Raw genomic sequence first — 144,179 nt, 5'->3', positions numbered from 1 at the left:
AAATATTTATTGAACTTCCACTAGATACTGTTCAAGGTTAAGAGATACAGTGGTAGGGGCGCCTGGGTGGCTCAGTTGGTTGAGCGACTGCCTTTGGCTCGGGTCATGATCCTGGAGTCCCGGGATTGAGTCCCGCATCGGGCTCCCTGCTCGGCAGGGAGTCTGCTTCTCCCTCTGACCCTCCTCCCTCTCATGCTGTCTCTCATTCTCTCTGTCTCAAATAAATAAATAAAATCTTTAAAAAAAAAAAAAAAGAGATACAGTGGTAAACAAGCACTGCGTGAATACTGGGGAAAACAAGTTGCCCTAGGAATTTATTGGAAAATGAGAATAAGACATTAAAGGGTCTAGAAACACAGTTGAATGAAAAAAAAAAATGAGCTGTGGATATTAATCAATGCAACAGAGGTTTAGCGGTGGTCATAGTGAGGTCTTCATGAATTTGAAGGACTATCATGTGGAAAACGGACTGTCATTTTACGTGGCACTCAAAGGTAGAGTCAGGACTAATGACAGAAAGTGGCTAATGACTGATTTCAGCTCTGCATTTACAAGAACTTCTAAGAGTTGGGCTCTCTAACATAACAGGCCAGAAGTCAGCAACTTCTGTAAAGGACCAGATAATAAATATTTTAGGCTTTGCAGGCCAGATGGTCTGTCACAAACTCCTCAACCCTGCTGTTTAGTTAGTGCAGAGCAGCCTTGGACGGCATGCAAATGAATGACTGTAGCTGAGTTTCAAAAATACTTTATTTGTAATCTAAGCAAAGGATTAAACTTGGCCTATAGGCCAGTTTGCTGAGCCTATGACTAAGCTAATTTACAAGGCTGGGTACTGCAAATGCAGACAAGTATCCTCTCTATCAATCACATTCTACACAGATTTTTCAGGATGACAGAGAACGTTACCTAAGTTTTCTTCAAAATCAAGGACAGTGTAAGAACAGGTACCCACCTCTGCTCTGTATCTATCTATAAACCCATGCCTCTCTTTCATATTTCATTATATGTTACCTCTCTCCTATTTGACCAGACATATCTGTTATTATGAGGGAGATTAAGATTGATATAGCAGGAATACAGAAAAAAAGAGGAAAGGGAGGGAGGAAGAAAAAGAAAGGGGGGGTGGAGGAGGTAGGGAGGGAGGGAAGGAGGAAAAAAGAGGGAAAAAGAAAGAGAAAAAAAGAAAACAAGAAAGAAAAAAAGAAAGAGAAAAAGAAAGAGGGAGGAAGGAAGAAATAGAAAGGGAAAGAGGTAGGAGAGAGGGAAGAAGGAAAAATCTTTAAAATACAGAGCATGACTTTTCAATTTCTCAGCAACAATTTTATTAAGAAAGAACATTTTCTTATTCCCTTTCATTTTCATTAACCTAAAGAGCCTGGTTTTTGAAGCAGATCATGGAGTTGTACTATAAAGTCAAGGTGTCCAAGAACTCAGGATATTAATTAAAGGAAGTTCCTGTTCACAGAAATAGGAGAAAAATCCAAACACATGTGACAGAGGGGGATGGAGGAAATAACAGAGAACAAGTTGATGAACGAGTTCTAATTCTCATTCCCTCTTGAAGCCAAATTCAAGGGATTGAAATCATTAAATCAATAAAATTGGAACCAATGAAATCATTAAAACATACAACTACATAATGGAAGCCCCCCAAGGATTTGAGCCTGTGGATCTATAATCAGGATAAAATTCCAGAGCCCCAGCCCTTAACTCACAGTTTTACCCAGTATGATGTGGGAGCAAAGGGCTACAATGGCAGAGGGAGTGTGTAGTGATGGATGTGAGGCAGCTGACTTCCCATAGCCAGCAGTACTTCCAGGCACCCAGCGGAGACAGCTGACTGGCAGAAACCTGGAGTTAGAATAGAGATGCTATAATGTGCAGGGCCTCTCACTGGAGTCAGGAAGCACCAGCACAACCTTCTAAAAAACCCGGTTGAGACCTATCCTACTACCAAGGATACCAGAGACACGAGGCAAGTATCAGACAAGCCACACTGCAGGAGAAACCCATGGGAAAGCACTAGAGAGGTTTGAGGCCCCTTCCTCTATTTCTGCCTCAAGGTCGTGTAGTCATGTGAGTCCCCCTGGAGACCCTGTTACCATCTTGAAAGTATCAACAGGAGGGGAGCAAAATATGGTAAGTTGAGATATGTGAAGTCTAAGTCATTCAAGAGAAAATTATTGAACTGAAAATTCTCCAATTGTTTTATTTGACAAAATAATATTATTGATGATTTCTTTGCTTTTTCCATTATTATCCAATAGGATAGACACCTTAAGAGGAGTAGTTAGAAGAGAAAATAAAGAAGCTACATTTTCTTTGCACATTTGGGCAATATCAGGTAAAAATTTTAACTGTCCCACAAGATTGGGATTCTGAAAAAAATCTGAAAACTGCTGCTTTTAGGATAGCTGAGATTCACCTCACTGTTGGTATGAATGGTATTAATTTCACCTCTATGGTGAGGCAGTGTGGAATACTTAAATATACCTAATATTTCATAATTAGCAGATCCTCCAAAGTTTGGTGGGGAATAACCTAAACTATAGGCTAACTTAACATATTTTCCCCTACACATCAGAATTTATTCCCACAGTTCATCCAGAGCTTATCCCACCGGAGAATATAGATGGTACCTATCATGCATGAGGAAATACTAGTGCTAGGCAAAACTGTAACTGCTTTTACATGTATATATGCTCATGTACTTCCCACAAACTTATAAAGTACATGTTGTTATTTACATTTCTCGAATGAATGAACTAGGATTTAGAAAACTGAGTTTCAATGAATTGCCCATGATCAGGCTGTCACTTGAGTCTGACCCCAGGAGCTTTCTCATTTCATGATCCGAGCGCACTTTCCTGAGTAAGATTGTTCTTAAATTGAAATTCATAAAAATATGCACAGAGTAAAGTTACTGTTAAAAAGAACCACTAAAACGGGGTGCCTGGGTGGCTCAGTCGGTTAAGTGTCTGCCTTCGGCTCAGTTCAGGATTCCAGGGTCCTGGGATCAAGTCCCATTAGCTGTCCCTGCTCAGTAGAGAGCCTGCTTCTCCTGCTCCCTCTCCCTCTGCCCCTCCCCCCTTGTGTGCACCCACTCGTTCTCTATCTCAAACAAATAAACTCTTAAAAAAAAGAACCCCTAAAAGAAAATAATCTCTTTAAGAGATAAATAATTCCCCTGATTTACTTGAAATTTTTGTTTTTTGTTTTATTTTGTTTTGTTTTTTAACTTGTAAGTGTATAAATTTAGGAGTGGATCATCTACCTCAGTTCACAACACATTCTCACATGGGTACCTGCAGTATCTTTCTCCATTTATTTTATAGTTATTTTTTCCTTTTAGCCTTTATTAATATTTTCTTTCTTCACACTCCACATATGGGCATTCATAGTAATGCATTTAAACTAAAAAAAAAAATCATAATTAATTTTTCAGTTCCGCAAAAATTTCTTTTTGGGGTCTTGATTGGAATTGCATTTAATCTATAAATCAATTTAGTGTAGTAAACTATTCAACTCACATAACTTTTAATGAGTTTTTACATGTTTCTCCATAAAGATATTGAGATTTCTTCATAAGGTTACTTCCTGTGTAAAGCATTCAGTACCTTAGATAGATAAATCTTTGGCAAGATGAAAGAAGAAATAAATGAGAGAAATGTTTCAAAGGGACAAAATACAAAATGTAAATGGGTAATATAGAAAAATCAGAGTTTTGCTATCTTATTAGTTGTTCCAAAGGTGTATTTTTTTGTTTTATTAATATCTCTTTTTTGTTGTTTTCTGTTTTGTTGATTTCTGACCTAATATTTATCATTTTTTCTGGTATTCTCAGGTTTATTATCTTAAATCGTTAAAGTTTCGGTTGTTTCTTGCTTTCTAGTAAACACGTTCCACTCTAATATTCCTTAAGGTACTGAATTAATTGTGTCCCACAAATTTGGACATATAATGACTTCTTTTTGATTTAGTTTTAGCTACTGTTTAAGTTTCCCAAATATTCTTTTTAAGTTAAAGGTTATTTAATAGTGGTTTGTTTCTATTATAGACATAGGTAGTTTTTTTGTGTGATTTTGTTTTTAGGTATCCTTTTTAGAGTTTCAATGTTCATACATTGGTATTTATTGAATATCTTGTGGCCATGAAAGATTTTTTGGAATGTTTGAAATGTGCCTATTCTCTGTTTGGGAGTGTTAAGTTTTCTATATCCATATGTCGAGTGTAGTAAATATGCTCTCAAATACTATGCTTTTTTGTCCTCTTGATTTATTAATATCTGCATATATCTCTCTTTCTACAATTCTGTCAGATATTGTTTTTCACTGAGGTCATGATCCCAGGGTCCTGGGATTGAGCCCCACATCAGGCTCTCTGCTCAATGGGGAGACTGCTTCTCCTTCTCCCTCTGCATTCTGCTCCCCCTGCTTGTCCTTTCTCTCAAATGAATGAATAAAAAAAATCTTAAGAGGGGCGCCTGGGTGGCTCAGTCGTTAAGCGTCTGCCTTCGGCTCAGGTCATGATCCCAGGGTCCTGGGATCAAGCCCCGCATCGGGCTCCCTGCTTCGCGGGGAGCCTTCTTCTCTCTCTCCCATTCCCCCTGCTTGTGTTCCCCCTCTCACTGTGTCTCTCTCTGTCATATGAATAAATAAAAATCTTAAAAAAAAAAAGTCTTAAGAAAAAAAAATCTTAAGAAAAAAAAGACTATGTTAGATCCATGCATGGGGATGATAATTAAGATGTCTTGATCTATTGCTCCATTTATTTAAATATGATTCCCCTTTTCCTGTTGAGATGTCTTTCTACATTAAGTTCTTTTATCTTTTAGATTAAAATATTAATATTTTAATATTAAAATGGGTACTGTAGAATTCATTGTTTATAGCTTTATGGTTCATTATTTTCATATCTTTATGTTCTGCCTTTCTGTACTTCTTTGTTTTATATTTATAGTTTCTAGCCAATATATTTCTGGATCTTTTAAAAATTCAACCTGAATGTCTTGGACTTTTGAGCAGTGGACTTAACCCATGTAACTTCATGGTAATTACTCTTTGATCAGGGAATAGTTTTGCTATCTTGTCTTAAATTTTCTGTTCATTTTTTTTTCTTCTTTCATACCTTCGATAGATCAATTTTACTTTTGCTAGTTTAAAATGTATGCATTCTGTTTTTACCTTCTGGCATTTTCCCTGACTTTAAGATTAATGCATATTTGTATCTTTCCTTAATGATTTTTGAGCCAACACAATTATGTTTGCTTACTCTCACTTCCTTCTGAACTTTCGCTCTCCACATTGGCTGCTTTCATCTATAGTTCTTTTTAGCTCTTGATTTTTACAGTTGCACTTTCTGTTTGTTCGTTTACAATAACAAACTCTTCTAAGTGATTAACTGATACTCACCTCCCAGACACTTTTAGCATCCTCTTTGGTTCATTTCTCTCTTTTTTTATTTTTTATTTTTTATTTATTTATTTTATTTTATTTATTTATTTATTAAAGATTTTATTTATTTATTTGAGAGAGAGAGAATGAGAGACAGAGAGCATGAGAGGGAGGAGGGTCAGAGGGAGAAGCAGACTCCCTGCTGAGCAGGGAGCCTGATGTGGGACTCAATCCTGGGACTCCAGGATCATGACCTGAGCCGAAGGCAGTCGCTTAACCAACTGAGCCACCCAGGCGCCCTCATTTCTCTCTTTATAGGATATTTTCTGTAACAGTTCTTTCAAAGAAGATCTTTAGTTGAAAAATTGTAAGGACTTGTATATCTGAAAATATTATTTAAAATTTGTTTGCTCTTACATTAAATCAGGGATGATATAAAATTCTAGTTTGAAACATTTTTCTTCAAAAATATGTGAATATTGTTCCTGTTGAGAGGTCTGAGGCTATTGTAATTGTTTCTTGTAATCTATTTTTGTCTCTCAAAGCTTTTAGAGTTTTCTTTTTCCTTGGGGGAGTTTCTTTCCCTTTACCTATTCTTTAGATATTCCCCTTATAAATCATTTGATTCAGAGGATTTTCATGTTCCAGGAAAATTTCAGGCAATATATCTTCAAATATTGACTCCTTTTTATATTGTTTTCTCTTCAACTAAGACTTCCATTCTATAGAAATGGATACTTTTGTTTATATTCTCCACATCTTTTAATTTTTCCTTTTTCTTCTCATTTATTTCTCCTTTCCTGAAACATTCTGGCAGAGATCCCAAAAAGTATTTCCAGAACACTGATTCTTTGCTTGTATCTATGCCTATATTGAACAAATTCAGCTGTTTATTGTGAATACTGCATGCTTTGATTTATATCCAATATATTCAAATGGTCTTTTTTTCTTATAACTACTTGTTTTTGCTATGTGTTTTTGAGATCTCCCTTTGTCTCTCTGTGAACCTCCATTATGCTCCTTATGAATATTGTTCTATTTTTGATCTTTTAAGTCTACTTACTTTGGTATAGATTATCTAGTTTGTGTGTTTCTTTTTATTGCGCTTATGCCCCTTGAATGCCGTAAGAGTTCTTTCTCTATGACTGTATATTCCCTTTGACTAACTTGACTGAGACCTAAGAGAGAGTGGCAAAAGCCCAGTCCCCATCTCCAACTAAGTTTTAGGGAGCTGGGGATAGAGGTAGGATAAAGAACCTTGTTGTTGTACTATGAACTCAATTACCACCCTTATTAGATAATCATATTCCTTGGATACTTCATTTTCTAAAGCCTCTTTCATCTTTTAAGTATCATGGCCTTACTCTGAACACATTTACTTTTGCCCATTCATATCTATGTTATTAAAATGCAGATGTCAAAAACTATGAAGGATGGGGTACCTCAGTGGCTCAGTCGGTTGAGCGTCCAGCTCTTGGTTTCAGCTCAGGTCATGATCTCATGGGTCATGGGATTGAGCCCCAGGTTGGACTCTGTGCTCAGCAAGGAGTCTGCTTGAGAATTCTCTTCCTCTGCCTCTCCCCCCACTCATGTGCTCTCTCTCTGTGTCTCTCTCTAAAATAAATAAATCTTAAAAAAAAAAAAAAAAAAACGAACCTATGAAGGGCCAGTGATTTTTGCCCTATTTTCTGGCCAATAAGATAGTCTGCTATGGTTTCATGGATGCTGGCAGAAGACACAAGACTCCTGTATTAGAGATAAAGGTTAGTTCAGTACCCACTGCAATAACAGTAGCCAGGGTATTAGCATTTCCTTTGGTGATTCCTCATATCCCAGTTCCCACAGGTGGCATCACCAGGCCAGGTGATACCTGCACATGTGTGGATTGTATACAGGAAATTAACCCTAAGCCAGGGCAACTCTTGTCTTTTATAATGGGAATGCAAGCAAACCTGCCCAACTTTTGTCCGGGAGGGAGATATTAGTGATATACTTTCTATGTCCCAAGCCTGTTTACTATACAAATGCATTGAAAAGATAGTCCAGAACTAAAAGCTGTCAAGGCATGCAGAAACAGTTATTTCTGAACATGGGTGGGTAAACTATCTTACTAATCAATTCAAAGAATTTTCCAAGGTATGTATACTTATGGATCCTCAATGTACATGTAATTGCTATGAATCATTTAAGCCTTTAAAATATTTTCTCCATTGTAGCTGAGAATTGAAATTTGATTTCTTTATTTTTAATTAAAATAATTATGTTTTGCAGTCATCTTGCTCCACGGAAACATGCACACTTTCAAAGCCGCAATTCACGTGGAGGTAGGAATTCTTAACAAGGCCACCATCCTCCTCAAAAACATACCATATGCCTAAAGAGTAGAACTCTGAGAAACTTAGTCTTTGCTTAAAAAGCCAAAGATGAACGAAATCTGAATCATTTCAAAGAGGATTTTGCCTTTCAAAAAGTGCAAAAGCACAAATGAAACTCAGAGGGAAGCTCTCAAATTAGAATCCTGATGTCAAAACATCACAGATGTCAGAAGATATCCCCTGACAGGATTTTAGGTGAACCCACTCTCATGAGTATGCTCCTGGGGTCAGACTACTCCCTATGGAACAAGAAGTGAGGGTCACACAAAGAGAAGCATTGTCGGTCTCAGTCAAATGGCAGGCGTCTGGTGTCTCAAATGTGAGAGTGGGTCACGTGCACACTCTCTTATGGCCTACGGATTGGTTTTCTGACTGTATTCTAATGGCTGACTTTTTTTATATATGTATGAAATAAGATGTTTATTTTAAAATGATTTATTAGGAATATCTTTATTCTTTAAACAAAGGACCTCATCCATGTGCTTTGGAAGACTGGTTGAATTATAAGGGCGTGAACTTTACATTGAAAACTCATCTGTCTATTTTTCTAAGTACAAATCCTGGGAAATCAGAGGAACTTAAATAAATTCATCCTGCAGTTCAGATAATACATAAGCCAAATCAGTATGTGTATGTGTGTTCATGTGCACTGATAAGGGAAATTTAAATGGATTCTTTCCCTCATTATTTTGGCATCCAAGGAAGAACCCCAAAGGGAGTCTCTTTGCTAGAAAATTGATACTGTAAGAGCAATTTTTCTCATGTTTCAGATAATACCTTTAAACCCACTTTAAGCCTTAAAGTAATATAACTACTAGGAAAGAGTAACTTTATTCCTGTTTCTTGTCACGGTCTGACAGTCAGTAGCACATATGTCTTAGTTTTAACTTTGTTTATACTGATAAAAAAATGAATATGGTGAATATTTTAAAACCAAGAAGTTTTTTTCTTCCCACAACTATTTAGATTTAAGAACTTTTTAATTATGACTGTCCTTTTCTTTTCCTTTACTATATTCAAGAAAATTAACATTTGACAAAGCTGTGATAAGGTAATTTACAAATTCAAACTAATGTTAATGGTTGCTTTTAAAAATTAAAAAGTAGTGTTAGGCTAAGGTGACTATTTTAACATATTTAAGCAACTTTCTCTTTCCTCAAACCCCCCATAGCAGTCAAAATAAACAGTGCATTATAATAGACAACCTAGGAGGATGGCCACCAATTCCATAATCCTTGAAGCTAGAAGCTTGAAGCTAGAAATAATGCAGCAGAGATCAAACTAAATACTCCACAGATCAGCTTCAACTCTGCTCCCTAGGCAGTATTATACTGTCCCATTAATATGCCCAAAATGTTTAAAGGGAGCACAAGATGTACAATATTCTAGCAGCATACCATTTGGGATTACTTTTGCTACTGGAGATCAAAAGTAATGGGTACCAGTGGTTCTTGGGGACTCACAGTTTATAGGATATAAGAGTTAACCCTGGTGTGTATGAGGTTAATTACTCAAACAGCGAAAACACCAATGGGAAGAATCCATGGCACAGCTAACTCTGCTGACATGGATAAAGAAATCTGGATCATGGCTTTAGGGTATCAACAAACAAAAAGAAGCTAGACTAGTAGAGGAAAAAGCCATACAGAAATACAATGAAGTATTCACTTAGCAAGGAACACAAATGTCCAATCACTATACTGTATACCAGAAACTAATATAATATTGTATATAAATTATACCTCAATTTAAAAAAAGAAATATAAAAAAATGAAGCTAGAAACCAGATGAAAGGATTCCTCTCCTAGATTACCTGTGACTCCAGCATCTCTCAAATTCTAAGACTGTTGGTTCATTGAATATATTACAGAAATTTTCTTCTGTAAGACCTTCCTTTTCAGATGTGAAAAGAGGATTCTTATAGTACTTAAGTAAAGAATGAAGGAATCTAATGAGGACTTACCAATTCTCTTTCAGAGAAAATGTCAGATCTGAATAGAAATCTGCAAAACATTAACTTAAAGAGAAGTGACAATGTTACAGATCATAAATAGGAGAGCATAATATACAGAGGAGGAGGATTTTCTCTTAATGAACTGAGAGGGTTTTCTATAATATAAGAGACATTTCTATAATATAAGAAACATTTGATTTGTACTCTCAATATTCAGAAAATAAGGTGTTTATGAAACAAGGGATTAAAAAGAATATAAAAAGATAACATGATGAAATTTAAATGGAGCTTGAAAAGAGAAAGGAAAATTAAAATGGAAGTTAAACAAGATTAGGTCATTATACAAAGAACAATCTTAGTGCTATATGCTAGCAACAAAAAATAGAAAAAAAAATAACCCAAATACCCACTTAAGATAGCATTGAAGACACAAAGTACTTAGAAATATACTTAGCAAAAGTTTAAGAGTCTGCCCTAAATGCTAAGCATACATTTCTGAGAGATAATAAAGTGAACTCAAATAAATGGAAAGATACATTATGATCGTGGACTGGGTAAATCAATCTTATTAAGATGTCAATATAGTTTTAGCACAACACCAGTGAAAATCCCAGCAAGCTTCCTTATAGAAATTTGACAAAATATTTCTAAAATTTGTATGGAAACACAGTTGTCCTAGGTAGCCAAAAAACAATATTGTAAAAGAAGAACAAATGGGAGGACTCATACTATCTGGTATTTGCAAGCTATAGTAAGAAATACAATGTGGTACTAGGATAAAAATAGGAAAATAAGTCAATAGGAAACAATAGAGAATTTAGAAATGGACCTTTATGAATGTAGTCTGAAAGGCAAGTTTTTAAATGAATTATGCTTGATAAAAATGAAGTTGGACTCTTCCTTTCTATTATATAAAAATAAATTTAAAAATAAATGCAAAAGCTAAAACTATAAAACTTCTAGATGAGAACAGGATAATATGGTTATGAACATAGATTATGAGCATAGAAAACAAAGATTTCTTGGAGAGGACATGGAACACACCAATCATTAAAAAAAGTGATAAATTAAGCATCAACAAAATTAAAAATTTCTGCTTATCGAAAGTCACCTTTAAGAAAATTAAAAAGCAGAAGTAGCATCTATATGCACACAAAGATATATGTCAAAAGAATATCTAAAGAACTTTAAAAACAATAGTAAAAACATAACCACAAAATGGGGAAAAACTTAGACATTTTTCTTTTCTTTTTTTAAAAGATGTATTTATTTTGGGGGGGCAGAGGGAGAGGGAAAGGGAGAGAGAGAATCCTCAAGCAGACTCCTCACTGAGCATGGAGCACAGGGCTCGATTCCAGGACCCTGAGATCATGACCTGAGCCAAAATCAAGAGTCAGATACTCAACCAAATCAGCCACCCAGGCACCCCAGACATTTTTCAAAAGAAGATACACTGATGGCCAGTAAGGACATGAAAATATGGTAAATATAATTAGGTGATGTCACAATTTTTTGTTCAACCAACAAACATGATTTTTAAAACTTGTGATAAAGATAGCCTGCTATTTTGCCTATTCCAATGTTAATCTTTCCTTTTTAAAGTTTTAATTCTTCTGTTACTATTTTCTTTCTGTTTAGAGAACTTTCTTTAACCATTCTTTAAGAGTAGGTTTGCTACCAACACATTCTCTTAATTTTCTTCAATTGAGAATATCTATTTCTCCCTTATTCCTAAAGTGTGTGTATATATATATATATATATATATATATATTGGCTTTTATAAAGTCAAGGAAATTTATTTCCTGAGGTCATGATAAAGGAAGTAGACTCAGCCACAGTTGTGCAGCTCTCATAGTGGAGGCCAGAACCTTACTGGCATGCTGGATGAGCCAGGACGCTTACAGGGAAATGTCCAATGACCTCTGTTAGTGTTCACAACAGTGGAGAGGCGTCCCAGGGCCGAAAGTATATTTTGACTGATATAAGTTGCAGTTGACAATTCTTTACTTTCATCACTTGAAAAACGTTGTCACTTTCTTCTGACACCTATGGTTTCAGATACGAAATCCACCAGCATGTAAGTTGGTGTTCTCCTATAAATAATGTGGCATCTCTCTCTAGATGCTTTTTTCAAGATTTTTGTCTTTGTCTTCAGTTTTCAGAAGTTTAATTATGATGTATCTTTGTATAGATTTTTTTGCGTTTATACTGTTTGGGATTTGCTCATATTCTGGTTTCTGTCGGTTTATTATTATTATTTTGCCAAATTTAGAATGTTTTCAACCATTATTTCTTCAAATTCCTTTTCATTCTCTCTCCCCCCCCACCCCCTTTCTCTCTCATTCTTCCTTCTGGGACTGCAATGGTACACATACTATTTCTTTGTTATTGTTCCATGGATTCATCCCGAGACTCTGTTCACTCTTTTTCCCCCGATCTATTTTTTCTCTTTGTTGTTCAGATTAGATAAATTCTGTTGATCTGTCCTCACATTTACTGATTCTATCCTCCGTATTCTCCACTCTGTTATTGGCCCATCCAGCAAGGTTTTTATTTGTTACTGTATTTTTTACTTTTATCATTTTTGCTTGATCTCTTTTAACTACTATTTCTTGGCTGAAGTTTTCTATTTTTTTCATTTGATTCAGAGGAATTTATAAGTAAAAATAAAGTACAAACAAGTTCCAGATTAATGGAATATAATCCAATACATTACATAATGTGAATTTATGTCAATAAAAGTAAATCTTTTTAATGACAACAATTTTCATGGGTTTCAAAATTTGGAATTCCTCATAAAGTCAGGAATAAGATAAAAGTATAATATTTTTTCTGTAACTATCAACCAATGCCATATGAAGCATAACTGATAGTGAAAAATAAAATCGTAATTATTAGGAATTAATTCTATTATCTATTGAGAAAAAAACAAGAAACAGACTATTATAATTAATAAGTATTTGACAAAGTGACTTGTACTTGGTATAGTATTTGGTAAATTGTCCTATGTTAGTATTATGAAGAAACATAGCTTTAGGACCTAAGTCCAGGAGTTATGCTTTATTCTATTTCATATCCCAGTTCCTGGAATAATGTATCCAACAAATATTTGTTGTGTGGAAAAATAGTCTCTGATATATCCTGACCCGTTATTAACAAAATCATAAATAAACAAAATATTTGTGGATAAAAGATGGGCCTTTTAGGGAGAGGTAACAGAATAAAGGATTTTACCATCCACTAGCTAATTCTTTAATAATCAGAAGTTGACTGTGTTTTAAGAACTTTGATATCATTCATTACCTCAGATTGCAGACTTTTGAAGGAAGATAAATTGTATTTATTGGTATTTAATTTGAAGCTAGTGAGATTAATGTGGTATAGTAAATCAGCAACTAAGTCAGCACAGGCAACCTGATATTCTCCCTCCTAATCTTTACAATTTGTTGGAAAAATGTTGTAATGGAAAAGCAATGGTCATGAATTTTTTGTAGGATGAAGAGGGGGGCAGTGTGGGAATTGGATAAAGGATGGCATAGTTGAGGATCATGTATCACATCTATTAAACTAAAAATGCCTGGTACCACTGTGTTCAATTAATTCCTGGTATTAAGATAGATTTTTTTTTTGGTTGTATTTTACTTGTTTCTTGTATATTTTGAAATGAAAGTAAACTAGTGGAACTAATTTAAGATCTCCATGTGTCTACCTTCAAAGTACTGCTGGACAAAGGAGTAAAATTTTGCATAGTAGCATCTCTTAGGAAACATTCACACACACAGTACACATCTCCAGCTGTTTACCATTTATAAGTATTTGAAAAAATGAAAACTACCATCTGTGGTTTCTTACTTTCAATCAGAGTGTTATCACCAATAGCTGAAGGTATTCCTAAGGCTTTCTTGATCAAAAAAAGCAAAACAGAAAGGCTAATTTTTTTTCTTCCCTGCTTCACTGGTAGCAAGATTTGTTTCCCTGTAATAAATATTCTTTATTATAATGAAATATTCAAGATTAATATTGTGGTCTATTGTATTAGTTTACTAGGATTGCCATAACAAAATATAGACTGGGTGGCTCAAACAATAGTTGTGGAGGCTGAAAGTTCAAGGTCAAGGTGCTACAGAGTTGGTTTCTTCTGAGTCCTCTCTCCTTGCTTTGTAGTTGACCATCTTCTCTCTGTGTCTTCATGTCCTATTTTTTTGGCCCATATCTTTGTAAAATTTCCTGTTCTTATAAGGACAACAGTCATATTGGATTAAGGCCTTCCCTATAGATCTCAGTTTCCCTTAATTACCTGTGTAAAGACCCTATTTCCAAAAATAGTCATGTTCCAACCTACTGGAAGCTAGAACTTCAAGATAAGAATTTGGGCAGAGGAGTGCACAATTTAGCTCATAAGACCTACTTATTTACATTGAGGCCTGAAGATGCAGATTTATTGGAAAGTTAGGAATCATTCCTGGTGCAGTGTAAATGCATCACCAAGTCTGTTGAATACCAAAATCTGCAGAACCTCTGTTCTATTATTTCTCACTTAAAGTTTTTGGCATCAAAAACGTTCAATGAGTAGTGTCATTTGGAGGGTAGCACATACACTGAGTCTTCATCATGATTTGGCAAAGTTCATGGCTAAGATATGTTCAAAAGGATATGGTTGAGATGTTCAGTGAGACTCTAATGAATATGAATTGTAAAGCAACTTTGGAAGTCTGGGTGTGGTCAGAATGGTCAATGAAGTTCCTAATGGGGAAGTAAACAGAACTTTCTGGTCAAGAAAATAGACAGATGGTAGCAAGCAATATAATACTTTTTATTAATTTATTCATTCTCTCATTTGTTCAACAAGCCTATTCTATTATGTGGTAGGCAATGAAGTAGACATTGAGCACAGAAAGAACAATAAAACATGGCCTCCCTACTCAAGTTTTTCATTGTGAGAAAGACATGCCATGCAAAAATTATAATACCATGTGGTAAAGAGAGGAGTATAATGGGAACATAGAGGAAAGTGAGCCAGACCACACTAGAGCTATGAGAACAGGGTTGAAGAGCCTTAAATTATGGATAGAATTCCTTTGGTGAAGAGGACGAAATGATGAGAAGGTGGAGAGAGGACAGCAAAGCTCAGGGAGCTATATGAGCAAAGGCACAGTGCTAAGAAACAGCATTGTATATGAAAGGAAACTAGAAGCAGCTATTTGGTGAAGCTAGATGATAATCAGAAGCAGGAAAATAAATTGATAAGAAGGCAGAGCCTCTCCTCACACATGCAGGGTCTCCTGTGACACTGAGAGAAGTTGAGATATGTTCTGTAGTCAGGGAAGGTCTGGGAATGACGTGAGCTGATGTGCATATTCTCTTGATCATGTGGCAGCTGTGTGGAAGATAGTCTGAGGGGACAGGGCAAGAAGTAAGGAGAAGAGTTGAAGGCCTTTGCAGTAGTCTAAGTGCTTTTTAACCCAAGGCACCAGTAGTAAGGATGGAGTGGATCAAGTAAATATAAGACATACTTGGGAAGTAAAACTAGCAGACCTTGATGGTAAGTTGGAAGATGGGAAGTGGGGAGTTGAGGGTAGAAAAGGAGTCAAGATGGTTCCCTAATTTCTGTGTTACAAATTCAGGTGCACTTTGACTATATGGGGCTCAGCAAACTGGAGATGTTCTTAGGAGTTATTAGCATGTCTGTGATAGTTGAAACCCTTGGGAATTAAGGTTCTTTTCTAGGAGAGAACAGAGAGTAAGAAGAAGAGAAAAATAAGCATGTAACTTGAGGAATCTCAAAATGAAGACCACAAAAGGAAGAATTAACAGAGAACTACAAGGGAAACCAGAAATTGGCATGGTCACAGAAGCCAAGGGTGTGAAGAGTTTTAAAAATGTTGGTGATCACCAGTGTCTAAGATGGTAACTGAGTAGGCTCATTGGGTTGGATATCTGGGAAATCACTGGCTCTCTTGAAAACAGTGGTGTGGTGATGCCAGCATCCAGATTGCAATAAATAGAAAAAATAATGGTGGGTAAGAAAATGGAGAATACTCTCCTGTATAGTTTGAATGAATCTTTCAGGGAAAGTGTTAAGTTCTCTTTGCACCATTAATACCCTTCTTCAGCTTTGGAGGTCTGTGGACCTCAAGGGAGAAGCAGGTCAGATAAATACCAGGTATGGTCCAATCACTAGTTTCCTGGAAGGTGGAAAGTGATGAGATCAAACAACAAAACTAGGGAAGTGGAGCCAGATGGAGATAAAGAATGATGATGTAAAGAAGTGAACTAATGAACTAATCAACAGTATCTCCTATTTTACTGGGAATATATGCCATTTCCCAGATTCTTCCAAATGCAATGAGGAATAAAGAAGGGCTGAGAGGCTGAGCATGGAAACAAATCCACTGTGATCTACACATTAACTCAGGAAAAAGTACAAGAATATAGAATTGAAGACCAATTTCAAGCATGAATTTCCAATGTCTGCATTCAGTTTGTTTCATATATATGCAACATAGGAGTTTTTAATGAACAGAAATAGGTCTCAACATAAATTTTTGCAATTCATATACTTATTAGATTTTTTTAAATTTCTTTTTCATTTCTTTATCTAGATATACTTCTTTACCTCTGCCAATAGTTGAATATCTGTTACTTCATTTAAAAGGTCAAATTATATGGATGAAATTAAGAAATATAAAATCAGTTTGCAGCTTGGAGGCTTCCTATCAAGCTGGTACAAGCTGAATGGACATGGTGGGGAAGGGGCAAAAGATGATCTACGTACGTGTCAGTTCTCAAGAACGGATGTGTAAGTCAATGAATGAGGAGACAAATATTAAAAATTAGATAAGGATGCAAAGCAATATATTAGGTTTCAAACACCATGGGTAATACGTCATTGAAGTTCAATGGAAATAAATTGTGTCTGTGAGCTAAGGGGATGAGAAAGACTGCATGGAGAAAGTAGCATTTGAGCTAAACTGGAAGGAGAGGTTGTTTTTTTACTGATAGAGAAACCATGAGAGGGCTTTATAGATGAGACAGAAGTTTGAGTGAGGACACATAGCCTATGATAATAAACAAGGCATGTGGGAAACAAGGTTTTCATGAAAAATAGGAATAATATTTTGCCATTGAATGAAATTTAAAAAAAATTTTTTTAGAGAGAGAGAGAAAGAGAGAGCATGAGTGAGGGGAGGGGTGGAGGGAGAGAGGGAATCTTAAGCAGGCTCCAAGCTCAGCACAGAGCCCCACATGGAGCTCAATCTCACGACCCTGAGACCATGACCTGAGCCGAAATCAAGAGTCAGACACTTAAACGACTGAGCCACTCAGGCGCCCCCCAATTTTAAAAGTTTTTAAATTATTTTTTAATTTTAAGTTGTTTCCCTGCTGCTTTTGACCACAGTGAAGCTATCACCTCATGGAAAAAGAAGTACTGCCTTAAAAAGAAGTTATTCCTGATTAGCTTTATCTTTCAAAGCTAACTTCCTTGAGGGTAAAGGGATGTAGTCATCTTAAAGCAAGACCTGTGGAGAGAGAAAGGTATTTTCTAAAGTCTAAAAGTGCTCCCTTTGCATCTCTAAAGCAAAACCCGTCAGAGGTTTAATCATGGATCATATTCATAATGGAAAATGAGATGTAGAGAAAGTAGCCACCTGACAGAGTGAAAGAGGAAATCTCGTACAATCCTGGATAGTAGGAAAAGACAGAAAGACCAGCTTAGGAGATCAGAGACAAATGTCCTGGTTCACCTCTCAGGATACAAATCCCAGTCGTGTAGGGTATAGAAACATCCAGAAGGATTAAGAATGGGGAGGAAGGAGGGGTGCCTGGGTGGCTCAGTCGTTAAGCGTCTGCCTTCGGCTCAGGTCATGGTCCCAGGGTCCTGGGATCGAGCCCCACATCGGGCTCCCTGCTCAGCGGGAAGCCTGCTTCTCCCTCTCCCTCTGCCTGCTGTTCACCCTGCTTGTGCTCTCTCTCTCACTATCTCTCTCTGTGTCAAATAAATAAATAAAAAATCTTTAAAAAAAAAAGAATGGGGAGGAAGGTGACAGAATCTTTACTCAAAAACCTTAGACTGGTTGATATAAAATCTGAAAGCCCTTGGGCTGTTGATTTCCATTCCATGTTTATGTAACCAACAGTGAAGAACAGAAAGGAGCAGCGAGAAGAGGACTAGCAAGATGGCCTCAGAGGGCACTTCCAGTTCTCCCTGAGCTGCAGGTCAAGAGAGGGGGCCCAGCAGCTCCTACATGCCCTGTGAGGGACATGGAGGAAAGCTGAGAATTTAGAGTTAGGGGGCTGCCACAGTGAGGGCAAGGGGACCTCACAGCAGAGATGTGATGTCCCAGCCTACGCTGAGTCCAGGAGGAGGTTGGAGGTGGGACTCACCAGAGGATCCCAGAATGGAGGTGGAGCTGAATCAGTGGTGGAGGGATGATGGCCAGGCTCCTAACCATGTTGAGAACAAGCCATGCTCAGACCCCAGGCTGCGTAAGCACAGTCTTCTCAGTGTCCAGCAAGGAACAGAGGAGGGCATCAGAGTCCACACACATGGTAGCTGCCTGCTAGCCAGTGTCCTGAGGACACATACTCTTCCCTTTATATCCAGGTGCCACCTTAGTTGGCAAGGGAGAAAAGTGAAACTTGAAAGAAGAAAAAAAAGGTCCTTTTTGGGAATTTGAACCTAAATTTGACTGGATCTAAGCTAAAAAGAGACTACGCTTATTGAAAAAGAAAGTTTAAGCCAGAGGAAATTAAGATACCTTTAAAAGGCAAATGTAAGGGTTTCTTATCATTATTTGTTTAGTTTTATTTTATTTGCCCCTATGTGAAAGGATGGATCACTTATAGATCACTTATAAAAAGTAAAGAATGCTGCAGTTGACTTGTAACTAGTTCTGGAGCAGTCTGCATGTGTTTTGGAGGCTGTGAATAAACCAAACCTCCTGGAGTGGAGTGTTTGTGTTAGGAAATAGTGATCCATAGACTTAGAAATAGATAAATATTTGTCTGAATGTGGGAACACCAATACATTGAAGTTGGATTTGGAAATATATTCAATGTGTTTTATATGAAAAAGTGCTTTAATTTCAAAAGTTCCAGAAGATGAAACACAGAAACTTTGGATGAGTTTTCCTCTGGCTCTGGCTTTATCTAAGCTATGGCAATAGTCCATCCTGGAGATTCTGAGCTAGGACAGTGTAGAACATAATGGGTCATGTGATGCTTTAGTCCTCCAGCAGTGTGTGTGTGTGTGTGTGTGGGTGTGGGTGGGTATGTGTGTATGTCTGTGTATAAGTGTGTATGTGTGTATTTGTATGTGCATGTGTACATGAGTATCGGTGTGTGTGGCTGTATGCATGTATATTTGTGTGTGTGTCTGTCTGCATATATATGTGTGTACCTTCTATGAAAAGCTGCTACAGGCTGACTCCATTTTTTTGTCAAAATGTAGTCATGAAAACCACGTATTGGATCTGAGACTCACAGAGTAGATCATATTTTTTCCTACCCAAATGATGTTATAATTTTGGTTTAAATTTAAGATACAGCATCAAATCCTAGCTATCATAAGCACTACAACTACAAAGGGAAAACTCAGTTACTACAAAATTTTATAATAATTTAAAATAACAAAATTACATCATGATAGTATTAACTATGGATAAAAGTATTATATAAAATAATTATAGGTGGAACTCCAATATACTGTAAACTCTATGTAAAATACTCTACACACAACTTAGCTGTATGTATCATAAATTTGACCAAATGTTAAATTATGATAACTACTCATCTTTAATTCATAATTTTACTTGCCATTTTGAAACTGGGAAAACACTTTAAGGAATCATTTGAATGACCACATGTCTTAAAATAGGGTCCTTTGAAATTTTAATTGTTTGTCTCTTATATATTTTGTAAGTTCAACTAATCTGCAAGTCAGGTTATTTAATGTAAAACTACCCAGTAAAGTAGTCCTTTCAGACTTCACTAAGAATTTTATTCTTAATAATTTGGAGAAAAGAAAAAATGCTTGAATGTTGTATTTGTTATCAATAGCTTTATAACAGATTATCATACACTTACCATCTTAAAGCAATACATATTTATTATCTCACAATTTCTTTGGGTCAAGTATCTAGGTCCAGCTCAGGTACGTCTTCCATTTTGGGGTTTCTTACAAGATTGTAATCAAGGTGTTAGTCAGGGCTCCTGGGGTCTCTTCTGATGTTCAGCTGGGGAAGTCTCCCTTCAAGTTCAAAGGGTTGTTGGTAGAATTCAGTTCCTCAAGGGTTTCAGACTGAGGATCTCAGTTCTTACCTGGGTGTTGGGCAGAAGCCACCTTCTGTTCCTTGTTCCTGTTGTGGGCCTCCACAACAGGGCAACTTATTTCATCAAAGTGTGCAAGCCAACCCCCCCCCCCAAAAACAAACAAACAATAGAGAAAATGTGCTAGAAAGATGAAAGTCACGTTTTTTAAAAACCTAATCACACAAGTGATATCCAATCAACTTGGCTTCATTCTACTCTTTAGAAGATAAGTCACTATATTCAGCCATACTTCAATGGGAGAGGATTATATAAGGGCATGAGTAACTAGAAAGCAGGGGTTATGGATCATCTTAGAGTCATCCTGACACAGATGTGTTCAGCATATTAACCTTTATGTAACTCTTCTTGTTTTCTTTCTCATGTACAGTGCTCTTGAAGGGCAAAGAAATCAGTGTTGTGAGTGGAGAAGGGACCAGAACATATGTGCTTTTTGCATTGTTGATACAGCAGAGTGATAGGGGATGAATGATACAGCCATAAGATGGGGGCTTTTGTAATACTAAAAGACATTGTAATAAATGGTCATGACAGAAATGATTTCATAAGGATGATGAATCTCAAGGTGAAATCTTTGTTTTATTAATCATGATGTTGAGTGGGGATGCAAACTGAGAAGGAGTTCAGTTGTGCTCCAGAAGGACTGTGAATAAGGCTGTGGTTAGGAAAGACGGGAGAATCAAAAAAGATGGGATGCAAAATCTGGAGCAGCCTTAGGGAGCAAAAACTGGTGAAATACCCAAAATGTTTAAAGGTGGTTTGGGGGAAGTTTTGCTGTTCAAAATTCAATTTAGTCAAGAGAGATAGTCAAGGGCACTTGGGTGGCTCAGTCGGTTAAGCATCTGCCTTTGGCTCAGGTCATGATCCCAGGGTCCTGGAATCGAGCCCTACTTTGGGCTGTCTACTCAGCTGGGAATCTGCTTCTCCCTTTCTTTCTGCCCCTCTCCCCCCCGCCCCACCTTGTGCTCTCTCTCTGTCTCTCAAATAAATAAATAAATAAAATTTTTATTCCTTTAAAGCAAAAGATAGATAGTCAAGAGACTATCTCTTCCACCGTCTTATGAACTTTTCAGGAAAAATATCCATTAGATATCATTTGGAATGAGGGTATATGATGAGAGATGTTGGAGAGATTGGTGTTAAGGTAAAAGCAGAATAGCACCAGCAGACTAAGTCATCTTTGTGTAACATAGAGTTAATCAGTAATGTCGTATGAATAGAGTATCATGCCGTGGTTGAGAAAACATTGCCTTAGTGTTCAAATTCAGGCTGCACAACATATCAGCTGTGTGACCTGATCAAACTGAAGACTAACTCAGGGCACCTGGGTGGCTCAGTTGGTTAAGCAACTGCCTTTGGCTCAGGTCATGATCCCAGGGTCCTGGGATGGAGCCCAGAATCAGGCTCCCTGCTCGGCGGGGGGCCTGCTTCTCCCTCTGCCTCTCCCACGGCTTATGCTCTCCTGCTCTCTCATTCTGTCAAAAAAAAAAAGTCTTCAAACTAAAGACTAACTCAATTATTAGAATCCATAGGCTTAACTTGGCCTACACTATTATTTGGCCTATACTTTAAACTCCTAAAACTGCTTAATCTCCTGCCAATATTCAGTTTTCTTATCCTATCTGTTTTATTCATATAAGGTACCTGCCTATAATGCAGCTAAGGGGATAATACAAGCCTTAGAGCAGGGGTTCTCAACCTCAGCACTATTGACATTTTGGACGTTATTAACAGTTTTTGTTGTGAGAGGCTGGCCTCTACCCACTAGATCCCGGTATTATCTACCATCCCCGCCCCCTCAGTTATGACAACAAAAAAAATGTCTTCAGACATTTTTCTGATGTCTCTTTGTAGGGGAGGGGAGGAATAAATTACCCATGGTTGAGAACCATTGCCTTACAGGGTCATTGTTTGGGACAAAATAAGGTGTAACATCTGAAAGCACCTGAAAGAGTGATTAAAACATAATTGACACTGAACATATGATAGTTTTCCTGTAAATATTAGACATTGGAGAGTAGCATCATACATGATATAAGTTTACTGAAATATAGAAGGTAAATAATACTATGTAATAATAATTTATATGAGCACTAATTTGGGAAATCATTAGTTGTAGGGGTTTATGTGTATATATAAAAGCTGGCCCTCACCTCTGAAGTCAAACCAATCAAGCTTCAATTACTGTCCCTTCCAGTTAATATTATGTCCCTTGGGGAAGTGCTTCATATTTTCTAAGGGACCTTATCTATAATATACCTTAGTTATCAATGAAATGGAAAAACAATGACATGGATATGGTTTGGGGATGATTCATTCACTCATTCATTCATTATATACCTATTGAGCATCTATTCTGTTCCAGGGACTGTATAGGAAATGTAAGACAGTCTCTACCCTCCTGGAAATTTATTAGTGGAGAATCAAATGATGAACAAATAAATATAAAATGTATTTACAGAATGTAACAAATGTTCTGGAGGTAAGGAAGGATAAAAAGGATAAAGAATGATGGATGATGTTCTCTTGGATAGAATAGTCAAGAGAGTCTCCTATTAGAGGTCAGTATTTGAGCAGATCAGTATGATCATGTCTAGGGAAAGGCCACCCAGGAAGGGTGCATGTTAAGTCTAGGGACCTGAAGACATTAACATTCTTGGATTGCTTAAGGCACAGAAAGAGGCTAGGGTTGCTATAGAAGGAGTATATTGTATAGCCAATTTGTATATTTTTTGGTTTTTATATTTTTTCTTATCTTGAAATATCCATTTTTAGTAAACTCAAAACATTTATGTAATATAGGATGTGAGATGAGTTCTTAGGTGATATCATGCCACATGATATGTTATTAAAGAATAGTTCCATAGAGGCGACTATCCAAGAAAATGGAACAAAGTTAAAAATGGTCTTGTAAAATTTCATTGGGGTAGCAATGTTTTGTGGCTTGAAGTGTAAAGGATGAGAACAGCATGTGAATTCCAAGAAAGCAGCATTGGATGGAAGGAGAATTTACAGTGTGTCAGACAGGGTGGCAACATCTTGTGGCATGTGGCTCCCATCTCAGTGATGGGAAAGGTATGTCCTGTGCCTGCTTCTTGCCTGTGGCACACCACAAGGGAGAATGAGTTGGCAACCACAGCCAAAATACATCAGTAGCAATTTTAGTATATGGCCAGCCATGATCTTTTTTATTTTCCTAAAATTTGATTCTTTTAAAATTTATTCCAAAGGACTGAGTATAAAACAGAATTAAAGGGAGTTTGGAGGGGACAGGAAAAGGGGTAGCTATGCTACTTAATGCTATTTTTAGATTAACCATTTTGGATTTAGAATTCCAACAAATGTGACAAGCATGATGAAATACTTCTTTATCCAACTTTAAAAAACTTTTTAAATGTGCATTTAGTTGTTTAAAATTTGCCTAATTAAAAATGGCACATGATGAGATGAAAAAATCTCAATATCAGTAGCACAAAGTTGAGCGAGGGAGTGAAGCAAGGTACAAAGGATTTACAATGGAGGACTGTTGGAGCAAAAGAAGTCTACAGTGTCAAGGATCTAGGGAAGGAAGAAATACGATCAAAACTGAAGACTTAATCAAAAATAAAGATAGAATATAAGAAAAGAAAGAAGAAAGGAGGATAGTGGTGGAAGATGTCAATGACCTAAGACATGTTACACTTGAAGTCCAAGAAAAAAGTAAACTAAGAATGAATCTTGAGTTTAATCACAAATATCACAGTAATTTACTTTTGTGTATTTGCACCATGTATATAAAATAGACTGGCTTCAGGTAGAGTCAACTCTACTAAAGATAAGTTTGGAGCATGGACACAGAGAATTTAACTGCTAGTTTTGGGACTGTAGCAATTAGTGAATAAATTTATTATACTCTCTCAAAGGACTTATTTTGAGTTAGCAAATTATATAATCAATGCAGAAACACTCATCAGAATGAGCCTGATTAATAATTGTGGTCTGGATCAAAAATCAAAATAGCATCAAATATGGTACAGGGTACAAACATTATTAGGTTGATGGCCAAAGTTCATTAGCAATCAACAAATTAATACAGTGCACATAGGGACTTTTCAACATAGGACCTTATTTATTTAACATAGAGCCTGTAGGAACATAAAAATTATTTTAAATAGGGTTAACAATTAGTTTAAAAACAAAAAGAATAGGTGTTTTTATGTCGTATCATCCCTAGTGGCTGAAATAATGTTTACTATAACATAACGGTGGCTAATACAGCCAGCAGTCATTCTATAACTAAACCATTGGGATGAGAAATGCCTTCTCACTCTTTTTTTTTTTAAGATTTTATTTATTTATTTGACAGGGAGAGACAGCCAGAGAGGGAACACAAGCAGGGGGAGTGTGAGAGGGAAAGGGAGAAGCAGGCTTCCCGCCTAACAGGGAGCCCCGACATGGGGCTCGATCCCAGGACCCTGGGATCATGACCTGAGCCAAAGGCAGATGCTTAACGATTGAGCCACCCAGGCACCCGCCTTCTCACTCTTGAGAGATAAAAATTACATGAGTGCTTTAGCCAGAGACACATGCCAGGGAAATTAAAATGGAATAAATACACTTTTAAACAGTAGTTAAAATGATAAGCTTTTGCAAGACTTTTGTGGTGATTTTAATATTTGAAAAAATTACACCTTTTTATTCATCACCTTATGAAAATTAATAATTGACTTAATCACAGTCTCTTAGATTAACCAACCTTTCCCTCTGACCTCCTAGATGCCATCTTTGCCTTGCCTGTGTTTACACACTTTGCCTGGCTTGCCTCACATTCTGTTTTCCAGTTGTATTCCTGAACACCTCGGCTTCTAAGCTCTTTGCTGATCTGTTGGAGCCTCTCCCTACTATCCCCCAAATCTGGTCCCTGATGCTACTCCTCTGATACAGTCTCTAGTTCTCTGTTGTCCACAGTGTGTCCTCGCTTCAATTAGGGCTGTAACTGGGCTTTCACTTATATCAGGCCACTGTGCTTATATAACTTTACCTGACATGAGTCCACATGCCTGGAATTTCAGTAAGTTTCATGGAAGAGAATTGTTCACAAACTCTATCTGTAAAACCTTCCAAGGGTAAAAAGTTTCGGGGAAAAGCCAATTTTTTGTTGTTGTTTACACAATATAATCTCTTGATTTGTGGTGGGTGAAAATTAAGAAAAATAAAGATACATTAATGCAGAAACCAGACTTTGGGTAGTGTCTGGATTTGAATTTGCTAGAAGCAGTAGTATTTTTTTGCAGACTGGAAAGAGAAAACCACTCCCAGATGTCTTAATTTTTCTGACTAACAGAAAAACCTTCACAATTTACATCATGATGGGTTCAATTAGCACAAGTCTTGTGATTCATTTGCAACTAAGCGAACAAATTCTAGCCTCAATTTTTACAAATATTTGTGGTCATGATGGGTTTGGCTCTTGAAGGTCAAAGAAATTAAACAGGAACTGGTAGCTAGCAAAGATATCTCAGGAAGTTTCTTGCTCCTTTCAGTTAATAGAAGATACAGAATTTATGTAAACTTAAATTTCTGTAAACATTTTCCCTAACTTACTGGTCTAATCACTTTCTTTGTTTATTGATCTCATGTGATCAAGGAAAGTAAATATTCTGTAACCTGCTCTCTCTTATGTTATTAAAGAGGGAAACCAGCACAGCATATAAATTCCACAAATTTTTTTTAAATTAAGGTCATTCTAAAAAATTACATCCTATAATTTTTTATATCTATGACTTTGTTCTTACTATTTAAAAATTTGGTTAACTTGTACTATTCTGATGTACTAAGAAAGAATGCTGAACTCATATTTCAGGCATGATTTTAGAAAGAGAACCAATAGAAGCATGGCCTTAACATTTTTCCTGTACCTTTCAACCAGAATTTGTCCCAGCAAAGTGAATTATGTTTTGCTCTCTATTTTTTCTTTCCTTCTTATAAAGAAATATAGCTGTTTCACATAACAAAAGTTTTCATAAATATTTTTATTTAAACTTGTCTAATTTCTTATGTATTTTCTTAACATTTGTTTTATTTTTAATAATTCACTCAGAATATATAACATCTGCTTAAAATATTTGACCAAATCATCACTATCAACGTAAATCAACAAACCATTGCAATGCAGGAAAAAACTGCCATATAATTCTTATGTAACCCTTCACTGAATCATTGTGAAGGGACTTATGTTTGGAAAGCTTTTAATTTTTGTTATAAAGTTCCCAGAAACAGATGTGAAAATTCACTCATATCCCACATTGTCTAGTTCAAGCAGCTGTAAACTATTTCATGGATTACACTTGAATGAAATGAAAGTCCTGAGATTATTTCATCTAGGCAGCTATTATTTCCTTAAATTAAATAAAAACAATTCTTTGCTTGATTAATTCTTGGTTATTTAGATTGTATAAAGTGTTCACAGTCTTTAGTCATAAATTAGTTCATTTTTCTCAGTAGTGTCCCCGTGAGTCAAAGGATGCTGCACAATTTTATAGGCTACCTTTAAAAATAAATAACTGCTTGTATTTTCTACTATGAAAAAAATAAGTTCGGTACTCTTTTTTTAAATACAATATTAATATAATGTATCATTTCACCGGTAGAGAAAGTTAACGTAAGAATTGACCCTGCTTGGTTTTAACTGCTAGGCTGATAACTATATCAGCTTTCCCCCCGCCCCCATATGGTCTATCACTTCATTACACACTCCCTTCCTAGCCCTAGACTTGTCCTTCTGTTTACCAAACATCCGGTTGGATATCTTGAAGACAGCTAGCTCCATCTCAGCATGTGCCAAACCAAAGGTATTCTCTCTTTCTATATTCCCCAAAAAGGTAATGTTGGAGAAACCTGCTAGGATTTCACATTCAATCACGAACCCTACTGAATCTTCCTTTGAAACGACCTTCTAACACATTTCTCTCGCTTCTTATTGTGACTTCCTTGCTCCAAGCCCTCAGAAGCTTATACATTCACTATACTGATAGACATTCCTTCCTGCCTCATCTCCCTGTTTTCAGTTTTTACCTTTCCAAAGGGCTATAGGCAAGTGCAACAAATGTATTTCAAAAAGCCAATTCCATGTAAAAGATCAGTTTGTCAAATAATTAACCGAATTTGTCAGATTATACTGAAGTCTTCCCTTGAGACTGGTGTCTGATAAGTGCTTTTAGTAAAGTCTCACAGGAACTCAGGGCTATCCTTTAAAAAAAAAGTCCTGTAGTCAGCAAATGTCAATGAATATCCTGTGGTAGACACACTTCTAAAACACTGAGATTATGATAGGAAACAAGAAAGACTTAGTTCCTATCTTGAGGTATCAGAAAAGAAACAATTTTTTCAAAATAAATGAATTGCAAGGGTTTATGTATGTTGTCTTCTGTATATATGTGTGTGTATATATATATATGTGTATAAATTCAGGTTCATATACATATTCATGTAGTGATAAGGGCTATAAGAAAAAAATAAAGCCAGATAACAGGATAGCAAGTACTGAAAGTAAATAATCTTTTGAATAGAGTCAATGAATATGATTATATTATTCACAGAAATATTATTATTTTTTAAATTTTATTTTATTATGTTAATCACCATACATCATTAGTTTTTGATGTAGTGTTCCATGATTCATTATTTGCATATAACACCCAGTGCTCCATTCAATATGTGTCCTCTTTAATAACCATCACCAGGCTAACCCATCCCCCCACCTCCTCCCCTCTAGAACCCTCAGCTTGTTTCTCAGAGTCCATAGTCTCTCATGGTTCGTCTCCCCCTCCGATTTCCCCCCCTTTATTTTTCTCTTCCTACCATCTTCTTTTTTTTTTTTTTGCATATATTCAGTGACTGTATTCTTATTTGCATCAATTTAAGGCATGTTAATTTAGTCTAAAGCTATAAGATATAGCATAGTTCCATTTATTTAAAAATATAATTTTTATTAACATATTCATGAAATATATTCTCAAATAGCACTGCCCAATAGAAATACAATGTGAGCCACAAATTGGAGCACCATATGTAATTTTCAACTTTCCAGTAGTTACATTAAAAAAAAAGAAAAAATAGGTAAAATTAATTTTCATAATAAAATTTATTTAATCCAGTTTACCCAAACTATTATTTCTTTTTTTAAAAGATTATTTATTTATTTATTTGACAGAGAGAGACACAGCTAGAGAGGGAACACAAGCAGGGGGAGTGGGAGAGGGAGAAGCAGGCTTCTGGCCGAACAGGGAGCCGATGCAGGGCTCCATACCAGGACCCCGGGATCATGACCTGAGCCGAAGGCAGACGCTTAATGACTGAGCCACCCAGGTGCCCCAAACTATTATTATTTCAACATGTAATCAATATAAAAGTTATAAATTAGGTATTTTATATTATTTTCTTTGTACTAAGTCTTCTAAATCCTGTGTTTACTTTACTCTTAACAGCATATCGTAATTCAAACTAGCCATTTTAAGTGCTCCATAGCAACATGTGGCTAATAACTAATGAACTGGATGGTACAGTTCTATAATACATTGATTGCATTAACTATATCAAATATATTCTTGATATTTAGTTGCATGTACAATTGTAAGTCCTTATGTAAGAACATATTAACGAGAAATGCATTCATAGTTATGAATAATGTATTTATGAACTTATTCACTAAATATCATAGTTGAATGTATTCATTTCAATGGAGAGTATTTTATCATGATTATATATTGTATTGCATATAATATGTATCTATATTATAGAGATTATAACTATGTTCAAAAAGAATATTTCTAAAAATTTTGTATAACTTTAGAAAATTGTTTAATAAATACACCTACGGTTATCTTTAAAACACAGATTTGATCACTTTATCACCCTTCATTGTCTGAGGCTAAGCTCTTTTCCAGTGTTGCATCCCGATATCCCTATACGTTTCAGGTTATAGTCAAATAGCTGCATAACATTCCCCAAAATACTATGTACTTTTAAATCTGTGTACATTTTCATGTTTTTCCATCCTTCCAAAAGCCCTTTACCACTTTTTCTGGCCTGTATTCTTTTACTCACATCTTACTTAATGTATTCAGCTTTCCAATAATTCCTTTATCGTTCATATTTCAGTTAGAAAACTGAAAATACTCTACATAATTAGCATAGTGCCAAGTGCTAATAGACAGTATCTGGCAGTTTTGTCTTTTCTTTTTTTTTAAACCTCAGTTTGTTGCTTTCTTGTTTTCCATAACATTTAAAACATTTATATGTTTTGTTTCTGGGATAGGGCTAATCACATTATATTAGAGTTACCTACCTTCTTAAGTAGACATTAACATCCACTAGATAGTTAGATTTCAAAGTATCAAAATGGAGCCAAGAATATTTTTTAAAATTTCCATCAGATTATTTTTACATAATCTTTCTCTACCACTGTTGTCTTAGGACTCATGAGATTCTCGGATGAAAAATGTATTCCTGATTGCTTTAAAGAAATTTCTAGTTGCCTGGAGTCTCTCCTTAATAGACTGAATTTGTATCTACTTACCACAAAGATGGTATATGATATATCGACTTTATCTACAACACTGGGCTGCCTATTGTGGGGGAATATCTTAGAGAATATTTTATTTAGAAAAAAGGCCCAAAGGGAAGAAAAGAAGGAAAGAAGGAAGGAAGTAAAGAAAGGAAGAAAGGAGGGAAGGAAGGACAAAGAGGAAGAGGGAGGGAGGAAAAGAGTGAGTGAGGGAGAGAAGAAGGAGGGAAGGAAGAAAAGAAGAAGGAAACATTGATACCATTGATGTTCTCAGATTCTAAGTTTTCTATACTTAGGAAATGCGCTCGGCATTTCTTCCCTTGACTTATCCGGTATTGAAAATTCCTTGGGGGTGCCAAGGTGGCTCAGTTGTTAAGCGTCTGCCTTCAGCTCAGGTCATGATCCCAGAGTCCTGGGATCAAGCCACGTGTCGGCTTCCTGCTCTGCAGGAAGCCTGCTTCTCCCTCTGCCACTCCCCCAGCTTGTGTTCCCTCCCTCGCTGTCTCTGTGTCAAATAAATAAATAAAATCTTAAAAAAAAAAAAAAAAGAAAATTCCCTGGACAGGATCTTTCTCAAATTCCTTAATTTGTTTTTTTCTCTCTTTTTCAATTTGTGTAAACCTTCCAAAATTTTTAAAGTTTAGGCATTTCTGTTTCCTTCTTTTGATTTATTTAATCCTAGACAACTGCTCCCTATAATAAAGTTGTTAAGGAGATGGAGCTATGGAGACCTAGATTTGTATTTTTTTTTCCTTTGCAAACTAAACATAGATTATTAGTATTCTTCCATGACTAAATAGGATACAGGATTCTTTATAGTTGTATCACCCTTTAAAGCTTGACAAGTACTCCATAGTTTTTAGGAGCTTATTGACCTTCTGTGGCAGAACTAATATTGGTAAGGAATGAAAGGATGAGGATTTCTCAGAGTAAGGCTTCTCCCAAGATTTCAAGAGCCAGTTGCCCTACCATCATCACAACTTCATTGGACAGTTCACAGCCACCACAGCTGCTCGGGTACTTGGCTTACAGCACCCTAAAGTCTCCAATGAACCAGCAAGTAAATTCTAGCAGGCTTCTCACTCTAGGGTTCTCTTTTTCTCCCACAGTGTGATAGTTATTCTGAGCTAGAAAAAAAGGATGATACCCAGATGGGGATAGGGTGGTTGGGCTATCTTCAAAAGGCTTTATGAAATACCCCTCTTGAATTTGCAAGTACAAAGAGAATTCTGGCATGGAGATTCTACTGTTTGTTGGGGGAGGGGATGGGGTGGACGGATGGCTTGAGGTACGTTTTGATTGGAAGCTGTTGGCATGGGGAACCTGGAGGCAAGTTAACTAGAAGCAGACTGCCTTATGCACTTGGTTTGGAGAGCATATTTGACATTCTCTGATTGGTTCTGAGTTAGAAATGGAAATAAAAGGAGGAAAGCTGGCCTTTATGAACCAAGTCCTGAATGTTTTGGGGGTAACTGCTGCTGAGGCTTCACTGGTTGATTCCAACAGAGGTTGTGGATAGTGTTCTAATGTCCTGTATGATCTTTCTGCTGTCTGTATGTTCAGTCTCTAAGTCCCCTCTTTTATTCAGGAAGTTGGCCAAAAGATCCACATCTTCAGATGATTGTTGATGATTGTTCACTTGTCTCCATAATCAATTGTATCACAAGGGCTTCTTAATCTTTTTGATGTTGTATCATCATGGTGATCATCTGGTAAGAAAGTGGCTAATAGAAGCATTTAAAACTTGCACTAAGTATTAAGTGATAAAGTTAAATGGACTGGTATCATGACCACTGTGACATAAACAAGAATAATTAAAATTCCATTTAAGATTCTTCAGAACCGGGCGCCTGGGTGGCTCAGATGGTTAAGTGTCTGGCTTCAGCTCAGGTCATGATCCCAGGGTCCTGGGATCGAGTCCCACATCGGGCTCCCGGCTCAGCGGGGAGCCTGCTTCTCCCTCTGACCCTCTCCCCTCTCATGCTGTTTCTCTCTCGCTCGCTCTCTAAAAAATAAATAAAATCTTTAAAAAAAAAAAAAAGATTCTTCAGAACCAGAAATCTGAATGTCTAACCAAGGCCAAGAGAATAATCCCACAGGTCATAAAGATCAATCTTACAGAGCCAAATAGCTCTTTTCCTTAAGATAATATATTGCCTTCTCTAACTTATGTGCTTCATTGAGCCAAGTACAGCAAGAAGTATTAGAAATGGCACAGATACCATCATGACTAGTGAACAAGAAATCTACATTGTCTATTACTAGTCTTGCCAAGGAATTGAGATTGATCTATATTCCATCTAGATTATAAGTGGTATAATTTTATAACTTCTGCCAAAGTTATAATAACACATGTCTTACAGTCTTTTGTTTGTATGATTCTTATTATTGGAAACACTGCTTTGATTGTTTGTATAAATTCTGAATTGGTAACCTGTAGGTAATGTGCTTGAATAATCAAAGGTAGCCTCATTTTGGAGCTTGTGTCTCAATTGTAATTTCCAGATTTGATGATATATAGAATTAGAGTGTCTTTGTACAGATAAATTTTGTAATACTATTCTTAAAGTGCATGAGATATTAGTGAGACAAGCAAGACTAATTATCCCAGCTGCAAAGAAAGTAGTATCTGGTAGGAACACATGGATATCCAGGAAAAAAGGAATTATTTGTGACATGAGGTTAGAACAAAAGCCTTACATTGGCTGGCTTACATATTTGTATTTCTTTTAGTCCAGATGACAAATAATTGGCCCATCAATTTAGGAAGGTCCCTCTCTTTTTCTGTAAGAGAGAGACACTAGTAGAGTCACAAATTGATCTGTTTAAGGTCATTTGTCCCTGTAGGTACAAGTGAAAACACCATTGGTTATAATTCCCTTTGATCTCATTTCCCATAGATTAGAATTTCTTTTAGATTTTCGTCATTAGGGTGTAGTGAGGAATAGCATATCCAGCAATCAGTAAGCTTGAAGGCTATTGCTGGGATAATCTGAGATTGGTGTTATAATGATTATGCTCTGATCTAATTTTAGTAAGAGGGAAATAAAAAAAAAAAGGGCCATTATGCATGGGCAATAACCAAGGGTCTCTAGAAAATGAGTAATGCTTATAAGTAAGCAGATAAAAACAAAATAGGAATTAGGCAAATGTTTTGATCCCGCATCTTGTGCAGGAGCTGTCCACCATCTTGAGTGAATTATTCTAAAGTTGAGTCTTGAGTCATCTATCTACTGGGAAGATCAACTGCTTCTAGAGAATCTCTGAGAATCTTCAGCTGATGTCCCCTATTAGGTCAGGTTTCCAATTTGGTTGATTCTGGATTGCTTCTTTAGTCATGAAATGTGAACCCAAGGACTTATTCCAGGGAGTTTTACTTCTGTATCTGTTGCTAACAATATCTGATAGAATTCCTTCCAGTGAGGCTCAAGAGCATTTTTTCCCCGATATATCTTCCAATAGATGAAACCTCATAGTTCAATATCATAAAGAGGCCATTTAAGAAGACTATTTGAATGTACCCTTAACCTGTAATATATTGTGATGTCTGTGTGCATGAGTATAGTATCATAGGTAAAATCCTTAAACACGCGGGCCTTGCAGTTACTAGTTCACAGCAAAGCAAACAATATGTCCCTGAGGGAGCAGACCTTACTGCTTTAAGGGTGGGTAGGAGTCCCTTTGACCAAAAGAGCTCAAGGGTTTCTGAAAGCTTTGTTAGTTTTATTTCAAGGACGTCATTGATTCTTTCCACCTTCTCAGAAGTTTGTAGGTGGTAAGAGCAACATGGTTTCTGAATAAGGAGTAATACCTTACAGATTTCTTTTATAGTATTTCTTGTGAAAGGTGTGCATTGGTCACTTGATATAAAAGTTTATATTCCCAAGGTTAGAAACACAGAATTGAGCAGATTTTTAGCAATTGTAAAGACTGTAGCTTTTTGACAAAGAAATGTTTCAACCCATCCTGAAATTTTATAGACATACGGTAACTAAAACAGAGAAATCTCATGGAAAGTGGAAGCCATATAAAATCCATTAGAAGGTGTTCAAAGGGCCCTTGAAGCTTTGGTTTCTGACCATGTCCCACATTTACAGTTTTTCTAGAATTAATGCTGGTGACAAGTCCATGTGACTTAAAAAATACCTCAGCTCTCTTAAATTTAAGATAATAGCCAATTTATCTGTACTATGATGAGTAGTTTCATGGAGAAATTTAGCTAATATACATTTGAAACCATCTAGTGACACAAAGCACTGTCTTGAGAGTACCAGAGATTATACAAATGAAGCTAGAACCACATTTTTTCCATTTTATGTTTTTCAAAAATGAGGGACTAAATGTTGATATTTTATAATGGTCTCTTTGAATTTCTTTAAGGATTTATCTTTTGAATTTAGATAGGATCAAAACCTTGGTTAAAGCCATTTGTTTGGCAAAATGATATGCTAGAGATTATTTCCTTTAGCTCCCATATTATTTCTTTTTTTCATGAGCCCCAACTTTTACAATCGCTACCTCCTTTTAAAGAAGGAATTCATGTAAAAGGATCTCAAACATCTTGTCCATTTTTGATGGGGATTCCAACAGGGTTGACCCTTTTGTTTCCAAAGCATCCCAAACTCATATATATGTATATATTTTAAAGTGTGTCTGTGTATATATTTACTCTGTGGTCTTTTGTCTAGTTGACAAGCTCAAGTAAGTGCATTAATTCTGCCTTCTAGAGTAATTTTACTTCACGTAAAGGGCTGTATTCCAAAGTCAAGCTTAAATTGGTAATAGCATATTCTGCTCCAGTTTGAAGTTTTGAAGTATGATCTACCAACAAATAATATTAGGTCAGACTTTTCAATGGGAGTCTTCAAAAAAACTGAATGGGGTATAGTAAGTTCCCTAACTGAGCTAAGAAAATCGTGAGGTTCTCTTCTCCTGGTAGGGTCAGGAGAACAGCATATCAAGGTGTTGCAGTGGTAAATAGTAATGTGAGGATGAGACACTAACAGAGTCTCATGGAGGCTAATTAGCTCACTGAAAAGTACTGTGTTCTCAGATGACAGTAATGTCTATGTTGTATGAGGAACACAGATCCATAAGATCAGGAGACAAGGTTATATAACTAGCTCAGCAAAAGGACCAAGTTTTGAAGTGGTGGTTACTGCCTTTAAAACAAGGGGAAGAAGCTTTTGCAACCAGGTCAAGGTGGTGAGTTTTTATGACTCCCATGAAATTGAGTTAAGACTCGATGGGCTTGCCCAGATTGCTCATATGCAAGTAGAAGAAAAGATTTTAGTTGGTATTGCCTACGGAAGGAGTCTGTTGACAAGTCTTCAGATGGCGGAAAGCCTGTTTATGACTTAAACTAAAAGTTGTCACAATCTCAGGAAAATTTGATACTTGTTGGTTACAATATCCAGTTATACCAGAAATACTCCTGATTGTTTTGTGAGGGGTCTAAGATGTTTGGATAGTCTATAGCCTTATCAGGAAAGAGTGATTTCCCTCTTTATATAGGTTATAACCTCAAATAATGGATTATGTTTTGGCAAAATTGTAATTTATCTTTTGAAACCTTATGTCCCTCTTTTGCTAAAAATAAGAACAAATAAATGGAATCCTTTTTACCAGAGCCCTTGTCCGCTGAATAAAACAGGATATCATGTACATATTATATCAGGACTGAATTGCAAGGGAAACTTAGATCTTTTAAGTCTTGATTGAGGACCTGGGAAAATTTGGAAGGGGATTCAGTGAACCTTGGTCATGACTATCCAAGTATATTATCCTCCCCACACGAAAACAAAAAGGAAAGGTTAAGAGTGAAAACAAAGAAGGCTTAATAGAGGTTGTTGCATGAGGAAGCTGTGAAGGCAAGCTAATTAGAAACAAATGATCTTATATAATTAGTTTGGAAGACTATATGTCTGTCTTTGGTTGGCTCTGAGTGGGATGCAAAGGCAAAAATAGGGAAGCTGGCAGTCATTGACCAAGTCCTGACCATTTGGGGCTAATTGCAGCAGAGATTTTGGTGTGGTTTCTTTGAACGGTTACAGAAAGGTAGTGGACCCATGTTCTGTGGTCATAGATGATGATCTACCCATTGTCTAAACGGATTCAGGCTCTCACTCTCACCATTTTTCTTCTGTAAATCTTTTCTTATATATGTCTCCAACTACATCTAGAAATGATTTGAAAAATAACTGATACATGAGGTAATATTTTTGCAAAGCAGAAATAATAATGTTTTACTTAACTACTGGCAGATACCTGAAAACATGGACTTTTCTTATTAATTCTATTAGGGCTAATTTTTTCTCTGCAATTGTTTATGTTGTTACAGAGGATCTTGATGATTTAAGAATGGAGGGAGTAACTACCCTTGTACCTTCTGGGAGCAAATTTAACCAAGGTCGTGCTACTCACCCTGCTGAACCTCAGGCCAAGGTCACACTGAACATCTGTTCAAGGTGTGCCAGGTAAAACAAATAATAGGTATAGTATATATAAACATAATCTTAATTTTTTAAATCTAAGATTTTGATGCAAAGGGTGTAACTCCTCTGTGTTTAAAAAAAAAATCATTTCCTTGAAAAGATCCTTTGTGCTAACATTGGCGAGGGAGTTAGTCCTGCAGTTTATCCTTGTGTCCAATGCCACTCAGACCAACAATGAATCAAAGAGTTTAGCTTGTCCTCACTACACAGTTTGAGAAATTTTAAGTCTTTCTGTTTCTGAATTTCATTTGCTCTCTGCCCTACTGGTTTCCTTTCAAAGGAAGAATCTAAGGGCTCTAAAGGTTCAAAGCCACTTTTAAAGCACCTGCATAAAGACGAGTTTGCCCAGGTATAGTTTAAGATCTGATATTATTGGCCTCTTAACCTCCTCCTCATCTTGTTCACCTCCTGGAAAGAATTTAATCAGCTTGACACTTTTCAGTTTTGGCAGCTGGAAGCAATCTTTGCATATACAGTATGTGGCCAAAGAAGTAGCTTAAGTTACTGCCAAGTCAGCTCCCAGTGCTTGTCTAGCAGAAACTCACCAAATAGCTAGAATTCATTGTTTTGTAGGAACTAAATCTCATTTGCAAAGAGGCTTTTAAGCCTGTTTAAATGATAAAACAAGCCTTCTAACCCTTATGTAAATGGTGCAGATTAGCAAGAACAATGCACTGGCTGGCCAGTTTTATCTCCTTTTCTTTATGTCTAGCTGTTCTATTGTACTGTTTGAGAGGGGATTAGCTGCTTGGAAATAGGAAGGGAGGGAGTGTAGGAAAATCAAATCAGATTCTTGTTGCTTTCCTCTTTCCTTTTACCCTTTTGAAATTTTTATTTTAATTGTCACAGGCTTAGGAAAATAGAAAGGATACGTGTTAGAAAAGCAGTGACGTTATTTGAGACCATTAGAAATGCCACAGCACAGTGGAAACATTGCTTCAGACAAGTAATATTTGGGTGACTTGACTTTGATTAAGGCTGCAAAGAAAACTTCTACTGTTTATGTAATGGTATTTAGGCATCTTGAGTGTACAGAGTTATCCATACGAAAGTTGTTTGGCAATTTTGAAAAACCTTTGTAGAATGGCTAAATAACAAAAGTCCAACTGAGTAAACTTTGAAGATCTAATTGGCTTTATCACATAATTCCTGAATCGGGCAACATCCCATGTAGCAAACAGAAAAGAGTTCCACTGAGCAACAGGAAAGGAAAGGTTTTCAAAGGTACGGGAGGGGTGGGGGATGTGGGGAGAATTGTTAGCAAAGAATCCATTGTTTTAGGCTAGGCTGCCCTCCTAGGTGGAACGGAAGGGGTCTATCAGTAAACTTCCTAGGGCTGACCAGGAAATTCCCATGTTGACTGGTTAAAGGTTACACAGTCCTGGAGAGTTGAAACTGCAGTTAGGTTAAGTATTAAGTCTTGGTTTACTGACTTGGGGCCTTAACTTAAATGGCTCCATTATGGCCCTGTGGTTTCTTTTTAACAGTATATTTGTTCATTTACTGTTTGACTTGAGGGGGATTAGTATTTGGTCCTTCATATCATTTGTAGAAGATTGTTTTTTCAGAAGAGAAAGCCTATGAAAATGATACGTTTCTAAACTGCTGAGAATTTGAATTGAGAAAGGACCAAGCACTACCTAACCCTGAATTATCCACCATTTAGCTTGCCAATAATAGAGTTAGACCGCAAGTCGCAAATAACCTGCATTTAAGGTCGAGGCTTTAACTAATTTATTGAAGAGATATTCAGTTGAATAATCGATTACATTTATTGCTTTCTCACTATGTACCACATACTATTCTAAGCACATTAAATATATAAATTTATTTAATTCTCAAATAATACTGGGAGTTAATTACTATTGTTATCCTCATTTCATATGATAAGGAAGCTGAGTCTTGAGATGATTAAATAACTTGTCCAAAGTAACACAGCAAGTAGGAGGCAAAATATAGTTTCAAATCCAGGTAGTATAGCTTGACTGCCTGCTTCGTCATTTTATTTTATTGCTAGCACCAAGCTGTTGTCTGAAGGTAAAGATGGAAGCCTCAAAGAGTTAGAGACAATGAGATAGGAAGAGATTTGGGTTTTTAAAATGATGGGAGCTCATGACTGTTTTAATGGAGAATAGGCAATGTTGTACTTCCAAAAGCAAGACAGGGATATATTGATTCGGGGAAATGTGTAAATAGTACGGAAGAAGACACTAGGCTGTGAATTTTATTATTTATTTATTTATTTATTTATTTATTTAAGATTTTATTTATTCGTTTGAGGGAGAAAGACAGTGAGTGAGAGGGAGAGAGAGAGAGATCTGAAGCAGACTCCACACTGAGCACAGAGCCGGACGTGGGGCTTGATCCCACAACCCTGAGATCATGACCTGAGCTGAAACCAAGAGTTGGATGTTTAACTGACTGAGTCACCCAGGAGCCCCTAGGCTGTGGATTTTAGAGACCTACCATACTCAGAATTCAGAGTGGAAGAAAAACTAGTATCAGTTGTCAAGAACTCTGAAGAACCTGAGATTGTACCTTTTGCAGCCAAATGTGTTAGTCTGCCACTGTTTTATGAACCCTGGCAGAGACCAAGGACTTAGCACTCACAACAGTAACAATTGCCAGAGTGTTACCACTTTCACTGGACCCCCGATCCACAAATTTCACAGAATGACACAAATAGGATAATAGGTTCAGTACTAGCGAGGAAACCTGAGTTTAGGAAAACTGAATGTTTTATAATGGGGAGTTAGAATTGCTCTAGAGGGAGACTCTGTATGTCTCTTCCAAGGCTGTTAACAATATAAACATCCCTGAACAGATTGTCTGAAACAAAGGCTGTCAGTGTCTTTGCTCACAGGATGTAGTAACGTGAGAAACTCATGGAAAACTATCTCCCAGTACTACTTAGAGTGGACTACTTTTGTAATGCATTGATGTGGTAATCAAACTTTTCCAAAATTAATGTTCAGACATCAATTTATATTGTCGGCTCACCTCTCCTAGTTGCAAGTAAGACTTTTAAGACTGTGAGCATAAAAAAAAAAAAAAGAAGAAGACTGTGAGAATGAGAATTATACTTTTTAAGCCAGGGCTGAGTAATTATCTGAGGCAGAAGTCAAACTGGAGGACCTGTGGGCAGTGTCCAGCTGTCTTGAGTCTCCATAACATTTAAAAATACCACTGAGGGGTGCCTGGGTGGCTCAGTCTGTTAAGCATCAGGTCATAATCTTGGGGTCCTGGGCATCTGGCTCCCTGCTCAGCGGGGAGCCTGCTTCTCCCTCTGCCCCTCCCCCTGCTTGTGCTCTGTCTCTCTCTCTCTCTCAAATAAATAAATAAATAAAATCTTTAAAAAAACCCCACTGGATTAGTTACCAATTTTACATAAAATATTGAGATTTCTGTCTTCTTTTAAAAATCCATGCAGGCTATAACACTGGGCCCACATTCTCAGATGATCACACAGTAGCAGCTTCCTCCCCAGACCCTCGGACCCCACAGCTGTGCACCAGTTCACATTAGCTTGTCTGTCTAGCTTCACTCACTTACACTACCTGTCTAAAGTCTATAGGCCTTTGTAACCTCTGATTTGTAGAAACGTAGGAACTTCGATGATAAGCAATGCATCAGGACTGGAGGAATGCAGGCTGAGGTACCTAGCCAGTCCACTGGGAGAAGATTTTGGTGCCCAGAAAAGGCAAAAGATACTGTCTCAGGGTACCAGGCTCTCCACAGGAGATTATGACAGGCAGGTGGTAGTTTTAGAGTGATGACTTGATCCCTCAGAACTCAGAGAGAGTGAGTCAGAATTCCAGTGCTATAGACTAGACCAAAATGGAGAAAACGGTTGCTTCATTTAGAGAACTGCACCCATTCTCATTGCTCTTCTTGAGTGGGCACTGGTACCCTGCCTGGAAGATAGTAAGAGATAATGTAGACTTTATAGAGGAAGACTGGACATTAGATTTTTTGGACCCTTTGGGATGGGGATTTAATTCCAAATCTCAGTGGACTAGAGACAGTGTGGTACTAGTGGATAAGAAAGTTTTGGATAATTAATGTTCAGTTGTAGCACGTAATTACCAACACTTTTCAAGACTTTACAGTAAAGGTAAAATAGAAAGACAACCTCCTTCAAAGTCTGGCAAAGGGATCTTTAAATACCCTAAATTACCTAGTGCATCATCGTGGGAAAAACTATGCAAATATTCAGAAAATCTGGTCCCTCATCTGTGAAATGGCATTCTTGCAATCCTGGAGATCACCTCTAAGGACAATTGAGAGGTCTGGACAGAATAATGTATGCAAAGACAGCTAGCAACTTGTTCACAGTGCATGGCTGTCAAGGAACAGGAGGTTTCCTCTTTTTCTCTCACTCACTGGGATAATTACCATGTAAATACTTAAACAATTTAAAATGCTTCAGAGTTTCCGCCCCCCCCCCATCATTTTGAAAGTGCTCAGGTATTGAAGGAAAAAAGAGCCTCCTTTTTCTGACATTCTGGAATTTTCTCCTGCCTTAGGCTTCCAACTAGGGAAAAAACGATGTCCATCTTCCAGGATTTCTGTATTTAATAAGACAGTGTAAGAGAACAATATTTTTGTTGTTTATTTGTTTGTTTCTTCAAGTTTTAAGGTCAAGAAACCATTTTTTCCATAGAACTGGAGAGGTAAAATGCATAAGTGAGCTTAATGGTTTTGTTGTGATCTTGAAATAATACTATAGCTGCAAGCTCAGTGGAGCATCAGTGAAACATAAGTGATATTAGAGTTTCTGCAAAGAACCCATCAATGAACAAGTTAGTGTTAAGAGGTAGAATCTTCTCTATAGATTGCCATTTTTCTCAATCCTTTTTTCAGATACTGCACCACTTATGAGCTATTTACGGGGTCACAGTATCTAGAAGTGAGTTTGCATTTGATATGTACAGAACATTATTGTTCTAATCAAGTTGAGGGCATTCAGCCAAAGGCCACAGAACCCTTCTCATTCAGAACCTGATGGGAAGACATAATCTGTAATGAGACTGATACATTCTACGGGAATGTTTGAGGGATATAAGATACATGTGACCATTGGAGAGACTTCCACTTTCCAAGATATCAGGAAAAGAGGAATTCAGTTCACATTAAATTGCTCTGTAAAGTTTTACGTGAGACAAGGTGACTAAAACATCAAGAATGTCACAAAGTTTATTGATTAGCCTAGCAAGAAATAAAACGATTACAGAATTTTTTTTTTCCATAAATACTTCACACATGGTTGGGAAAGTACAGATGAAAGAAAGCTTGTGTTTTCAAGCTGGGAAATTATTCCAGGATAGTGTTACGCCTCTAGCTCTTGATGGCCTTGGTCTGATGTGGGCATTGCTGCAATTTGTGTGATTTAAACAAAGAGATGACATCACCTGGCAAGTAGGAAAGTGTTGCCTCGTAGAGATCTGGTCAACCAAGATATATTAAGATCCTAACCCAGAACATTTCACTTTCCCCCTCAGATCATAAAGTAGCCATTATAAAACAGCAATTTTAAGTAAAAGAATTTTCTGTGTAGCGTGTAGCGGTGTCCTTATGACTGGTGATTTTACTCATTACAAAGTAGATTTTTAATATATTCATTGAGTATCTTGGTTTGACTTTTAGAAGATTCCACCATTGTAGCTATAAATCCTTGAATGTATGGGCAAAACAAATTTCGTTTGTTGCCTAGGAATCACACTGAATAGTATCAACTAAAAAGTGAAGTGTCAGTACGTCAGTAATGCAAGTTATCAATAATTATCAGCAACACTTCTGTGGTTTTAAAAAATAGTGGTTTGTAAAATTTTGAGTTTCAAATTACATTTTTTATTAAATGTCCTAAATTTTTGTTGTAAGATAACAATTAAGATACCAATAGCAAGCAGGCAAATGTGGATACGAAGACACCAAATTACTATTTCAGTGAAGTTTATAAGCCATTTTTCTGGAAAGACCACCCATTAATTCTGTCTACCCACTGCCATTCTGAGGAGTTAAATCTTGTTTTCTTGGACTCCTGCCAGGGCATTCCGGGTGGTAAAATGCTATTTGTTTTTGATGGTGCAAGTGTTTGTATTCATTCATGCCTAACATCAATAGTGCACACACAAAAAGAACTGAAAGCCATTTTAAAAGAAATTGGATTATAGAGAACATATAGTGATGCCGGCTCAGAAACTCCAGCATGAGAATGCTAGGGGAAATGTGTTTCCAAATAGCCTGCTGAGTTTTAACTGATTTGCTTCGTGTCATTGTACCAACACTTGTTCATCATTTTCCCTAAACATCATGACATTAAAATACTGAGTTTGGTTGTGCGTTGACTCAATAAAGCAGAAGGAGATCGTCCTTCGTGATGATAGGCTGCAGTAAATGTGCGTGAGAAATCCTGTTAAGTGTGAGCTAATTTCAAACTGTCTATATTAGGATTTCCTAGCTGACCTGAGGAAATCTGCATAATTAATCATACATTATATTCTGGTTCACGTTCCTAGGCATTTTTTCTTTGTTCCCCAACTATTTTGGAAGGCTTAAATTCAGCAAGTTCCCATTGGAAGGAAAGGTGAGCAGCAGTGACGTAAAGAAAAATGGGGAAGGACAAAATGGGACTGCTATCACTTGTTTGAAGTTAAAAATTTTTCATGAAAATTGAAATCTCATATTTTATACCATACCTACATATAGCTTTAGCTTTACATTGAATTTTATGCAGAAATCTAAGCCCACATGGAATCAAATGACATTCCCTGAATTCCCAGTATTACATTTAGCTATAACTATACCAGTTACTGCAAAGTAAAACTCATAATTGCTTTCTTAAAATGAAAGTAACCAATAAATCACCCAATTTCATTACAAAATAATTTTTTCTTATTGTAAATTACAAGGCATTTAATACAAATTCCTTGATTTTGACTGGATGGAGGGAGGAAAAACACTCCACAACAATAGCAATAAGATTTAAAACTCAGCATTTATGTGATAACGAAGGAGAAAGGTATTCATTCTACTCCCATCTTCTGGCATTTGGGCTTTGGCAGGTTAGACCCCCTAAGCTTTAGACCCAGGCCACTTTTTCATTCTTTGCCTGTGACTTCTTTCTTGTTAACCTAAAGTTAAATCATTCTTTTGGAGCTTAAAACTGCTAAGGGGAGGATAGAATTTTTGGTTTGAAAAATTTAACTCAGGACCATGTCAAAGGGTCCTGTGCCCAGTGTCTCCCAGCCAGTGTCTCCCAGCTTCCTGGGACCCCTCAAGCACTGCTGCTCAGCTGCTTCAGGCCCAGCCTGGGGGCACCGCAGAGCTCCACCTGTGTTAGCTACTAAATCCATCCCCACCTGCTGTGACTGCTGGTTTCTATACAACTACAAAGGCTGTGACTTAATGCTGAGGGCAGCTGGCCAACTGTGGGAGCAACTTAGAGAAATCCATGTTGGGCACACTCTATAAAGAAGCTCCTTCTCTAGAAATAGCACCCAACGTAAGTGCACAAAAGCAAAACACGCTTGTGGACCTACTTCTTTCCACTCTCGACATCCTGATGCCTGACGTGTGTACAATTTAACAACAGTATCAAGAACTGATGAGAAGATGGAAAGGATTCTAGTGACTTACAGTCCCTTAGCATTGTCTCTGAAGAAGCGTGTCTAGAAACAATAATTTTAAGACTGTTAGCCTTTTGGCAAGAATAATTCCTCAAAACATTGAGGACGTTGGGAGCAACACTAAGAGTCAATTGTATAAGAATTCAAATGATTTCACCTGGTTTCCCCAGCACTTGAGTTTACAGATGCCACTCTTGGTGTTCAGTTCTTTATTCGTGGAGTCAATGCCACGTTTAAAGCGGCTGAAGAATTAGCCTCTACGAATAGTCTGCTTGGAACAGCTATAGGTACCTTGTGGGAAATATTTGAATCTCTCATATGTTCTTGAACTAGTAGCGTCATTGATGAATTTTCATTTGCTCTTGTGGGCTGAACCATCATCAATTCCATGCATTTTTGTCAAAAAAGCTGAATATTCTGACACCCTACTGCACATTTGTTTGATTCCCTGTTAGTGGTGATGTTTTCTTGCAATTTTTTGAGCTAAGGGCTGATATGAAAAGTTTTCTGAATGAGAAGAATCACCCTCAACTGCTATATTGGACACTGAATAGCTTTGGAAATTAGCTTTTGCTTCAGACTTGATAATGTTTTCTAACGAATCCAACCTAAATTACAAGGTAAAACAGTGCTTATATGAAAACCTTATATTGTGTAAAGTCATTTTGATGACAACTAATGTAATTGAATTACATCATGTCAAGCTGTTTTATATGCTTATGAATTAATACTAGTATTTGGTAGTACCTATCTACATGAAAGGACATTACAGATGTTATAAGATCTCATTACAGAATCAGCATTAGCAGATGAAAATTTGCTATCAATTTTAATGAAAGGGGACCCCAATTTTGAAAAATTTTATCCTGTCCCCCCCCAAATTTTCATTAATAGACCTGTATTACAAAAGATTGTAATTGGTTATTATATTTTGAATTTAATCACTAAAAACTTGTGGAAAAATTAATTAACATCATTTTTATTTACAGATGTTACAGGTATTCACCCTGTGGCCCCAAAAATCAACATACTGTATTCAAAAACACTGTTTAAATTCACTTATCAGATTTCATGGTTGTTAACCTTTATATTTAATTGCTTATTGTGAGGGCACCTTTCCAAACAGATAATGCTTGAGACATTCAGATCTCTGTAATTGTTTTTAATAGGATAGCATTATAATTAATTTGTAATACAGGGATCAGTCCCTGTAAAGAGGGAGTGGTTTTTTACTCTTAGGGGCATTTTAGAGTTTCCTGAGAAGGATTCTTCTCCAAGATTTCTATTTCTTCCCCCTTGAAATCCTCTTTTTTTTTTTTTTAAGATTTTATTTATTTATTTGAGAGAGAGAGAGAGACAGAGATAGCGAGAGAGAGCAGGAGCAGGGCGGAGAGGGAGAGCAGGATCCCCGCTGAGACGTGGGGCTCAATCCTAGGACCTGAGGATCATGACCTGAGCCAAAGGCAGACACTTAACTGACTGAGCCACCCAGGCAACCCCCCCACCCCCACCTTGAAGTATTTAATGAGTTTCTGCAAACTTTACTGGGTATTTTTGAGAAAGACAATTAAAGAGCTTTTTCTTTTTACAGCTTTACACAGATACATGATTCCATCTGTCTGCGATAGGAGTTGGATATTTCAGGGCATCTTGGTCCTGGATTAAACCAAGAAAATCAAATAAATTAAGACAAATAAAGGAAAAGAAAAGGCCTGGGATACCCTCCTGATCCTAGAATTGAGGAATCCATCTAAAAACCTGAGTAGCCAAGGGACAAGAATAGTAAATTCCTGTTTTAGTTTGCTTGTTTGCTTGTTTTTCCCTGGTGAGAAGAGTAACACAGGTAATAGACAAAGAAGCACACAGGTTCAGTTTAAGATTTCCATCTGAAACAAAAAAGTCATTCTTTTTTTTTATTTTTAAAATTTAAATTCAATTAATTAACATATAATGTATTATTTGTTTCAGAGGTAGAGGGCAGTGATTCATCAGTCTTTTATAATACTTAGTGCTCATTACATCACATGCCCTCCTTAATGTCCATCACCCAGTTACCCCATCCCCCCAGCCGCCTCCCCTCCAGCAACCCTCAGTTTGTTTCCTCTGATTAAGAGTCTCATGGTTTGTCTCCCTCTCTGATTTCGTCCTGTTTTATTTTTCTCTCTCTTCCCCTATGATCCTCTGTTTTGTTTCTTAAATTCCACATGATGGTGAGATCATATGATAATTGTCTTTCTCCGATTGACTTATTTCACTTAGTATAATACACTCTAGTTCCATCCAAACAAAGTATTTTTGGTCTGGAAACTGCCCCAGTATGAATCATAGCCAACCCTTCCGAGAAGTGGAAGAAAATAAGGAAGAGAAGATGAGAATAAGAATTTGTCCATGTCCTGTAGGCTGCCTGTTGTATTCCTAGGGTGTGCATTGCCCAAATCCTACCCAGACTACCCAGAGTGTGGCACCTTTCTTGTATTAAAAAAAAAAAAAAAAAAAGGAACATGGACTCAGTGTCTTGAAATATGGCTTGTCATTTCATCAAAATCTGCAGGCAGGAATAACTGAGATGATGTACTCACCCAGCTTCTAGTATAAAGATCTTGAGAAAACAACAAGACATATGTCTAAAGTTCCTAGTCTTAGGGTGGTAGCTATAGAGATGGTGAGATATTGTCAGAGTTAGAAATTTTTTGAAGCTAGAGCTGACAGGATTTGCTGTTAGATTTAAGTGATACATATGAGATAAAGGGAAGAATCACAGATGATTCCAAGTATTTTCCAGAGTAACTGGAATATAGTTGAGATAGAGATAGATGGGAGGAGCTTGTTGAGGATGATGAGGCATTAGGAGTTTTTGCACATGTTAAATTTGAGATTCCTATTGGACATATGTGGTCAAAATCAGCAACAGAACTGACAGTTAATAGAGTGAAAGATTATATTCTCTTTCAGCAGTATGAAAGAAATTAAAGAGTTTGCCATGTCTTTTCAGAGCAGGCTTTGTGACTCACTGTCCCTGGCACTGGGATTAATCAACTACACTGATCAAAAATCACCTCATGTCTCATAACTCTTCACCTCTCCCAGCATGATTGGTTCAAGATCTACCATAATCTGCTTAACTTGCTTTTCCTTTTTAAAGCATTTATCATTCTTTCACTCTCATTAGAATATTAACTCTATGAAAGCAGGGAGCAAATCTGTCTTGGATCATTGATACATCTCAGTACCTTAAATAATTCTTGACCTACATGAGATAGTCAATAAATACTTGGATGAACAGAAGATTAGAGGAATATCAATTGGAATCTCTTTTTCTCTATTCCTCTCTGTGTCTCTTTCCATGTGTATCTCCATCTCTGTCTCTAGATTCATCTTTCTTTCTCTCTATCAACATCTCTATTTTTCCTCCAGATTTTATTTTCTGTTGGGCTACTCCATGTAGATGGTCCTGGTGCCTGGATGATCTATGTTTAAAATATCCTTAGAGCTTATGTCCTTTCTCTCCCAGGGTTTATATGATAATCTTTAAAAAGGCACTGCTAACCTCTTCCCAAGTAATGTGCCTACCAGAGATTAGGCAGTGCATGGGGGTGATGAGATCTCTAATTAACTTCCAGGCATGGGCTCACCTGTGTGTTAGGGAAGAGAAATCCCTTATTTGATAATTTCAACAGAATCATGAGAAGTTAGGGAGAAGCATTTACCAAAAGAAAGAGATTCAGCACAGACAAAATAATAGCATGACCATCATAATAAAATAAAATCAATAAAATATTCTATTTATAGAGAGCTTTAAATTGTAGAAAGCATTTTGAATGATATTAACTCATTTAAAACCAGTCTTCATAATTTTTATATCAACTGTACAAATGATGAAACTTGATCCAGAGAATTTAAATAACTTCTACACAGAGCTAATAAATGTCTTTGGTGGGCATGAACCCAGGGTATCATATGATCCAATCAAGGGATGCAGAAAAGCATTTGACAAAATCCAACACCCATTCCTCATAAAAACTCTCAATAAAGTAGAAATGAGGGGAACTTCCTCAACTTGAGAAAGAATATCTACAAAAACTTATAGCTAAAAGCATGCTACTTAATGGTGAGAAACTCAAAACCTTTCCATTAAGATCAGGTACGAGGCCTAAAATCATGCTGCTTAATGGTGAGAAACTCAAAGCCTTCCCATTAAGATCAGGTATAAGGCAAAGATGTTCTCTGTCATCAATCCTTTTCAACACTGTACTTCAAGTTCTAGCTAATGCAATAAGAAAAGGAAATAAAATGTATACAGATTGGGAAGGAAGAAATAAAACTGTCTTTGTTCATAGTTGACATGATCATCTATGTAAAATATGTGAAGCAATTGACAAAGTCTCCTGAAACTAATAAGCAATTATAGCAAGGTTGCAGGATACTGGTTAGTATACAAATGTCAACAAGTGAAATTTGAAATTAAGTATACAATACCATTTAAATGTTCACCCCCCAAAATGAAATACTTAGGTATAATACTTATAGAATAGATATAGAATAGATATAGATTTATATCTAACAAAATATGTATAAGATCTGTATGAGCAAAACTGCAAAACTCGGATGAATGAAATCAAAGAACTAAATAAATGGAGAGGTTTTCTATGTTCATGAATGGGAAGACTCAATATTATCAAGATGTCAGTTCTTCCCAACTTAATCTATAGATTCAATTGCAGTCCCAGTCAAAATCCCATCCACAAGAGTTTATTTTGTGGATATCTACAAACTGATTCTAAAGTTTATATGGAGAGGCAAAAGACACAGATTGGCCAACACAATATTGAAAAAGAAAAATAAAGTTGGAGGGCTGATAGTAATCTACTTTAAGACCTACCATAAATCTAAAGGAATTACAATAGTGTGGTATTGGTAAGAGAACAAACAGACCAATGGAACAGAATGAAGAAGCTGAAAATAGGGAATAGACCCACAAGACTATAGTTAACTGATCTTTGACAAAGAAGTAAAGGTAATAAAATGGAGCAAAACCAGTCTTTTACACAAATGGTACTGGGACAACTGGACATCCACATACAGAAAAACAAATTTAGACACAAACCTTACACCCTTCACAAAAATGAACTCAAAATGGATCACAGACCTAAATATAAGGTGCAAAACTGTAAAACTCCTAGAAGGTAACGAAGAAGAAAACCTGGAAGACCTTGGGTGTAATGATGCCTTTTTAGATACAACACCAAAATATGATCCATGAAAGAAGTAATTGATAAGCAGGACTTCATTAAAATTAAAAACTTCTGCTCTGTGGAAGACAATGTCAAGAGACAGAGAAAACAAGCCACAGACTGGGAGCAAATATTTGCCAAGACATATCTGATAAAGAGCTATTACCCAAAATACACAAAGAACTATTAAATCTCAACAATAAGAACACAAACAACTGAATTAAAAAATGAACCAAAGACCTTAAGAGACCTCTCACCAAAGAAGATATACAGATGGCAAATAAGCATATGAAAAATGTTCCAGAGCAGATGTACTAAGGAAATGCGAATAGAAACAACAATAAATTAAAAAGGGCCAAAATCCAGAACACGAGCACCAAATACTGACAAGGATGTGGAGCAATAGGAGCTCTCATTCATTGCTGTTGAGAACGCAAAATTATACAGCCACTTTGAAAGATAGTTTGGTGCTTTTTTACAAAACTAAACAGTTTTATCATTCGATCCAGTAATTGTGCTCCTTGGTATTTACTCAAATGAGTTGAAAAATTATGTTCACACATAAACTTGCACATGGATGTTTATAGGAGCGTTTTTCATAATTGCCAAAATTTGGAAGCAGCCAAGATGTTCTTTAGTAGATGAATGGATAAATAAACTGTGGTACATCCAGACAATGGAATGTGATTTAGTGTTAAAAAGAAATGAGCTATCAAGCCATCAAAAGGCATGGACAAAACTTAAAGGAACAATTACAAAGTGAAAAGAGCCAATCTGAAAGACTAAACACTGTATGATTCCAATTATGTGACTTTCTGGAGAAGGCAAAACTATGGAGACAATAAAAAGATCAGTGGTTGCCAGGGGTGGTGTGGACTGGAAGAGATGAATAGGCAAACCACAGAGGATGTGAACTCAGTGCAAAGCTTTTGTATGATACCGTAATGATGGCTACATGTCATTATACATTTGTTCAAACTCATGGACAATGCCAAGAGTGAACCCCAATGTAAACTATAGACTTTGGGTGAGTATGAGGTGTCCATGCTGGTTCATCAGTTTTAACAAATGTACCACTTTTGTGGGGAATGCTGATCATGGGGGAGGCTGCACACTTGCAGGGACAGGGATTTATGAGAAATAGCTGTACGTTTCCTTCGATTTAGCTGTGAACTTTAAACCTTTTATTTTTAAACTAAATTTTATTTATTTATTTATTTATTTATTTATTTATTTATTTATTTATTTATTTATTTTTAAAGATTTTATTTATTCATTTGAGACACAGAGAGAGAGAGAGAGCATGAACAGCGGGGGGAGACAGAGGGAGAGGGAGAAGCAGGCTCCCTGCTGAGCCAGGAGCCGGACGTGGGGCTCCATCCCAGGACCCTGGAATCATGACCTGAGCCGAAGGCAGACACTTAACCATCTGAGCCACCCAGGCGCCCCTAAACTAAATTTTAATAAAATTTTAATGAAGAAAAGAAAACAAAATACATCTATTATTTATGATACAGTTTACTATATCACTATAATTTATGTTGATTCATTGTTCATTTGTTTAAAGATTTATTTTTGCATGTAGAAAGAATAATTCTAACTGTGAAAGAAGAGATCTCACAAAACTCATAGTGATGAGCTATCACAAGATATAAAAAACCTTTGAGAGCCAAAATATAATTAATTTTCCTTTCAAATAAATCAAACAAAAGGATACCCCCTATTTGTTTATTGGCTTACTAAGTAGTATATATATATAATAAAATAACAAATACAAAAGTTTATAATTCCTTTTGTTCATCAAAATATGTATATTCCTTCATGTTTACCAAATGATTTTATGCCTTAAAAGTTAAAATAAAACTTCATAGAGAGATTTTTTTTTACTTTCTCTTTTTAGAATGAATCAAATCAGACAAGAACCAAAGCTGCCCAAATTAGATATCCTCTTCCCTGATTTCCAAATCCTTAATTTCAGTTTTAGGAAATACTCGTTAAACAGAAGATTAATGTCAACAGTTCAGTTATTATCTCAGTGGTTATAGACTTTTTTTTCTCTTCTGTACCAGATTTTCCTGCTGAGCTAAGTCCAGGCACAGCTGTTGTTGTTACAGCAACTTGGTTAAATGTAATCAATATTTTTTGAATGCCTACCTTGTGCAAGGAACTGTGGCACTAACTAAAGAAAAAATGAGACTTCATCCAGGATGCAGTCTCATGAACTGAATATAATAAAAACTTCAATGACAGTGATTCAAAAACTGGCCTAATAGTGTTCATTGTTCTGGATCCACTAGAACTCATTTTTATTATTAATGAAAAACATTTTACACCAATATTTTAGTCAATCCTCCCGATATGGGAATAGCTGTTTATCAATGAGCCAATTTTCTAGTCACTAGGTGACTGACAAGAATAGTGTCTAGGGTAAATATTTCTGCTTTGGATGAAGGAACCTGAATTCTCTATCTCAACTGGTCAGTGAGCACACTTTGAAAGAGACTTCATAAAGATATGAAATCAAATCACTTTCCAACAGCTTTAACTCAATCAAGTAAAAAACAGAAGAGAAAATGAATTGCCCTTATAAAATATTTCACGATGTAAAGCAGAAATTTTAGGTGAGAGTTACCTAGTAATTTAGAAATAATTGAGAGTTCAGAAATTCTAGAAAATAATCTAGATTTTTAATAGATAATCAAGGAAGGCCATTTTATACCTTTATTTTCAAGTATAAATTTATATAAAAGACATTCTTTTTTTCTACATGTCAATAAAAAGCTGCTATAGTTAGTCTAAAAATGCATGATTTTAGGGGCACTTGGGTGGCTCCATTGGTTAAGCATCTGCCTCCAGCTCCGTCATGGTCCCAGGATCCTGGGATAGAGAGCCCTGCATCAGGCTCCCTCCTCTACAAGGAGCCTGCTTCTTCCTCTCCCTCTGCTTGCTGCTCCCCCTGCTTGTGCTCTCTCTCTCTCTTTCTTGCTGTCAACTAACTAATCTTAAAAAATGCATGATTTTATTTTATTTTTTTTAATTTTGAACCTCCATTAAGGATCGCCCTTGGGGGGGTGCCTGGGTGGCTCAGTCATTAAGCGTCTGCCTTCTGCTCAGGTCATGATCCCAGGGTCCTGGGATCGAGCCCTGCATTGGGCTCCCTGCTCCGCAGGAGGCCTGCTTCTCCCTCTCCCACTACCCCTGCTTGTGTTCCCACTCTTGCTGTCTCTCTCTGTCAAATAAATAAATAAAATCTTAAAAAAAAAAAAAAAAAAAAAGATTGCCTTTGGGTCTAAATACCAAGTTGTCCAGCACAGGAAAAATATAAAATTTTCCTCAGCTCAATGGTTCAAGAAAATAGGTGGATTTAGGGAGTTTATATTGGAAAAGAATAAATAGAGCTATGCATATTTGAAAGGCAGTCCTGTGGAAGAAAAAATATACTTATTTTTGTCACTCCAAAAATGCAGTACTGGCACTAAACTAAAGGACACAGAGGCTTTTATTTCAACTTAATGACAGTTGGGACAACTGGAGTAGTAGAAAAATGGGAAGGTCTGACTTCCAGCAAGTGTGACTGCTTGATTGCTTGAAGCGCAAGCAGATGCTAAATAACTCTCTGGTGGAGCATCTGTGTAGGGTAAGAGATTGGGCAAGATGACCTGGTAGGCAGAACCTCCAGAACCATGAGAAGTAAATTTCTGATGTTTATAAGCCATCAGTTAGTGGTATTTTGTTATAGCAGCCTGAATGGACTAAGGCAATGTTCTATTCATCTTTCTCAGCTATGAATAGGACTCTGAACTGAGCTTGAAGTCACACATCTATCACTTGCTGAGCCAGTTCTTCCAGTCCAACCAGGTGGGCGCCCTAGTGTATCGGTAGGGTGAAGAGATGAAAACCACTAACTGGAGTGATGGAGCTTTACTTTAAGGTGGATTATCATCTCAGGGGGGCACTGTTACTTCCGGTCCCCTCTACCCAACTTGGGGATGGATTTCTGCTTCCCCAAAGAATTGAGAAAGATGCTTTTCATTGTTGAAGACCAGTAACATGAGCTTGATAACCTGCCTACCTCTGTTCACTGAGCAATCATGCCTCCCCAATAGAGGGTTTGACTGCATTGGCGCCGTTCATGACCGTGGAGCTTCTGTATCGAGGGCATGCTGCTGTCCTTCCTGGTCAGCAGGTCTCTCTTCTGTCTTGTCATAATTGCCTGACTAGGTTAAGTCACCCAGCTGTATTAGGTGACTTAGTGCTAGGACTTCTTGTAGTACTTAAAACATTGTGACAAATCAATCGTTACTGATAATAATAACCATTTAGTTACTGGGCTTTTCTTTCTAGAAAGTGAGCTTCATGTAAAAATTAGACTGAGTCTGTCATGCTGTCTCATTTATTTTCCAAATATAGAGCAACATAACACACATACCATGTGCTCAATAGTGTTTTCAAGAGATAAATGGATAATTGGCACCAATACTTTCCAAAAGTGGAATTGCTGCATCTAGAGTCACAGCTGGTGCCACCTCTAAAATCATGGGTGAGAGTTAAGAGGGGAAATCTGACAGCCATTGAAGTTTCCTAGATGAATCTAAGGTTTTTCAAAATACATTTTATTTTTGGATCCTCACATTTCTTTAAAAACTAAAAATTAATTCTGTATTTTCATTTTAAAGATGAATCAGAAACTATGACCATTTTCTGGATCATATGGATGACCATCTGATCCCTAAGAACCATCACAGGATGTCAGTTCCCACAGGTGTTTAAGAGTTACCGGCGCCACTTAGTTGCAAGTTATTTAGAAGAAGAACAGCTGAAGCTAGTATTTCCATGACATGTTAGAGCTAAGGCCAAAATATGTCTTAGTTTACTCAAGGAACTATATTTCTCAATAGTTCAACTGGAGAAAAGCGGAGGGACATGTGAGGACATGCATAATGGCAGAGGCATGGTATCAGCATCACATATACATTAATAGCTTAGTTTCAGCCAAACCTACATCTATAATTGTGTTAAATTATTGCTGACAATTTAAATGTTTATTATTTTATAATTTTGATTTTATTGAATTTGCAATTTAAAAATTTTATAATTAAGAATTGTCTAAGGAGTTTAAACTTAACAGTATGATTTATTTCTTATTGTATTAACATTTTAAGTTAATTTAAATTGATTCTAGGCTTCCAGAGAATTCTTTCCCTTTAAACAGTTTACTGAGGTTTGAGATTCAACTAGTTAGACTAGTGCATTCAGTACACAGAATCACTGTACTAGAGGCAGTTTAAGTCAGAAATAAGCAGTGTTGGATTAAATCAATTTGCACTGGGTGCTTGGGTGGCTCAGTTGGTTAGGTGACTGCCTTCGGCTTAGGTCATGATTCTGGAGTTCCAGGATCAGGTCCTGCATCGGGCTCCCTACTCAGTGGGGAGTCTGCTTTTCCCTCTGACCCTCCCCCCACTCTTGTGCTCTCTCTCTCAAATAAATAAATAAAATCTTTAAAAATAAATAAATAAATTTGCACTAAAGTATTAATTTGGAAATTAAAAAAGCAAGTTTCAGAGCGTAGACATATTCACAGTATTTTCTGGCTGAAGGAGTTTTATAATCAATTCATGAAATTCTTTTTTCAAATCTTGTTTATTTTTTTACAAATTGAGGAGCAAACCATTATATTTCCATTGAGTTTTCAGGAGAAAAAATATTTTGTGCCACTCTGTGTGGAAAGATACTCCTAAAGGTTCCACAGCTTACAGACTCATTGTAACCAAGTGCCAGCAAGGCAGACTGAATGTCAAGGTGGCTGTGTAGATTTAGCACTGATTTTGGACCCAAAGAAATTTTTTTTAGTACAGTCACATTGAACAGAAAGAAATCAGGTGTCTTACAATTGAATTTGACCCTAGTGAGAACACTGACAGTTCTGGACTCTCAGATCCCTGGACTACAGGCTCACTTAGTTGACTGTTGTCAAATGATTTTGCATATGTCATTTGGAATATTGTTTGGGCAGGTTGGTTTTTGCTCAAGAGGATATTTATAAGACTTAGACAAAATTATGCCTTAGGGTTGATCTGTGAATACTGGTCCTCCTCACCGTTGAAATTTTAAGAAATGGAATCAGGGGGCACCTGGGTGGCTCAGTCGTTAAGCGTCTGCCTTTGACTCAGGTCGTGATCCCAGGGTCCTGGGATCGAGCCCCACACTGGGCTCCCTGCTCAGCGGGAAGCCTGCTTCTCCCTCTCCCACTCCCCCCTGCTTGTGTTCCCTCTCTCACTGTGTCTCTCTCTGTCAAATAAATAAAATATTGGAAAAAAAAAAAAAAAAGAAATGGAACCAGTAGTCAGGTTCCATTAGATGGTAAGGAGCTTAAAATTGATTCCTATGAAGGGGAACAAAGACCCCATTGTAGCAGGGAGTATTGATCTGTTTCTCTACAAACTCTATTTCTCAAAGTGCTTGGAGAAGGGTTGATACAAAGGGGCGATTACACTGTTTTGCTTTGCCCGTCTTGATACTGAACAAAAAGAGAAACAAAGAAGCAAAAAAAACTGTGACATACACAAGTCTAAAACATGGGTAGAGATCAAAATGACAAATTTAATCAGTCTGGAAAGAGGTCTCAGTTTCAGAAGGAAAATGTATCTCCCAAAAGCTTTTAAATATTTATTGTAGTGCAAAATCAGAATCTATACATAATCTTTCCAACGATTAGAAGAAAAAAATAGGTGGTAGTTTGACAACAATAAAAAAGATGTTGCATATATTATTTTTTCATACTGGGCTTTGGGGAAACTTCACATTCAAATTATGAAAATAATTACAAACGTTCGAAGTGGGCAGAGCCGCCTGTACGAGCCAGGGAGCGCTGACTGTACCCACAGGCAGTGTAACTCACAGAATGCAGGGGCAGACATGGAGCGGCACTCTGCTTACCTTCAGGACTATTTTAAAGGTTGGCTAACGTCTTTATTTTATTATGATTTTTAATGTGTTTAATTTAAATTTTTTTTAAGATTTTATTTATTTATTTGACAGCAGGAGAGAGAGCTAGAGAGAGCACAAGCAGGGGGAGCAGCAGAGGGAGAGGGAGAAGCAGGCTCCCCGCTGAGCAGGGAGCGCGATGTGGGGATGCGGGGCTCGATCCCAGGATTCTGGGATCATGACCTGAACCGAAGGCAGACGCTCAAACAACTGAACCACCCAGGCAACCCTGGCTAATGCCTTTAAATTGACTTTTAAAACAAACCAAAAATATCCCCATAAAAACAGTAACCATTATGTGTAACATCCAAAGGAGAGTAAGTTTGCTTATTTCTCTATTTCTTTCATCTGCCTTATTTTATTTGTTTCTACTTCCCTTTTCTTTCACCATCTGAATGAAGTCCCCTGGGACCAACCAAACCTTTGTTTATTTTAAAATGTTCAATGAGTTCATAAAAATAGAGTGCAACAGGGTTTTCTTCTGAGACTCAGTGTGTGTGAGTGTTGGCCCGGGATATGTCTGCTTCATGGCAAAAATAAAACACAAGATTACCACTTAAGAAGAGAAAGAAAATTGGACAAGACCTAGATACCTTCTCTATAAAATGGCTCCATATCACAGAAGGACAGTTTTTAATAGGCATAAAGTATAAGGATCTAGGGGCCGCTTTGGGTAGACACTGGGATTGCAAAAGAATTCAAGTTGTAAGAGATATTCTTAAATTTTATGGAGGAGTATATTGCTCTGAATCAGAGACAGCCATTTAGATAGCTAGCCATTCTCCCTTCTCCAAAGTCATGAATTGTCATTACATCTTTCTCTTATCTTTTAGACTTGAATAAGTGGTAAGAATTTAGAATAATTACTGTTTTGTTATATGTTATTTACTATATTATATGAACTATATATTCTATTAGTATGCAGTAACTAAAATGAGAATATGATTATTTATGTAAATAATTATATAAATTTCAAATATCCTATTTTGGTAAATCTCAAAAATTCAGAGATTTGTACCAGTGGTTTTATTATTATTACCCTTTGAAATTAAAGTACTACATAAGCAACATGGTACATGCTTTTCTGGAAGAAAATGATCTATGATAATGGAAGTGGTGAAAGAGTCCATGAATGAATGCTATGTATATTTAATGTATAAACCTATTATTATCCCAAACTTTCCACTCTATCCTTTATTTTTCACAACCAGTGCTCCTCTTCACTATCACTTTCATTACAGTTAACACAAAGACTTCAGAGGCATAAAGAGTTCAGATTAAATTCAAGTAGCCTGTTAAATTTTCAAAGTGCAGTGATCAGGAAAAAAGGTGGGGAGGGGAAGGTAAAGATGTAGCAATTCAGAGTCAGAACTGACATTTACCAAACAACTCAGACTCAACCATCCTATGTCTGTAAAGTGCTAAAACAGATGATCAGTCCATTCAAATTCCCAGTGGATGAATTCAGCCAAACTAACCAATTCAGTGGCCTTATTTGTAATATTTAAACAAATAAGTTCATTGAGGCACGGATTTGGAAATTGCTTCAAAAGCAAGGTGAAGGTATCCCTTGCTCCACAGCATTTTGAAGCTATGGTTGCTACAAAGCACCAGCTGTGTACCAAACCCCACTGGAGGTGGGTACACAGAGATATTTGGGAACATCTCTGATCCCCACAGACAAGTCTTCCAAGTGGGTGCTTTTTAGCCTTATTCTGCTGATGAGAAATAAAGTTCAAAGGGACGAAGTAAATTGCTTGAGGTCAGAAGGCTAGTAAGTGGCACAGGTGGAATTTGAACCCTGCTCAATCAGACTTGAAAGCCCCCAATTCTTGGTTACTATATGGTGCTGCCTCCCAGCTTTAAAGCAGTCAAATTGTTGGTCCTAATTTGGAATTAGACACATTTTTCAAATAATTTATTGTACTGCCTAATCCATTTTTAGAATAAAAGGCTAATGGAATGGAGTCAGGCATGTTATTTATAAGAAATTAAAAACTTAATTTTCAGGCTACGAAGTACAAATAAAGCAAACATAAATTTTTGTCCATGTTATTGAGATGAATTAATTATCCTGTTTTTATAGATTATGAGCTTTGTGATGTAGATACTATATAAGAAATTTAGAACCAATGTAGTAATAACTTCCGAGACGTCAGTTATTTAAATATCCTTTTTCTAGCTACGTTTTTTTTTTTTTTTTAAAGATTTTATTTATTTGGCAGAGAGAGACAGAGCGAGAGAGGGAACACAAGCAGGGGGAGCAGGAGAGGGAGAAGCAGGCTTCCCGCAGAGCAGGGAGCCCAATGTGGGGCTCGATCCTAGGACCCTGGGATCATGACCCGAGCTGAAGGCAGACGCTTAACAACTGAGCCACCCAGGCGCCCCTCTAGCTACATTTTAAGATAAAAATATTTAGTTGCTACTGTGGAATGAAAACACAACGAACTATGAATTTTGTAGGTGTCTTGATTCTAGTTATTACTGTGCTTCGTATCAGGGGTCAGAAGCCTTCTTTCCAGTTCTTAGTGGGTTTATTTAAGGTTCAAATTCTATTTAGGTTTCTTCTCATAAATATTAGCTTTTCAAAAGACCATGTAGATGCTCTAATTAAATGTTTGTGTCTCCTCAAAATTCGTATGTTGAATCCTAACCCTCCAGGTGATAGTATTAGGAGGTGGTGATGAGGTCATGAAGGTTGAACCCTTATTTTCAGATTGAATTGCTATGATTTGATAATTGATCCATCTCACTGGGCGAGCCTGCAAAACAAGGAAAGCATGTAGTTAAGGCCTTGAACCTCAGACTCTAACAGTGCCCCAGGTTTGCTACTTACTGGCTGAGCATCCATGAGCAAGCTGGATACACTGCAGCTCCCGCACCATTGTCAATGACTTTTAAGATTCATTTAGGAAGGAGGTGAGAATCGGGTGGGGCACCACAAGAGTAGAGGAATGTTGCAATGTACAAGATGCTGTTTTGTTGTTCAAATAAATAATCTCCCTCAACACAAGCAATATCCCCAAACATCTATTGATTTGTTACAGCGATGCCCCTGAAATTCCAAGTTTTACAAACCTTTTTTTTTTTTTTTAAGTGCTTCTAACTAAGGTTTTATTTCTTTGTTTTGTTTGGTTCTGTTTTTTGGTTTTTTTTTATTGGATGTTTCCTAAGGGCTCCCCTCTTGGGCATAGGAGGGCAATTGTTTCACCAGCAAATTAGTTACTAGGTAAAGTGGCTACCTTAAAAAAAAAAAAAACCTTAGGAAAATAGGAATAGGCCTGAACTGTATTTGGCATTTTTTCCCTTTTGGAACATTAAAACAAGGTGTTTGATAGAATGACACAGGATAAAAACATACTATTCAAGTGATCTGATAAATGGTGAGAGTTTGGTTGAGAAAGGATTTTTATTTAAATGCTACATCTATGGATAAAATAATCATAGAAATTACTTTGACAGAAAATCATGGGTTCCTCAGTTTTGTGCATATATATATACAACCAAGAATACCAAACATGATGTGAAAAGAGTAATTTTTGAAAGTCTGCTAATATATAGTCTTGCTTAAATACCCTTTCTAATACTGTAATAGCAACAGCACTGTGAGCTTTATTTTGTTGTCATAATATGGAAGATTGATTTAAATGACTCTTCCTATTTTTTCCCCCATTTTTGTTTCCCTACTGGCACAAGATGAGTTATCTTATGTAAGAAATAGGAACAAAAGTGAAAAATTATATTTCACATCATTATCTTTATCTGAAAACTTATTTATTCACTTGCTTGACATTCTGGACCTCCCTGGTACACTTTGTAGTAAAATTGAAATTGCAGTTACTTTCAATTATGTGTTATGCTAATTACCTTTATAATTGGGTCACTTCCTGAATGGCCTGTGTAAGTCATATCAAATGTATAATTATATTAATTTTATCTCCATTAGTGTCTTCTATTAACTAGTTCCAGAATTGTCAAATAGTTAATTAGCTTCATTAATATAAAAGAAATATTTTAGAATCAAACCAGACTGGAGATATTATTATTATTAAAACAAAGAATACCAAGTGTCATTGAATTCTGAATTTTCTGGTAACATTTCAGAATAAAACCCAAAATTCTTAGAATATGTAATATTTTCAGTTATAAACATTGGTGCTCAAACAGAGTATGACATTGGAGAGGGTATGTGCTATGGTGAGCGCTGTGAATTGTGTAAGACTGTTGAATCACAGACCTGTACCTCTGAAACAAATAATACATTATATGTTAAAAAAAAAAGAAGATAGTAGAAAGGGAAAAATGAAGGGGGGGAATCGGAGGGGGATATGAACCATGAGAGACTATGGACTCTGAAAAACAAACTGAGGGTTCTGGAGGGGAGGGGAGTGGGGGGATGGGTTAGCCTGGTGATGGGTATTAAAGAGGGCACATACTGGGCGCCTGAGTGGCTCAGTCGTTAAGCGTCTGCCTTCTGCTCAGGTCATGATCCCAGGGTCCTGGAATCGAGCCCCGCATCGGGCTCCCTGCTCGGCAGGAAGCCTGCTTCTCCCCCTCCCACTCCCCCTGCTTGTGTTCCTGCTCTCACTATCTCTCTCTCTGTCAAATAAATAAATAAAATCTTTATTTAAAAAAAAAAAGAGGGCACGTACTGAATGGAGCACTGGGTGTTATACACAAACAATGAATCATGGAACACTACATCAAAAACTAATGATGTAATGTATGGTGATTAACATAACATAATAAAATAAAAATAAATAAAAAAAAGAAAAAAGAAATACATAAAAAACCAGAGTATGAAATTCCCAAAAAGAAAAGCCAATAGTTTTGATATCACTGCCCATGATGTATTATGTTTCAGTATATCTGTGTTTTTAGGAAAACTCGTTTGAGGGTTTTAATGAATTTTCTTCAGAGTTTTAAATATAATAATCTGTTTTCTCACTTGAAATCAGAAATTCTAGAGCATCTAAACCATGCCATATAAAAGTCAGAAAAATAAATAAAATCTGTGGAATACTAACATGATTTGAAATATGATAATTATACAATAATAAATTAAGAAATACTTAAAAACCCCTTGGAAAAATCTTATGTACAAGCTAGGTCTTGGTACCAATACAAACCATTTTTATTTTCCTGAAGCAGAAGGCACAGAGAAAAAATTTCACCATAAACAAATACTGTGAATATTTTGAGAGATCAATCAATATGCACATCAGAAAAAATAAATTCTAGACTAAGGTAGCTAAAATTTAACAAAGCAGTATTTATATTCCCTAGTAAGTCACTGAATGTATTTCTTCTTTTAGAATGTTATGCCAAAAGATGAATCATCCTAATATCTTTATGGCTTATTGGCTTTTCCAATTATGCAGACATTTGTATTCAGTGTTGTCCTTCTTAAGAATTTTAAAAGCTTTGTTAAAAGAATAAAAGAATGGCTTTATCTTTTCTATTATAATCTCTTCAGGGGTCCCACATACTTAACGTTTTCTAAACCGATCTTGTTTGCCAGATCACCAACTTGCTTATCAGAAAATTTCATTATGTTGTCCAAATACTAGTAAATATGGCAATTTAATATTGAGGAATTTTAAAAAATTCATTATCGAAGGTTGCATTTATTACACAGGGTCATTGCTAAAAACAAACTTAAACAAGCCAAGCTTCCTGTCCTACAACAAACTTACAACATAGAAAAGATCTCAAACTTAGAGATAATGCTAAAGACTGATTGACTCAATTAGCAACTGTTTATTGCCTGTTATGGGTACATCAGAGCTACATTAAAGCATGGGAAAAAGGGGAACCGTGTTTGTATGCTTAAACGTTTTGTATTCTACTGTCCTTTATTGGAACGTGGAGAGTTACCTTTATGGGGAAGTCAGGTCATAAAATCCCACCCGAAGCAGCCTTTCTGTTTGATGTAGAAGCAAGCTAGCTCACCTTTCTTAGGCTATAACCTCAGTGCAGAGTGGTTTCTAAGTGGATCTTCTCAGATTTTCCCTGTCCTCTATCCACCATCCCTCCTAAGTAAATGGAACTTGGTAGGATTTGGTGGGATTTCCTTTATTTAATCCTCCCCAAAATGTACAACTTTATCAAGGAGGATTGCCATGAGGCTGCCCATGGTTCATTCCTTCATGCTAGTTCCATACCTAGTAACAATTGCTCAGTTTGTAATACTGCATATCACTGGCAACATTTTCTCAATTGCCATCTGTGAGCCAATAGAACCCTACTAAAACATTACCTCTCTCTGGTACAAAGTAATAGCACTCATAATTTGGGAATTTCAGTATACCTCATAATTCTACTAGTTACCACAACTGAATTCCAATTATCCCAAATTTTGTGAAATGGAAAAAGCAAAGAAAGGAACATAAAGCATCTGACTAAGGCAGCAAGACACATTGTCTCTTCTGATGCTATAGCATAAAAAAGCCTGACAGGGTTGGGTTTGTTTTCAACTACCAGAGAGTGGGAGACATTTGAATGGCTCCATACAGAACAATTCAGCAATCTAACAGATGCTTCCAGGGGATATAGGAAAGAGGGAGTGGTCTTCTGTCAAGTACATATGTGAGGCAGCCTTCTGTTTTAGTACTGTGAGTAAGGGCTCTCTGATTGAAGGAAGGAATGGCTAAGGAAGGAATAAAAGTTTTGTTAGTTTTCCAAAAGGGTGTTTTGGCTGCCCACACAATTCCATTTTCAACCTGTTAGAAATCAGCTCTTTAAAAAGACCTCTCACAGCTGCTGCTGAGCTAGATGCCTGCTGACCAGGCAATTCTCTGAGTTAGGCTAAGTATATAGCATCCTGAGCTCAAGAGGAATCTGACTTGGATTTTTAACCTCTATTATGGAAGAGATGGATATAAGATGGAATCATATACACCTGGGACTAAAATTTAGTGTTCAGCTCAAAAAGTCAATACCTAGCAAGTTAGAGAAAGAAAGATACTAACATCCCTTGGTAGATCCTTCTCTATTTTTGGTGTTCCGGGTATGGCACAATCCTAGGACCACCTTGAGAATGGATGGGGGGTGGGGGAAGCCATGTCCTTGCGTAGCTGTGAAGAAAGGAGGCACTACAGAGAGGGCAGTCCCCTGGCCATCAGTATTAGCGTCACCTGGGAACTTTGTAGAAACAGAAATCCTTGGGCTGTATTCCAGACCTTCTGAATCAGAAACTCTATGGGTGGAGCCCGGCAATCTGGGTTTTAATGTCCTCTAGAAGAGTCTAATGCATACTAGAAGTTAAGAACCACTGTCTACAAAGTCAAATAAATACATTAACTGCCTATTTCCTTTAGAGACATTTTAAAAAGGGTCCTCTCTAGGGATGATAGCAGACTGAAAGCATACCTCCACTTCGCCAGACGATAGACATGGAATCGGGTTAAAAATGTGCATGAATGCTGTGCTGGAAGAAACTTGAGAATTCCAACGCCCAGAGCTGCCTCTAGCTCAGACCTTCTGTGTTTGGCTGCTTTCTCTTGACGTTTCTTTAGCTCCAGAGCCGTTTGGCAATTTGATTTTAATCCTTTCTCATGGCCGCCTCAGATTCGGAACAGTTGGAGTGCCTCCAGTGCTGTCCTTCGTGCATGTAACAGTCTAGCCAAGGTGTGGGAGTCAGTGGCCCACATTCCGGTCACATCTGCCTGGAAGCTGCTCTAGTAGTCCCAAAGGGTCTGAGAATCAATCCTGCTCTATTCCTGATCTTCTCCACCTTACTTTGTGTTGACATTTTTACCTTTGAGTTGAGATAAAGCAGAGGAGAATGAAAATAAAATGTGTATTTTCCATGTATGCTTTCCTCAGATTTCGCTTTCAAAATTCTTTTTTTTTTTAAAGATTTATTTATTTATTTGAGAGAGCGAGAATGAGAGAGAGAGAGAGTACATGAGTGGGGGAGGGTCAGAGGGAGAAGCAGGCTCCTCGCTGAGCAGGGAGCCCAATGCGGGACTCGATCCCGGGACTCCGGGATCATGACCTGAGCCGAAGGCAGTCACTTAACCAACTGAGCCACCCAGGCACCTTCGCTTTCAAAATTCTTAAGCCTCTGCCAGGAGAGTAATTAGCAGCCCAGATAAGAGGCCACCTATGGCAGCTACCTGTCTGCAACTGGCCCCACAGGAGAGAGCTCTACACTTGATTGGAGAGTCACAGAGAGTTTGCAGACCCATAGTTCATTTTCAGGAGATAAGAAGTTAAGAGGAAAATTTATCGGGAAAGAGCATGGTTTTTATCTCTGCGTTACCATCAGTCCTTCTATTTTAGAGGTTGATGTTCAGAGGTTCTTGCGAACGAGGGAGGGAATTTAAAAAGCAATATTTAAGGGAAGCCCTCTGGTGAAGGAGGATGTTACTCTACCACCTTCTGCTTTCAGGAAAAAGGTGCTTCATCCTGTCGCATTGTTACTTATCCTCATGTGACCTAAACAGCCAGAGTCAAGAAAGAGCAAGAGTGCCTCAGGTGAATGCTGGAAGGAAGATTTTAAAATGACTATGCTAAAATAAGAAGGGAAATTGGGGGACTGCTGGAAGGAGTATTTGCTGGAGGCTCTGGGAGGTAGATCTCTGTCGGGGGTCTACAGAAGGCTGCCGAGGAGTCAGAGAGATGGTGTCATAGGGCCCCGAGTCACAGAAAGCAGACCATTCACCAGAGGGTCAAACTGGAATGGCCAGGGGTAAGGGAGAATGCCGGGTGGTGTCCGTGGGTTTCAAAAGGAGTATGGGAGGAAGAATGTCCAGGTAATTCCCTGAGGAACTTAGGGAGGAGGGCAGCAAAGTTTCAGACAACAGCAGCTGTAGGATAGAAAAGGAATTACAATAAGCGTTTAGTGAATTCAGAGAAATGCTGAATACATCGTTATTCAAGGGGGCACAAAGGTAAATGAATATACTAGGCCCCGATAGTGTCGGAGTCTCAGGCCTGATCTCTAACTTCATGAAAGCTTGCAAAGAAATTAGAAAGATCATGCAAATCCATGCAGGTCTCATGCCACATTGTGGGCTCAGGGCTTAGTGGAGAGCTTGGCCTTTGAAGGTCCCCAGTAAATTTTTGACGTTGATGACAATTTTGGCTTTTTTAAGACTTCATAAGTGAGTGAGTGACAATAAGTTGTTAGAGTTTTTCTCAAAAAATAATTCTGGAGACACATACTGGAATCCCGAAATGGAATATTAACTTTTAGAAGGAGACTTAGAAATGACTCGATGACTGATTCTGTAAAAGAGTCTTTGTGAATTAAAAGCAGACTTTGGAGGGGGGAGATAAGTTAATCTAACCGTTTGAAGAAAATGGTTCAAAGTTTCTGAAAACTAAAACTGTTTATTGTGGTTCATTTGCTCTAATTGATATTTATTATGATATGCTATTTATTTTCCCGTGAAACAGAATATCATATTCTTCAACAAAACAGCTCACCTAAATAGTAGTATATCATATTCTGAAGTCCTTTGTAGAGGTCTTAGAATCCAGAAGGGGCACGCCTCCTTCCACAGCTCCTTAAAGTCTTTTCAGCATCTCCACATGGATATCCAGCTGCCTCTCCACACCTCTACCTACATGTCTAAAATGCATTTTAAACTTACCATGTCCCCAACTAAATTCCACTTCATCCCCAACAAATCTGCTTTCCCCTCAGTGTTCCTTATCTCAGCAAATGGCAACATGGTGATTTCACTTGCTAGGGACAGAAAAATGGCAACATTTTTTTAATTCCTCTCTCTCTCTCGCTTTCTCCTTCCCTGCCCCCTGTCCCCCCAAATCTAACTCATCAGGGGTGCTATTGGCTCCACCTACAGAATTTATCCACAGTCAGTCCTCTTCTTACCACCTCCACCATTGACACCCTTAGGCAAGCCATGCTCAACTCTCAACAAGATTGGTGAAATAACCTCCTAAAGAATTTCCCTGCTTTCATCATTGCTCCCCAACAGTCTATGCTCAACACAGCACATCCTTCTCAAAGCGGAAGTCTGATCATGTCATTCTGCTTCAACCCTCCACTGGCTTCCATTTTCATCAGGGAAGAAGGCTAGGAATTTTAGCATCAAATTTCTAGATGACATTGTAGAAAGTCCTACTTGATCCAGACCCAGCTATACCCCTTTATCTCTCTCTCTTTTTTTTTCTAATCAAACTTTAGCTTTATCAAAGCTGAGTTCAAATACCACCTTCTCTATTAATGTTTCTCCAATTAATCCAGATTTTGTTTATCATGTCTTCTGAACTATATAGGCTAGAAATGTTAGCTTGGCATTTAATTTCATGCATACCATAGTGTATTCAATTTGGTTCAAAGAAACATTTGATAAGTGTCCATTCTAGTTATAGTTAGATACTACTTTCTTCCAGAAAGTATTCAAGGAAGATTAAAATACATAATATATAGTGTAATAACATAAAAACAGAAAGATGATTGCTCACGAATTTGAATGTCTTCTAGGCCAAAGTGAAAAAGTAAGAATTCACTTATTTGAATCTTCTCTCATCGCATCATGTAGTTCAACTGGATTGACAATACCAGAGATTTAAAGAAAAGGGAAATATGTCTCCTTTTTGAGTGTTTTGGATTTTTTTTTTTAAGATTTTATTTATTTATTTGAGAGAGAGAATGAGAGACAGAGAGCACGAGAGGGAAGAGGGTCAGAGGGAGAAGCAGACCCCCTGCCGAGCAGGGAGCCCGATGCGGGACTCGATCCCAGGACTCCAGGATCATGACCTGAGCCGAAGGCAGTCGCTTAACCAACTGAGCCACCCAGGCGCCCTGGATTTTTTTTTAAGTATAAAAGAAAGGTGGCACTGATCTTTTCAATTCTCCCACTGCTTACAATATTCAAAACTTCCTCCTCTGAGTGGATATGGAATAGTGTGTTTTTACTGACCATTTTAAACTAGAACTGGGCTGCTATTTGACGCTGTTTTTGGTTTCCTTGCTTCTTACAGAATGAGACATTGGGATCAACTGAATCTCAAAACATTTGCAAACACCAAAATTTGAGCCACTGCTATAGCTACCAATCTCCTAAATGAGCTTCAACCTTCTTTCTCTTGACTGATCCATCATCCTTAAATCGATTTTATAAGACCCAGGGAATTTTTGATAACATTTACTTAACAAATATCTATTGATCATATACATGTGCCTGGTACTATGATAGGCTCTGTGGTAGACATCGCAACAGTCTCTGAGGATGCTATCTTTCATTGGTTTAGTCACTATTAAGACTGAGTCCATGGAAGATGATTGTTGATTCACAAACTCAGAGATAGAATTTACTAATAGGTATAGTAATAGCATTTCCTCTAGCCAGGTCTCACTGGTCAATATAAAATTAAATCTGATTGATTGATTTTAGAGCCAAATACATTTACTGTCGTTATCAGCCCCACCTGTATGTCATTTCAAATACTTCTTATTAGCCACTATATCTGCACATGTTCCTCACTGTAGCAACCAGCTTTGTGCCAGAGCAATCTTTAGCATCCCACTTTTGCTAGTATCTTTTGTATCTCATTTCCTGCCCTGGGATAACCAATGAGAATCACTCAATACTAATGCATATGCAATTTACAGGTTCAGAGTTATCAGTGCTCAAGGACCACCCTTGACCAGGAGCCTATGGATAAATTCGTTACCCTTGCGTCCTTCTAGTGGACACATTTCATAAGGATCCTCAGAATTCTTTGGGACTGTGCTGCAGCCATCTGTACAGGGCCTGGCTCAATAACACATCCTTGTATTGTGTTTCTCTCCTTTCGCATTTTACTCCCATGTCTTTCACTCCTGTTCCCCAGGTCATACAAGCATGGCACAGAAGCCTCTGTCTCATGTTGTGCATTAGGGCAAACCAGGTTAAGAACTGTTTAACCCTAAATATACACCAGATAGTGTCACCTCTTTTCAAGGAAATGTAACTCTATTGCAGTATTCTGTAGAAAATTCATATACAGGGTGTGCCCTGTTTTCCTGTCCTTATCTCCAAGGTGAGCTAATCATTAAAAAATGCCCTAAGAAATCTCTTTTAGAGCTTACCAATGTATCAAGCTCAACCTAAGCTAGGTTTTAGGGACATGAAAATATGAAAAATAGAATTCCTGCCTTTAAGACACTTGGAGTGTATTGACAAACAGACATCTAAACAGACAATTAAAACATAGTAAAGCAAGAGCAATGGTAAAGTTTTGCATAGGTGCTAGGACTTCTGAAAGAAAAGGTTCTGAAAAGAAGAGACTCTAGAATGAAAAACCAGGATTAAACCAAATAGTAAGTAAGACATGCCAGAGATAATTATATAATAGTTCAGAACCTTAATAACAAAATATCTGCAAAAAAATAAAAGCAGTGGGCTTTATGAAGTATAAAATCAAGGAAGATGAATTTGCAGAAACAGGTAGGGGTTGTGCAATAGAGATTCAAATGACTTGGTAAGGAAACCATAACTCATCTTGCAGGTGATGAGAAGCCAGTAAAAATGGTAGTTTTTAAACTTTTTGGAGTCAAGGATTATTTTGAAAATCTGGTTGAAGTTACTGTCTCCCTGTCCAAAGAGAGCAAGCACATCTGCCAAAAACTTTTCATCCCATTTACTGTGAATTATTGTGATTCCCCTAAAACCTGCCCATAGACCCTCTAAAAATACTCATGTTAAGATCTCTTGCACTAAAATATTTAAATCATAAGAGTAATATGTTTGGATTTGTTTTGAACATTCTGGTAGCCATATGGAAAATTGGTTTTTGAAGGGCAAGTTTCTAAGTATGACCATCAGTGAGGACATTATGTAATAATCCAGGTGAATAAAAATGAGCAGCAAACTTATAGTAGTGTATAAAGAAGAAGTGATGGATTCAGGAAATCTCCTTAGGAGGCGTAATTAGCAACACTGGGATTGATTAACAATACAGGGTGATGAAGAAAATGAGTTTGCTTTTGGACATGTTGCCTTTGTGATGTTTTTGGTGCATCCAAGTAAAATGTCCTACAAAAATTTGGCTACACCAATCTTGAGCTGAGGACTCAAGATAAAGATTTGAAAAATGTCAATCTATATGTAATTAAAACCATGAGTAGATGAGCTGATTCAGAGAGATGGTATAAAAGAGATTGGGAAAAGAGTGTGCATACAAAGTACAGTTGAAAGTTAAATAAAAATAAGGTATTAGAAGTTTCTGTTTTATATGGCAATTAAGCCAGACAGTCATTTCAGAATGGGAGAGACACAGACCAGTTAAAATAGGTTGAAGAATGAATGAAAACTATGGAAGCAAAGGTAATGAATGAAGAATATTTAGAGAGTTTGGTTCAAAGAAGAATGAGCGAGAAAAAGCAACAGTCAGATGTTTGAGATAATTATGGGAGGGATTTTGTTTTGTGTTTGTCTTTTTTTTTTAAGGCTGAAAGAGAAATGAGCTTGCTTCTATGCTGTGGGAAATGAGCAATGAGGATGAACAGAATGAATGGTAATGGATAAAATAAATCAAGGTCCAAGAGAGAGATGAGATGAGGGGATCCAAATCATCAACCTAAATGGATGGTCTGAGCCTTACACAGGACAGAGGGTCTCACCCTTCGTGAATTGGAAAGGTGGTGAATACTGGCTGGGCTGAAGATAATTCTGTAGGTGCTGTGTGAGGGGGAGTAGCACATCTTTCTTCCTTAATATATCATTTTTCTAGGTGACCTAAAAAAGAGATAATAGTTTTTTAAAGACTTTGAAAGGAACAGAAGAAAGACAACCAAGAAGCCAAGAAGCCCAAGTTTAAAGTTGGAGACCATTGACTTGTACTCACCAATCCTAGAGTGTCTGACTTTCTCCCGCATTGCTCCAGGTGCACATGTGTAGGAAAATGATGGATTAATACAGAATTAGGGTCTGGTTAGTCACAAATGACAGGAGGATGTAGGTGCATGGGAACTGAGGAGACCACAAGTCCCAGCTGAGTAGGGCAGAACTGGAACGAGCGGAGGCCAGGTACCTGGGAGAAAAAGAAATTGGGATCCATATTTGACTGAAGAGAAAGTGTTAAGAACAGTGAGTTCGTGAAAGAGCCTAAAGGAAGCAAGTTTATTGTCAGAGAACAGAACATTGGATTGAAAGATTGCTGACATGGAGCAATTCTGGGTTATATGTCCTTGGGCAAGAGAAGGTGAAGTAGAAGGGAAGATTTCCAGATTTGAGATCAAGGGCCAAATTAGTGGGTAGATACACAAGAACACGGAAATCATTCAAGGTGATAATGATGCTTGAGTTGAAGAAGAAAACTTTGAGCAAAGTCTTCAAAGGCAGAAAGAAGGAAGGTTAATATTTCTAATCCTGTGTTATCTGAGGTCAAGGAATTAGGCAGCTTCCTTTGGAGAGGATGCACTCTCATATTCTTAGAGGAAAAAAGGGTGCAATATTCTTGGGAAAGGGTTTCAGTGATGACAAGGCAGAGCAGGAAACATTTTGTTTAGACACTGAGAATATTAAGAGAGTGTTTAATATGGAAAAGGAGTTTTAGAAAGCAAAGAGAAAAGGTTTGGGAGTATGAGTAAAACTCTTGTAGTATAAAGGAAAAAAAAAGATTTAACTTTTATTAAGACTGAATTTCCCGGACTTGCCCACATAACCCTTGTTTGCATAGTGCCTATTAACCTCTTACAGAAGTAGTGCTGTGTGGATTACAAGTTTGGGAAACACTGGCAGAGCACTCAAGGATAGCAGGGCTGTGAAGCATTCCTTAATGGAGTTGCTGCCAAGTCACGGTAACTCCAACTCTTAAGGTGTCTGGAGGGCAGTGTTTGCACAGAGATGAGCCAACTTCAAGGCCACCCAATCTGTTGAGTTGCTTTCATGGCCATTTGTCTTTTTGACTCAGCTAAATTGAGAAGTCTGAAATCAGGATCAGTTGTCACTTACTTACATCTCTACCATATTAGGCTTATTACTGAGCATATTAATAAATACAAAATAAGTCTTATTGAAGCTTGCAGTGAGCAAAAAGAAATTTACAACTTAGTTTTTATTTCTTGCTTCTTTCTTTCTGCCTTTGCTGGAGATTTATTTTCCATTTAGGTTTTTAATCTAATTTGAAATACCCAAATATGTTGGATTTCATTGTCAATTTTTAATAATAATGTTTACTTACATCTTTCCATATCTCATGTTTCTACATACTTTCTCCCTTTGAAAATTTGATGAAATGGTCCTAGACAAAGGAAATGCAAAAAGACTATTTGATACTGCAGTTTAGTGAAGTATTTATTCTGATGATTAGAAATAAGCAAAAAATAGTTGGACAGATTTGAGAAGTATGTAGCTAAATCATTTAAAAGTGATGTTGTTCTTTCAAAGTAAAATTTTAAAAATTAATTCAAAGTATAAAATCAATAAAAAAGGTATAAAATGTATATATTTGACCAAAAAATGTCCTATCAGGAAATTACTCTTGAGAATTCTTTAGTTAGCTTATATAATATAGTAAATATGGTTTTGTGTATAGAAGGTAATATGTAACTATTAATATATAATATGTACAAAAATGTGCAGATTTTAATATTAATATTAACTTAATATTAAAAGAATAAAGATGAAAATATAATTTATACTATTTATAGTTACACAAAAGGTAAAGAGTCATGCATATGTGCTTGAATATGCAAAAGCAAAATGCAAATTAGTATGTCATTCTACTGTGGCATATAAAAACAAAGATACAAGGCAGTTGAAAAGTTTAACTTTTGAGCCTTGTACAGTTATGGATTGTACTTGAGTTTGTATTTTTAAAAATATTAATGCTATTTGTTATGCATTTATTAATATTCTGCCATGAGGGCACTTGCCATCAGCTAAATACAAGAAAAAAATAAGGGCACTGATAGAAACTTCCAATCTCTGGATTATCTAATATACTGTCCTCCAATATTATCAGAGCTCATTCTTAGGACAGAGTTCCAACAGTTATTAATGAGCTCTACCTCATTTGATAGGGTGATTTCACAGTATAAGGTAAATCCAGACTGTCTGGATTAGGTATCACTAGTCTCACCATTGCAAGGTGGACACAGAAGTTCAGAAATATATTGTCTTAAAAGTACCCATGTCTTCCCTTCCTGAAGACCCAGTGCCTATGAGAACCCTGGGGAGTCACACAGATTAGGAATCTTAACTTCCATTGTTGAGACTTACCTTGACCTGCAGGCCTTTAAGCTCAAGTTTGGTTGACTTGGAGAACTGTGTTTGATAAACCTCTGTATAATCATGGAAACCCTCTCATCCCCTGGATCCAGAAGTAAGGCGAGCCCACTGTGTTGGACTCCTGCTTTTCTTCCACTCACTTCCCTATTGTAGTTTTAGTGAAAATGTTTGCTTATAAACTTTCCTCCAGTCAGGCTGAGAATAAAAGCAGATTCTGCCTACACTTAATCTTCCCATGTATATAAGGGAAAAAGATGACGGAAGACTTGTCGTTAAAGGCTACAAAAACAAAAACACTATATGACAAAGGCTTTAGAAAACTTTTATTTCTACTTTGAGGAAGGATGTCTGATTTTAAGTTGAAAAGTTCATAGTCATGTCCCCAGTAGTATATGGTTCACATTTCACAATTCAACATTATTAGAGGATTCAATGACCATTTTTAATTATTTAGGCTTCAAGGAGACAACCTGGCAGAAAGGACGGAGGAGACTTCACAAGCACTTCATTCTCCAGATGAAATAGTCCCAGATTCTTTGGGTAAGTTTTAAATCCAACAATACTGACTGTATTTGAATGGCACCTGAAGATTAAAAAACAAAGAAAGAAAGAAATGAAACCAAACATCTTGCCCTGCTCCAGATCATCCAGATCATGGTAACGGTCAGTCATATATCCACCACTCCCTCGGGCTGTGTATGTCAGAAGGTTAAGGGCAAAGGAGAAAAGCAAACAAGATGTGTGGATTCTGAGGAACAGCCTCCTCATGTCTGTGCCTGATTTAGGTACAAACTGGTCAATTATATGTTGGCTCCCCCCCAAATTTTGTCACTACTTCCAACTTGTTTTTGTAACTTACATTGCCTTCTCCCATTTTCACATTATAGATCCCTTCAGACTTTCCCAGCAGAAATGTCAACACCATACTTGGTTTTCCTCCCTCTTTCTCAGCCCTATATTAAATTGGTCTCAAATCGTGGCAGTGAATTTCCTCCCCAAACCGGCCTCCTCTTCATTTTCCCTGACACTACCTCCTCTGTGCTTTTGTCCTTTTTCTCTGCCTACTGGAACAAGCCTGTAAATGGGACTCCTTGTACTATCTTACCTCTTTTTAGTTTATTACCTTTCTAAAAGTAAAGCTGCTTCTTTTATCCCATTTTCTATAGGACACAATTCAAACTCCTTAACACAGCATATTAAGGGGTGCCTGGGTGGCTCAGTGGGTTAAGCATCTGCCTTCGGCTTGGGTCATGATCCTGGAGTCCCAAGATCGAGCCCCCTGTAGGGCTTCCTGCTCAGTGGGGAGTCTGCTTCTCCCCCTTGCATGCCTTCCCCTGCTTATGCTTTCTCTCTCTCTAATAAATAAAATCTTAAAAAGACACATAGCACATTAAGTTCATGTCAGGGGACTTCAAAATGTTTCCTGCATAAATAAAAAAGTACGTATAGTGCCATGACAATGGCATCTAAGATATATCACCACTTCGTCATTCAGTGTTCTGGCTAGATGCGGTCAGTACATCCAGTTGGGATAATTAGAGAAGAAGCTATGGGAAAATATTTTCCTTACATTTGGATAGAGAAGGACATATTAAAGAAGGTGAAAAAAATCCCAAAACATAACAAAAAAATTTAACTTAAATTTAGAGTGTTAAAAACTCCTGTTCATCAAAAGATGCCAGAAATAGGTGAATCAGTAAGCCACAAAATAGCAAAATACATTTGCAATATATTTGTCACTGATTAAAGATGAATATTTAGAATACATAAACAACATACAATTTAATAAAGGTCAACAAGCCAATAGAAAAATAAGCAAGAGATATGAACAGATATTTCACAGAAGAGGAAACACAAATGGCCAAAGAACATACAAAAAATGCTTAACTACTATAGTAATCAAAGAAAAGCAAATTAAGACCCTAGGGGAATGTTATTTTACAAGCTTTGGTTCGGTATTAATTAGGAAATCAAACAAAAGTGCTGGTGAAGACAGAGATGAAAGGAAACTCATACACCCTAGGTGGGGCATAAACAATTTTGGAAACAGTTTTCCATTATTTTAAAGTCTTGAATAGTCACATAACTTAAAGCTCAGAAACTCCACATCTGGGTAAATATCTTAGAGAAACAAGTCTCAGGTACCATGAAATGTGAACAACCTTTGTTGATATGCTGGTGGACAGGAAAATGGATACACTGTGGAATTGTCCCCTTATAGAAAACTGCATTTCAAATACACATAGGATGGTTGAAATCAGAGGTGTGCTGGTAAAAGTTAACAACTCTTTCTTTGAAAAAGAAAGCCCTGATTTGTAGAGATTGATGTTTTCCATGATGTAAATACTACCACTGTGGCTGATTTAAAGCAACTGATCTGAAAATGCCAGTGGGTCTCTCAATCTGTATGAGCAAGTTACCGCTCACAACTGAATGAGTCTTAAAAGCATAATACTGATTGAACAAAAGCAAGTCGTAGAACACCATTTTTATAAAGCTCAACCTAGCAAATCTAAATAATATATTCTTTAGGAAAATATACATAAATGATAAAATTATATTTAAAGAAGGGAATGGAAGACTCAAAATGGTGGTTATCCTCAGGGGATGGGGAAGCAAGGAGATGGGATAAGGCAGGTGCTCACAGGTATATGCAGGTTACTGGAAATGTTCTAATTCTTAGGGGGTGGTTTGAGGCTGTTTACCATTGTGCTTTGTAACTAAATATACTATATATATTTTTACTATATATACATATATGTACATATATGTATATATACATAAAATATATATATATATTTTATACAGTTGACCCTTGACCAACGTGGGAGTTAGGAGTGCCAACCCCTCGCACACTTGAAAATCCAAGTATAGGGCGCCTGGGTGGCTCAGTTGGTTAAGCGACTGCCTTCGGCTCAGGTCATGATCCCGGAGTCCCGGGATCGAGTCCCGCATCGGGCTCCCTGCTCGGCGGGGAGTCTGCTTCTCCCTCTGACCCTCCCCCACTCATGTACTCTCTCTCTCATTCTCGCTCTCTCAAAATAAATAAATAAATCTTTAAAAAAAAAAAATCCAAGTATAATTTTTGACTCACCAAAAACTTAACTGCTAATAGCCTACTGTTGACCAGAAGCCTTACCAATAATATAAATAGTTGATTAACACATATTTTATATATGTACTATATACTGTATTCTTACAATAAAGTAAGTTAGAGAAAAGAAAATGTTATTAAGAAAATCATAAGGAAAATATATTTATAGTACTGCACTGTATTTATTGAAAGAAATCCATGTGTAAGAGGACCCATGCAGTTGAAACTCGTGTTGTTCAAGGGTCAACTATATATACTTTTTTACATGTCAAATATTAACAACACTAAACATTAAAAAACAAAGTGTTGGTGCGCCTGGGTGGCTCAGTCGGTTAAGCGTCTGCCTTCTGCTCAGGTCATGATCTCCGGGTCCTGGGATCGAGCCCCGCGTCAGGATCCCTGCTCTGTGGGGAGTCTGCTTGTCCCTCTCCTCCCAGCTTGTGCTCCCTCTTGCTATTTCTGTCGCTATCTCTGACTCTCTCTCTTAAATAAATAAAATTTTAACAAAACAAAACAAGGTGTTGTGGGAACATAAGCCAGTGCCAGTGTAGCACAAGACAAGAAATGATAATAGTTTCTTTATACTGAAATCTCTTGTAGTACTAATGAGATGATACGCTCCCATGGTAGACCTTTAACGTTGACAATGACAGTTGAACCATGTGGCCCTAGCGACACGGAGAACCCAGGTTGGCCATTCCTTGACATCCTAGGTTTGGCGTCAACCTGGCTTCTCTTCATTGATGGTCTTGCATGTGTACCTTTACTTAAGCCATTCTTCCTTGATTCATAGTGAATTCTTTCTCCTCCCCTCTGCCCATTCGGATTCTATGCTCTAAGATCATGTCAAGTCTCCCTGGTGTCCAACCTGCACCAGTTTTCTTTTTCCTTTTTCCCTAATAGTTTTTGAATTACTTCTTGTGTGTTGTTCTCGCTCCATTGGATTATATGCTTCTTGAGGCTTTCTTGTGTTCCCCATCATGCCTGGTATAAAACTAGACAAAAAGCAGACATTGTTTAATTACTGGCCCATTACTATTTTTTAATTTTGTCAAAACCACTGGAATCCACTAATCCACCAAGGAGATATATATCCTTCAGCAATCACATTTGCATAATAACTGAGTATTGTAGGGATTTAAATTTTTTGGAAAATTTTAACAATGCATCATCACTAATACGTGGTTGATTATACTTCATTGCATCCACTGGGCTGGGGCGGGGGGGGGGGGGAATATTCATTAAGCTCCTTTCTTGAACTGCTTATATCCTGAATTCTTTACTTTCAAATTTTAGTAAACTGAATCAGCAAATTACAAAATATGTTTCTGATTCAATACACTCTTTTCCACTTAAGTTAGATCACTAGATTCAGTAATTAAATATTTTTTGGCATTATCCGAATGTGCGGATGTGAATTTTATGTCAACTGTGCATCCACATTGAGTTTGGCTCAATAAACATACATATTTCTATGAATAGGTGTAACTTTCTGCAAAAAAAAACTGTTGTGACATAAACAGCAAAGGTAAAACTAATGAGAGAAAGAAGTTGGATATCGCTAAACATTGTGATAAACCCTACAGATTTCTAGGTTCCTACCTGTGTGCCCAGTCAACTGCATTGGCTAAGTTTCTCAGCCCAGTGCTGCCAGATACTGTTAGATTTTGACAAAATCACTTTGTCTTTCTGTGTTTTGGTTTCTTCTTTAAAATGAAAAGACAAGATAAATTCTAATATTTGAGAAATTTAAATACTCATTTCCACCTCCATGTGATTGAAAAAAGCTCAAAGAGTTTATTGCTTGAATTTTGAAAATCATTTATACTTTTTAAGTACAGTAAGTATACTGTTATAAAGAAATTGTTCTGGAATAGAGTAAAATAGCTTACACATATGCACCCACCAATTATTGCTAATAAGCAATGCACTCAGAACACTTAAAAAATGGAATGTACTCCTCCAGGCATTAAACACGAAGATTTTATTTTCATGATGTCTATTGTCCCTACTGGTATATTAGACTGATATTCTGGCACTAGATTTGGACTATTTAGAAGCGTTCTTTCAATTTAACAACTTTTAATATGGATATGTAAATTTGCCAATATTTTGGCAGCACTTCACCATTGTCCTTCTACACTAAGTTGAATGGACCTCACTATATTGTAGATCTCACTGGATATGGCACAAATAGCCGGGAAGAATTCAACCAAGACAAGAACAGAACAGAATGTAAAACCATAAAAAGTTACCACTACCTTCCCTTTATAAATGTTCATTTTTCTTAAAAAATTAATATTGTAAAGGTGTTCAAGTATATTCCAAGAGAGAAAGAGTCATAGAAAATTATTTTGGTCAACTTGTTTTGAAAGCATCAAGTTGAATGCCTGGCATACAATTGAATTAAATGATTATACAAATACACAAGTAAATGGATGAATGAATTGATTAGTACATACATGCATTAAAAATCAAACAGAATGACAGGAGTGCCTGGGTGGCTCAGTCATTTAAGCATCTGACTTCAGCTCAGGTCGTGATCTCTGGTTCTTGGGATAGGGTCCTGGGATTGAGCCCCCCCCCACACCCAGAGTCAGCTCGGTGCTCAGCAGGAAGTGTCTGCTGTCTGTTTCTCCCTCTCCCTCTCCTTCTGCCCCTCCCCCTGCTCATGCTCTCTCTCTCAAATAAATAAATAAAATCTATTAAAAAGAAAAATCAAACAGAATAACAGTACTTTTTAAAATCATTAACTGGGGGTGCCTGAGTGGCTCAGTTGGTTAAGCAAGCATCTGACCAGCTCAGGTCCTGGCATCGAGCCCCTCATGGGGCTCCCCGATCATCAGGGAGTCTGCTTGACCCTCTCCTTCCGCCTCTGCCTCTCTTCCTGCTTGTGCTCTTTCTGTCTCTCTCAAATAAGTAAATAAAATCTTTAAAAATAAATAAAATCATTAACTCTCTGAGAAAAACTTGAGAATAGTGAGTATTTCTAACTTAAAAAATCAACAAATCTACAACAGGGTTGGTTTTCTTCTTCTGTATATGTAATTTGCTTTGTAATGTAGAATAGAACATTTTAATATTATTTATTAAGTCAATATTTTACTTAATTTTAATACATAAGTGAAACAAAAAATAGTGAATACTAAAATTACACTAATATTTGCTCACAGTTATATAGAATATAATTCAGCCTTGCAGGACTTAAATTATGCTAATTCATACATTCTAATTTAAAGAATCAATGTATTGTCACCCTTACAACTGGGTGTTAGTAGGTAGGGGTTCAAGTATTCTTCATAAATGGATTAATATTTTTGAGCTTGTGTAATTCTCATCATCTATCCTGATTTTATCAACAAAAATTTGCTTCTTTTGGCTGTCATTGTTTTGTTTGGAAGGGTGGTAGGTAACATTTTAAAATTTATCTATGGCTCAAGAAAGTATGTTGTTCTTCCAAAGTTAGTTTTATGTTGGAAAGAATTCTGTGTTCTAAAAATATCTACATTTACATCTAGATAAACAGTGTGCCCTGGGATTTAGTAATTTTTCCTTTGAATGTAAAACTCTGAATTATTAGAGACAGAGCTCCACGGTTCAAAAGCTATGATTATGGATTTGCGCTAAGCTTTCCACTGTCTCTCTAGTCTTAGGTGACCATTAAGCTTTTGAAGGATTTAATGCTTTTATTTTCTTCCCAGAGTGCACATTTTACGCAGTGGAAAAAATCTACCTCCATATGTATGTGAATCTGAAGGAAGTTCTTCTTGAGGGATTCATATGGCTCTTTCAAATATTAATAAATATAAGAAATCAATTTTAAAAGTTTCCAGTGGTTTAAAATACTTTCCTCTTAACTGATTTTTGGAATTCGAATAGAAGGTTATTAAAACACAGACTTTTTCTAATGTTCCATATATCTATCCTTATTGCAGAATTATTTATAACCCTTAGAAATCCTTGTTGTTGTAATTAATGTAACTCAGTAGATGTAAGGAAAGGGTTGCCATCATTTTATTCACATATTAGAAAGTCAATACTCACCCACTCCTCAAATCTAGTCAAGCTAGGTAATCAGGACGTCCCACTTGATACTTAAAATGGAAAACCCACTACCATTTCATGGGATACACCTTTCTCTAAACTTTTCAGAATTTGCCATTCCATTTAATAGAGAGAACACAAATTGGTGCTTAAATTGTGTAGCCAAAAAAAAAAAAAAAAAAAAAAAAGAAAGAAAAGGAGACAGTGGAGAAATAAAACAAATATAAAATTACAAGCCAGAAAATGGACGTTAATAAAAGTTCCAACAGTTAGCTAAATCATGCCAAAAACAGGCTTGCTCTGACAAACGTAACTGCAGCTGTCACACATTTTTTATTTCATCGAGTCCTTCTCAATTAGAAATACTTAACATTTTTCATATGTTGTCTTTAAATTAAATAAACAGCATTCTACCGTTTATTTTAACTCACAAACACTATTTTTCAAGAACCAGTTTGGTCACTTTCATATCCTTCTCATAATAGGTTTACATATCACAGAGTTAGTAAGCAATATTTGACAACAATTTATTCATTCTTTTTGTAAAAATAGATTCTTTAGCCGGGACTGAAGAAGCACTAATGGAAGAGGGTGAAGAATTTGAGAAAGCATCTAAATTAACAGGACCTGTAAGTACATTCATTTACTTGCTTTTTTCTTAATTCCTAAAACTAATGTATATTACCAATAGGAAATTCTAAAAGAAATAGGAAATAATATTCTTTAAATTAAAAAATATTTTCAAATGTGCATTCAGTATATCCCTACACCATCATGCTGAGTGCTTGATTACAGGTATACAGCAAAGCGGGACTAAGCTCATTCAGCAATTGGGGCAGAAGACTTTTTTTTAAAGATTTTATTTATTTCAGACCCAGAGAGAGAGAGAGAGAGAGCACAAGCAGGGGGAGGGGCAGAGGGAGGAGCAGACTCCCCGCTGAGCAGGGAGCCCGATGCTGGACTCGATGCCAGGACCCTGGGATCATGACCTGAGCTGAAGGCAGATGCTCAACCGACTGAGCCACCCAGGCGCCCCGGGGGCAGATGATTTGAATGAGTTAGAAAAAGCTATGTTCTGCTATTATTAACTGCTGGCTTGTGCACATGAATATTCTAAAAGATTATGAGCTGCCATTCTAAACTTCATTAACTATACACATCTTGATAAAAATGAAATGTTTTGCATATCCTGAAAGTTTACATATAACTTAAGCTTGCTGTTAATTGGTTGTGAAGTCCTTGCGCTCCTTTTGTTAAACTAGTTCTCTTCAATAGAGTGGATTGAGAAAAAAAACCATTAGGTTTAAGATTTTCGATGAAATTTGTTAAAAGAATAAACAGAAAAAATAAAATCTACCTGTGAATTCTAAGTGTAAAGTCTATAATTTGAGTTGCTATAAAAATGACTACGCAGTCTTGCATTACCTTAAATTTAATATTTAAACTGGGTTTATATACAACAATAGTCTCTGTATTAGCTTGCTTGGGCTGCTATAACAAAGCACCACAGACTGGGTGGCTTACACAACAGAAATTTATTTCTCCCAGTTCTGGAGGCAAAAGTCTGAGATCCAAGTATTAGGATTTGTTTCTTCTGAGGCCTCTCTCCTTCCTCTTAAGTCATCTTCAGATGTTAAAAGCTGTTAGCATCTCTCATCTGAGACTCTTTTTCAGCCCAAACACAATTTGTTCTTTCAACAAATTCTTACATTGTGTAGTTTTCAAAGACTTCAGTACCTCTGATACTTTCTCTGAGCATATTCTTGTTTGCCAAGTCCCCTGTAAAGTGTGGGTTCTGCCACAACCAAGCCCAGGGTTCTGGATAATGTTCCCACATCAGAGAGTATCATGGGGTATGCACTTGATCAAATATAAATTATCTTTGGATTATAATCTGGGATTTTACTAGCTTTTTTAAAGGAACTTTCTGACATTTATAAAATTCAGTATGTTTTGACAATCTCATGATGATAAAAGCATGTCATCATTCAGGTTGTGAGAATGTCTCATTCATTACTTTTTGCAAACCTTTTTTTATTCCTCTGTGAATTTCACCAAAATCCTTGTATCTCCCTCATATATAAAAGAATCCTACTAGATTCTTTTCCTAATCACTTTCTAAAATCAAGATAGATCCTGTCCATAGTATTTTCCTTGCTTAATAATACCTAATAACCCAAAAAGGGGAAGAAAACTTCTCAGTGATTTCAAGCTGTGAAAGATTTTTACTTACTTTTCTCAGTGTTTACATAGTGCTTTCCTAACACAAAAATTTGTTCTAAGCCAATTTTACTTGTTTTCACTTATCATCATTAGATTTTGGGTTCTTAAAAATTCTACAATTCTATTTAATGTCAAAATAACTATTTAATTCTTTTTGGAAGCATGCAGAATATAAACAATACATGGAGAAATAAATTAATATCAGGACCCTGAACATAATTTCTAAACAATAGCTACTTTTTTTTTTTTTTTTAAATTTTTTTATTCTTATGTTAATCCCCTTACATTACAACATTAGTTTTAGATGAAGTGTTCCATGATTCATTGTTTGTGCACAACACCCAGTGCTCCATGCAGAATGTGCCCTCCTAAATACCCACCACCAGGCTAACCCATCCTCCCACCCCCCTCCCCTCTAGAACCCTGTTTGTTTTTCAGAGTCCATCGTCTCTCATGGTTCGTCTACCCCTCCGATTTCCCCCGCTTCATTCTTCCCCTCCTGCTACCTTCTTCTTCTTCTTCTTCTTTTTTTTTTCTTAACATATATTGCATTATTTGTTTCAGAGGTACAGATCTGAGATTCAACAGTCTTGCACAATTCACAGCGCTTACCAGAGCACATACACTCCCCAGTGTCTATCACCCAGTCACCCCATCCCTCCCACCCCACCCCCCACTCCAACAACACTCAGTTTGTTTCCTGCGATTAAGAATTCCTCATATCAGTGAGATCATATGATACATGTCTTTCTCTGTTTGACTTATTTCACTCAACATAATACCCTCCAGTTCCATCCACGTTGTTGCAAATGGCAATATCTCATTCCTTTTGATGGCTGCATAATATTCCATTGTATATATATACCACATCTTCTTTATCCATTCATCTGTCGATGGACATCTTGGCTCTTTCCACAGTTTGGCTATTGTGGACATTGCTGCTATAAACATCGGGGTGCACGTACCCCTTCGGATCCCTACTTTTGTATCTTTGGGGTAAATACCCAGTAGTGCAATTGCTGGATCATATGGTAGCTCTATTTTCAACTTTTTGAGGAACCTCCATACAGTTTTCCAGAGTGGCTGCACCAGTTTGCATTCCCACCAACAGTGTAGGAGGGTTCCCCTTTCTCCGCATCCCCGCCAACATCTGTCGTTTCCTGACTTGTTAATTTTAGCCATTCTGACTGGTGTGAGGTGATACCTCATTGAGGTTTTGATTTGGATTTCCCTGATGCCGAGCGATATTGAGCACTTTTTCATGTGTCTGTTGGCCATTTGGATGTCTTCTTTGGAAAAATGTCTGTTCATGTCTTCTGCCCATTTCTTAATTGGATTCTTTGTTCTTTGGGTGTTGAGTTTGATGAGTTCTTTATAGATTTTGGATACTAGCCCTTTATCTGATATGTCATTTGCAAATATCTTCTCCCATTCTGTCGGTTGTCTTTTGGTTTTCTTAACTGTTTCCTTTGCTTTGCAAAAGCTTTTTATCTTGATGAAGTCCCAATAGTTCATTTTTGCCCTTGCTTCCCTTGCCTTTGGCGATGTTTCTAGGAAGAAGTTGCTTCGGCTGAGGTCAAAGAGGTTGTTGCCTGTGTTCTCCTTTAGGATTTTGATGGACTCCTGTCTCACATTGAGGTCTTTCAGCCATTTGGAGTCTATTTTTGTGTGTGGTGTAAGGAAGTGGTCCAGTTTCATTCTTCTGCATGTGTCTATCCAATTTTCCCAACACCATTTGTTGAAGAGACTGTCTTTGTTCCATTGGACATTCTTTCCTGCTTTGTCGAAGATTAGTTGACCATAGAGTTGAGGGTCCATTTCTGGGCTCTCTATTCTGTTCCATTGATCTATGTGTCTGTTTTTGTGCCAGTACCATGCTGTCTTGATGATGACAGCTTTGTAATAGAGCTTGAAGTCCGGAATTGTGATGCCACCGGCTTTGCTTTTCTTTTTCAATATTCCTCTGGCTATGCGGGGTCTTTTCTGGTTCCATACAAATTTTAGGATTATTTGTTCCATTTCTTTGAAAAAAGTGGATGGTATTTTGATGGGGATTGCATTGAATGTGTAGATTGCTCTAGGTAGCATTGACATCTTCACAATATTTGTTCTTCCAATCCATGAGCATGGAACGTTTTTCCATTTCTTTGTGTCTTCCTCAATTTCTTTCATGAGTATTTTATAGTTTTCTGAGTAAAGATCCTTTGTCTCTTTGGTTAGATTTATTCCTAGGTATCTTATGGTTTTGGGTGCAATTGTAAATGGGATCGACTCCTTAATTTCTCTTTCTTCTGTCTTGTTGTTGGTGTATAGGAATGCCACTGACTTCTGTGCATTGATTTTATATCCTGCCACTTTACTGAATTCCTGTATGAGTTCTAGCAGTTTTGGGGTGGAGTCTTTTGGGTTTTCCACATAAAGTATCATATCATCTGCAAAGAGTGAGAGTTTGACTTCTTCTTTGCCAATTTGGATGCCTTTGATTTCTTTTTGTTGTCTGATTGCTGTGGCTAGGACTTCCAATACTATGTTGAATAGCAGTGGTGATAGTGGACATCCCTGCCGCGTTCCTGACCTTAGGGGGAAAGCTCTCAGTTTTTCCCCATTGAGAATAATATTTGCTGTAGGTTTTTCATAGATGGCTTTTATGATATTGAGGTATGTACCCTCTATCCCTATACTCTGAAGAGTTTTGATCAAGAAAGGATGCTGTACTTTGTCAAAAGCTTTTTCTGCATCTATTGAGAGGATCATATGATTCTTGTTCTTTCCTTTGTTAATGTACTGTATCACATTGATTGATTTGCGGATGTTGAACCAACCTTGCAGCCCAGGGATAAATCCCACTTGGTCATGGTGAATAATCCTTTTAATGTACTGTTGGATCCTATTGGCTAGTATTTTGGTGAGAATTTTTGCATCCATGTTCATCAGGGATATTGGTCTGTAATTCTCCTTTTTGATGGGGTCTTTGTCTGGTTTGGGGATCAAGGTAATGCTGGCCTCATAAAATGAGTTTGGAAGTTTTCCTTCCGTTTCGATTTTTTGGAACAGTTTCAGAAGAATAGGTATTAATTCTTCTTGAAATGTTTGGTAGAATTCCCCTGGGAAGCCATCTGGCCCTGGGTTTTTGTTTTTTGGGAGATTTTTGATGACTGCTTCAATTTCCTTAGTGGTTATAGGTCTGTTCAGGTTTTCTATTTCATCCTGGTTCAGTTTTGGTAGTTGATACATCTCTAGGAATGCATCCATCTCTTCCAGGTTATCTAATTTGCTGGCATAGAGTTGCTCATAATATGTTCTTATAATTGTTTGTATTTCTTTGGTGTTGGTTGTGATCTCTCCTCTTTCATTCATGATTTTGTTGATTTGGGTCATTTCTCTTCTCTTTTTGATAAGTCTGGCCAGGGGTTTATCAATCTTGTTAATTCTTTCAAAGAACCAGCTCCTAGTTTCGTTGATCTGTTCTACTGTTCTTTTAGTTTCTATTTCATTGATTTCTGCTCTGATCTTTATGATTTCTCTTCTCCTGCTGGGTTTAGGCTTTATTTGCTGTTCTTTCTCCAGCTCCTTTAGGTGTAGGGTTAGGTTGTGTACTTGAGACCTTTCTTGTTTCTTGAGAAAGGCTTGTATTGCTATATACTTTCCTCTTAGGACTGCCTTTGCTGCATCCCAAAGATTTTGAACAGTTGTGTTTTCATTTTCATTGGTTTCCATGTATTTTTTTAATTCTTCTTTAATTTCCTGGTTGACCCATTCATTCTTCAGTAGGATGCTCTTTAGCCTCCATGTATTTGAGTTCTTTCCGACTTTCCTCTTGGGATTGAGTTCTAGTTTCAAAGCATTGTGGTCTGAAAATAGGCAGGGAATGATCCCAATCTTTTGGTACCGGTTGAGACCTGATTTATGACCTAGGATGTGATCGATTCTGGAGAATGTTCCATGGGCACTAGAGAAGAATGTGTATTCCGTTGCTTTGGGGTGGAATGTTCTGAATATGTCTGTGAAGTCCATTTGGTCCAGTGTGTCATTTAAAGTCTTTATTTCCTTGTTGATCTTTTGCTTAGATGATCTGTCCATTTCAGTGAGGGGGATGTTAAAGTCCCCCACTATTATTGTATTGTTGTTGATGTGTTTCTTTGCTTTTGTTATTAATTGCCTTATATAATTGGCTGCTCCCATGTTAGGGGCATAGATATTTACAATTGTTAGATCTTCTTGTTGGATAGATCCTTTAAGTATGATATAGTGTCCTTCCTCATCTCTTATTACAGTCTTTGGTTTAAAATCTAATTTGTCTGATATAAGGATTGCCACCCCAGCTTTCTTTTGGTGTCCATTAGCATGGTAAATGGTTTTCCACCCCCTCACTTTCAATCTGGGGGTGTCTTTGGGTCTAAAATGAGTCTCTTGCAGACAGCATATCGATGGATCTTGTTTTTTAATCCAGTCTGTTAGCCTGTGTCTTTTGATTGGGGCATTTAGCCCATTTACATTCAAGGTAACTATTGAAAGATAGGAATTTAGTGCCATTGTATTGCCTGTAAGGTGACTGTTACCGTATATTGTCTGTGTTCCTTTCTGGTCTATGTTGCTTTTAGGGTCTCTCTTTGCTTAGAGGACCCCTTTCAAGATTTCCTGTAGGGCTGGTTTTGTGTTTGCAAATTCCTTTAGTTTTTGTTTGTCCTGGAAGCTTTTTATCTCTCCTTCAATTTTCAATGACAGCCTAGCTGGATAGAGTATTCTTGGCTGCATATTTTTCTCATTTAGTGCTCTGAATATATCCTGCCAGTCCTTTCTGGCCTGCCAGGTCTCTGTGGATAGGTCTGTTGCCAATCTAATGTTTCTACCATTGTAGGTTACATATCTCTTCTCCCGAGCTGCTTTCAGGATTTTCTCTTTGTCTCTGAGACTCGTAAGTTTTACTATTAGATGTCGGGGAGTTGACCTATTTTTATTGATTTTGAGAGGGGTTCTCTGTGCTTCCTGGATTTTCATGCCTGTTTCTTTCCCCAAATTAGGGAAGTTCTCTGCTATAATTTGCTCCATTATACCTTCTGCCCCTCTCTCTCTTTCTTCTTCTTCTGGGATCCCAATTATTCTAATGTTGTTTCGTCTTATGGTATCGCTTATCTCTCGAATTCTGCCCTCATGATCCAGTAGTTGTTTATCTCTCTTTTTCTCAGCTTCTTTATTTTCCAGCATTTCATCTTCTATATTACTGATTCTCTCTTCTGCCTCATTTATTCTAGCAGTTAGCGCCCCCAATTTTGATTGCACCTCATTAATAGCCTTTTTGATTTCTACTTGGTTGGATTTTAGCTCTTTTACTTCTCCAGAAAGAGTTTCTCTAATAACTTCCATATTTTTTTCAAGCCCAGCTAGTATCTTTAAAGTGATGATTCTGAACTCTAGATCTGACATCGTACTAATGTCCGTATTGAGTAGGTCCCTGGCAGTCGGTACTGCCTCTTGTTCTTTTTGTTGAGGTGATTTTTTCCGTCTCGTCATTTTGTGCAGAGGAGAATAGATTAATGAGAGAACAAAATGCTAGCAGAGTAACCACGTCCCCAGAAAATATACTCTAAACAAATCAGAAAAGACCTGAAGCAGTGGGATAAGAAGGGGAAAGAGAGAAAAAAGAAAAAGAAAAAAAAAAGAAAAAGATAAAGATAAAAACAAAAACAAACAAAACAAAACAACAACAACAAAAGAAAAACCAGAATGTGATCAAATATGATCTATATGGTATATAGATCAGTGCCACACACTAGATTTGGGGTGTGTTTTGGTCTTTTAGAAGAAAGTGTCTCCCAAAATTTTAAAGAAAGAAAAAGATATATGTACAAAAATAAGGGTTGATATGATGAAGGGATAGAAAATGACTGTAAAAATGGAAATTATAAAAAATTTTATAAAAGGAATTGATAAGAAGTTGTTTGAAAAAGAAAGAAGAAGATTTAAAAAAGAAAAAAGAAAAAGAAAAAAAAGGGAGAGGATGTGATCAGGCAGGGGAATAGAAAACACCATATACTAGAGATTTAGGGTATATTTTAATCTGTTAGAAGAAACTATCTCAAAATTTTAAAGAGAGAACAACTTATATATATAAGCCAAAAATATGGGTAACTACTATGAAGGGATAGAATATGACTCTAAAAATGAAAAATAAAAATGTTTTTTTTTAAAAAAAGGGATTGATAAGATGTTGTTTGAAAAAGGGAAAAAGAAAAATTCAAAAAGAAATAAAAAGACAAAAAGACAGTTAAAAAAAAAAAATTAACTTTAAAAGACTAAGGAATCATGGTAAAAAAGCCGTGAATTCTATTTGCAGTATTCCCCTAGCGCTGGAGTTCTGCCGTTCTCATTGATCGGTAAACTTGGTCTTGGCTGGCTGTTCTCGCTGATCTTCTGGGGAGGGGCCTGTTGCCGTGGTTCCCAAATGTCTCTGCCGGAGGCGGAATTGCCCCGCCCTTGCCCCCTCCCGGCTAAGTCATCTGCTCAGGTTTGCTCTCCGGGGCTTTTGTTCCCTGCGAGCTTTCCGTACAGCTTTGGAGGCGGAGCGTGAAAATGGCGGCCTCCCAATCTCCGCCCCAGAGGAGCCGAGAACTCGGGCCCGCTCCTCAGTGCGTCCGCAGAGAAAAGCCGTCAGTCACTCCCGTCTCCCCGGTCTCCGGCTGCACTCCATGCTCAACCGGCCTGTGACCGCGCGTTTCTATCTCTGGCACCCGACCCGGTCTGGAGTCTCCAAACCCAGCAGATCCCTGCGGTGCCCTCCCGCGCGGCTCCTCCCGGGGGAGGAAGGTGAGTCTCCCCGGATCTGCCGCTTGTTGGGTCCCTGCTGGAGGAGCAGGGGCCCGGCTGTGCCGCGGATCACGGTTTATGTCAACCCCGAGCTGAGAGCCCACGCCTGGGCTCCGCCTCTGCAGCCGGCTTCCCTGCTCCGATACCTGGGAGCTCTGCCGCCCTCAGGCACCCCCGGTCCTTCTGTGACCCCGAGGGTCCTGAGACCACACTGTCCCGGAGGGTTCCACCCCCCGCTTAGCCACCAGAGTGACGTCCCTCGGCGGAGCAGACTTTTAAAAGTTCCGATTTTGTGCTCCGCGGCTCTATCACTTGCCAGAAGCGGCCGACGGAGGCCCCTCCCCCGCCGTCTATCCTCCCGAATATCGCCTCGGATTCACTTCTCCGCACGTCCTACCTTCCAGAAAGTGGTCGCTTTTCTGTTCAGAAAGTTGTTGCCCTTCTTTTCTTTGATCTCCTGTTGGGTTTGTAGGTGTTCAGAATGGTTTGATCCCTATCCAGCTGAATTCCTGAGAGGAGACGAAATCCAGGTCTCCTACTCCTCCGCCATCTTGCTCCCTCTCCCAATAGCTACTTTTATTATGATGAAAACATGGGTTAAAAAAAAAAGTCAGATAATATTTTAGATGCAAATCCCCTAAATAATATTTTTTAGGATTGTATTTTTGGTTAATCAAAGAGAAAATTGTGGCTTTATCTAAATATTAATGGAGAATTGGAAGAAACCTGAACTTTTTTCTTTATTACCTTAAGAAATGCAAAATACTTCAAAGCAAATTTTGAGTCACATCCTGTAAAAATATAAACATGCCATAAATGTTGAAATCCATCTAGAGCAGTTTCAACACATGCTGTCTTATTTGCTAACCTTCCTTGTTGGGTATTGGATATTAATAAGTAGGTAACAGACTCTTGAAAACTGTTTTCCCCAGTGGCTTAACCCATGTTTAAAATATTTTGTGGATATTTTGTGAATATTTGAAGGAGGTAAAGGGAACATTTAGATTTACATTTTTATCCTCCCCCAAATAAACAAGGCATTTTTTTTGAAACTTCCCTTTCCTCCACCTCCTCCTTCTGCATTCTGGAATGTTTCTTAGCACATGTACATGTTATGAAGATTAAAGGTAGACTTGTTAGAGGCATCTATTTATTAGAAATGAACCAACAAAAAGAAAATCTTAGGAAGAAAATGCCAAGCAGCAGATACTGATTAATGAACTTTAGTTCATTATATATAGTTCATTATATATATAGTTCATAAATATAGTATACAACTTTTGTTTAGATCAATGATCCATAAAGATTTAATATTAATGATTTTTTAATATCACAATTTCTATAGCTTTCTTAATCTTCACAATTCTATTTTGTTTTGAAAGTATGAAACACATATATGAGCATAATGGGAAGAAGAAAAGATAACTAAGAAAGACATTTAACGTTCAACATCTTACTTTTTTCTTTTTCCTTTGTAAATCTATTTTATTCATTAGTCAATACCAATCAGCCCATCATAAGCAGATTCCCATAGCATTTTATGTAACTAGTCATCATCTCTTAAAGTAGAAGAAAAATTTTAAAAAGGACTCCAGTAGGGAAGGTTTTCCTAAAGTTTTCAGGAGTTATTAAAAGTGCGCTTTTAATTCATTTTCCTTCTGAAAAGTTTTATCCCTTTGAAAAGTTATGTTAAATTAACTAGAATGAGAGTAGTAATAATAATAATGATATCACACATTTCTACAGCACTTTTTAACTGTTAAGCGTTTTTACATACTTAATACCAATTGTCTCAGAATTTTGCAAGTCCTTATGCATATAGGTTTGACTACCCCTGGGTGAAATCAGTAGTACTCTAAAGTTTAGGTGAGCATACTGAGCTTCCAAAAGATCTGGTGATTTGTCCATGTCACATAGAGAGGGCAGAACTAAAACTCGTATTTCCCAGTGCCCCACACTCTCCCAGAACTTGTCGGGGTCCCTACGATTACTAAGGTAGAAGGGCCACTATTAAATAGCATATGTAATATAGAAAAGATAAAAATTAGGCCATTATCAGTAGCCAATATCAAAGGTAGAATTATTCATTAGATTAAGTAGATAGTGAAAAAGTAGAAGTTTGAGGTACTGGATCATGACAGATAATTTTTAAAAATTATTTTATTTAAATTAATTAATTAACATATAGTGTATTATTAGTTTCAGAGGTAGAGTTCAGTGATTCATGAGTTGCATATAACATCCAGTGCTCATTACACCATGTGCCCTCCTTAATGCCCATCACCCAGTTACCCTGTCCCCCCACCTCCCTCCCTTCCGGGCAACTCTCAGTTTGTTTCCTAGAGTAAAGAATCTCTTGTGGCAGGTGCCTGGGTGGCTCAGTTGTTAAGTGTCTGCATTCGGCTCAGGTCATGATCCCAGGGTCCTGGGATTGAGTCCCACATCGGGCTCCCTCCTCGGGGGGAAGCCTGCTTCTCTCTCTCCCACTCCCGCTGCTTGTGTTCCTGCTCTCACTATCTCTGTCTCTGTCAAATAAATAAATAAAATCTTAAAAAAAAAAAAAAAGAGTCTCTTGTGGTTTGTCTCCCTCACTGGTTTGTCTTTTATTTTTTCCTCCCTTCCCCTATGATCCTCTGCTTTGTTTCTTAAATTTCACATATAAGTGAAATCATATGATAATTGTCTTTCTCTGATTGACTTACTTCACTTAGTATAATACCCTCTAGTTCCATCCATGTCATTGCAAATGGTAAGATTTCATTTTTTTGATGGCTGAATAATATTCTAGTGCGTGCGTGCGTGTGTGTGTGTGTGTGTGTGTGTGTACCACATCTTCTTTATCCATTCATCTATGACAGGTAATTTTTTATGAGAGGAAAGGATCAGTAAGTTTGGAACATAAAAGACTAGTCTTTCTTGGGTCCTTAATTACTGAAGGAGTCTGAGAAACCAGTGCAGCATGACTAAGAAAGAGGATCTTAAAATTAGGGGGAAGGAAAGGGAAAAGGAAAATAATAACACATCTTGGAAAAAATTCCCCTGACAAACAATTCAAAAGTGAAACTCGGGATTCTGGAATTTTCGGGATTAAAGGTAAACTTTGATTACTTTTAAGCTTGCATAATATTGTGCTTTGTTGATTAGTAAATAAGAAGTTTTGTTTAGTGATACAGGGACAAGTGGATGGCCTCTCTGTCTCTCTCTGTCTCTCTTCTTCACTGATTCTTTCTACTTCACTCACAAGTAGTAAGGTAGATACTTGATCGTCTAAAGTTGAAATACCTCACACATACCACATTTTTCCAATATTCCATGAATATGAAGTTAAAAAGAGTAAATTTGGGTTAGATATAAATATGATTCTCTGTTGATAACAAGTCTAATTGGAAGAGACATAAAGATAAAGAAACATTTACGTGCATACTTCCAGTGAAGTACATGCAACTGATGTACAAATTCAGGAAAGAGTTTTGATAGGAAGGACATTGTTCCTAAATGAATTTCTTTTTACTGGAAAAAATTAGGTGAATTAGTCTTTGTTAACTTAAAAAAATTTTATTCAGCTAATAAAGTACGTAGGTCAGCAAAGAGTTCCACCTATATTTCTATTTCTGGTCTGATTGTTAATTAGTACTGTGGAATCTTCTTTTAGCCAATCCTGGGTGCTTTTGGGAATTATGTTAAAAAAAGAATTCTGCTACACAAAGGGAGCACTGATTGCTGAGATTTAAGGGAAATTTTGCAATCTGCTGAAATCCTATGATTTTTCACAATTTATAGGTTGCACAAATGCCTTTTATTTTTCCCCTCTACAAACCTACACACTATTTTCAAGCCAAATAGCATGTGTCCCCTTGGAGATTCATTCCTTTTATCCCATTTCTTCCTTCCCAGATCTTTATTTCTTCTCTTATAAGGCATGCCAAAAAAGACATACACATTTAAAAGATATAAAATTACAAAATTATCACGTAAACTTAACAACAAGCATAAAAAGAATTGTAACCATAGCTTTCCAGTAAAAACTACAGGTAAGGATATTTAGTGGACCTTTAGACTATTTCTTTATGAATTTTGATACCCCTACTTTCTATCTTGTTTCTTACTAATATTATTCCACCCTACACACAACCCTCCCCTCAGGAAATTTTTGTCTTTTCATTGTTCTTTCAACTTGACGTCTTACATCTTTCCAATAAAACAAATTCTTTTTCATACCCAAGTATAATTTCACAATAAATAAATATTGTTACACATATTTTGGAAGGTTTATAATTCTATGAGAATTGATTTAAAAAGCTGGTCAATGGAAGCAACGAACAGCAATTAGTACACATTTTGCTGAACCCTAAAGGTTTTTAACATTTCTTTTTCCTTCTAGCCCGTGGAATTTTGCTTGGCTTTTATCACTCACAGATCTAAGACACTAATAAAACTGCTTAAAATTAAGTACTATAGTAGGAAATTTATATGACCAAGTTTTGGAATTTGTGGGATTTTTCCTTTTGACATTTCAGGTCTGTTGATTTCTAACACATTGAGGATGGAAATATTTGCCCAAATCTATGCAAATATTATTTTTTAAAACTTCTATGAATTTTTAAAATGTAACTTCTAAATGGCACATTTGCATCAGAAAAAAATGGCCTAAGAGGATAAGGTATGATATGATAAATGTTAAAATATTGACTGTAACTTTTGTCATTAATCAGTCTCTTTACATAATTTCACTGTTTTTCCGTTAGTAAAATTAAGAAATAAGGTCAGTTAAATTCTTCATTTTATTCTTAAGATAATTGGAAGGAAGAGTGGCCTAATATCCATCGATGTAGAACAAGTTGATTTCTAAACAAATAATACCCAAGAAGATGTCTGGCAGCATGCTATTAATGTCCTGGGATCCCAACTCATCATGAGGCCACTCATTCTTATAAATATGGTGGGCAAAAGAGAAGATGCATTTTGACATTTTCAGTATTTTGACACTATTGCTAATTCTATATTAAAATGATTGCCAGCTACTGAAAATTTCATTTGACTGGTATATAAATAGACTGAAGAGGAAAAAAAAACAATATAGGTTAAATTTGTGTAGTGCGGTAAAACCCCTGTATATACTCTGATCAGGAACTGTGCACGGTGTATGCTGGGATGGCCTGTTTTGTGTGAAACACATTAAATTAATATTCAGTCACTAACTGGAGATGAAAAAACATGAAGATCCCCACAAAAAGGTTTTCTTTTACGTGTTCATCTTCTTCTTCAGCTAAGGGAACGACATAGATTACATAAAAATGATTAGATGCAAGGCGCCTGGGTGGCTCAGTTGGTTAAGCGACTGCCTTCGGCTCAGGTCATGATCCTGGAGTCCCAGGATCGAGTCCCGCATCGGGCTCCGTGCTCAGCAGGGGGTCTGCTTCTCCCTCTGACCCTTCCCCCTCTTGTGCTCTCTCTCATTCTCTCTCTCTCAAATAAATAAATAAAATCTTAAAAAAAAAAAGATTAGATGCAAAGCGCTTTCCTACAGAAACTTAAACATTGGTGGGCTTCCTTTCCCTCTGAACCACAGTGATCTTACCAAGGTCATTTTTTTGCCTATTATAAGAAGTGGTCACATATAAAGTCTGAGTCTCAGGAATGTGCTGACTCAAACTAAAAAAGATATTATATATCCCTGCTATTATGTTGACCTAACATTATGTATGTTAAAAGAGCATTAGGGAAAAAAATTATTTTAGGAACTATATTTGAAAGATCTTGACTTTTGGGTCAGATTGAATGACCATCCTTTTTTAAGACAGTGAAGTCTTTTTGCTTCTTTTCCAAGCAAGAGATTTCCAAATGTTAATAAAATACCAACATCAATACCACATTCAATGTGCAAAATATTTTTAAGCTACAATTTGTTTTAACTTTCTGGCATCTCTGTTACAGGTTTCTTTATTTCAAATTTGTTTATTTTTATTATAAATATAAAACTATTTATTGTATAAATTTTGGAAAACCCAGTAGAGAATATAATTTAAAATCCAAAAACCATAACATAAAAAGATGAATTGTCACATTTTATTTTGCCAGTATTTTTAAGCATGTATATCAGTAAACATGTCATATCATAATTTAAATTTTGGACTGTGGTCAACAAGCAACTTTACATTCTGCATTTCTTTATATAACATAATGACAATAGTCTCACATAAAATTCTTTGTAAAGCTTATTTTAATACCTGTATATTACTGCAGACTTACCTGTTTTAGTATCAGACCAAATATCCTATCTTTTTAAAGTTTAAGACTTTAATTTTTGAGTCAAACTATAACACAGAGTTATTATATTTGATTTAATGTTAGATTTTTAGGCTGGTTATGGCCAACAATTTTGTCCCAGGCTGATGATGGTCATGAATTGGTGACAGAGATGCTAGGATCCAGACATTCCAGTCCTCCTGGTAACTGTTTTGAGTCCCACTCAGCTGCAAACAGCCTATTCCAGGCCCCACTGTTATGTTGCACAAATATTATTTTCCGTGTTTGTTTTGAGGTGAAAAGGGCTGGGAATCACTGCTTTGGGTTGCTTCTGAGATTTTGGGTTTGGACATAATGCTTTAGAGACCAACCATGAACAAAATCGTCGGTGTCTCAGTGTTTTCCTTGGGCTAGATTCTAAAAAGGGTCAAATAGTATGAACTATTTCAAGTTCTTGATACATAACCAGAAAAAGTTCATTTGCCATTTTAACCAGAAATCCCCCAAAGCCTTACCAGAATTAAGTATTCTCTTAAAATGTACAAATGAATAAACAAAAAATTCACAAAATTAACTTATCATACTGATAAATGTAAAATGGAACATTTTTGGTCCTTAAAGTTAGATTTCTTCATTTACTAGTAAATTTCTTTGATTTCTAATGAACAATTTTTACATTTATGTGTTGGACTCATAATTTCTATTTTTTATGAATTATTTTTCTTTGCTGTTGGTCATATTTCTCTGGGGCATTTGTTTTTCCCATTGACTTGTCAATATTTATTAGGCATTAAAAATAATGACTTTATGTTTCTGGTAAATATTTTTAGTAAACTTTTTTGCCTTTTAATGTTGTTTATGATAGTTTTTTTTTTAGATTATACTAAAGCTATACTTTTTCTGATTTCTTTCATTCTTTTTAGACATAGCTTTCCCTTCCCAGTATTTGATAAATATTTGCCTTAAAGTTCTTTACATTTTCCCCTGAAATTCCTTTATCAATTTTGAGTTCATTTTGGTGGTTATTGTGAAGCACAGATCTAAATATATTCTCAGAGAAAATTTGCTACTGCCATTTGCTTTTGAGAACCTTTCCTTTCTTATTAGCGTATATTTTTTTCTTTTCACTTAATTTACTAGATATAGCAATATCACAATTAATATTTATTTGATTTTAATTTTTGCCAGGTACTTTATAAACGTTATCCCTTATCTTTGTCAACAGGTCTTAATTATTACCTTAATTATTACCCAGCTATAAGCTGGGGAGACTAAACTTTAAGATGTGATAACTTGCCTTGGGTTTCTGTTTGTAACCCACCGAGCCTGGATTGTACTTACCCCAGGTGGTCTGAATCAGGGTCTGCTCACTTAACCAGTCTACCATCTGGGAAGTGGAGACTCAGCCTCAATTGACTTGTATACTATTTTTGTTTTAGTTCTTGGAGCTTTATATGTTTTAATGTAGAAAAGATAAAGCCCCTCTCTTTCATTCTTTTTTTCCCCAAAATCAAAGAATTTAACCATTATACAATAACTAGCTGTTTTTTATTATAGCTCTGAAGCATGCCTTCTTAAATATATACATTTTTTAAATATAGGTTTGGGGGTTTGATCTTTTAAGAGAAGCTTGGTATATCATTTGCCAGAATATAGGAACCTACCCATCAGTTTCTGCAGAATATTTAGTTTGTTTATATAAAAAGCATTTCACTAGTGATTTTTACTGTTTCTGAAACAAAGCTTCAATAATATTTACAAGAATCTTATAAATTAGAGACAGAACTGTTATCTTAACTTCCAGTTATTTTGTTCCATGTGTTGGGACATTTTGATTCAGAAGTAACACAAGCTTTTTGAGAAAAAGGGTAGATGAGTAATTTTTTAAGTAAATATCTCTGTGATGTCACAACTATAAAATAAGTATTTGTATTTCTTAAGAATCATGAGTCAGATGCCTGTATTTGTTTTATTTAAATCTGACTTTCTGGAAATTTTCATTTCTTTTTTAAGTGTTTTGCTTTTTAATATTTATTGGAAAAGTATTTGCATTTCAGTAGTAAAAAAGCAAACATGTCATAAAAGAGAATTTCTAGAAAGATTGCTTAATCAAATAAGAAATATAAAGGTATTATAGTCTAAGAAGACAAACTTTAAATGAGGTCAAGAAAACATAATAATTAACAGACATCTTTACTTGGAGACCACAAAAGTTGAGAAATAGCCATGTAGAGTCTACTCTTCAAGAAGGGACAAAGGTATCCCAGCCTGGAGAACCTCCAGCCCAAGGACAATAAAATGAGAGTGGACAATATTCAGATCTTAGACACACAAGCCATTTATCTCTGCCAGGAATGCCATTCCCTCACATTTGTCTCCTTCCTGTGGTTCCACCATTTGAGATCAACTTGGGGGAAATCAATAATACTTTGGTGGATTTGCCTCACTAGATTGCATTTCTGGTGGAGCATAGGATGCATGAACACTTCTGGATTCCAATTTTGCTTGCAGTCTTTTCCATGCTCAACTTACCTTCCACTTCCAAATCTCTTCTCCTTTCATTTTTGTCTTCTGGCCAACAACCCTCATCCTTAGCAGAAACTACTTCCTACAGAATGCCACCACAGTTTCTCCCAGTCAACTAATCTAGGAAGCTGGCAACCCTCCTAGATCCCTCTGTCTGCTTCGGTCCTGGGTCAGGGAAGTTACACTCACCACCTTAACATCTCTGCACTACTCTGTTCCAATTTATTTGTCCACATGGAATTCCAGCCTAGCAATTCTCCTCTGGCAGGTAGTGGACTACAAACCTTCTAGGAGGTCAGATCTTTCTGCTTGAGGATTCACTACTAGAGATATTGATAGATAGATATGTAGAAGGATTCTATTTGAGAGAGGCTTGCAACTCTCTTAGAATATATTTCCCTTGAGAGCAGGGACCCTGGCTGTAACCATGTGAAGTACTTCAGCTTTGTTTACATTAGCTTATTTAAAATTGTATAACCACTCTGTGAGGTAAGTTTATCTTCATTTTTAGATGGAGACATTAAGTCTCAGGGAAGGTAAATAACTACCACTAATGGTGAAAGTGTGATTAGAACCTGCTATAGACTAAATGTTAGTAGTGTCTCCTCAAAATTTGTATGTTGAAACCTATTCCTTTAATCCCGAATGTGATGGTATTTGGAGGTGGGACCTTTGGAAGGTGATCATATCATAGGGTGGAGGCTTCATGAATAGGGTTAGTGCCCTTATGAAGGAGACCCTAGAGAGTTCCCTTATCCCTTCTGCCCTATGAGGGCACAACAAGAAGACAGCCATCTGTGTGAGCCAGGAAATGGGCTCTCACCAGACAACACAACACACAGAATCTGCAGGTACCTTGATCTTGGACTTACCAGTCTCCAGAACTATGAGAAGTAAATTTCTGTTGTTTATAAGCCACCCAATCTATGATATTTTATTAAGATGGCCTGAACAGACTGAGACAGAACCCAAGTCTCTGTCATACTTGAGACAGACTGGGTGACCGTGGCACTACTAGAATTCAAGTCATTTCTTTTCACCTGTGTTTAGAGACCAAGAAGCATGCACTTGTGCTTCGGGGAGCACCATTCCGACCCCGTCTCCTCTTCAGTAGAGTAGTTCCAGTGTTGTCTGTTTTATGCATAAGGTTTGGGTGTACATTTGTTTTGAAAATATGAACTGTCCTACTATAAACAAACTTTGAAAATTACTGTTTAGATTACTGAGAAACATGAGTATTTATTTTCTTTTAGAGCACTAACTTAACATGGAGCTGTTCCTTTTACATCACGTGAATGTTTTGTCTTTTTGTTAAACACTTCTAAGGGCTCAAGAATTGAGAGAATTATATAAGGTATTTCTTTACAAGGAAATTTATATTAGAGATTTTGAGTGCCTTTAGGGTCCTAGAAAATCGTATGAGGTTTGGTCAAGTAACAAATACATTCAATTATATGAAGCAAAAGGATATTAAACTTTATCAGCAAAAGGATATTAAAAGGATAAAGTTAGATATGAGGCAGTTATAATTTCTTTTTCTTTAAATTATTTGCAAGTATGTATGATGAATTCAGTCCTTATAGATTTAATTAAATATCTGACTGCATCTTTGAATTACTCTTCAACTTGAGAAAAAGAAAAGAAATAAAACCACATAAATGCAGTAAGTCATGTATAAATGAAAATTGTCAGAAATTCATGAGGAAGTGTTTTATACTTAGAGACTAACCATAGCCAATCTTATCACTTTCACTTTTAATGGACATTAAATTTTAACTGTCTTACTCCTGATCCAAATTTTTAAAACACCAAATTTTCACTTTCCTCTCTTTTTATGATACTGCTTAATTGTTCAAATTCTGTCCCGGGGTGCTTTTTCTACAGAATGGAGTTAGTTCATGATCTTTGATTCAACAACAGCTCTGTAGCACTTAGGAAAACCTTATTCTACTGTTGACTGGTTTCCAGCTAGACAACAGAATACTGATGTTCTCTATTTCTTAGACGAGTAACTTTTTTCATACAGTTGTTGACATAAAAGGAAAGCAAGGAAACTTACTAAATCATCCTTTATATATTGGAGATTCAAGCGTAACATACTCATTTTATCTGTGGTTTTTCAGTCTTTGCTCAGCCATGATGTGCAGATGTCAATAAATAGTTGATTTTTGATGTGTTTTCACACAGTTGGTAAGAGAGACTGTAACAAGGCAAACTTTGTCTTTATGATTTGTGAAAAGAAGCTTAGAGAGAATAGTTGCCTCAAATCACATAGAACTAGAATTTCTTTAGGCTTATTCTGAATGTCTTTTAGAATTTTAGCAAATAGATGGCAGTGTAGCTTGCAAAATCACCAATCAAATTATTTTACCAGTGTTTGACATGAGTCCAGAGATTTCCATGATATGGATTCTGAGATTATCACCATTATGATATTTTTACCAATAATACAATAAAGTAGAAAGTAAAATTTCTATTATAATGAGTCATATTTATCTAAAGATATTCACTACCTAGCACAGTGCTAAGAACAGGAGGTGCTCAATGAATGCTTGTTGGATTGCACTGAAGGAAGGAAAACCACTCTCCGAATATTTGGGTGTTCTTTTATTCATTAGCCATCTTTTCCAAAGGTCTGATGTCCTAAGTGGAATATAATGGTGTCCTTAAACATAACATTACAACTCTTATAACTGCATGTAAAGCCACAGTTCTCCTGTCTTGGGTACCTCCCAATTTGCCAGAGCATGTTACTTAGGCTGAAGGTTATAGGATGATGTGGGTCTGAATGATTTCCATTTTGTGGCCTTTAATCTCTTTTCAAATTTCTCCTTTTATCTAAGTAGGTAACAGTACCTCCTAATCAGATGTTTGAATATGATGAAATATTGTTACTGTCATTGTGGTTATTTCAGCATAACTCTAAGAAATGGAGTTCTGCTCAGGTTGGCATTAGAAACCAGGAGGTCCCAGTACCTCCAAGACACGTCCTTTCTTCAAAAACAGACTTGGAAAGCACTCCCTAAGCAGAATGTCCTTAAAACTATCTTATTTTTGAACTCTTATCTTACGGAAAATCAAATGTCAAGTATCTTCAATCTCTGTACCTACAAAGGTACCTATAAGTACCTATGGTGCTTCCATTTTCTGTCCTTAGTGGAAACCTAAACTGATGATCCCTAACTTACAATGGTTTGACCTACGGGTTTTTGTTTTGTTTTTTTTTAACTTTATGATGGTACAAAAGCGATATGCATTCAGTGAAACTGTACTTCAAATTTTCGATTTTGATCTTTTCCTGGACTAGCAGTATATGGTATGATATGGTATGTTATGATACAGCAGCCGCAGCTCCCAGTGAGCCATGTGATCATGAAGGCAATCAACCGACACAGTTAAAACCATTTTGCACCCATACAACCGATCTGATTTTCACTTTCAGTGTAGTATTCAATAAATTACATGAGATATTAAATACTTTACTGTAAAATAGTACTTTATAAAATAGATGAATTTGCCCAACTGTAGGCTATAAGTGTTCTGGGCATGTTTAAGGTAGACCAAGCTAAGCTATGATGTTTGGTAGGTTAGGTATATCAAATGCATTTTTGATTTAGGATATTTTCAACTTATGATGGGCTTACTGGGTCATAACAACATTGTAAGTTGAAGATGATCTGTACTTTCCCAGACATTTCTTCATTACTCATGCTTTTGTGCAAATACTCGTTATTTAGTTATACCAGTTATAAGAGGCAATATTGTGTTTATCCTAGTTCTTCATTGCAACTTACTGACCATTTGTTTTCAACTCTAAATAACAATTCTTTTTCCTCTGAGGTTTATATTATCTGATACAATGTCAATATACTGCTCACATTCTTCCCTGAGGACTTTGATATTTGTCATTACCAATCTATCCAACATGCTATCTTCAAGAATATTTTACATTCTATTCTTCAATAACTTCCATCCAATATCTGGATGGATCAGTCTTCATTTTATTTAGTCTTTTCATGCAAATTGGTATAGTTTGACTAACACATTTTTCTTCTTGAAGCTCCTGCTTCTTTTGTTTCCTAAGATACCATTCTGTTCTGATTATCTAGGCTCTGACCATCTATCTTAGTCCTCTTTGCTAGGTTTATTCCTCTGTCTGCCCCCAAAATTTTGGTGTTTACCAATACTACTTCTTGTCTCTGTTGTTTTTTCTTTTCATTTTGCATACTCTCTCGAAGTAATGTCATTCACACCCATGACTTCTGTTGGCTTTAAGTCTAGTTCTCTCTTCTGGATCTCTCCCTAAGGTTCAGAATTATATATACCAAACCAAACCAAACCAAACCAAAACACCACCACTACAACAAAAAGAAAACAACACAGAACCTGTTCGCTAGAAGCCCTATTGGCATTTCAATCTTAAAACATCGAAGCTGAAATCCTTAAACTTAACCTGTTTTTGCCTTAATCCAGAGAACTCACCATCTCTCACCCAAGTTATTTTGAAAAATTATCATCATGACTTCAGTCTTTTACTCCATCAGTCTATCTACTCAAAACTAAGGAGATTTTTCTAAAATAAAAATCTGATCACGTTATTGTTACTGGTTGGGTAAAATTCAGACTAGTTGTTGGTTTGGCATACATGATTCTCAATGATAATAATAATAATAATAATACTCAGCATAAATACAGAAACTCTGTTTTTCCTTAAATTTTTTTTTAAAATAATCAATCAATAATTCAATCAATAAATAATTGTCTAGTGCTATAGAGAACTGACATATTGGATATAATTTATATTCTCAAATGTATCATCTTGTCATCTGCATTAAGGCATTCACTAGAAATTAGATTACAATTTTATGTAGAAAATAATATAAATTGTAATAAGAACTGACATTTATTGATTTCTTTCAATGTTCCAATTGCTGTGCTAAGTGTTCTCACACATGACATACAATTTTTGTGACAAATTAGTGACAAATTATCTGTTTTATTAATGAGTAAATAAATTAAAGGTTAATTAGACTTGAGCAAGGACAGTGATGGTCAAGGGATAATTCAGACCAGGTGATCTGTTTCACGAACTTTGTATAGCTCAATAGCATCTCTGTTTAAGGGTACAAATGAAGAAGTAAGACAACTATTACTACAAAACACTAAAGTAGGCTTAAAAGAGAAAACTCTTGTGTGATACAAAACTTGAGGGAAATCTTACATCTTGGGAAGGTTTCCTATGCATTATGAGAAGGGGTAAAACACACTAGATGAGAAAGAGATGAAGAAGTCTTGGAGTTTAGAATAGGTGGTATTGTTGTGAGGGCCACAGAAGCCTGTGATGTTGTAGCAGATTATTTTTTATGGCTTTTTAAAAAAATATTTTATTTATTTATTTGACAGAGAGAGAGCAAGCACAAGCAAGGGGGAGCGGCAGAGGGGGAGAGAGAAGCAGGCTTCCCTCCAAGCAGGGAGCCTGATGTGGGGCTTGATCCCAGGACACTGGGATCATGACCTGAGCTGAAGGCAGACGCTTAATCGACTGAGCCACCCAGGCACACCGGATTATTTGTTTTTGAGTAGGAGAAATAATGGTGGATTGTGGGTCCTGAATGCTAGGTTGAGGGCAATAAGTAGAGATCTTTGGATATCTCTGAGCTTGTTCTTTTTGTTTTGGAATAGTAGAAGGAATTACCTGAGGGTTACTTGATATGGTTAAATTTGAATGGAGAACATTATAGAGATGACAAGGACACCAATTGGAGTCTTTGTAATCCTTGAGTATGATGATGAATTTCTGAACCCAGAATAGCAATGGATAACAAGGAGGAATAGTATGATTTTTACCGTGCATTTTCCTCTATGGAAATGTTTTTACTTTAGGAGATACAATTTATGTACCATAAAAATTCAACCACTTCAAGGATACAATTCAGTGATTTTTGTTAAATATCATGAGTTTTACAACCATCATCATCATTTGATTTTAGGGGGTGCCTGGGTGGCTCAGTCAGTTAAGCATCTGCCTTCAGCTCAGGGTCCTGGGATGGAGCCCCGCATTGGGCTCCCTGCTCAGCGGGGAGTCTGCTTCTCCCTCTCCCTCTGCCTGCTGCTCCCCCTGCTTGTACTCTCTCTCTCTCTCTCTCTGTCAAATATATAAATAAAATCTTCAAAAAAGTGATTTGGTTTTAGGACATTATCATCACTCCAATATGATAACTCATGTTCCATTTACAGTTAATCTTCATTTCCACTCCTAGCCTTAGGCAACCACTAATCAGTTTACTTTCTGTCTCCATAGATTTGCCTGTTCTGAACATTTCATATAAATGGAAACATATAGCATATGGTCTTTTGTGTCTGGCGTCTTTCATTTAACATAATGTTTTCGAGGTTCATCCATACTGTAATATGATCAGTAGATTCATTCTTTTTTATTAATGAATAGTAGTATTCCATTGCTGGATATACCATATTTGGATTATAAGTTCATGAGTTGATAGACATTTGAGGTGTTTCTGATATTGGACTATTATTAATATGCTATGAAGATTCACGTGCAGATACTTCTGTGAATATGTTTACATTTCCTGTGGGAGATTCACATGAGTGGAATTGCTGTGCTATATGGTAAGTTTATATATAACTTCTAAAATTTTGCCTTTGCAATTTTTAAAGGCACAAAATGAAAACTGAAACACAGAATTACCATATGGCCTAGCAATTCCACTCCTAGGTATATACCCCCCAAATTGGAAACAGATGCTCAGAGAAAAAACTTTGTGACTGTTTATAGCAGCACTATTCACGATGGCCAAAAAGTGGAAACATCCCAATCTCTATCAAATAATGAACAGATAAATAAAATGTAGAATAGAATATTATTCAGCCCTAAAAAAGTGAAATTCTGATACATGCTACAATATTGAAAATATTATGTTAAGTGAAAGAAAACGGACACAAAATGTTACATATTGTATGACTCCACTTATTTGAAATATCCAGAATAGGCAAATTCATAGAAACAGAAAGCAGATTAGGGGTTGTCAGGGGCTGAAAGGAGAGGAGAAAGGGAAGTCATTGCTTAATGGGTTTGGGGTTTACTTTTGGGGAGATGAAAAACTTCTGTAATTACATAGTGGTGATGGTTGCACAGGACTGTGAATATACTTAGTGTTACTGATTCATATACTTTAAAATGGTTAAAATAGTAAATGTTATGCATATTTTACCATAATAAAAAAGAATAAAGCTTTGTATGATCCACAAACTGAACATTTTTAAATCCACATGAATAGAGTAAATTGATTTGCTTTGGTACACTGCTCTTGGAGAGTCAGGATGCCAAGGGAAACTCTTCTTCCTTAGAATCAATTAATCATCATTATTATCATCATAGCTCACTTATTCAGTGCCTACTATGTCCATACATTGGTCTCAGGGCTCTACAGACATTATCTCTTAATTTTCATAACATTACAAACAGGCAGGCATTATCCCTAATTTTCAAGATTAGGAAATAGAAGCTCTAAGAGATTAATATATCCACAGTCACAGAGTTAGCAAATGCTGGAAGTGTGACTCAAGAGACCTTCTCTTTTATTCTAAAGGCTTTGGATTTTATACTATATTTTGTTCTTTTTTTTTTTTTTTACTTTATTAAAATACGGAGTTTATTTCACATGTATATTTTTGTCTCCCCACCATTTCCATTTGTCTGACCACCACTACTACTATGTCCTATCATAACATTCCATACATACTTAAAACCAAGCAAAGGGTGGAGTTCCATCTTTAAAAATAAACAGGCATTTTGGACAACAAATTCTTGGCAATGGAACCTGGACAACATTTATCAGACACGGTAGGGAAAGTTCTCACTCTGCATTATAAAAAGGACAGCCAGATATCAACTGTTACAGAAATGAAATAAGATGGAAAATTTTAACAAACTGTTTAAACTATTTTCTTAAAGAGACTTCCTCCACTGCCAGAGATCCTGAATAGCCTCTTGGTCAGTCATCCGGAAGCAATTCTTCACATAATTGATGAACTTGGCTTCCACTTTGGGAAGAGAACCACCTTTTTCTATACTTGCTTGCATTTTTGCTTTAATGTCTTCTACAGAACTAGGTCCTTTCGGTGTTTTGGGCGTCTTTTCCTGTTTTTTGAAAGATTCTTGACCTTTTGTTCTTGGTGTTGATGGTTTTGAGTCTTTTCTATTCTGGTTTGATTTTTGTGCATTTTTGGCTGGAGTGTCTCGTATAGATTTCTTTATTGGAGCCTTTTCTTCAGCTTCCTCATCATCAAAATCATCATCATCATCATCTTCGTCATCATCGTCATCATCATCATCATCGTCATCTTCATCATCTTCATCAGCAGCAAGTTTTACTTTTTTCTGTGGAAACTTGCTACCACTTCCAGGGGCAGAACGCTTTCCAGATATACTAAGGAGTTTCACGTCCTCTTCCTCTTCATCTTCTGACTCTGCATCTTCCTCCACAGCTACTAAGTGCTGTCCACTAATATGCACAGGCCCTGAACCACATTTCAACCGTAAGACCACAGGTGGTGTTATTTCAAAGCCCCCAAGAGAAACCGTTGGCTGTACAGACATTTTCAAAGTTGCCAGTGTGACTTTAATTGGACTGCCTTCATAATTCATTGCCTCTGCTTCAACAATGTGCAATTCATCCTTTGCACCAGCTCCTAAACTGACCGTTCTTAAAGATAACTGGTGCTCATTTTCATCATTATCCACCTTAAAGTGATAATCCTTGTCAGCCTTTAGTTCACAACCGAAAAGATAGTTCTGGGGCCTCCGGGGGCTCATGTCCATGTCCATCGAATCTTCCATGGGGTGGTGGCACGCACTTAGGTGGAAGAGAAGGCGGACAGAGATAAACGACTACTGTTCCACACAACAGCCGTGCAGGACGGAATCACACCAGGGACTATACTATATTTTGTTCTTTTAAAATTGTTTGAGCATGTACTAGCTGGAAGGCATCATGCACAAAAGAATAGTAAAACAAAGCATTATTATTGAAGAAGGCAGAAGAAACTGGAAAGGGACTCTATTATTGGAAACCTCAGTGTTTTAGGAAATTCACATTGTGTTTAATGCTAGTGGACCCCTGGGTAAACTGGAACAATGACCATAATTTATCCCACATTGTAACATGACAGTTCCTAGCTCAGTATATGTTTACTATAAGCTGATTTCAAATATTCTGGCTTACTTCCAAGAAGAACACAAGAGCTTATAATTTCAATTATATGGCATTTCAAGCAGAACCATGTCCTAATATTGGACTGAGGGATTAGAGTTGACTGCCAGGACAGCAACACAGTTCAGGAAAGAATTATTATTTTTAGATCACTTTGAGGGCCAAGTGGACCAGCTTACCCTTGTGCTGGAAAACATCACAAAGGCTAAAGGACTTAATACTTAGTGAGCCTTAATAGAAAAAGTAAGTTATGTGAAGTTGTTGTATACAGGATCTCAATGGAAAGCTAAAAGTCTCGCACTCCACATTTTATTGAGGGTTTAGAGGCTTGAATTACAATCAGCCTCTAAACTGTGGGTTAGGATTTATTTGACATTAAGATTTAACCATTAGTTATTAGAAAAATATGAAATTACTTTGAGAAATATTTGGTTATACTAAAGCTTGAATAGGTAAAATATAGAAATTAGAAAAGATATATGAATTATTTTATTATGACATTGCTTCCTGAAATTAGAACTTATATTGCATTGAAGTCTTAAAAATATAAAATGTTAATATCTGTGAACTTTTTAAAAAAATAAATTATATTACAAATAATTTGTCAACATCTCTTGTATAAATTTAGATATATACCCACAATCCATGAGCTTCCTTCACATCACAAGGTGAAAAGGTTAAGGTTCCTTATGTTTTAGTTTAATTGCAGGCACAGCTTCAGTGGCTCAACATGTATGGAGAATCCTAAGAGCAATTCCATTCTCAGACATTGATGTTGAGGCTTTCCAATCTTTCCTCAACTTTTCCAGGTTAAAGGAAACTAAGACTTCAGGATGAAAAACATATCTCCGTTAAACTTGTTGGAGAGCTCTTTGTTACTTAGTGATCAAAATTTGACCCCTTTGACCTCCCACAGATGGTTTGTATTGATGTCCCATTAAATTCAATTTCCCTCCCTTTGAATTGTATGAAAGAACAACTCCTTGAAACCTTTCTAACTATTTCTTTGGCAAGGCTTATAACTGTAAGCTTGTTCCTTATCACCTAGGACATACTCTTCCTTTGACCAGACTGTTAGCATTTTGCGCAGTGTGCTGGAGCTGGCTCACAGTGGTTTCCCAGCTCTGTGTTCAATGACATCTCATTGGTAGCCTGACATCAGTTTTCTGGGAATATTTACATCGCAGAAATCAGCAAGTGCTGCCTAATGAGCCCTAGTTTTTCACCTGTAGAACTGGTTGTTAAACTTTGATTACCACATCACTGATATGAAGAATCCAGGTGAAAATACAGAATGAGTGAAATAAGTCAGTCAGAAAAAGACAAATATCATGTGATTTCACTCCTATGTGGAATTGAAGAAACAAAACAAATGAACAAAGAAGAAAAGAGACAAATAAAAAACAGACTCTTAAATACAGAGAACAAACTGTAGGGGAGGCGGGTAGCGGGGGATGAGTGAAATAAACGGGATTAAGAGTATACTTATCTTGATGAGCACTGAGTAATGCATAGAATTGTTGAATCACTACATTGTACATCTGAAACTAATATAGCACTGCATGTTAATTATACTTGAATAGATATAAACAAACAAACAAACAAATTAATAAATAAATAAAGCTTGAGAACACACATGCAAAAGGAATCCAAGTGAGAACATAGAGAAGGATTCCGTAAAAACTCACAGGTCACAGCTCTGGGGTATCACTGGCAAACTTGATCGTGGATACACAGCTGGGGCTCCAGAGCTTGCCTCCCAGGAACTTATATCCTTATAGGGACTGCCACAGTTTTGTGTTTATAATTATGATTAGGATTTCCAAATTTAAAAGTGGGGAAATTTTCTCCCATTCTTACATAAAACAGCAGTGCGATGCCATAGTCTATGGATCAAAGACAGAGTGGTTGGGTTAGAAAATGTTTCTTAATTTTAACATTATGTGGTGTATTTAGACCAGCATTTCTCTTTAGTTAGGTCTTAAATTGTAGTGGGTTTTTTTTTTTTATGTTTTGTTTTTTTTGAATATCAGGAAAGTCCCCATAAATTTGTAGGTAGTTCTCTTTGAGAATAGCATGGATCCAATTTCCTGCCAATCCACCAGAGAATGTTGATGTTTTAAAAAGATAGGATCTTGTGAAGTTCTGTAGTGCTGCACATTATTTTGTTCTTGAAGTAATACTTAAAAGAAAATGACAAATAGCATATTTTATGGTTATAGCACTGGAATATTGAAAACATATTCTCTTAGAGCAAATTATTACTATTTTGTAAAAAAAAAAAAAGAGCACCCTTGGATCATATAGATGTGTTTGTGAACACTAAGTATAAAATTTAATACACTATTAAATTGTGTATCCTGTTTTGTTAACCGAGATTTATTTATTAAGATATTAATATGACCCCTTCCACCACACTCGTTGCATAAAGCCTCGCAGAAGAAAAACAGAAAGTGAAATAGTTTTAGCCCTAAAGATACTCTAGTTCTCTTAGGAAGATTATCTAAATGCACCAAGATGAAAATCATTAAGTAAATTGTATGATACAGACTGTATACATAGTCAGTTTAGAGAAAAGAGAACTTTCTTTAGGTTGGAAGAGTTAGATTTTAACGGAGATTTGGATTTGATCTTTATACCACATAAGTCATTTTTGACTACCTGTTTTACTATTTGACATAGTATCTTTTTCCATCTCTCCAAGTAAAAACATAAAGAAGATAGAAAACTAGAAGCCTTGGGGACATTTTATATGACCCTCCTTTAGAAATTTGAGGATATAGTTTACATACGACTCAATAGGCCTTGTCCTATGAATTATACTTCCAAAAAAATTTTTTCAGGAATATGGTTTGTAATATGATAAAGAGGATTCTGATGTATGAATGACATGCTCCATATTATTGAAATTAACTAGTAACTGGCCTGTCATACATGGCCTCTACATGACCTTTCTTTGTGTGTGTTCTGTTCCTGGCAAGGGACGGTCATGGTCAGTGGTACTAAGCCCTTTCTGTGGCTGCTGGAGGGGGTCAAGTCATGTTCTAGTCAGGAGCAGGAGGCTCTGAGAACACGCCTCCTACATTCTGTTCAAGTTCCCGTTTCTGTGGTTTTCTAGCATTTGGTTACCATGTACTTTCAAACAATTCTGTGCATGTATTAAGTTAAAAAAGAATCACTTTAAAAAATGCCAAGAATGATTTCATTAACCAAATGGATTAAAAAATATGGTGCTACGTACTAGGGGAAAAACCAAACTAATAAATCATACTGTAAACTAATAATGCATACCGTTGACCTTAGAAATGGAAAAGTATATCCTGGAAGTGTTACTTTTACATTTTTTTCTAAAGCTCTGTTAGATTGCTACCTTAGTTTAAAGTGGGGAAAAGAAGCCAAAACCTGCTACCAGGAGTTAAGTTGACAAGTACGTTCTTTCATGATTACTTTGTGTTAGGGCGTAAAATTCCTTTTCGATGTAAACAGGGCTTTTAAGAATCTGGAAAGGAATGTTAAACAGCAGGTGAAAGGTGGAACCTTGAGGCCAAAGAAGACATTAAGTAAACTTAACCTATCCAATTCACCCTGGAACGTGAGTAAATCTAGAGCCTGGAAAAGAATACCCCAGGCTCTTCTGGTCACAGTGAATTAATGTCTGAGTTAACTGAAGCTATACTATTTGCATAGAGAACTCCTGAGATTTTTAAGAAAACAGAAATGCAAAGACAACTCCAATAAACTCTACCTTTGAAACTCTTAAGGGGATATGAACGTCATAGTCTTACCAATCACAGTAAAAAGCACACTTAGAAATGTTTACATAAAATGTCTACTTTTACATAAAAACCAAGGTAAAGCAGATTTCTCAGAGCAACTACCCTGCGTATATCGCTAGCCATAGACTAGACACATCAAAACTTTTGTTAATGGTTACTTAACCTTTACCTAATAAATAGTACATTAATATATTTTTCTGTATTCAGAAACTTCCTGGAAATATTTAACCTCATAGGAAATTCCTGAACCTACAAAAACTAAATATTCTGTAGCACAAGTGGAATACATTTTGGCGTTGCTTATTCTGATGAAATAATGTGTGCTATGGCATTATAAATATTCTAGAAGATAACAGGATCACTCAAGGTCACTGGCTTCAAAATAGAGCCCAAGCTCAGCTCTGGAAGAACTGTCATGCTTTCACTGTCAAGGAAAGGTTTTATCCCAGATTAATGAGGTCTCCTGTTGAGAGTCTTCTTGACGCTAAAACAATTGAATCTTCTGTAACTCCCTCCGGACTCTGACAGAAGGAACAGGTATAAATGGCCATGTCAGTAGTAACAGTAATAGAATAATAATTCAGCATCAGGTTAAGATCTGCCTTTATATTGAAAATGTATTATTTGCTAGTGATTGTGCTGTCTTCCCAGATACTATCGTATCAAATCTTCATATGTGATGGGCATTGTTATACCAGTTTCACAGCTGTAGAAAATGCTGTCAAGAGGCTCAACAATCGCTCAAGATTACAAGGCTAGGGAATAGCAGAGCCAGCTTTGACAGAGATCCTCGTGGTTCTGCAGCCAGTACTCTTACTTCTGGTGGTCAGACTGCTGCCTCTCTCTAGATGTCCAACACCGGCAATTGCCCAAGCCAACTGGGTACCCATGCGGAAATATAGCCCCAGCTTTGTAAGAAGTAACTTCATGCACACAAGCATCTGTGGCTTAAAACGAAGAGTGTCCCCAGTGTAGATGGTGCATGTGAGAGTAACCGACAGCCTTGCATTTTCCATTAGACCCTCCGATGTCCCCTGCATCAGGTACAGTACCTAACACAGAGTGTGTGCCTGCTTGAAGGCATGAGGTAGGTGGGGGGACTCTATTTTCCCTACATTCGTGGACTGCAAGAGATAGAAGTACTCAGATGCTATAGACCACTTATATAGAATTAATTCAATGAGGAACTAATTTATTCTATTTTGAAAAGCATAATTCTAGCAGATTTCTGGCCTACTATTCATGATAAATGTAGAAAATGCAGTTTTTTTCTTAAAAAATTATAATGAGGGGCTCCTGGGTGGCTCGGTTGGTTAAGTATCTGCCTTCGGCTCAGGTCATGATCCCAGGGTCCTGGGATCGAGCCACGCAATTGCATGAGGGTGAACTGAGAAGCCTGCTTCTCCCTCTCTTCCCCACTTGTGTTATCTCTGTCGCTATCTTTATCTCTCTCTCTCTCAAATAAATAAAATCTTAAAAACAATTATAATGAACACTAATTCCTTCATTATCATTCATATCAAATTGATATATTCATATCAATATTCATATCAAAATCCCTAAATATTTGCTAAGCATCTATGCTGGGTGTTATGCCAGGTAGAAGGGTGCAGTGCTGAGGTGTGGGGTGGAGGTGGGAGGGCAATTTTGCTTCTAAAATGAGTCCTTAAAGATGAAGAAAAGTCATCTCTGCTTAATGGAAAAGAACTTTTAAAAAGTAAGAAAATTTAAATAACGTTTTGGTCAACTATTCTATACTTTTTTGGGTTTTGTTCATTTTTGCTGTTCAGTGATGTGTTAATTGGAAGGATAGTAAGGAATGTTAATCTAAACAGAACAAGTGTGGAAGTGAATCTGCACACCACAACACTCCAAAAATTCTATGTAAATAAATATCCTGATCAAGGTTTTGAATAACTTAAATGGTGTTGATTGATACGATTTTGAACAGGGCTAGCTTATTTCTCTAAAAATCTGGAGTCTTCACATATGGATATTTCTTCCTATAGATGAAAGAGAATTCTTATTTAGTTAAACACAGTTGACAGAGGGCTTAATAAATGATTTACACACAGGGTGATCAGATGCGTACCAAGTATACTATTCACAAACTGAAACAATTCCTCCTCCATAACATAAAAAAAAAAAGGCATCTTACCCTCACACTTGCAGTTCATCATCAAAATGTGATTGTCAGAGTGGAAATAAACTTGATTCCATTTTAAAGTCTTGCTATGCAACTGATAAAAGACAAAACTTTATTATTATTATTTTGCATTTTTCTTACAACCAAGATCCTTTAAGCCGGCATTTAAAACAAAAGTTAAACCCTGTACTGTCTGTAGGAAAGTTTTGTAAGATCTGTGTCCCTGTACATTTTCTACTATCAGTCTCTGGAAACGGTGGGGCAGGGATGCTGATTAACCAGCTGACTTTAAGAACTTTGCAAAGTTAAAAATGTTGCCTGCCTTGAAAATCTATGTAGAGTTTTTCCAAAATTTAAACCTAGGCCAAGCCAAATCTTATATGTGTTCTGAGAAGTAAAGACAATGCACAATGGATAGAACATGGATTCTGGAGTTCTAAAAACCAGAGGTCAAATCTGGCATTATTCGTTTTTAGCGCTAAGATACTGAGCAAGCAATGGTTTCTCTGAACTCGGTATTTTCACTCATAAAAGCAACTCTTTACAATTGCATGAGGGTGAACTGAGATCATTTATAGGTAAAGTGCAAAAAAATGGTAGCTATTGAACTTAGTCACAGTTGTTCTGCATTGTCATGAGTTCTTGGATTGAAGTAGCCCAACAGGGTAAGATTCAGTCAGTCAGCAGACACGGACAGCGTGCTTTCTGGGTGCCAAGCATTCTGACAGCCCTGGGAACACAATGGTGACAAGGCCCTGCCTTTGTCCTTCAGGGACTTCCAGTCTGTTCACAGAGATCAGGAAACACTGTGTACTTCCACCAACCCAGGATGCGAGCTGCCATGACAAGAGGGACAGTCACAGGGATAAGGTGGCTTGTTTTTATTTTTGTTTTTGCTTTTAAATTCTCTCTTTTTTGTACAAACAATAAAACAGACTTGCTTTTTCCCCGCCGTGTGGACGTATTTGTTTTTCTGTTGGCTCAGTGGTTTTGGGTCGGCCTACCCTTTGTATTATAACAGCAGATTCTCAAGCTAAACTGGAGTCAGCTCAGGAACACAGGATGACTCCTTCATGAAGTTGAATTCAAGCCATACTTCTTGGCTGGGATTGTCAGGCTGGACTATCCTCTCCTAAAATGAGTGATGTATGAACATATTTACATTAGTTCTGAGAAGTCAGGGAGTGTAGTATCACTATTAAGAACTATATATCTTTAACTGAGCTTTGCAGAGTCTGTTAACTTTATTCCAAATTGAGGCAGGAAGAGTTATAAGGGATTGTGGCGGCTCGCTGTCTGCATGGGAACCTGGGGCCTTTCAGAACTACACTTCTTTTCACCCAAAGCAGAGATAATGTAGAGCATGCAAATGATTCTCAGACTTATTTTCTTGTACTGTTCTTAGGTTCACTTATTTAAATAGTGCATTGTGTTTAATAGGTAGGCTTCCTTTCCAAATGGTCATAACATTCCTCAAAGGTTGGAATTTGTTTTAAACTCAGCAGTAAAGACTACTGAACTTAGAGTTACTTTTCCTGTAACGATTCTTAGCAACATTGGCACAGCTATGACCTTGGCACAGCTATGACAATAAAGATAAAAATAAAAACTAGTTATTTTAGCCTTAACTATTTTGCATTTCCAAGAAGAGTGCCAGAGCTTTTGAAGAAAGCAATATTTAAATATTTCTATATAGATGCACGTACACACATACACACACACACAGTCTATATTTCTTTAAACCATTCTAATATTTGCATATGTATAACCAAATTCACTTTTTTTTTTACCCATTATATACACATTGATTTTACTTAGGGAGGAAAAAACATTAAATTATCAGTCTGAAGTTAACATCTACTAAATTTGCAAGAGATACTTCACTTTCATTCAGATGAAAACAACAATGGAGAATCTGACCTTCCTTTGTGTGGGAGGAGTGAAAATTAGAAAAATGGAAGTTACAATTTTCTTGGACACAAGTCCCCTTGTTTCAGTCCCCCACCCCCCTCGCCCCATGTGGAACTTCAATAACCAGGCTGCCGGAAGTGAGAGTTCTCCCAAGATTAAATTCTTAAAAGACTCCTTGGCTGTAAAATTACAAAAGTGTGGATAAGCACCTTGTTCATATGTATTGGGTCTATTGAATTTACACATACATGTAGAAATAAATCAGTGGTGTCTTTATTTGACTATCAGTGGAAAATGTAGAGAAACTTAACCTTTGATTTTTCTGAATGCTTTTCAGGTTATCTTCTTGCTATGGTCTGAGGTTTTGTGTCCCTCCAAAATTCATATGTTGAAAGCCTTATACCCAAAGTGATAATATTAGGAGGTGAGGCCTTTGGGAGGTGGTACCTTTGGGAGATGACTGGGTTTCAACCCATGAGTGGGTTTAATGCTCTTATAAAAACACCCAAGAGAGCTCCTTTGCTCTTTCCACCATGCAAAGATACAATTAGAAGTCTGCAACCCAAAAGAAGGCCCTCACTGGCCACACTGGCACCCTTGGACTTCCAGCCTCCAGAACCATGAGAAATAAATATTTGTTGTTTATAAGCCACTCAGTTTATGTTATTTTGTTATAGCAGCCCAAATGAACTAAAATGCTTATAAATGCACATTTGTTTTAAGTCGGCTGAATTCTTACATAACATTTTGAGAAGACTGACAGATAAAACTATTCTTAGAGAATGATTTAGTATAGCACTGAAATAATATGCTATCCTGACCTTCTGGGCTTAGTGCATCTGTTCTTTCAACAAACATTCTTTGACCATCTTCTACTGTAAAGTATTCTGTGAAGTACTGGGCATCTAGAAATGAAAGATACACTTCTTGGCATTAAAGAGCTGACAGTATGATGGGAAAGGCAGTTGAATGAACAGACTTTGTGAGAGCACAGAAATGCTCTGATATGTATACACAGCATGCACATGGGAGGGGGAGCCACTTAATGGAGCTCACAGGGTGAAGAGTGATCAAAGACAGCTTCCAGGAGAAGGTGGCCTCTGGGTTGATGGCTAAGTGAGTTCTTGGGGAGGTTCACTACCACAGAGGGAGAGAAAAGTCTGCCTGGGAACCCACATGCAGTTAAGCACAGCTGGAGAATTAGATGGTGGAAGGACAGTGGGTAGAGTGAAGGCCATGGTGTTGGAGTGCTGGCTCATAATCAAAGTGGGAATGATTTATTGAGGGCCTACCACCATACATTATGGATATTACCCCTAATCTTTCAATTGAAAGCATTCTTACTTTTTTTTATTCTCTCTTTAGAACTAAAAAAAGAGAGACTTGGGGAGTCTAAGGGATTTGACCCAAAGGTTACATGCCTAATGAGTGATATACAAAAGAAGATTTAGACCCAGTCTTGTCTCCAAAGCCAATACTCTTTCTACTGATTTGGGGGCTTGGCTTCCCAGGAGTATTGAATGGCATGTTTATATCCTGAAAGCCTTGAGGAGACACTTAATGATTCTAACACTTGCCCTTACTTCCTACTCCTGGCAGAAATGAAATAATTTATTTGGGCATGGAGTTTTTGCAGTATTACATCATAAATTCTAATAAGGACCTAACACAAGCTTTGATGATTCACAGTAAGGTTTTTTGTTTTTTGTTTTTCTTTACATTACTTTACATGTACTTGAATGGGTTCATTGTCCAGAATAAGAATTTACACTCAGGTTTAGTGTAAATAATTTGTTGGGTTGACCCTAGACTAGCAAACCTAGGAAGTAGAAAATTACAGATAGCAGAATTGACAGAGAACTGGATTAGGAGTCCAGGTGTCCAGGTAGGGGCTTAATTCCACCTCGGTCACAGTCTAAACATTCAATTTGACTAATGCAATTGATTTCATTCTCTGTCTTCTAGAAAGATCATAGGCTTCAAGACCATAAGATTCAAAACCTGGATCTGCTTTGGAATTTTCTTAGCCTGTTTCTTTGTCTGTAAAATAGAGATAATTATTTGACACCAATATTGTGAGGATTGAGCATAGAGCCACATGTATGGTCTATAGTAGCTACTAGATAAAGGCCATTTTCCTTTCCTTTCTTCAGATAACACAGTCAAAAGCAAGGCTAACCATTGAAGGTTTCTCCACCTCATTGTCCTGAATTAAATGCCACAAGGTTATAATTGTGGGAAACAAAGCCAATCTGATTCTATCCCCTCACTGTCAATATGCCTCAGTATAGATACCCAACTTGGGAACTTTAGGAAGAGATCAAGTTTCCTAAGAGAAGGAAACACAATGAAAGCTCAATGTAAGACTCAGCTTCTCAAGAAGCTCAGCTTCTTCCTCCATGAAGAACTCCTGCTATAGCTCACTGCCTCATCTTGCTCCTAAGATTTCAGGCAACACTCATTCCTGAAACTTCTTGCTCCCACCCATATTTTACTACTGCTCTACAACAATGCCTCCTCATTTTGAGAGAAAAATCTGCCTCCATGAAACATTCATCTATATACCCTAATTTTGCTCTCTGAAACAAGAAAGAACTCTACTTTCCTCTCCATCTTTTAAATCTTCCGTTAGTTAAATATCTCACTCTTTCTTTATGTCTTCTGTCCTTATGATGAAAAGTGAACAACTTCTTCAAACATTCCTTATGTGTCATTCTTCCCAGACTTTTCTCCATTTTAATCATCTCTCCTTGCAACATACCAAGCCTAAGCACAACACTCTAACCAAGTCAGGTGTGTACAATTCAACTATTAACAACCTAAGGAGTTGACTGTGCTTTTATGAACCACGCCTACTATTTAAATAGCTTTTCAGTAGTTTCCATTGCACTGCTATACACACTAGGGTTGTAGTTACCTAAAGGTTCCCTCTTTTTTTATATGAACTGCTATCTGGCTATGTTTTTATGATTCTATATGTGATCTTTTAAATAACATAGCAGAGTATTTTACAATTAGTTTCACTGGGTTAGTTTCAGCTTCTTGAAAAACTTGAAAATGTATTGTTGTGTATTGCTTTCTCTCACCTGCCATTGAAGCTTTTCTCCTCCACAAAAGCAGCCAACATTTGTCTCCATCACCTCCTTGGTTGGGGTATGTGCTGCATGATTGTTTGTGGTGGTCAGCCCTGAGGTTGGTGCTCAGCCAAGTGGGTTTAAAGCCTCCCAATATTCTAAGGCAAAACTCTTTGTGACAAGAGCTTGATTTGTGTTGTCTCTGGGCTTCAAAGGGCATTCCAGAGGAGTAAAGAGAACGGTTTCCCAGATTTGTGATCTTTAAAAATACTGAGGCTGCCTTCTCATGACTTAGCTTTATTAAACTGATATGTTTAACTAACTGGCAGTGACCATAAGATGAGTTACATTTAACTTTTAACTTGCAGTATTGCCCTGGATATGAGACAGGGCTAAGTAGTTTGGCTCTGAAGTTCATTTTCAAAAAGTATCCAGGATTTCAGGTGTTTAGCTCAATTAACATTGAGACTATGTAAAATTAGGCTACACATGTTATAAGAATTATTTTTTCTCTTGAAATTTCTGGCTTTTAGATTCCCAGACCTGGCAGCAAATCTTGTTGGCTTCTCTGCTTCTGATCCTAGCTGTTTTCACAAAATGCAAACACATGCAAAAATATTGTAATAAACCTCAATGTTCAGTCATATTCAGTAAGACTTCAAAAGATGTTTGCTTTGAACTTGGTTCTAAAGATGGGCATACCTTCATGAGAATGGAAGATATCTTCTTACTCTCTATGATGTGGTTTGGCCCTTTTCAGGGCCCCAAAGTAAGCTTTGTTCTGTAAGGCACATTAAATTTACTTTTTGGACTAAGAATTAACATAGAAATTTCTTCTTATAGAACATCTTGAGGCTCCACTTCCCAAAGGGGCCAGGGTTTTAGACCACAAAGAAAAAACAGTACAGCATCAAAGAAACGTGGAGCATCATCATGAGCTCTACATTCTATGCCCTGCCTTAGATTTGATCAAGCATTCGAATTGTGGTTTGCAAGGTTGTTGGGTGTTGGGTGATCCACATAAACTCCTCTGGTATCACTTCATAGTTCACAGAAATGTGAGACAAGGCTGAAGAGGTGTGGTATACCCTGTAGTTAGCAGAATCTGATTGCAAGAGTACCTTCTGTAAACAGGTCCTTCCACATCCTTTTTCATTTTGTTTCCTTTCTGTTTTACCCACCTTCCCTGGTAATCACACTGCAAAGCACTCTGCTTGTCCTAGAGAGAATTGTGCCTTTGATCTTTCCTCGGACCATTTTAGCTGGTGAGACTGAAGGTCTCTTTTTTGATAGGGCAATTTCATTGGATCTCACTCATTTATTATTATTCTTATATTCTATCTTTAGTTTTGTTCATCTATGTTTTAGAGTCATTGTCCAATTAAAAAAAAACAGAACCCATTTTTAAAATATCTTTCTCTAGTTCATATTTCAACCATACTTTCTGTGGCTCCTAAATAGATCTAAAATATGACCTTTCTCCCTATCTCTTGCTACTAGAATCTCCATGGATTCTGTCATTTCTGAAATATTCAAAACTTCTACACAGTCTTGTCTTCCTATGTTTGTAACCACATTTTCTAACTATCTTTTGATAATTTGGCACCTTAAATTAAGAATTTGTGCCTTTTGTAATAATCCTCATTCATTCAGTAAATACTTTGGAGTAACTCTCAGATGCCAAGCCCTGTGTTAATTGCTGTAGACAGTAAAGAGATAGAAGTGTCTACTGTCAGAGAGCTTCCATGGTATCCTCAGTCCAGCCCCAGGCTGTGCCCCTCTATATGGGATGAGGAGTCCCTCGGTCAAGGGGACATATCTCCCTGGAGCCCGACCATGTGCTAAATATAGGATCTTGGAATCTTCTGCCCAAATGATTTGAAGCCTGCTTCCTGAACCTGCATGGCCTCTTCCTTTTGTCCATCCCTCCCTAAGAGCTCAGTTTCCAGGCCTGAGATATGGACAAGCAGCAGATACTTGGGAGGGTGTAAATGAGCTTGGAGATGCAGGCAGGGATATCCACACATATGCTCACAAAGCACCTGGTGGTACAGCATGGGGTGGGGGAAAAGAGAGGCAAGAATATGGTGCTAGGGTCAGCACTGCCTTCCCGCTATCCCTTTTCTGCCAAGTTATGGTGCAGAACTTGAAGGAACATAAGAATTCTGCATTTGAAGCTGGCCTGCCCAGTCTGTTTGAAAGTCAGAGTATATTTTATGTCCTAGCTTGTTGGCAATGTGGACCCCTGCTTGACCTCTTGCCTCGGGCCCACATACGTCAAAGATGTGTCTATGGAGCTGACAATGTAGTGGACAGGCCAAGGGTCAGTGTGGCAAATTCTCTAATTTTAGGGAATCACAGGAACACATGGAAGGTCAGGGAAGTCCTCTCGGAATGAGGGGCACTGCACTTAGCTTTGCCAAGGGTAGAATATTGCTAGGTGACATCAGGAAGAGGGCATGGGATGCACAAAGGAATGGCTTGAGGAGGGAAGGACAGAAGGAAGGACAGAGAGACAAAGAGACAGAGGTGCTGACTGTAGGGGACCTGGAGTTTACTCGGTATGACTGGACTATTTGGGGATGGTCTTGAGTTGAGGGAGAGATGGTCAGGAACAAAGTCTTATTAAGGATGCTGTCTTACTCCCTTTTCTCAACAATTTCTCTTCACTTGTGTCATTTGCTTCTTTCTAGTTCTGATGTCCAGTCTTGTAAAAGTCCTCTTTCTCTCACCATCAGTCAACCTTAAGTTACTGCTGAAAATTTATTTGTATGTGAAGTCATTCGATAATGACCTGTCATTGAAAGTGTAAGATCCTTGTAATGAAAGTGACACCAAAATAAGACTAGATAAATGAAAAAGTAGCATCTGATTTTCCCACAGTTGGGTCCCCTTTCCAGCTATCTCCTTGAAGAATTAGCATATCTCTAATTTCCCTTCCTTGCATAGTATCAGGTTGGTTTTCTCTGTCTTTCATTCACCGAAAACCTCCTAATACTAGTACTAATACTTATTATCCTGATTAATAATGATAACAGACAGGTTTTCAATCTTGTCTTCTATGCTTTATAGATATTATTTCATGTAATTCTCACAGTAACCCATGAGGGTTAACCTATGAGGATAACATGGCATTATCACCATTTACTGAAGAAGAAATTGAGACCCAGGGAAGTTACATAATTTACCCAATGCATATAAGTATATGTGGCAGAACAGGGGTATGAGCCCATGGTTGCTTGACTCCAAAGCCTGTTCTCTTGCCTCTCTAGGACATCACTTTTTGCCACCTTCTGATAGTACATCAAATCAAGGCCAAGTCTTAGTCTAGTGACAAACTCATATTAAACAAAAGAAATACTGTACATAAACACAGGTGGCGAGTTCAGACATAATAGTGGGAATTGTCTTTTCAAATTATCCTAGAGACTATAGGCAAAACTTCAGAGTCAGTAATTGGGATACCTTGAATAAATACTCCCTCTATCTTCCCCTCTAAGTCACTTTTCTTATTTACTTGGAGGTCACCTCTTTTCCTTGGAAAATTGATTATGCTCCAACATATTTCCTCCAAGCAAGTCACAACTCTCCTCATGACACTGTTTATGACATCAGCTGCCAAGTTTGTGACAGCCTAGATAATGTTACTTCATACATTTTATTTATTTGGTTTGAAACTTAGTTCTACAAATAGCATTCTCCTTGGACCACTTAAGGAATCAATTAAAACATAAAAAATCAAAGCCCTTTAAATAAATGTTTTAAGCAAATAATGCAATATATGTTAAGAAAAAAAAAAAGAAGAAGAAGATAGCTGGAGGGGAAGAATGAAGGGGGGGAAATCGGAGGGGTAGACGAACCATGAGAGATGATGGACTCTGAAAAACAAACTGAGGGTTCTAGAGGGGAGGGGGGTTGGAGGATGGGTTAGCCTGGTGATGGGTATTGAGGAGGGCACGTTCTGCATGGAGCACTGGGTGTTATGCACAAACAATGAATCATGGAACACTACATCTAAAACTAATGATGTAATGTACGGGGATTAACATAACAATAAAAAAATTTAAAAAAAGATTCATGGGAGAAATGGAAAAAAAATAAAAAAATAAATGTTTTAAGGATTAAAAATACACTTTTAATGCAGTACTTCTGCAGTATACTGCCTACATTTATTTACATTTACAAGTCAGTGAAAAAGAATTTTTCTTACTAAGTTTAAATTATTCCATAGCCCTTTGATGTCTATTAAATAATGCAAGGGTGTCTGATATATGAAACTGATCTTTTTGTTGTTAAATGAAAAAATCAGAGATAATGTTGAAGGAAACACAAAATTATTTGTGTCCATGATCTGTTAGAGAAATATGTTTCTTTCAATGTAGAGAAATGCCTAGTATTGTTACTTATCTAAAAAATCAATCATTTTTTTAATTAAGGAAACATGGGCTGAGAACAGTAGAGACATAAAAGTCTTGGTATTTCATGAGCGTTGGATATCAGTTTTCCTGCATGCTCCCATTTGAGTCACAGTTCAGGAAGTTGGTCACCTTAGTCATTTAGCCATTTTGCAAAGACACAAGTTAATTTAATTTCAAAAGAATACATTGTATGTTTGGTTTAAATTATGACGCTGACATTCATATTTCACTGACCTTGGAGAATTTATACAGGTACTTTACAGATTCCAAAGTGACATCTATTGATTTTTTTAAAAGCTTAATGGAAGAGAATTTAAAGGCATAATTATTTCAAATGGTAAAAATCAAAATTGCCAACTGATTTTTATGAGGTCAGTGTTATAATTAGATTAGCTTAAGATTGAATCAGAACAATAAGAGTGTTCTTTAACTACTTGTCTAGATATGTAACCAATAATTACTTCGTTACATACACCAAAAGATTTGGAGCAATGAGAGATTAGATATGTGACCATGGATTTGTAGCCAACAGTAAATAGAGCATTGTAACATTTCACTCTAATTTTTAAAATTTCCCTTGTACCTAACAATTATGCCTGTAACTTTATAGTTTAATATTAAAAATGCCTACTCTTTAATTTTAAATGGCTTTTTGTTACAAAATAAAATACAAATATACAGAATCACCCAAATCAAACGTATGGCTTCATGACTTATTATAATGACAACACTACCCACATTAAGAAATAGAATTTTGCTAGACAACTGAGAAGTCCCTCTACTGTGCCCTGTCCTGGTCACAACCTCTGTTTCTCCCCACAAATAACAGCTATTCTAACTTTTATAATCATCAGTTCCTTTCATTTTAAAAGTAGCTTTATCACTCAAAGATGCATCTATTGACATTATTATCAACTTTGCCAAATTTTTAAAATCAGGTTATGTCTTTAAGTCTCTTTTAACCTATAGGTTCCTCCACCATTTTTAGCATTTTCTTAGAGTTCATCTGTTAGAAGAACCCTGGCCATTTGATCTGTGGTTTTCTGCAATCTGAATTTTACTAACTTCTTAATCCTGGTACAATTCAACATGTTCTTCCGTCCTCTGTATTTTCCTGCAAATTATCCAGAAACTGGATGAAGCTCCTCTTTGGCATAACTAGAGGAGACATGTAATATCTGGCTGTTTCTCATGTTATCATCTTAACAGCCATTGATGCTTCATGACAAAATCTGTTAATTCATTGATAGTTGCAAAGTGGTGATATTTTACTTTAATGATTTCTTTTGTGCTTATTTGTTAGAATACTTTTGTTAAGAGACCCTTTCCCTCATGACCATTTGATTAGCCAGTAATACAGTTCCCATAAGAAACACGGGATGCATGCTTGATTTCTCTTCTTTACTAGTTCTCTAAGATAATGAATATGTTTCCTATTATCTTCGGAAGATAACCAATTCTTTCTTTAAACTTATTTGACATCTTTTAACCCATGGAAATTACTGTCATTTCCAAAGCTCAAATTGTTCCATCATTGGCTCTTGAGAGCTTCTTCACATTTATTTTCGGGTCATTTTGTTATGCTCCTGGTAATCTCTGGCAGCTTCCTTGGTATTGGGTAGCACAAGATGTTCCAAGTTTATGTTTTACATATCTTGCCCCAAACAAGGAATAAGACAATATTTTTTGAAAAAGCCCTTCTTTTACTGAGAAACGGTATTTCCAGATCGTAATCTGGACACTAAGGATGCTCATTGCTACAGGGTTGGTCATTATTTCTAGCTGCTTTGAGTGTACAGTTAGTTCATATTGACACTTTGAATTCAGATTAGAGAATACCAAGACTTTAATTTAACCTTTTGTTATTATATCTTTATCTCTTCTTTTTCCATACCCACAATTTTGGTCTTCATTGATAAAAGTGATATTAGAATTAAAATATTCCATAATAACTTATTTGTTTTAAAACATTACACCCAGCAGTCTCAGGATAAAAATACCAATCCATCTACCAATATGAATACTGAAAACAAACAAAAAAAAATGCACATGCTTTCTCCATTCTCTCCCAAATTTTTAATAGTTGTACAAAATCCACATTGTCAGAGTATATACTTAATACGTAATATATTCTCCCCTTTCATGTGGCCTCAGGACAGGTAACTCTGTAGCTAATTCTCACCATCCATTCTTACGTGTAGGCATTTTGGTTTTTTGAAGCTCATTCTCTACCAGATTACTGGGCTCACATTTTCTTTCCTTCAGTATCTTAAATACAATACTTCATTTTTCTACTGGCATAAATCGCTGTTAAAATCTAATGATAATCTAAATTCCCCTTATAAGTCATGTGATCTGTTTTTCTAAATGCTCAAAGGACTTTTTTTCTTTTTCTTTAAAATACAATAAATTTGCTAGAATTTATCTTCAGGTAGTCAGACTGTCTGGCTAACTATTGTCAGATATGCAGTTCAGTATGTAATTTTTTATTATTATTTCAGGGAAGTTTTCTGGAATTACAATTTTTTGCATCTATTCTGTTCCCTTGCTTTTGTTTTCTTCTTTAGGGTCTTCTATTATCCATAGACAGTTGACCCTTGGACAACATGGGTTTGAACTGTGTAGAGCCACTTATATAGGGATTTTTTTCCCCCATAAATACAATACAGTGCTGTAAGTGTATTTTCTCTTCCTTACCATGTTCTTAATAACACTTTCTTTTCTCGAGCTTACTTGATTGTAAGACTACAGCTCATAATACATATCACATATAAAATATGTGTTAATTGGCTGTTTATATTATGGGCAATGCTTCTGGTCAACAGTAGACTATTAGTAGTTAAGTTATGGGTGAGACAAAAGTTATACATGTATTTTTGACTGGCATGGAGGTGGGGGGGGGAGTAGGGGTTAGCACCCTTAACCCCTGCATCATTCAAGAGTCAACTTTGTTTCACCTTTTATCTATCTTCAGTATTTATCACTTTCCCTAAAATCCTGTTTTAAAAATCCCTTTCTTTTTGATTAAAAAATTTCCCTTTTTTTTCTTTTTACCTTCTGGTTCTCCTAAGGCATTATCTGTTGTTTTTGTTTCATCTTGTGTCTCTTCCGTTTTAGCCTTTATTTCTCAAAGTTTTTTAAAAAAAAACATGGACTCTGAGAAACAAACTGAGGGTTCTAGAGGGGAGGGGGTGGGGGGATGGGTTAGCCCGGTGATGGGTATTAAAGAGGGAACGTTCTGCATGGAGCACTGGGTGTTATACGCAAACAATGAATCATGGAACACTACATCAAAAACTAATGATGTAATGCATGGTGATTAACATAATATAATAAAATACAATTAAAAAAATAAATAAAAACATGTTTTTCCTTAATTCTGTATCTCATTATATTTTTAAAAAGTCAATTTTGAACATTTCCATTTTTCAGGTTATGAAAATAATCATCCATAGCACTCAATTACCAAAAAAATAATAAAAATACACTTATTAATACATATTTTTCATATTTCAAGGTAAAAAATTCTATTCAGTAACTACTTACAAATCTTAATTGATCAGCAGCTTCAGTGGGTTTTTTTTTTTAAGATTTTATTTATTTATTTGTCAGAGAGAAAGAGAGAGAGAGCACACAAGCAGGGGGAGCGGCAGGCAGAGGGAGAAGCAGTCTCCCCACTGAGCAGGGAGCCTGATGTGGGACTTGATCCCAGGACCCTGGGATCATGACCTGAGCTGAAGGCAGACACTTAACCGACTGAGCCACCCAGGTATCCCTTCAGAAGTGGGTTTGCTGAACAAGCTTTCCATAATAATTTCCTCATTGTTTTTAAAAGTGACTTACTTCTTTTATCCCAGTATTTATAAATTTTGAATTCTATAGGCTCTGTGTAGATCCAGAGCACATAGGATCTACAGATTGTTTATTTATTCATTCATTCTTCAAACATTTTGCCAGGCCCTGTGCCAGGACATAGGAAGCAAAAATTAATAAAAACCATTTTTGCTCTCCAAGAACTTAAACAGGAAAGATTGAGCAAGTAACCAGTGATTATAATAGAATGTAATAGGTGTTTTGATAAAGCTGTCTTAGTATCAAAGGAACACATAGAAATTTGAGTAATGGGGCCAGGGCAGGAAGTGGGAAAACCAATAGGTGAGGGATCAATGGAGATACAGACATTTGCAAAATAATAACACTGCACTTTACAGTGGAAATTTCCCATACTCTTACACAATCACTATGTCATATGAAACACAACCCTGTGGTTCTGTTGTCTACGCTTTATATATGTAGAAACTCTGCTTCAGAAGAAAAGTTGACTGTCCAAGATCTTATGGTTGATAGTTTGCTCTGTTGGCACATTAAACCATTTTATTTTTATTTTTTTAAAAGATTTTATTTATTTGAGAGAGAGTGTGTGTCCACAAGTGGGGGGAGGGGCAGAGGAAGAAAGAGAGGGACAAGCAGACTCCCCACTGAGTGCGGAGTCATGTCAGGGACATGGGGCTCAATCATCCGCTTAACTGACTGAGCCACCCAGGTGCCCCTACACCGTTTTAGAAAGAATGGATGAATACTACTTTCTGCATATGATAATACTTAAACAGTATTAATCATTGATATGATAAATTCATCAGTGTATCAGAGAAGACACACATGAATAGTACAATAATAGTTCAAGGTCAAATGGATTTTTCTAAAATCAACTGACCAGTAATATATATCTCTATCTATTCTACAAGTCAGTGCAAGTAAATATCATTAACACTAGCTGCACCCTCTCATCCTGTCCCTTCCCCTGTCCAGCATCCACTGATAAGTTACCACTCTCCCAAACAGGGAGCCTTTCGTTACTGGCTTTGCATTTCCCCCTCTTTTTTTTTTTTTGTTTTACATGAGATTAAAGGAAAGAAAAGAATAAAATGTTTTTTTCCCCATTTTTGCAACTGCATGGTTACTTTTCAGAAAATAAGAAGGAACACTAAAATGCCTTAAATCATTTAAAATTTAACATTATTAGTGACAATCGTTAATACCATAATTGCTCCTGCCTTTTTCCATTTTTTTTTAAGGTAAGTCTCTAAGGCAAAGACATTACCATAAGGGACTTATTTAGTATAACATAAAAAAAAATGGAAGAAAAATGTAAATTGTTTTCATTTTAGTTTAACAGTTAGGTATGTGCTTAGGGATTGAGTATTATTTGTCCCTTCTGAGGGGACAAATTTGGCTTCTGGTCATGCCTTAGATTGCTGATTTCAAGTACAGACATAACCTGCAGCATCAGTGGAACTTAAAGACAGAGTGAATCATAACATCTTATCTTAAAATGTCACTATCTTTTAGCTCTTAACAATGCTAAAGCAGTCCGGTATCCCCTCTATTGGATAAAGTGTTATTTTCAGAGAAAGAGGTATCTAGTGCAACATTTATTCATAAGATTGCGGGCAAATTTTCAGAAAAAAAAATTAACTTAATATGAAAGACATCAGGGCCAACTAGAAACAGCACTTGTTAATATATGAGTCTGAAGACAAGTGTAACTATTAACTTATGGACTCCATCAATGATCTGAAAGACTTTTGAGCTTTCCAAAAATTTCTGAATTACAAACTACTGCACCCAGCTTTTTACTAATTGGAAATAGATCACTGCCTATTTTCTTGGACATCACTAGTAATTGCTGCCCGTAGAATTTGCTGGAGTTTGCAAAGCTGAACTTCAATTTCTATAACACCTGCCACAAATTCAGTAATCCTGTGTAATAATGCAATGAGAAAACATAACATATGACCATCATATTAGCAGCTGTATTATAGGAAATTATAGCGTAAAATTAGGAAATGATGTATGATATTAATACCTCTATATCTAAAAATAGAGTATATTTCTGTGCATAGTCTAACTAGTGCTCTTCATTATAATACTTGTGGTTTCATGTATTTGTTATATTGTGTCTGGGCCCCTGCACAATACTTCCTTCCTCATAAGAGTTCTCCTCTTTATTCAGCTCCTTCATCTGGCTAATTGACTAAGCCTTTAAGACTAGGATTAAAAATAATTTCCTCTTGGAAATTCCTAAATTCCTCTACTTTGTCCTTTTGATCACATGTATGCAGTGGCTACAAAAACTTCTAGCACATGAGAGTTCTCAATACAACCTTATTAAATAAATGAAAGGCCAGGTGCCCTTTCCCCAATAGCACCTTGGGCTCACCTATGTCAAGTAATATTTGCTCTACATTCGAATAACTTGTGTATCTGTCTTCTTAAGGTAAACTTTTTATGGTAGGGATGAGTTCTTGTTCACCTCTTTGTCTCCACACCTGGTGTAGTATGTGGAATGCAATAGGTGCTTAATACATACTTGTGGAATAAATAATGGGTGAAGTTTATGAGTCCCTGGGGTTTAGACATGCCTTGGCCATTCCTATCAAACTCCCTTTCTCCTACATATTCTTAAGAGGGTGCTGTGTTAGGATTATTGTTTAATTTCATTTGAAAAGGTGGAAAGAAAGAGCATTCTGGTGAAAGTAGGGTTCTCATAAAACTTTCTTTGGAAGAAATTCATACCAGAGCCCTCAGACATAAAATGTTTGCAAATAAATATATTCTATGTGAAAGTGCAAGTCTATATGCATTTTATCTAAGGATTTGTAAGAGGTGAAATAGAAAATACTGATTTAAGTAAGAGAAGCATGGGATCGTGAAAAATGGTACTGGATTTCAGGAGAATGTGGGCCTAGTCCAAGCTCTGTCTCTAGTATATTCTGTCTCACTAAGAGTATTTTCTTAAATGGAAAATAACTAGGGGAGCGACAAGAGTCTTCATCTCTAACAGCCGTAATCCCATGCCAAATGGTAAACCGTAATCGTATCAGTTTTCTTTATTTTCTCTCTCTGAGTTTTTGCATTTGGATGATTTTGATTTACTTCCGGATGATTATCAAAATATTATGTTGTTGAATGACTTGATACTTAATATGCCAGTTCTTTAAAATTTAGACTAGGATGACGTAAATTGACAACTGTGTACTTTGAAAGGGATTTTATTTCATTAGCGCCCCCAGCAGGGGAAGGAGCGAAGGTCAGCATCAGCATTTCAGCAGTCCCGCCTTGGAAATGGGGAACCTGCGACGACATATTGAATGGAGCCACTTGATAGGAGCCATCTACTCCCACTCTAAGAATTAGAGATCCCGCATCTTGTTCTTTGTTTTGTGCACTTGGCCCTGTGCCAGATTTGTAATCCTCTCTGCAAAGTGTTTGTTTCCTCTGTATTTTCCTCCCAGATTGTTTTTACTTCATGCTCCTCATTCATCAGTGCCACCCAGGTCATTGATTTCTGAATGGCAGTTAGAGCCCAACTTCAGTCTATATGGCCTTTGAAACAAATGGTGTTGTGTGGGTTTCTCCTTTTCTGTGGTGCAGATATTGAAAAGTAGCTGGCACTGTGGGAAGAAGCAAGCCTGCCAAGAAGCCATATAGTGTACACAGTGCTTTGGTTATATCTGACCATCAAGAAAACCCTCAGTCATTACCAGGTCTTAGCATAAGACTGTAAGTGTCCAGACAAATTGGGAAAACCCTTGCACTCTAGGTCCAAGGAAACAAATAGCCCTCTTCAGTGAGTACCCAGGGGCTGCTCTGCAGGACCCCACTGTGAGCCCTCAGATGTTCAGAAGTCAGCCAGGCAGGCCTCCGACGCTGGCCCCTCCAGAAAGCAGATCCGTACCAGCGAGCCATTTGCCACCTTGTCTTCTAACCCCTAGCAACTCACGTGAAGTGGGGGGCAAGGGAGGCCATTAGTACACAAAAGACTGGTTCTGTCACAGGGAAGAGCCAAACCAGAAGAGCCCACAGCATTCTTTCTAGACTAATTGTCCAAATAAAGGGAGATAGTATAGCAAGTTCAACTAGAAAAAGCAGTTTATCTGAAGAAAATTTCCAGCCTTCTCCATATGCTTTGAGTTAAATTCCTCCCAGTTTGGAAGTTTTATATGGATTTGATTTTTCCTAATAGTTTATATTTTAGTTTAAGTAAATATAACTGTCCTATCTCTTTGACTGTCTTATCTACTGAAAAGCCCACAAGCTTGGAAGCATTTGGAAATATTTAAACTATAGCATATGAATTTTTCACCAGTGGAAACCATAATTTGGAAGAAAATATTTTATATCTGTGATTTCTAAGCATTTAGGGAAACCAGCACTTTATTTCTGGCTTAATTTTTGGTTTGAAATGAGCATGCTTTTTGATCAACCCTCTCAAAGTGCTTTGGAGTATACATCACAATTTTTAAAAAATAAAGTACATTTAATTTTTTTTTAATGTTTTAAACTTCTCATTTTAGTGAGATAGAGGAATGTCAGAGTTGAATCTGGTCCCAGGGGAGCTTTGCCTATACCTAGCCACTTGAATTAAGCACTTCCCTAAGCCCCTCTGGATTTAAGGTCTTTATATATCAGATTGGTTTGAGGATGTCTTGCCTTCAAGTTGTAGTGAAAAACCAATCAAATGAGATAATATATGGAGGGTTTTTGAAATGTAAAAAAGGAATATCCTTGAAAAATTAGGAACAAATGTAAGCTTTATTCACACTTATTTAGTTATCTTTTAAACACACATGTTCTCCTAGAATTTATCATTTCATGGTATCTCAGAATTTCCAAATGTCTCTGACCACATAGTATAAAAATATAACTTATTCAAACTAACGAGTTGTTTGACAATTTTGACCGCCAATGTTTAGATGAATTTGGGATATATGTTTAATTTCATATTAAATTTCTATGAATTAAATCTCAATGATTACTAGTGAACAGTGAAAGTCTAGTGAAAAACACAAATAATGGAGAATTTACTAATAACGTACAAGCGAGGTGAGAAAGACTTCATATAAACATTGGGAAAAGGACAGGCTAATGATCTGTACTCTCCCCATAAAATATTTTTAAGTCCGTATGTTAGATCTTTATACAGATTTATAGACTACAGAATGAGTGACTTTTTTCTTAATTTAACTTTAAGAACATATTTATAAACCTAGTAACAGAAAATTTTATGCATCTCCTTTAGCATTCTGTCCTAAGATTTAGTTAACTATTCTTTTCTTAAAAATTTTTTTTGAAATATTTTATTTATTTTTGACAGAGAAAGAGTGTCCAAGCAGGGGAAGCAGCAGGCAGAGGGAGAGTGAGAAGTAGGCTCCCTGCTGAGCAGGGAGCCTGATGTGGGGCTTGATCCCAGGACCCTGGGGTCATGACCTGAGCTGAAGGTGATGCTTAACTGTCTGAGCCACCCAGGAGCCCCTTAGTTAACTATTCTAAGTAGTTATTCGTTTATGTGACTTAAAATCCACTTAAGAGAAATATTGTTGCCTTGAAAAAATTATTTTCTTCAGAGGAGAAAGTTGCCAAACTGACCATCCCATAAATATCAACTGTGATGGTGGGAGAACAGTAAGGATTTGGTGTTCCCAGGTTTCACTACTCTCCATGATTCATCTTCCATCGTTCTTTCTTTCTCCTTCCTCTGACTTTTTCAACTTCTCTTCCTCTTTGCCTCTAGGGAGAAGCCTCCAGTGGAGGACAGTCACTGAAAAACTACATGGAAGAAGTGAGTTTTAAGGTAGCCTTGTAACATAGTCTGAAATCAGATATAGGATGAATATTCACTTGGGCTTTCACCATCCACTGTAGGGTTTCCAGTCTATACCCATTCACTGGTTATGCCCACAAAAACAAGATAATAAATAATATGTTATCAAAATGGTTTTTGTTCCTCGTTGATAGAGGCATACCTTATAACAACTCAGTCATCCTGAAAATGAAGGCGAAATTGCACAAACCTAGGGCTATTTATTTTCACTCACAAACATTTGTTGATATCCCAATAAATGAGAAACATGTGCACAAAATAATAAGACATGATCATTTCTCTTATGGAAAGAACAATCTGTATCAAATTGGCTTTCATTCATGTGATAAATGCTCATCAAGGACATTACTTGTGCAGGCCATTAAGCAAAGTGCTGTCTTGACAAATAAAATATATGGTAGATTTTTGTTGGAAAACCGTTTAGACGTCTGGATTTATTTTGGAGATATTCAAGGGTGCTCCGTGTCACAGGATGTGTCTTTGGACTGTCTGCAAATGGTATTTGGGAACTCTCAGATAAATCTGTGGATAGAATCCATAAGACTTGATCTGAAGCCAAACCACAGTGGTCACTAAATTAGCTATCTGAATCTGTTGTAGGTGAAGGGAGCTGGGAAATAGTTTGGTGATGATGTCATGGAAGTACCAGATATTTGGTTTGAATATTGCTCCTCAGAAAGATAGAATCTCGTTCTCTAAATATCTCCTTCTTGCGTGCATGCATCCATTCAAAACCCAGTTTGAGGGGTGCCTGGGTGGCTCAGTCATTCAGCATCTGCCTTCGGCTCAGGTCATGATCCCAGGGTCCTGGGATCGAGCCCCGCATCGGGCTCCCTGCTCGGCAGGAAGCCTGCTTCTCCCTCTTCCACTCCCCCTGCTTGTGTTCCCTCTCTAGCTGTGTGTCTCTCTGTCAAACAAATAAATAAAATCTTTAAAAAACAAAAACAAAACCCAGTTTGAGTGGCCTACTGAATGTGCCACTGAAAATTTATTCAGAACGGAGTACCCATACTTAAACTCACACTTGCTTCCAGATACCACCTAGAAAGGAAAATCAGAGTGCCTAGCACCCCTTTAAGTCTCAAACATCTTCAGTTTGCATGTTTGGAGGTGGTTGAAGTTTTTTTGCCAAAGGCACATGGAGAAGAGATAATGAAAGGAAATAACCAGGTTGATTGTCTGGGTTCAGGTTAGAAAAATCAAAATATATGGTGTAAAAAAATTGGAGGGTGAGAGCACCAACTTTAAATTTCAGTTTAATGAATTTGATGCAGAGATTGAGTAGGATACATTAAAGCAATTAATGTTGCCAAAGGGAGGCAGACACTGTTTTCAATGTGTACGCCAGCAGAATTTCTCTTCAGGATTCTGTGGTCGCTGACGCGCTTGGCTCAGCATTCCTCTGCAGGGAGCCAGATGCAGGGCTCGAACTCAGGACCCTGGGATCATGACCTGAGCAGAAGGCAGACCCTTAACCAACTGAGCCACCCAGGCACCCCGGAACTTTTAAAATAAATCTTATTTTAAATTTGTAGTTCTTATCCAGGAAAAAGATCCTTATTTTCTCCATTATTATGAATGTGCAATCTAAACATACATGTTTTACACAATTGTGAATGCTTAATTGAGAACAGGGGTGAGAATTTGTGCCTTTGCATTCGAGGTTCTGGCAGGGCGTTGCTCCTCAATGTGGTCCTCTGATAAGCAACAGGGACAACACCTAGGGGCTTGGAAGAAATGCAAAATCACACCAGATCCAGAGAATCAAAATCTGTATTCTAACAAGATGCCTGTGTAATTCAAAGTACCCTGAAGTTCGAGAAGCACTGCCCTAAAGTGTTCTTTCAATGTTATTTCTAGAGAGTAACTACATATATCATGAAAAACCCCCCAATTTTTATAATACAGGTAAAGAGGAAAATTCTGTTAATAAATTTGAGTTTTATTTATTCATTTACTCTCAAGAACAAAAGTTTTGGTTGATTAGGTGTATAAAATCTCTCTAGCTTGTGAGATTCATCACTGACTTTCAGTTTAAAATTACAAGTATGTGTGAACTGCCCATAAACATTTTTGGGGGGTTCAGTATCACATAGGGTTTTTATCTAATATTGCTTGATGTTTAGATTTTAGCTCTTTTTTTAAACCAACAAATGATCATTCTTTACAATAAAACTATAAATATGACCTTAATTAGTGAACTATTAACTCATTACTAGTTGGATTCTTTTTGTAGACATTAATCCATTTGGTCTTTAGGAAATATATACTCAAATTCTTCTCCACTGAAAACATGTTGCGAGTGTGAGCCATAAAATAATAGTTGCTTTTTTTCCCCACTTGTGCTTTTATTTCACTTTTGCTCTCTTTCTGCATGTTAGTTAAATCAGCAAACAATAAGGAACAATATTTATAAATGTTAGAAGCATTGAAGTTCAAACTGTGCTAGCAAACATTTGCTTTTATTTAGTATACACTAAAACTCAAATAAACCATAGTGTTTACATTTTTAATATATTTAACATTTCTTGTTAAAGTTTGGGCAACTCTTTGCAGATCAAAGTCTGGATTTTTTTAAATTCAGTCTTATAATTAGACAGAATTATAACCACATGACATTAGACAATATTGTTTAGACCTAAATTGAAACTAGAGACAACAGAGTCTCCTCTACAAAAGCTAAAATGGAATTTTCATTCTATATTTTCTGGTTTTTAATGTATTATTTTTCTAGAATAGGATTTGTATTTTTTTTTAAGATTTTATTTATTTATTTGAGAGAGAGAGTGAGAGAGAGCACGAGTGGGGTGAGGGGCAAAGGGAGAAGCAGACTCCCTGCTAAGCAGCGAGCCCAATGCAGGGCTCGATCCCGGGATCCTGGGATCATGACCTGAGCCGAAGGCAGACACTTAACTGATTGAGCCACCCAGGCCACCCAGAATAGGATTTGTATTTTTGACCAAATAAAAGATGAGATATTTTATAATAGTCTACTTTTACTAATCTTCAAAATCATTCTTAGAGTTAAATTTTTTATTTTTTTATTTTTATTTTTTTTAAGATTTTATTTATTTGACAGGAGAGAGCACAAGCAGGGGGAGCAGCAGAGGTAGAGGGAGAAGTGGGCTCCCCACTGGGCAGGGAGCCTGACGTGGGGCTCGATCCCAGGACCCCGGGATCATGACCTGAGCCGAAGCCAGACGCTTAACCATCTGAGCCACCCAGGTGCCCCTACAGTTAAATTTTTTAAAAGAAAGTATGTGTTCTTCACTTGAAAGACATTTGATAACTCAGGTAGGCATTATAATTTCATATTGCAGAGATTTCAGTTTTGAAATAATACTAACATTTATTCAAAAAACACATATAATTTGAAGGAACTCCTCAAAATCAAGTGCCTCCAGAACTTGCTTGTCACACCTTTTGTAGAGAAGCTAATCCATTTAACGTATCACATTTTCCAGATGAATAATCAGAAGGCAGCACGCCACACTGGCTAAAAATCCCCTCATCGTGAGAAATTTATTAATTTAAATATGTATTTATCAGAAAAGTATCGTCAACTTCAATGGTTGAGAAGCTATAAAGAACTAAAGACTCAATGATTTTTTGAAACTTTCTAAAGAGCAGTTTAGAGCAGTTGTGCAAAACTTGAGGAAGTTAGCTGGTGAAGGCTGGAGGCAACATACACGGGAGTGTGAACTAACTCAAGGTGTCAAGAGGCAGCTTCGCAATCTCTAAGGGTGTCAGACGGGAAGAAAAGCATGCTAAGTGGGCAGGCCTTTTCCAAATCTGTTGAGGTGGGTTTTGCCAGCTGTACCATCTGAACGGGAAAAGGGATCGATTCTATGCAACAATATCTCTTCAAACCACTTCTCATGCCAGTCTTGGCCCGTCTTGTTTCTCCTGTGTTGTATTATTTGTGTGATCACGACTGTTGTGAAGTTCCTCCCAACTCTACTTCTGTGGAAAGTGCAGGACATCGTCCTGTAATAAATAAGACATGGTCAACTTTTTTATCATGCACAGGGATTTACTTTTCAAAAATTGATATTACTATTTAATTATATGGTTTTATTCACTTAAGAAACCAGGAAACAAGGAACTTTGTCAAGAAAACCCTGTTTTGTCTTTGACATTCCTCAAGAACTAATGCATGATGTTAAAGGATAACAGTGTTTTAAAAAGTTATAATCATGGCTCTTATACAGATATAAAATGAACATATATCAAAGATTTATTGAACTCACTAGTTAGTAAGGGAACCAGTAAAGTATTACAACCAGTTCAAGGGAAACCTTGAACCCTCCTTTAAGTAAGGAATGCTGAAATGAAGTTATAAAGAGATGCAAAAATTGGTAAAACTGACCAATATCCATAGGGTAATAATCAGTTACATTCAAATGGATACAATGTATGGACTGGAATCGTTTGCACTACTATCAATGTCTAAGAATTACATAGTTACTAAACAGCTCAAAGTCAGTGAAAGACCTAGAGCCTCCACAGAATCAGGTAACGAGAAGGATATACTAGAAAAATGTATTGTTTTTCATTGTCTATACCCATAATCTTTCATCCATTTCAAAGTCTTACAATTTTATCCCACAATTTCCTTGGAGAGAAAAGTCACCAAATGGAATGAATTAGGACATGAAGTGGAGTGTAATCCCCTTGTGCAGTATAGTATAGCAAATTTCTCAGATAAATTTATTTTAGCACCTTGCATTTATTTTGTAATATTTTTCACAATCTACCATTTATTTCTGACTTTGTTATTGCTTTTTCTCTTTTCTTTTCCCAAACCCTGTTAATTCAAACTTACAGCTTCCTAAACTTATTACTTCCCTCGTCTTATGATTTAATTGCCCTTTTACAATTCCCAAAAGAATTGGGCTGTAGAAGTATAATTTACTAAAAATTTATGGATTTCGGTCTGATAATACAAGGAATTTCATTAACAAATACAAAAAGGTATTTTCAAACTTTACAGCCATACCTCAGAGATATTGTGGCTTTGGTTCCAGACCACTACAATAAAGTGAACCAATGAATTTTTTGGTTTCACAGTGCATATAAAAATTATGTTTATACTACATTGTAGTCTATTAAATATGCAATAGCATTATGTCTAATAAATGTATATACTTTAATTTAAAAATACTTTATTGCTAAAAAATGCTAACCATCATCTGAGCTTTCAGCAAGTCATAGTCACTGACCACGGAGCTCCATAACAAATATAATAATCATGAAAAAGTTTGAAATATTGAGAGAATTAACAAAATGTGACACAGAGACATGAAGTGAGCAAGGGCTGTTGGGAAAATGGCATCGATAGATATGCTAAAGGCAGGGCTGCCACAAACCTTCAATTTGTAAAAAAAAAAAAAAATACAGTATCTGAAGCGTGATAAACTGAGGTATGCCCGTATTAATTTAAGTGTGTAAGTTATATATGGAGAAATTCATTTTAATGGAAATAGAGGCTTAATTCTTTGTCAGTAGAAGCAGTCTATTAAATGTATCTGAAGAGGAGGGTAATTTTGTTTTGCTTTACATGCAACATGCTTCAGGGATTTTTATTTTGTAGGGATCCTATGGTTATAGAAGTAAAATGAAAGTGATTAATATTTTTTGAAAGATAGAAGCTGATGTTTTGTGCATTATTTTCGTATTTAACCAAAAGGAGAGGAATATCTTTTACCTCCAAATTGAAGTATCCAATGGTGAAAGTTTAAGCAGAGGAGGATTTTTTTTCTCTAAACAAACTGAACTTCCATGACCACAGATGACATAAATCACTGATTGATTGCATTTAGAGAATCCAAAAATAGGCTATCCATGTGGAATAACAATACTGCTGAAGTTTATAAAGCACTTATTCTGTTGGCAGATAAAATGATATGTTGATATAGGGCTAGCAACTGTTTTCTATGTGATGCATGTCACTATTTATCACCACTCCTAGTCCCTGGATGTTTACATACTTACGGTGAAAGTGTTTTAGAAAAAGGATGAGTGGCATTTCTTCTAAAAGCAACCCAAGAGCTTGCTCTTGGGCATATGAAACAGTTTGTACTAGGCTCAGACTTAGTTTAATATTCCTGTAGAAAAATTTTTCAATAAGTTGGCAAAGATGAACATGTTGACTCTTTTTTTTTATTTTTTAAGATTTTATTCATTTATTTGAAAGAGAGAGACACAGCGAGAGAGGGAACACAAGCAGGAGGAGTGGGAGAGGGAGAAGCAGGCTTCCCTCAGAGCAGGGAGCCTGATGCAGGGCTTGATCCCAGGACCCTGGGACCATGACCGGAGCTGAAGGCAGATGCCCAACGACTGAGCCACCCAGGTGCCCCTAGCTCTTGTTTTTAAAAATGTTCAAGATTTCAGCTTCTTGAGCCCATCAAAAAGTATTATGGGCTCAAGTATGAACATACATTGTATTGCCTGTCAGCATCGATGAAGCAAACAGGTGCATTATATTACCAATTGTATTTAAGGGAAAACCAAATAAAGCATTTAAATGATCTATTAACAGTAATATTTGTACTATCTCTACAATTCCAACAACTCAGCATTTTAAAGTTCTTCCCAAACTACATGTTTTACTGAGCTAATATTCCATTTGTACTTTACATAATTTGCAATAAACAAAAGAATAACTGAATGCTTATTATCTGTTCAGGAGTAAAGCCATTAAAACCGGAAACCAGTCAGTAGGATTGCTTAGTATTCTGAACCACTGTGGGAAAAAGTAACACCAGTGACTTATTAGCTATATCTTTTCTTATAAAAACAGGTTTTAGTATTTGGGCCCAAAAAGTAAATAACCAAAATACTTTTTTAATTAAAAGCATTTTTTCATGGTTACTTTAAAATTTTATGTTTTAAATGAGTAAAATTTAGCCATTTTGATTTTAACTTACAAAACCAAAAAGGCTATTTTTCATAGTTCTTTTTTAAACACCAGAGATCATGTGTTCTATTTTTAGTAGATTGAAAGAAGGCGATTTTCTTCTCTGTTACACAAAAATTTTTGAAATTATATTTCTGCTGTCCTCTATACTGCTATGGAGTTTGACATCCAAGACTTTTTTTTTTTTTTTTTGCATTTATGCTGTTTCTTTAGTCATGGACCTGCAAGACCAAATCCAATAATTGATAAATCTGAGAAAAAAATAAGTTAAATTCTAAAAATAAACAGATTTATATGTAAAGTGTGTATGCCAAGATTGACTCTATTTTTTCTTGGCTAACTTTCTCTGCAATCGCCCATCTAGTGGCTCTCACATTCTACTGGCTGTCTAAAGAATCTAGACCTAGAATTTGCCACTTGTGATATACTAGAGATCATCTTATCCAGTACGTTCACCCACTCCATTCCATCCCAAGAGGAGAAGTGACATGCCCTAAATTAACCATAGTAAAACAAAACAAAAAACAAAACAAAAAAACCTGTGACTCTTGACCCCTCAGGCAAGGACTTTTCACTGCAAAGCCCATCTCTCATGACAGCAATATAAGTTTTTGGCTTTGTTTTTATCTTTTCTAGTTTTATTGACAAGTAATTGACATACATCACTGTATAAGTTTAAGATGGTTTGATTTACATATATTATGAAATGATTACCAATAAATAATCAATAAATTTCAATCTACCAGATAGATACAATTAAAACAAAAAATGTTCTCCTTGTGATGAGAACTCTTAGGATGTACTCTCTGGAATTTAAGTTTTAATCTGATTGACAGATTATTTTTGAGTTGCTGGTGCTAAAAAAAAAAAAAGATGAAAAAAGATGTACTTTTATTTTAAAATTGTATAAATTGTGCTAGCTTCGGCCACTGATAGATTTTTCAGTTGGTTCCTTTAACCCTTTGATATATCCCTCATTATGTGTGAGTGTGTGTGTGTGTGAGGGTTTGTGTGTGTGAGTGTGTGTGTGTGAGAGAGTTTGTATGTGTGTGTGTGAGAGAGTTTGTGTGTATGAGTGTGTGTGTGTGTGCATGCATATGTGAACACTTGCTTTCTGGCACTACAAGATGCTTCAGGCTTATCTTGTATCTTTCCTGCCTCAGTCCTAGAATCAGTCATTTCTTCAAGAGTTCTGGTTCTTTCATTGGAGAATGGTATTAGGAATCAAGACCTGGGTGATAGTTGTGTTCATTGCTATTGGGATGTCATTGCTTTTAAGCCCTCTCAGCTGCCAGAGCAGAGAGATGTATTTGTATATAGTAACCCATGTATATACAAATATCCCTAAATATTTCTTTATGTAGCCTTCTGTATATATAGTAAGCTAAACATGAGTTCATACTGATGTCTCCAATTCTAGTACATTATATGTGAATCAGTCTAGCCGTGCTTTCTATTAACTCCCACTTCAACAGTGAAATATTTGGCTCCTGGCATCTGTCATCCATTTACTTCATTGTTTAATTCCAGAATATATGTATAGTAGTTTCAGAATTGTAAACATGTATGTACATAGGGAGCAACTTTATCAATTAGTATACAGTATTTGTGCGCAGTTCCTTTTGGTTTTGGTTTTAGAGACTCCACTCATTTTCAAAGTGACTTAGGTTAGAACCTTACTCCCCCACCGTCTTCAGCTACATTTCATACATTTGTAATGTATCTAGATTCTTTTTTAGTATTTTGCCTTCCATCTTCAGATCCCCCAATCTTCTAATCGATTTTTTTCATTTTTATACAGTAAGTTTTACCCTGTTGTGTGAAGTTCTATAGGTTTTGACAAATGCTAGTGTTTTGTATTTACCATTATAATATAAAATTGTTTCACTTCCCTAAAATATCCCCTCTGATTCACCTATTCAACCCCCTTTTCCCCTCCAAAACTCCTAAAAAGTTGTAATTTTTTGAAACTCTAGATCAGGACTAAACATCTCCAGTGGTAATTGTCACAATCAAGAGGTCGCAAATAGGATGTTACTCTCATACAGGAATAATTTTAAGCAAAGTGGGCATTTAATACTTGGTGATATCATCTTTCTTAGAAATCAGGAGTTGTGGGCCCTTATTTTTATCTTGTCAGCATTTGTCTGAACAAAATACCTCAGGTTGGAGAAAAAGATTATTGAAAGAGGGGGAAGATGATGGGTGAATTTGAGAAGTCAAGAGTAAATTGACAGGTCATGGTGATTTTGTTTGAAAATTTTGAAATATATTTGAAAAGATTTTCTTACATCATGGCTCAATAAATTTCAAATTTAGAGGTGACAAAAGTTATCCATGCCCTTAGGGACTTTCCACATTATCTTTGAAGCAGGAGAATATGAAAGGGCAATTACTATGCAGTAATTATTACGTTGGCACAATAGGCACATAAAGGAATAGAGGAGTAGTTCTGTCTTCCCCGAGGAAGGCTTTCATTGGAGATGACATCTAAGCCTTGGGAGATATGTTAATGTTTGAGACAGATAAATAAATGAAGGCAGGAAGTATAATATGTGAAAACATCTTGGCATATCAGACAGAATAACCAACTTGAGGAGCTACCAGTTAACTGTAGCTGGAGTGGAAGTGTTAGTTGAGGTGGGATGGAGATGGAAGTGGTGGTATATTGGGGTAGACAAGTATGGATCATGAGGGGCCTTGAGTTTAGATTTTATCCTGAGAATTATGAAGCCACTGGAAGATTATGAAAAGGTAATGAGTACATTATATGGCATCTTCAAAAGCCCACTCTGCCAGGAAACTGGTGGGGAGAATTAGGAAGGAACTTGACCCTAGAAAACATCATAGATGGCTATTACTGCAGTCAGGGTGGGAGATGATGAGGGTCTGCTTTAGGGCAATGACAGAAAGCATAGAGCAAGAAGGAAGTATGAGAAATATCTTAACAAAAATAAAGAAGTGAGAAGAGGAAGAAGTCAGTGAAGTAAGTAATACTGAAAGGTAAAGTTGAGAATGTTCTCTAAATCCTACTAATCTTTATTCTCATTAAAAGGAGTTTGAAACTTCAATGGCAAACAGGCACATTTTGTGCAATTTTATACTGAATGTTTCATTGTTATATTTCTAAGAATGCTTGCCAAGATTTCCATAAAAATATTAATTCAGGAAGGAACAGAGTCTAGATATTTCCTCTTATTAAAACATTAAATCTTATTTAAAAGTGAATATAAAAAATGAGTTCAGAGTTTATGGCATGACTGACTTGAAAATGAATTTAAACTTAGAACTCTTCTCTGTTGTGAGGAAATTCTTCTTCTCCTTCTCCTTCTCCTTCTCCGTCTCCGTCTCCTTCTCCTTCTCCTTCTCCTTCTCCTTCTCCTTCTCCTTCTCCTTCTCCTTCTCCTTCTCCTTCTCCTTCTCCTTCTCCTTCTCCTTCTCCTTCTCCTTCTTCTTCTTCTTCTTCTTCTTCTTCTTCTTCTTCTTCTTCTTCTTCTTCACATATAATTTGTAGAGACTAAGTGTTCACCCATGTTGGTATTCATGATATCCATCTAGAGTTTAATCCAGAATGAACTTTTTCTTTGGCAGGATGAATCTTTAAAGCAATTGCAAGTAGTTCATCAGCCATGGATCTTGCCAAGTGACACAGAAAGTGAAGGAGTAGAAGCAGAACAAGATAAATGTGAGTAGACATTGCTATTTACTGATAAATTGCTTTTAGCCAAAGGAAATCCACAATGAGGTATTTTCCTTTCATAACATTAAATGCCTGCAAAAAATTCAGGCTTGTTTAGGGAGACTGTGTAAAGATACGCTCTACTTCAGGTTAAATCTTGATTCAGGGATGTTTTTTCTTTGTGGTGCAGAGGCTGCAAACTGACTTTCCAAAGAAGGGTAGATAACACCTCAAAAGAAGGAATTATTTTTCCTAAAGACCAGCACAGAATGTCCATTTGGAATGTGAATCTTCTATAAATATTGTGGAATTCGATCAGTGATAATTTGTGATTATTAAAAAACTTTAAAGTATGTGAGAATCATCTCATAATTTATTATATGTGAAATTATCATTATTGGTTAAATGAATAAGTGCATGTATATAGAAACTCTTGTAAGCTCACAAAACAAATTAATATTATAGTATTTAAGACAAATAGAATATACAGCTCTTAATTTAAATCTCTATATTATAATCATAACAAAGGATGGATTACTCTACTTTGGCATGACACATGGCATGCTTTCCAGGGGGTTACTGACATTGTCAGATATGTGGGCTCAGCAATCCAGATGACAGGTTGGAGTCTGGACTATATAGAAATACCATCATTAAAAAAAAATAACATATCAAAATTTACTTTTTTAAATCAATGGTAGCCTGCAGAGAGAAATAAAAATTGTAAATGGTAATGTAGCTCTCATAATAATTGGTGTGAAGTGATTAATTAAAAATTCCCCTAAGCCATAGCTACCAGAAATACCTATTATGTTACACAACCAACATTATGATTCCTTACCCAGGGGGATCAAAGAAATTACTCTTCTGGGTTAAAAAAGCATTTAAAAATATTCTTACCCCATTTCCATAGCTGTAGGCTTATGTAGTCAGAGGGAGCATAGCCAGGAGAGGGACGTAAGGCAGAATGCTCAGGTAAGAGGATGCAGAGAGCTGAAGTGTCACTTGGCTGGCACATTCAGAAACAGAATAACATAGTGACATTCTACAGATTGTCTGGAGGGAAACATCACCTTCTTCAGACAACATCTGATAAAGACTCAGAAAGTGGGCTGTACTTTAAGCAAGTACAAAAATAAAGGGAATATTTTGAAGATCTTCAATGTAAGGGATCCTGAGTAAAATGGTCTAGGAAAAGAGCAGCATGGGATACAAAGAAGAGAATCCCCCAAGTAAGAAAGAATTAGTAGTGGCCCAAAACTTTTATGAAAACAAATGCAAACACACTTATACTCCATCCCTACTCTCCACACATTTAAATATACATAAACACTCATTCTACACTTTGGATTTAATCATTTTCACCAAATTCTTTGAGGCCTTCATAAATTTTGTGTTTAAAAAAAAAAACTCTTCAAGGTAATGTGTATGTGTATTGTATAAATACAATATATATAATTTTGCTCTATCAGAATCAACACATAGGTGCCCAGAGTGAGTAAGTCCAGGTAAACAACATTCTTATAGGATGCACAGTGTGTTACTTCTATGTGCTATTACTTATAACGAACTAAAACTTAAAAGCAAGAACATAATCAATCAAAATAGTGTATTTAATCCATGTGCAAATTTAGACTTATTTTTCCCCTTAAATCCAATGCCTCCAATCAGTATTAAGTCTAAAAAATAGCTTAATAATGCAAAGGAGATATATAAGAATCCCCAAAACTTTCTTTAACCCTGTCACCTAATCATATTACCTTTCTGCATATACTTTCACAAGATTTTGATAAGTTGCAATAATTTCCTCTTCCACTAGAATGCAAAGTTTTTGAGAGATCCTTCTCTGTATATATTGACATACACAATAAGACCTCAATAAATATCAAAATAATGAATGAATGAATATATTTCTTTGATTCTTTCTAATTCATTTATCAAGACAGTTGGAAATCTAAACAAATGAAATAAATAATAATTGTGACTGAGTAATTGCCATAAAAATTATTTATAGTTTTTAAAATTTTAATAATGGATTTATAGTTTAGCCATGGCTTCTGCCATATGGTCTATCAATCACTCTAAAAAAGGCCATACTTGAACTCTCCTAACCATAGACCTAGAACCAAAAATATTTTATATCAGCAATGTTGTACTTGGAGGTGACCCTTGACAATGGTTAATTGTTTGAAATAAAATCAGGGTTTAAAAATAATTAGGTAGTAACAAGAGCCATCTGGAAACGGAATGCTAGCTAACACTGTAGCCAAGTTCATAGCACAGAGATGCAAAT

General features: G+C 36.7%; 2 protein-coding genes across 2 annotated transcripts; one reads left to right on the top strand and one right to left on the bottom strand.

Moving 5' to 3' along the window:
* Positions 1-30,512: 30,512 nt before the first annotated feature.
* On the top strand, positions 30,513-141,900 carry LOC135364024 (uncharacterized protein C8orf34-like). The gene is made up of 6 exons (XM_064587501.1): positions 30,513-30,659; positions 34,288-34,300; positions 35,940-36,075; positions 72,584-72,669; positions 79,820-79,896; positions 141,799-141,900. The coding sequence occupies exons 1-6, from the start codon at positions 30,513-30,515 to the stop codon at positions 141,898-141,900; spliced, it is 561 nt and encodes a 186-aa protein (XP_064443571.1).
* LOC123859000 (nucleophosmin-like) lies at positions 104,980-106,018 on the bottom strand. Its single transcript, XM_045896433.3, has one exon. The coding sequence runs from the start codon at positions 105,924-105,926 to the stop codon at positions 105,036-105,038; it is 891 nt and encodes a 296-aa protein (XP_045752389.1). The 5' UTR covers positions 105,927-106,018; the 3' UTR covers positions 104,980-105,035.
* Positions 141,901-144,179: the final 2,279 nt, after the last annotated feature.

Source organism: Mirounga angustirostris, unplaced genomic scaffold (assembly GCF_029215605.1).
Source record: "Mirounga angustirostris isolate CCGP_5_RB_7025 unplaced genomic scaffold, mMirAng1.0.hap1 SCAF_4, whole genome shotgun sequence".
NCBI classification, from domain to species: Eukaryota; Metazoa; Chordata; class Mammalia; order Carnivora; family Phocidae; genus Mirounga; species Mirounga angustirostris.
The sequence above is the reverse complement of the archived record's forward strand: the minus strand, read 5'-3'. Positions and strand labels throughout refer to the sequence as shown.

Excerpts from the sequence above, each read along its gene's own strand:
- LOC135364024 (XM_064587501.1), top strand. The coding sequence starts at position 30,513 with ATGAGGATTTCTCAGAGTAAGGCTTCTCCCAAGATTTCAAGAGCCAGT. Across the intron at positions 36,076-72,583 it reads ATCTGTTCAAGGTGTGCCAG|GCTTCAAGGAGACAACCTGG; the intron begins GTAAAACAAATA and ends TTAATTATTTAG. Across the intron at positions 72,670-79,819 it reads AATAGTCCCAGATTCTTTGG|ATTCTTTAGCCGGGACTGAA; the intron begins GTAAGTTTTAAA and ends TTGTAAAAATAG.
- LOC123859000 (XM_045896433.3), bottom strand. The coding sequence starts at position 105,926 with ATGGAAGATTCGATGGACATGGACATGAGCCCCCGGAGGCCCCAGAAC.